This window comes from Pantherophis guttatus, chromosome 5 (genome assembly GCF_059756535.1).
Source record: "Pantherophis guttatus breed Tessera chromosome 5, ASM5975653v1, whole genome shotgun sequence".
Classification (NCBI taxonomy): Eukaryota; Metazoa; Chordata; class Lepidosauria; order Squamata; family Colubridae; genus Pantherophis; species Pantherophis guttatus.
In genome coordinates this window covers 117399813-117543991 of record NC_142067.1, presented here as the reverse complement: position 1 = coordinate 117543991, position 144179 = coordinate 117399813, and the positions used below count along the sequence as shown (strand labels likewise).

At 44.8% G+C, this 144179-nt stretch overlaps 1 protein-coding gene across 3 annotated transcripts; it reads right to left on the bottom strand.

Moving 5' to 3' along the window:
• Positions 1–26563: 26563 nt before the first annotated feature.
• Positions 26564–138484, bottom strand: TBC1D4 (TBC1 domain family member 4). 3 transcript variants are annotated; one of them, XM_034416931.3, is made up of 20 exons: positions 137448–138407; positions 83235–83825; positions 81413–81502; positions 77273–77377; positions 72673–72805; positions 65750–65841; positions 64960–65070; positions 62963–63082; positions 61497–61571; positions 59614–59840; positions 53858–54007; positions 48020–48180; positions 44891–45100; positions 37679–37837; positions 36535–36693; positions 36051–36295; positions 34071–34230; positions 31630–31799; positions 30551–30727; positions 26564–29219 (listed from the first exon to the last, which is right to left on the bottom strand). In XM_034416931.3, exons 1-20 carry the CDS (start codon positions 137892–137894, stop codon positions 29007–29009), a joined length of 3795 nt encoding a protein of 1264 aa, XP_034272822.2. In that variant the 5' UTR covers positions 137895–138407; the 3' UTR covers positions 26564–29006. The 3 variants fall into 3 exon arrangements, with proteins under 3 accessions (XP_034272822.2, XP_087751671.1, XP_087751672.1); XM_087895545.1 differs by lacking the exon at positions 53858–54007 and having other exon boundaries at positions 137448–138484; XM_087895546.1 differs by lacking the exons at positions 53858–54007; positions 137448–138407 and adding an exon at positions 91883–92134.
• Positions 138485–144179: the final 5695 nt, after the last annotated feature.

Sequence of the window (144179 nt, the reverse complement as noted above, 5' to 3'; positions counted from 1 at the left end):
CTCAAAATTTCTGCTATCGGTTCTCCAGAACCTGTTGGATTTCACTCCTGGGGGAAAGAGAGAGAGAGGGAAATTATCATTATTTTAGGTAGTAAACCTAAACCTCAGTACTCAGGTTATATTGCCGTGTTGGTCATTGCGATAAATAAATGGATTTTGGATTGCAGTTTGGACACTCGGTCTCTAAAAGGTTCACCATCACTGGTGTAGGGTCCCCTGCTTGAGTGTAGGGTTGGACTAGAAGACCTCCAAGGTCCCTTCCAACACTGTTATAAGACCCTGGGAAGTTTCCAGGGCTGAATGTGGGCTTCAGCCTGAGATTCCCCAGTCCTGGTGTAAACTCCTCAATCCAGGCAAGCTGCTCCATCTCCTTTCATGGCAATTTCAAGAGGCCCCAAAGAGCTCCAGACAAAGCCATTTACATCATCCTGAGGATGTCATTGCTCGATAAAATAATGAAGAAAACACAATCAATAACATGTCTTTCAAGTACTGATGGTGTCAAAAATAAATTGGATCTTGCAAAAGTCTTACTGTAATTGCAAACTGAGAGGTCAAATTTCATCCTGTGACAATTTAGCAAGAGTGAAGTCATGTTTCTAATGAGAAAACTTGTCCGGATCAGGCATGGGCTCTGGATTTGACCTTTCAGTTTTTAACTATGTCCCAGAATCAGAGGGAGAAGTTTGGGTGACCTACTTGAAGTTCCTTCTATTGGACAGCAGAAGTCTAGGGCCCAGCACAGTTTCTCTGTTGCCTTTCAGCATCTCCCCCTGTCTTACAAAGACATCAATATTATCCATGTGTATTGCCAGGGATATTTAAAGATATTAATGGCCATCGTGTAAGATGCTAAAACCCATATCGTTTTATTGCCTGCCAAGACTTTAGGGGTGCTACATTATTTTGTTGATGATTTATTTTATGAAAATCAATGGGAGAAAAGTTCTCAGGGATTTGGATATAGCTTCTAGGATCCAGGGAACATTTATATAGGTGTCAGGCCATCTTATATTTTGAAGAATTAGTAGTAAAAGGAAATGAGGCCACATGGTGGATGGACACCATCAAAGCTGACACCAGCCAGAGAAGAGAAAAACTCTAAGAAGTAGTGCAAGATCATAAGATGTGGATAGACCTGTCCCATAGAATTGTCAAGAGTTGGACACGACTGAATGGATAAAGTCATCATCATTCTTCTTCTTCTTCTTCTTCTTCTTCTTCTTCTTCTTCTTCTTCTTCTTCTTCTTCTTCTTCTTCTTCTTCTTCTTCTTCTTCTTCTTCTCCTCCTCCTCCTCCTCCTCCTCCTCCTCCTTCTCCATCATCATCATCATCATCATCATCATCATCATCATCATCATCATCATGTTATCCTAGTCAACTGTGGACCCAATGTACCTACCTTCCTTCCTTCCTTTCTTTCTTTCTTTCTTTCTTTCTTTCTTTCTTTCTTTCTTTCTTTCTTTCTTTCTTTCTTTCTTTCTCTTTCTTTCTTTCCTTCCTTCCTTCCTTCCTTCCTTTCTTTCTCTGTTTCTTCTCCTCCTCCTCCTCCTCCTCCATCTCCATCATCATCATCATCATCATCATCATCATCATCATCATCATCATCATCAAGCCATCCTAGTCAACTGTGTATCCAAAGTGCCAAACAGAGTTTCCCTGACTTCAAAACATTTGCCAGAAACCTTGCATTCACTTGAAAATGTCAACTTTTATTTTCATGTATTTAAAACCTTTATACAACTGCCTGTCTTGAAAACAACTTTTGGCTAGCTTACAGCCAAGGTTGACGTATGCTCTCAAGATCCTGGTGGGTCTGATTACAGGTCTGACCTGTTGACATGGAGGAGGGTGAAGAATGATATCTTGGCCTCTCAGAAGAAGCACCTTTGTTTCAACACTCAGCCCAATGTGCCTGGAAACAGGAAGGCCAGATCTGAAGAGAAGCTTGTTCAGATCTTCATCAACAATGCAAAGAAAGACAAATGATGAGAAATGGAGCAGAACGCAAAGAAGGCCAATGAATCCAGGTGGGAGATGCTCATGCAGATCGGCTCACCCAGAGCTGCCTAGCCCTGATTTATTGCCTGGGGGAAAAAAGGAGCTTTAAGCACAGGATGGCAACTGTTTGTGTTAAGGCTTGAACAGAAGTGTTGAAGATGCTACCCGGGCAGAGAAAACCACATCAAAACCACCACGCAACTGAGAAAAACATGGGATGAGCTGTGACTGTTATCTCTGAAAACAGTGCTACTCCACATCTAAACTCCAATGGAGCCATGTCTAAATTAGGACTTAAGGACACTTCCCAGTGGTGAAATCCAAATTTTTTTACTACCTGTTCTGTGGGCGTGGCTTGGTGGGCATGGGGAAGGATACTGCAAAATCTCCATTCCCACCCCACTCCAGGGAAAGGATACTGCAAAATCCCCATTCCCTCCCCACTCCTGGAGGAAGAATACTGCAAAATCTCCATTCCCACCCCACTCCTGAGGGAAGGATACTGCAAAATCTCCATATCCACCCCATTCTGGGGCCAGCCAGCGGTGGCATTTGCTGGTTCTCTGAACTGCTCAAAATTTCCACTACCGGTTCTCCAGAACCTGTCAGAACCTCCTGGATTTCACCCCTCCCTGTGATAGGTAGATGAGGCTCCATAAGGCCGAGGACAACTCAGAATTAATTAATTTATTTGTTCATTCATTCAACTTATTCGGCCATACTCCACTAAGATTAAAAACTACATGGAGCAATACAATACAGATTTTTGGGAAGAGAGCCAATCTGTGCAAAAGGAAACTTCCATAAATGGTTTGGGCAGCTGATCTCCTCTATAAGGCCAAGCTGTGCAATCAAGAATTGAGCTTTTGATGTTGAGAAATTCTTTTGGGTAGAGTGGGTGACCTAAACCATTTGGGAAGGGGGGGTGGCAGCCAGCAAGGTCCCTGTAAGCTACCCCATTGAAGCCATCCTGTGCTTCAGAGAGCCTGGATATCCATGGACCTGAATGCTGGTGGCATCTCTATACCATAAACAATAAACTTGGGACAATTGTTGCAGCTCTTTCATCCTGCCCATTAATTGCACCATTAAAAATCCACCTATTAACCAAGTGGTAGGATTTATGAGATCAATCCTCTGATCCTACTGGCCTGATCCAGGGGATTTCGCAGGATCTTTGTGACTAATCTCTAACATGTGAGTTCCAATGTTGAGCAAGCCTGCCCCTCGATTAACAGCCAAAGCAGCTCTTTGAGGAAAAACACTCAGGAAAGGTTCACCCGCTAGCTAGAAATGTGTGTGTGTGTGTGTGTGTGTGTGTGTTTTAATGTGTGCATGTGTTTGTTTGTGTGTGTATGAAAGAGAGACAGAGAAAGAGAGAGAGACAGAGAAAGAGAGAGACACACAGAAAGAGAGAGAGAGAGAGAGAGAGAGAGAGAGAGAGAGAGAGAAAGAGAGAGACACACACAGAGAGAGAAAGAAACACACACAGAGAGAAAGAGAAAGAGAGAGAAAGAGAAAGAGAGAAAGAAAGAGACACAGAGAGAGACACAGAGAGAGAGAAAGAGAGAGACAGAGAGAGAGAGAGAGAGAGAGAATGAGAAAGAAAGATAGACAGAGAAAGAGAAAGAGAATGAGAAAGAGACAGAGACAGAGACAGAGAAAGACAGAGAAAGAGAAAGAGAAAGAGAGAGACACACAGAGAGAAAGAGAAAGAGAAAAAGAGAGAAAGAAAGAAAGAGAGAGAGAGAGAGAGAGAAAGAGAGAAAGAGAGAAAGAGAATGAGAAAGAGAGAGAAAGAAAGAGAGAGAAAGAGAGAAAGAAAGAGAGAAAGAAAGAGAGACACACAGAGAGACACACACACAGAGAGAGGGAAAGACACAGAGAGAAAGAGAGAGAAAGAAAGAGAGAAAGAGAAAGAGAATGAGAGAGAGAGAGAGAGAGAGAGAGAGGGAGAGAGAGAGAGAGAAAGCACCGCAGAGTCTGAAAAGAAAGGAACAAAAGCAGATAGGAGCAGTGAACATCCTAATCTAATGGAGCCAGGAAACTAGTCAGCTGTCAGTGTGCTGTGTGACAGTGTGGGGAGGGAGGACCGGCCCTTTTCAATTCCACCGGCTCCTCTCCGGGGTTAAAACTGAGACTGGTTGCCATGGATATCCTTGGTTCCTGTAGCTCAGGGAGGCAGCCGTTAGCGAGACGTCCTGGGGAATGTCTGGACGGAAGATGAAATGCAGGCTGGTGGGTGTGGTGTCGTGGGAGCAGAGGCCAAGGGGTCAGCTTCCAGCCATGCTGGGTCTGCATTTCCATTTCCAGGCTCATCCCTATGACCATTGCGTGTCAGGTCTCATTTGTCCCCCTCTGACTTTGAAGAACCTCAACCCAGCTCTTAGCAAAGCCCCTCAGTCCGGATCTCCTCGGCTGTGAGCCAACCAATGTTTGGGCAATTCCACACACCCCGTGACCGCCACACACTTCCACCTGTCCTGGGACAGAGAACCCGAATTCTTCATTTCTAAACACAAGGCAGGCTCGGCACTACCTGAACTGCAGCCACTTGGGATGTTCGCCCATTATGCACACATATGTAGCCCGGAAAACAGTAGGCATGAGCTCCAAGGCTTTATTTGTGTTGTGCAAAACGGCAAAGGAGCCACGTTGTTTGTTTTGACAGACACAAGTAGGAGTGATAGATTCGTATAAAGGATGAGCTACCCCCGCAAAAAAAAAAAAACACTTTTAACGCGATTCACGCAGAGAGAGGCTTGGGATTCTTTTTCAAACTAATGTTTGCAGGCTCTGCGTTTCTTCTTCCATTGTCAGAACCAAAGGGGTCTTTTTGAATCCGGGGAAGTTGTCCATCTATACATGCAACTCCTCCAATATCAATAAAAGGAGAACATTTGTAGCTCAGAATTGAAAGGAGGGGTCCTTGGGGCTCTCTGAGCTTGGTTGTTGTCTTGTAGACATTTCATTACTCAAACTAAGTAACATAATCAGTGCCGAGCACTGACGGATAATGAATCGTCTGCAAGAAAACGACCAAGCTCAGAGAGCATCAAGGACCCCTCCAGTTTCTCCAATATCCCCCTACCAGAAGACAAATAATTCTGAGCAAGCCAGTTTTCCCACCTGTTTAAGAGCTTTTATTGAAGTTGAGACCCCCACCAATCAGCTGTTCCAAAACAGATACGGAGAAGTGGAGAAGTGGGTAGAATTTTGGAGGGTACTAGAAATCAACTCTGGACACCTTCCTTTTTACATAAATCTTTCTACATTAATTTTAGGACAACTGTTTTCTCCACCCAACTTTTAAAGGTAAAGGTTCCCCTCGCACATATGTGCTAGTCGTTCCTGACTCTAGGGGGCGGTGCTCATCTCCATTTCAAAGCCGAAGAGCCAGCGCTGTCCAAAGACGTCTCCGTGGTCATGTGGCCGGCATGACTCAACGCCAAAGGGGCATGGAACACTGCTACCTTCCCATCAAAGGTGGTCCCTATTTTTCTACTTGCATTTTTGACGTGCTTTCAAACTGCTAGATTGGCAGAAGCCAGGACAAGTAACAGGAGCTCACCCCATTACACAGCACGAGGGATTCGAACCGCTGAACTGCCAACCTTTCGATTGACAAGCTCAGCTTCTTAGCCACTGAGCAACTGTGTCCCTATTCCCAACTTTTACGGACCCGCATAATATTTTTGGACGTTCATATTCTAACCTCTGACAGGTGGATCATCAGATACTCCTCCTTCCACAAGGAAAAGGGGGTCAAGCAGGCAGAGTAATCTGGACCCCTCCCCAGATCATGAACAAAGAGGCCTCAACTCCCCTTCTGTGAAAGAAGATCATCAAATGCAGCGGAAGTTCTTCGATTCTAAGAGAGGTGGGGTACTTTCCAGTGGTGATATTCAGCCGGTTCGAAGCAGTTTGGGCGAACTGGTAGCGAAGATCGTGGGTGGGCCCGCCCCCGCCCCCGCCCCCGCCCCCCCACATCCTCCCCACATCCTCCCCACCCCGATGCTATGCCGTCCAATTTAGCCACATTTTTGAGGCCATGCATGCGTGGAAGGCTGGGTGCATGTGTGGAAGGTGCGCACACGCATGAAATGAGCACACGTATGCAGAGTGAAGTGGTGGTAAAAGTATGTGAAACCCACCTCTGGTACTTACAGTGAGCCCAACAGGCAAAGTAATTAGGGGGTGCTTCTTAAAATGTTAATTAACAACCAGTTAATTGTATTTTTTTTTAAAAAAAAAGCTGATGTCTCTGGGTCCCAGTAAAGCCCAGCAGGTTTCTTCCCGAAAGGAGAAATCTCCAGAGCATGTACTAAGTGCCCCCTTCCCGGATCCCAGGTGGTACACCAGGACTTCTCCTGTGCAAATGCTGAAAATCTTTGTTTTGTGTATACACCTGCCAGGACAATCTGGTTAGAAATTCTGGGAACTGCTTTCCTAACACATCTGCAGGGTGTGAGTTGGGAAAAGCTGTTCTCCCGTGTTAACATCTTGCACAGCAGCTTCCGAAGCCAGTGTGCAAAGATGAGTTCCGCCCCCTCTCCCCAACAGCTAGATTGCGCCAAACAACAACGAGAGGCCACTGGATTTTGTACAATTAGAGCCAGCTGTTACCTGGAAATCTAGCCAGGTGCTGTCAGCGCAAAGTCGTGGCTGAGATAAGGTGCAAATACTTCCCCCCCACCCCCACCCAGTCCTTTCTCTGTGCAAAGGCTTGGAAAGGACCAGGAGACGGTGTGTGTCATCCTACCATCACTGAACAAAAGCTCGGCAAACCACACCCCTACAAAACACACAATCCCAGGGTGAGGGTGTGGACAGGCAGGCAGTTCTAATATTTACATCTTTATGGGAGGGTTTCTGGAAAAGCAGCTGGAGAAATAAGCTTGCCGAGGAGGCTGTGCTGGGTTGAGTAGGGAGGGAGGTTGCCATCTACTGGTGCTTCCTGGGCACAGAACCTGTTCCCATGAACAGGTGGATGGACTCAAATAGATAGGAAGAGGCTTCCCAGGTAGCTTTGATTGCATCCTCCTTTTGAGCCATTCAGGACCATTCTTTGTGTGCAATCACTATTGTCTACCTGAAGTTCTCCTGCCCACCTGGACCTGCAGCTTTCTTGCCCACTGGTTATGGTAGAGTGTGCAGCAGCCAAAAAAAAGCCAATGCCATCCTAGGCTCAGTTAACAGAGGGATAGAATCAAGATCCCGTGAAGTTCTAGTATCACTTTACAAAGTCTTAGTAAGACCACATGTTAAGGATATTGCTCTTGTGTTACCAACCAGCAGAGTGTAGAGCACAGAGAAACGTTGCTGAGAGCAATGAATAAGAGATGTGCAAACTGGTTTATCAAAAGTTTACTTTATAGTGAAAAAACAATCTCATAGTCTTTAAATCAATCCAAGTCTTTGCCAGTTAAATCAGTCCAGCGATACAACAATTCTTCTTATCACACAAACAGTAGTTGGTTAGAATAACAAACTCACTCTGGTTCAGAAACCACGATGGTAGCAGATCCATCCAACCGATGAGAGCACAATGGTTGCAACTCCACACACAATGGTAGCTTATCATCAACTCAATACGTTACAGTACCTTTCTTAAATACGTTCACAACTAATTACAGCATGACTCAGCATTACAATGATTCAGCAGTAAAGCCTTAAAGTCACACAATACATATTCATATTAAAGTCACAGAACACATATATTGCCTGGACAATTTGTTAGGCTCAAACCATATCCTAACACCACACTCGGAATACTGCATCCAAATTTGGTCACCACAATATAAAAAAAGATGTTGAGATACTGGAAAGAGTACAGCAAAGAGCAACTAAGATGATTAGGGGGCTGGAGGCTAAAAAATCCGAAGAACGGTTATAGGAATTGGATAATGTCTAGTCTAATGAAAAGAAGGACTAGGGGTGACAAAATATCAGTGCTCTAATATTTGAGGGGCTACCACAATGACGAAGGGGTCAACTTATTTTCCAAAACACCAGAAGGCAAGACAAGAAACAAGGGATTAGAACTAATGAAGGAGAGAAGCAATTTAGAATTAAGGAGAACCATGAGAAAAATTAACCAGTGAAATGCCTTGCCTTCAAAAATTGTGGGCGGCCCATCACCAGATGCTTTTATGAAGAGACTAGATAGCCACTTGTCTGAAATGACAGAGGGAAGAGGTGGCATTCAGCAGGTTCTACCAGTTATGGAGAACCGGTAGAGGAAATTTTGAGTAGTTCAGAGAACCGGTAAATATCACATCTGGATGGCCCCACCCCCATCTATTCTCTGCCTCCCGAGTCCCAGCTGATCGGGAGGAAATGGGGATTTTGCAGTATCCTTCCTCCTGGAGTGGGGTGGAAATGGAGATTTTACAGTATCCTTCCCCTGCCACGCCCACCAAGCCACACCCACCAAGCCACGCCCACAGAACCAGTACTAAAAAAATTTGAGCAGGGAGTTGGACTAGAAATCTTCCAAAGACTTTTCTAACTCTTGTTCTGTTCTGTTCTGTTCTGTTCTGTTCCGTTCTCTATCAGTGGGCAAAATACCATCACTGGATTGTGGCTGTGGGGCTAAAAAACAAACTATTCAACTCAAAGTGACAGAATGTCAAAAGAGAGCTTATCATTTTGCTAGTTTCCTGGCTGCGAAAAATGAAATAAAAAGCTACGCTTGCAACTTAGATATACGTCTCACAATTTTCCTGTTAAGATTTCAGATTTTATATTCTATGTTTTGTATTTTACTCTTCTGTTCCTTTTTTTTTAACCGAAATATGACGTTGCAACAAACAAATAAATAAACTTTGCCCACTGCCCCACCCCTTCCCATCTCAAAAAGATCGACTCAGGAGGAAAAGGTAGGGAAATTGCTGGATGTTTTTTGATCCAGACGATAAAACGAATGCTTAAATAGGACTGAAATTTTGTTGACCCCACCCTCTGGCCCGCTGGCACCCTCTGCACAAAGAAAGGGCAACAGAGAGGGGGACCCAGAGCATTCTGGATGCTGCAAAGGGCAATTCACAAGATGCAGAGAGGCTGAGGGCTGTGTGAGCATCAGGCAGTTGATGCAGGTTGTTAGGAAATGATAATTACCTAATTTGTTGGGTTGGCAATATAAAAACCATCAATATAGATTTAAGATTGCTGTATTGCATCATACTGTGTCCTGATTGGTTAGCTCTGTAGCCAATGTACTTAAGAGGGAGCTAGAAACATGGTTTGTCTCTCTTTGATTCCCTTTGCTGATCGTTACTGCTCTTTGCTGTGTTTGCTACTGTTTGCAACTGTTAATGTGTATGACTACAACGACTGGTAAGAAGACTTTGTTATTGGATTATCCCTGGACTATTGTTTTACTATCTACTGCTTTATCTGTGTATGACCTGGACTGTTTATTGGACTGTGCCTTATTACTATTTCCTGAAAGTAAACACAACTCAGTGTATCTCTGTGTTGGCTGTGTTATTTTGTAACTACTCTCAATTGCTTTCATGTGCACACCCTTGCTACTCAAGTGTTGCTCTGCAAATTCCTTAACACAGGTTTCCCTCCTTCCATCCAGGTGTTGGAAGAAATATCCATCTGGTTCAGTTCCAAGTGGGGAGAAAGACACTGGAAACACGGAGGCTGATTGGAAAGATGGTTTAATGATGAAGCGGAACTCCCAAGCACATGTGATTCTGGGCAGCTGAACACATGGAGTTGAGAGTGGGCGGTATTTATACCTTCTCTTGGACTTTGCACTTGAGCTTCCTGTCCCTGTGCAAGAACATGTATTCTATTGGCTGTTGTCAGACTTCCATGGGGCCATGGAGAGGTTAGGTAGGGATCATAGCTGGCTCTATAGGCAAAGTACAAATCCTAGGGGTTTGTTTGAGCTAAGTTTGGTTGAAGTTTGAATTGTTGGGGATGGTGCAACTGAGATGATGCAATGAAGGGGCTTTGGACAATTCTTATTGTGACTGAGGGCTAATCCTACCTTTGTTGGATCTTGGGTGAGGTTATTTGCTTATGAATAGAGCTAGCTATCTCTTTATCTCTTAAGTGCTGATATCTGCTGAAGGCTATTAATAAAGGTGGGGGTTGCTTTCCAAGAGCATGTTTCTTCATTTCTCCCTTTAGGGAAATATAATCTTCTGCCTTTTTAATATTTCTCAAAATATTTCATTCTTCTAGGAGAGGGCTGGGTGCTACCTTTCTACACAGAGTCCCAGTGTACAATCCAAAAGGGTTACCTGCCCTTTAGATGCTCAGGAGACCGGAAGAGAAGACGGGCACCACACACATTCAGCAGAGATTCACACATGCACCCCAGCTGCCTTTTCAGCTTGCAGACAGGGTGCCCTCCGAACTCCTTGGATCGAGTGGCTAGACCAAGGGTGTCAAACTCAAAGTCCGTGGGCTGGATTCAGCCCACGGGGTGTTTAGATCTGGCCCGCAGGGCCACCCCAGAAACAATGAAGGACCAGCCCACAGTGCCTCTGCCAGAGAAAAGGGATCTTGGGAGGCCCACGCACAGCCCTTCCAGGCTCCATTTTCGGCTGCAATGGCATCCTGCAGCCCTCTGCCAGCAAAAACGGAGCTCATGCGCACCCCACCGCCCCCAGGCTCCATTTTCACTGGCAGAGGGCTGCAGGAGGTCGTCGCAGCTGAAAACAAGTGATGTTGAGCTGGCTACACCCATCCTGCCCCCCCCCCCCGAAGTCAAACAAAACCCTGATGTGGCCCTCAATGAAATCGAGTTTGGGCTAGAGAAACGAATCAAGGTTAAACACTTCGGCTTTTGCTGGTTTTGTTTTACTTAAACGTGGATTCGTATAAGTAAAAAGAAACAGGATCTGACATGTTAAAGTTGTAATAATTAAAATGCAGAGATAAATGCCTTTAGATGCCTGTTCACACCTTGCCAAGTGAAAGATGATGGACGATTCTGTGGGCTGAGTTATTGTGAAATGGAAGTCTGATGCTTTTCATCAGTTTGCAGCTCACTTATCTCCCAGCTCTCCTGGTTGATTCCTCCATAAGGTTCTTATTAATTAAGATTCTATCTTTTTATTTCTGTTTCACTTGGTATTTTTTTCTTGTTTCCAAGTAATAGGGAAAATTTTAGAATGCGCTGAAATGGATAGGTTAACCAAAGAATTACAAGAAAAAGAAGAATCAGACTATTATAAAATATGGAATAATTGGTATAATTGGTTAAAAAATAGAAATATACAAAAAATATAGGGGATATATTACCGATTGATACATATATATGTAATAAAAAATATTATTAGATTAAAGAGAGGTGAAGGAATATATTATAAGTAGAATTGTAGAACGTCACTCTGAAAAAATGCTTAAGAAGAAATTACACTCTTTTTGTGTATATGTTGTATAAATGTTTGTTGTGTATATGTTATGTATGTCTTTTTTAATATTTATATTCAATAAAAACTATTTTATATAATTAAGATTCTATCTTAATTATTCTGTTGCAGGGCAAGTTCTGGGAAACTTCTAAGATGAAGTTGCTTAAATCAACCTGCAAAGATGGATACTTCCAGGGGTGGGCTTCAAAAATTTTAGCAAGGGGTTCTCTGCCCGGTTGCTGGGTGGCCGTGGCCATGGTGGGTGTGGCCTAGTTGGTCTCCTGCACCATGATGGGGGGGAGGACGTTTTTGCCCTCCCCTGGCTCTGGAGACTTTCTTTGAGCCTCTGGGAGGACAAAAACGGCCTGCCCAGGCTCCGGAGGCCCTTCCCAAACTTCTGGTAGGCCCGTTTTTCACACATACCCCCGAGCCTCCGTGAGCACCCTGCATCCAAAACGGGCCACATGGGGACTCCTGGGAGGGGAGGGGCGGGATGGACAAGGCAGGGCCAGCCTAGAGTGGGATTTGGGGGTTCTCTGTACTGCACAGAATCTTAGCTAGAGGTTCTCCCGAACCCCTGCAAACCCCTGGATACTTCCAAACAAATTATTTTTTTTAAGTCTAAGTCAACTATCCAGAGAATATTTAACCCTTGACTGCCGGACAGGAGAGAGGAATACTCTTTTGAGTTTATAGTAATTTATTCTCGGGCCTGTTTTCAGAAGATCCCTCCCTCCCTTCGTCTGTCTTGCTTTACAGATCAGGATTGTCAAAATTTGTCTTTTTCCAATTAATACATTAGGAAAATGAGCGATACAGCAGTGAAATAACCCACAAAAAGATGTGTTGGTCAAACCAGGATATTGTGCTGTTTTCTTTCAGGGGCCCACTCTTTCCTGAGGAAAAGGGAACCCCAATTCAGGCCTCTGAACTCTGCCCCAGCTACACAGGGGAAAACATACAATTCAGTTTGCAGAGACCAGGTGCCTCCAGACTCCATAGCACTTTTCCCTGTGCAAATTTCAGAGTTTCTCTCTTTCTGGGATAACATGATCATTATTGTTTCTCCTCCACTCAGTGCAGGGATCTCTTCCTGCTTCTGCAGCTCTTCCTGGCCAAAGGACCCACATTTCACATTAGCAGGTAAATGGTTGCAAATGAAGGATAATATACATGACCTAGGGTAATGTTCAGTGGTGGGTTGCTCCCGGTTCGCCCCAGTTTGGGCGAACCGGTAGCAGCGGTGGCAGGAGGCTCCGCCCATCTGCCCGGATGTCATCAAATAGGCTCTGCGCATGCGCAAAAGTGGTGCGCTCGCGAGCAAACCAATAGCAAAGATAAGTGAAACTCACCCCTGGTAATGTTGCAGAATCCAATGTAGGAAGTTAGCGCCCATCCCTCTCCTAGGAAAATGAGATATTTTAGGAAATATTAAAAGGGCAGAATATTTCCCCTAAAAGGGAGACAGAAAATCAGCCCCCTCACCCTCGCATTTTTGTCAATGGGCCATTAAGGCCTGGGCCAGCCTATTCTACATAACAAAGATCTATCTCCTTCAGGCAGAGCCATAGTAGGAATTGCCCAAAGCCCTTTCATTACATCATCACCCAGCAAGGCTCAACCAAGCTTGGGACTCAAAACACAACCTACAGAGTTACTCCTGCATGGCCCCATGGGAATCTGACAACCAATCAGAACACAAGCTCAAATTCAAAGCCCAACAGAGGGTATAAATCCCTCTTTCTCTCTCTCATCCATGTGATTTTTGTTTTGCCTGGGATCTCAAGCCATATGATCCTGTCCACCATTAAAAATGTCAGATGTAAATGCCTTATTCCCTAATGTGTAAATAATGTATATATGGGATATCAGGGGTTAACTTATTCTTTGACTCTTAATGTATTCATAATTCACCACTCCCACTCTTGGCTCCACCCTTTGTATATATAAGGAGCCACCTTCACCATTTTCTTTGCTTCTATCTGTGAATATTCAGTGAATATAGAATGCCTATTATAATTAAAGAGAAATATATTTAAATCTCTAACTCTTATTATTATTATTGAGTCTGATCCTGAAAATATTGCAACAAACTGGTAGCAGAGGATGGTTAATTGACTCAATAAATACCTAAAAATGTCTAAGAAAGATAGACCCAACACCAGGGCCTACAGCAAAGAAATAGAAACTGAACAAGAAATAATCAACGAATCCACAAACGCGATTTCGAGAGAATCCGAAGAATACACCACTGAAGAAGAAGAATTAATAAATGAAAATGATGGCCAGGAGGAAATCGAAATAGAAAATAACGAACTCAGGTCAGAGATATTGAAGTTATTAAAAAGCCAGAAGAATGATGAAAGCCTCATCGCGAACCTCCAAAAGATGCTGAAGAACAGCGGAGCAGCGAGAGAGAAAAACATCGCTAAAGAGAAACCCAAAGACCAAAAAACTGTGAGTGATATGTCTACAGAGAAAGTCGTTATGAAAAAGAAAAAATGTGATCCCGCACGAAATTTTGAATGGCAGCCATCTTGGTTTCAACAAGCCTCCAAAGTGAGCGAAGCAGAGCCAATCAAAATGCTCGGTTCAAAATTTCTGGCGCGAAAAACGTTATCAGACAACGAAAGTGAAAAGGAGGATTCAAACTCTTCGGAAGAGCCAGAATCAGAAAGTGAAGACGACTTAACGAAATCCCAAGTAAAGTCAGCAATGAAGACGCTTTTTGCTGCATTTGGGCCAAAATTAAAAATTTCCAAAGCGCCAACGAAGAAGCAAGCGAACAAGCCGATACTTCAAGACCTGCACGCTCCCATCCTGACTTCGAGAGCGACGACGCCCGAGCCCAGAGAGCCATGTCGATTCCGCCCTACACCGCAGACCGAAGCAAGTGCCAACGCACCCAAAAGAAAGAGAAGAACAGTCGCCGCCATCAGAACTCCTAAGACCGAGCCAGAGACCGACTCGTCTGAAGAGGAGCGGAGCGAGCGAGCTACAATGGAGAGAACCTTCCACGACGACGCCAAAGAAGAAATGAACAACGCGCATGTGCGAAACTACGTAGACGGTCCGGAAAGACTTGAACTGGCCAGAGAACCGCGCAGACTCGTTGCGAGCATCCCCATGCCGTTTTGCAATTTCCTACACTTGCGAGACCACGGACTACCTCAGGTTGTAAGTAATGGACAAAATAATGTGGGAAACTTACCCAGTGACTTCCCAAAACTTAGGGTTGATGGCATTAATTTGCAAGAATGGTATCAACAGCTCCAGGTTGTCTTTATGAAAGAAAATTTACTATTTTTTATCACTAGTCCCCCAAGAAGACCTTGGACTTTAAAAATAGATTGTTTACACCATAAGGCATTTTTCTTAATAATATCTAGCGTGTCTCCTGCAATGTATCATAGCATCAAACCAAATCTAACTGTTGCAGAAATAATTCAATGCATGTTTAATTTGTTTCACAGCGATAGTGTAGCTACCACCACAAGAATGTCTAAGGACTTCTTTTCTTCCAGAGTAAAACCAGGGGTTTCCATAAGTGAGCATTTAATATCTTTAAACAAAATAAGAGCTGAGCTGCATTTGAGGGGGGAAGTGATTTCAGATCAAACAATGAAAAGTGTTATTATCAACTCACTTGATTCATCATGGGATAGTTTTATGTCACACTTAGACACCATCAATCTAGGATATTTATCAATAGAAAGTCTGTCTAACAAATTGATAGCAGAAGACAATTCAAGAAAAAATCGTTATAGCAATCACACAGAACACAAATCTTTTAAGAAGGTAGCTTTCCAAGAAAAATATAATGAAACTTTTAAATGCCACAATTGTGGGTCCAGGGAACACAATAGAAGAGATTGTCCCAAAATTTCAAAGGAAAGACATAGGTCAGAATATAGGAATGAATACAATTATAGACAGTCTTCCACAGATAGACATAAATATAGAAGCCCACCAAATTACAGAGAAAGTAGAGGGGGCAGAGAAAATTCAAAAGAGAGAAAATCTGGTTCACTAAATGGACTAAATAAACAAGACAGCACTAAAACGCAACAAAATGAGAACAATGATTGGCTTATTGATTCTGGGGCAACTAATCACACCACTAATAACAAAAATATATTGTCTTCATTTACAGAAGATAAGTTTGTAATAAAGGTAGCTAATCAAGAAAAAGTCCAAGTATTAGGCAGAGGGAATGTGACCTTGCCTGGTCTAGGAAAAATAGAGGGGGTATTGTTAATACCAGAAATACCTCATAACATACTAAGTGCCATAAAACTAAGCAGAGACTCTGACATCAATATAGTTTTCTCAAAGGGAAAAGCAACTTTAGAGAAGAATAAAACAAATGTAGGCACTGTGATGATTAAAGGAGGCCTACCCTATCTGATAACAAAAGAAAGATGGTTACATAACATTGATTCAAATATGGAAGATTGTATTGAGGCAGATGATGAAAATATTAGTAACAGTGACAATGATGAATGTAAAATATCTCATGATCACACAGATACACACAATGAGAAGAAACCAAAAATAGGTAAACCAATTCATGACGAGTGTGCTCACATCTTACATAGGAAGTTAGGACACGCAAGTTTTCCTGTAGTACAAAAAATGACTGAACACGCAGAAGGTGTCAAAATAAAAAATTGTGAAAATTATTTGGAATGCTCAGTATGTAAATCTACTAAACTAAAAACTAGTCCCAGGCCAAAAAAATCCACCAGATCAACTAACAAAATTTTTGACTTAGTACACATGGACTTAGTTGGCCCATTAACTCCATCAATCACTTATAGAAAACGTTACTTCCTAACAATAGTAGACGATTACAGTCGCTATGGTTTTGTTTACACATTAAAACACAAGGATGAAACCTTTCAAAAATTTAAGGAATTTTACAAACGCATAGAAACACAACATAATATCAGAATAAAACAAATTATGACAGATAGGGGATGTGAATTCATGTCTAAAGAATTCTCCCAATGGTTAAAGGATAGAGGAATGCTACATTACACGTCTAGTCCATTTTCTGCGTTCCAGAACGGGATTGCAGAGAGAAAAAATTCCACATTACAAACCATGATTAGGTGCACATTAGAGGATGCTGGTTTAGGCAAACAATTTTGGTCAGAAGCCTTACATTATTCAAATTACACTCAAAATAGAACCTGGTCCAGTATTGTGAATAAGACACCATATGAGGTGATGTATAATAGGAAACCAAAATTAGCACACATGCACATATTTGGGGTCACTGCAGACGTACACATACCTAAACAGTTGAGAAGAAAGGGAGAAAACGTATCCAGAAGACTAAGATTTATGGGATATGAAACTGGCACCAAAGGGTACAGATTCATTGATAATAATAACAAATTTATAGTTTCCAGAACAGCTGTGTTCCATGAACAGGCCAACTGGTCTAAATTACATCTTAATGAAATATTTCCAAATAAATGCAAAGATACAAAATCTCGTGAGGAAGGGACAATAGAAAATCAAAATATCAACAAAAATAAAAACAAAACCAAAACATGGACAAATAGTCAACACAAAATAAAGACAGACACATTAACAAAAAAGGAAGCAAGATATTTGCATGACTATGGTAGCAAACCTGAAAGAGCTATTAGGAACAACAGAAATCAAATACCAAATAAATACAGAGATTACATAATGCATATGGATGGTGAACAAATAACACCTAATACATATGAGGAAGTATTAAAACTCCCTCGTGAAGAAAAGGAAAAATGGGAACTAGCTATGAAAAAAGAGATGGAAAGTTTGCAAGGATTAAATGTATTCACACCTGCGATTGCACCCAAAGATAAAACAATTATTGGTACCAGGTGGATTTATAAAATTAAGAACCTAGAAGGAGGCAATACCCTATACAAAGCTAGATTGGTTGCACAAGGTTATGCACAAAAATATCCGGAGGACTATACTGACACGTACTCCCCCACAGTAAGAACAGAGAGTGTTAAAACAGCTCTAGTAGTAGCATCCGCACTCAATCTTGATGTATTTCAATATGACATACAGACTGCGTATCTACACGCAAAACTAGATAAGGAAATATATGTAAGAGCACCTCACAGTCAATACACTAATAAAAATGAAATTTGGCTATTGAACAAGAGTTTATACGGATTAAAGCAATCTGGCAAAAGATGGTACGATTGCTTGGTAAAAGTACTTAAGACCATGGATTTCAACGCTACCACTGCTGATAACTGTTTCTTTGTCAAAAAGAGTGATGATTACATTGAATTTGTATTGATTTATGTAGATGATATTTTATATATAGGAAAACACAAAGAGAGAAGAGAAATCTTTGTAAACAAGCTAAATGAACATTTCTCGTTGAAATCTCTAGGTAAAGTAAACAAATACCTTGGTGTACAAATTAACAAAACTAGAAGGGGATTCAAACTTACTCAGAAAGATAAGATTATTGAACTTCTAAACAAATGCAATTTAAACAATGCCAAACCCTGTGACACTCCTATGCAAACTGGTTTCCTTAGAAATACTGATGAATCTTCCCCTGAATTCAAGGATAATACATTTTATAGATCAGTCATAGGTTCACTTCTTTATATATCTAATTGGACCAGGCCAGATATTGCATTACCACTCAATTTATTATCAAGGCACGTTAGCAAACCAACAATGTATCACTGGGAAGCTGTCAAAAGAATTTTAAGATATCTGAAAAGTACATTAGACTTTTGCCTAGTATTAGAACCTAGTGATAATAAAGAACCAAAACTTACATGTTACGCAGATGCGGATTGGGCTGGAGATATATCATGCAGAAAAAGTACTTCTGGTTATATTTTTCTGTTAAATGACTGTCCAGTTTACTGGTACACTGGTAAACAAGAACTGGTAGCCACTTCAACCACAGAAGCGGAATATGTTTGTTTATCCAAAGCTGCAAATAACCTTGTATGGTTTAATGATTTAATTTCAGATGTTTGGAAAAAACCTGCTTTGCCTTTTGTTATGCATGAAGACAATAAAGCAGCCATTGAAATATCTAGATCCGATGCCATTGGACAAAGATCCAGGCATATAGATATAAAATTTAAGCATGTGAGACAATTGTCTCAAGATGGATTTATCAAAGCAGTGCATTGTGATACCTCTGAACAATTAGCTGACATATTGACGAAGCCTTTGCCTTCTAAACAGCACAAATACTTAACTTCCAAATTGTATGTCTTATATTGTCCTGAATCTGAATGTAATTGGTGTTGTATAGCGAACCGGCATTTAGAGGGGGATTTGTCAGATGTAAATGCCTTATTCCCTAATGTGTAAATAATGTATATATGGGATATCAGGGGTTAACTTATTCTTTGACTCTTAATGTATTCATAATTCACCACTCCCACTCTTGGCTCCACCCTTTGTATATATAAGGAGCCACCTTCACCATTTTCTTTGCTTCTATCTGTGAATATTCAGTGAATATAGAATGCCTATTATAATTAAAGAGAAATATATTTAAATCTCTAACTCTTATTATTATTATTGAGTCTGATCCTGAAAATATTGCAACAAAAAAAACATATTTCCAAGGAGTCTCCATGTTTCCAGTGTCTTTTTCTGTTAGATCATGGGAGGCAATGAAGAGGCAGGAGGACAGACAGTAACTTCAGCTCTTTATTTAAGTAAGTGACTTCTGCTCAGGCTGAGCCGGCAGCGCTCCCTTTTAAAGGGAGCAGTCCCACGATTCAGCCACTGACAATGCTTTACATTACCCTCCATTTGAATCCACCAATCAGTAGTGGGCCCTGTTTGAATCCACCAATCAGTGGTGGGCATGAAAATGTCCAGCTAAACCCGGACCTGAGTGAAGACTACATCCCTGGCTTCACTTGCTATTTACATATGTAACATTTTCCCCACTTGGAATTGAACCCAGATGGACATTTCTTCCAACACCAATTTCGGTCGGTTCCTGGAACCAGAGCAGGTGAAATCCAGCAGGTTCTGATAGGTTCTGGAGAACCAGTAGCAGAAATTTTGAGCAGTTCGGAGAACTGGCAAATACCACCTCTGGCTGGTCCCAGAGTGGGATGGGAATGGAGATTTTCCAATATCCTTCCCCTGAAGTGGGGTGGGAATGGAGATTTTGCAGTATCCTTCTCCTGCCATGCCCACCAAGCCACACCCACCAAGCCACGCCCACAGAACCATTAGTAAAAAAAATGTAGATTTCACCACTGAACCAGAGGTTTAATCTGAGCTTTTGGACTCATGTTGGAGCCCATCTTCAGGGAGCTTCTCTCTAGCAATTTGTATGCTCTCTTGCAAAGTGTAAATGGTTGATTTGCCAGAGCATGGGAGCAGATCAACGATCCACCAAGGTGTACTGGATCTTCCCTCCAGATCCTTAAAACCCATCTTCTGGTGTTTTGAATGAAGACCACAACAGCCAAGCATTCCAAAGGCAACTGAAGGCCAAACACACACAGGCTGAAACAATGAACATCTCCCAGTTCCACAGAAAGATTATTCTGAATTCCTGCCCAGTTTGAAGCTGCAGAGTGATATTTCGACCAGGAAATACAGCAGCCCAGAAGACCTCATGGGGGGTGGGGTGGGGTGGGGGGAACCAATCTATTTGAGGCTTGTGAGCAAACCACTCCCCGTGTTATGAGCTGTGTTTTCATGGAAGATCAATTCAATCTCCATTGCCATCAATAATATTTTGAAGGAGGCCGCTGCTCGACAGCCTGCGTACAGCTGTATCTCTCTTTGTGGAGCTGACACTCACCAAAAGAAGGACTCGGTAAAGAGCTGCCTAAACTTTTATGGTTGACTCGATTCTGAAATGCAAGACGGAATTGAGGACTCATGAAAGCAATGATAAAAGAGATGAGCAGCCCCAAGCCAGCAAGGTCCCTTCAATAGAGCCCAGGTTATTGGTCATTAATGCCATATTTATGGTTTGCATTTTGAAGTGAAGAAGGCCAAGAGATTTAGCCAGATGCCTTGAAGGAGGACAATGATGGAGAAGGAGAGATTCAACCCCACAGCATCAATTGGTCCCTGCTGGAATCCATGGAGATGGAAATGAGACACAGAATGATGCTGTGTGTATTCTGAAGTTTGAAAGTGAAAAAAATAATAATAATGAGAAATAATGAGTGTTTGGGCAGTGGCCACTAGCCAAGGTTATCTAGCAGATTGACCCAGACAGGGATTATTTGCATAACAAGAACTGAAAAATAATAATAATAAAAAGACTCTGAACCAAAAGTATGACTTCAATCTAACTAGCCTGCATTATTGTTTCCTTCTAGGCTTCTCAGCAAGTGAAGGTTGGCTGAGCAACAAGAAAATATAAAATTGCAGGTTGCAAGGCTGACACTTCTCCTGGGTTGCAAAACAGTGGGAGCGCAAATCCTGATTTTTGCCAGCTCCTTTTAAAGTTGGGTTCCCATGTGTCATAACAAAAGGAGGCTGTCTAGGGAGACCCCCCTGTAGCTGGGCCAGTTGGCCTCTGAGGAGATCAATGACCTATTCTCCTTTGTCCAGAGGATGGCCTCCCTCTCAGGACTGTCTTGGCTGACTGCTTTCACAAGAGCCCTCCTGCTGTATTCAGAAGACCGGAAAGCATCTTAGAGGCTCAACCAGGGAAGACCCCCCCACACCTCTTCAGAATGATCTTCCCTGTGTCTGTTCCCCAGCAGGTGAAGGAAGGAGCCCCATGGCCAGAAGATCAAGGGAGGAATAGTTGTGCTCCTCCTACCGAACCTTGGAGGCAATTTCCACCAGCCCTTCCCTCCCAGCACTGTTGATGTCCCCATACTTGTCAATAAGTGCATTCACACTCTCATTGACTTACTTCTAAGTCAACATGCATGGCTATCTTCCTTCATATCATCTCAACAACCCTCGCTCTGAGGCAGTTGAGCTGAAAGTGGGCTGGGCTCTTTGGCTGCATGGGGATGTAGCAGAGGTGGTATTCAGCAGGTTCTGACCAGTTCTGTAGAACCGGTAGTGTCAGAAATTTTGAGTAGCTCAGAGAACCAGTAAATACCACCTCTGACTGGCCCATCCCCCCATTTATTCTCTGCCTCCCGAGTCCCAGCTGATCGGGAGGAAATGGAGATTTTGCAGTATCCTTCCCCTGGAGTGGGGCGGGAATGGAGATTTTGCAGTATCCTTCCCCTGCCACGCCCACCAAGCCACGCCCACAGAACCAGTAGTAAAAAATTTTGAATCCCACCACTGGGATGTAGCCCTGGTTTTTCTCCATCAAAGTTTAGAAGCAACCTCTGTGCTGCATTGGCTCCCTCTGTAGATACATCAGGTGGAAAATACACTCTCCCCCAGTCCAAACAAGACAACCGAAGCAACACAGAAGAGAAGAAACACAAAGTTATCCTAGGAGAAATGATAGAAGCTGGAATAAATCACAGCAACTGGAGGGCTGATCGGGTCACGCCTGCAAATGACTGAAAATTGGCTTCAGAAATAGCATTTCTTTTTCTTCGCTCAGTTGCCTAACACAGATATTACGAGGCTCCTGCCAACACTGCGATGCTGAGAAATTCTGAGCAAGAAAGTGAAAGAATGTTGAGGATAACTGATACTGGGCAAGCAAGAACAGGGCGAAGTCTGTGTGTGTGTGTGTGTGTGTGTGTGTGTGTGTGTGTGTGTGTGTATGTTTATGGGTGTAGGTATATAAGTATATTTTTAATGTGTGCCAGTGTGCCCACAGTAAAAAATGACAATACATCTTTTCTCTTCTCTTCTCTTCTCTTCTCTTCTCTTCTCTTCTCTTCTCTTCTCTTCTCTTTTCTCTTCTCCTCTCCTCTCCTCTCCTCTCTCCTCTCCTCTCCTCCTCTCCTCTCCTCTCCTCTCCTCTTCTCCTCTCCTCTCCTCTCTTTTCTCTTCTCTTTTCTCTTCCCTTCCCTTCTCTCCTCTCCTCTCCTTTCTTCTCCTCTCCTCTCCTCCCTCTCCTCCTCTTCTCCCTCCTCTCCTCTCCTCCCATCCCAAGCCCATCCCATCCTATAAGATTCCTAGAAGAGGAATAAAATAACAGCAGAGATGCAGGAAAGGAACATGGAAGGAGAGAGGGAGTGGGGGAGAGGGAGGGAGGGAAGGAGGGACAGGGGGGATAGGGAGAGAGAGAGAGAGAGAGAGAGAAACCAGCTGTGAATCTAGAGACCTGATTAACCTATATGCCAAACACAGACTGCTGTCTCTCAGGAAGTCCAGCTAATGGCAAACACTGAAGCAATTTCTCTGGGACTTGCCCAAGCAGCTGGGGCCTCTAGTGGCCAACCTTCAATGATGAAGAGAGGCAGGAGACCATCCACTGTTCTATATGGACGGGATCTTGCATCCATCACCCACCTAGATCCAGCCAGGCTTGAGACAAGAAATATAAGGTAAGGCTTAATGGTTGTCCTTGTTTCAAGAAGAGGAGGATGTTCAAAAGAGCTTTTCCTCCTGAGCAGGTTGTCCCAATCAGCAAATTAAAAATGACTCCAGAGAAGTTCTGGGTTCTAAGAGCATCCAGGCAGATCAGCCATACAAATGGGGGACAAAGATGCCAGTGGATGTTCAATGGCATGGAACCACCTCAAGGAATGGACCAACCAACCAACATCTACTTCCTTTGCCCCAATGTTGTTCAACACTGAGATATTCCAGATGAATTTCCTATGAAAGCTAACAAAAAGCAAAATGGTACTATTCTTATTTCCAGGTGACCTCCATGGCCCATGACAGGTTATTAGAATTTGGTGGTGAAATTGTGGCAAACAGGCTGGAGAGAAGGAGGACGGTGTCAACTCGTAAAGCATTCCTGGCCTGCTCTCGAGTTGCCATAGGCAGGAGGGGAGAAAACTGACGGAGCAGCACGGCAGCCACAACCAGAAGCACATTCCACGCATACCTTTCTCAAGGCTGTATCCCAGGTTACCAGAACTAGCCAGAGAGGCGTGAATTCTGCAGCCCGGGAAAGTGCTCCATTGGAGAATGTGATTTATGACACACCCTGGGAGGAAGAGGGAAACAGGGTCATAGGTGGGCCGTAAACTATGTGGGGCAGAGCTGACTTCACTTGGATACATGCTGACATGTTGCTCCTAATAAATTACTGGATTTGAGACTTGGCTCAAGACTCATGGCTTAATTAGGGCATCCATCGGAACCCTGACAGCAAGTCAGCTCTCTCCTTAAACTAATCAAAATTACTGGGATTCCTGGGTCCTGGCCTCTCCAGTCACTCCCGCCATCTGGTCTGCTTGCAGAGAAACTCGGGAAACCATGGCAGAGGGTGGACTATCTGAAGAGAGCCTGCTCCAGGTGACCCAGAGAGAGGCAGAGCTTGCCTCCAACCAGGGACTGCCAGGAACCAGCAGCCTAATTGCAACCAGAGTGCAGCCTTCCCTGAACATCAAAGCTGAGATGCCTGCCCCAGGGACCGGAGCAAGAAGGGATGAGTATTGGTGGAAAAGAATCCCTAAAGCAACTGAGCAAAATGCTACTACTTCTTATCTCCAGGTGACCTCCGTGGCCCATGGCAGGTTAGTAGAATTTGGTGGTCAAATTGTATACAAACAGGAGAGAAGGAGGACGGTCTCCTTCACTGTCAAGCTTTGCCCAAACAGACAAACTTATTATTAGGTCAACACTTTTTTTGCATCCATTCTGTAGTTTCAAGAGACCAAGATTGATAGTTACTGCAATCTGTTCCTCAAGTTCCATGCCATTAAACCCAAATAGAGCGCCCAAGGGGTAGCCCAGGTCTGCCTGTTTTTGTTCTTTTTTTTCCGAGGAGAAAACAGCTAAGTAAGGTTTTTCAAGATCTGGGAATGAAATTTCCTTTCCTCATAAAGCATGGGATCAAACAATCCTCCAAAGTTGCTGACTCAGAACTGTCTATAAAAGCAACAGAGTTCTGCTTGATCAGGATTTCTTCCCATAATAAAAATAATAATAATAAAAAAACAGCAGGTCCCGCAGAGCCCAATTGTAATGACTTCAAGGTGTAACGTTCTGGGAATGAAGCTGCCTTAGGCCCTCGTCTTCGTTTACAAAAGCTGAAGGAACGGGTGTCTTTTCTGTTTACTGCTGCAACATTTGTTCAGGAAATCACCCATGATGTTCCTAAAAGTTGTGAGGCATCATGCATCATGACCTCAACCTTGTCAGAGAAAGGGACTTCAGGATGCCTTGGGAGCTTCTGCAGACCTTCCACAGAGAACATGGTGAGATTGAGCAAAAACAAACTCACAATCTTTTGCTTTGGTTTCTGTTTCAGGCACAAGGAGCCATTTTATTTATTTATTTTGTACAGGGCAGGGAGGAAGAATAACAGGCCTTGGCTTATGACCACAATCGAGCCCAAAATTCCTGTTTTGCTCCGTTTTCCAATCTTTCTTGCCTCAGTTGTTAAGTGAATCCCTTGTTAAGATAGTGAATCTGGCTTCCCCGTTGACTATTTTTTTTTTTTTTGTCAGAAGGTCGCAAAAAGTGATCACTTGACCTTGGGACACTGCGATGATCATAAATGCATGCCAGTTGCCAAGCATTCAAATTTTGATTGCATGACCCCGGAAATGCTGAAATGCTTGTTAAGTGCAAAAAAACAATCATACAGTAGGCCCGTTATGGCGAACCTATGGCACACGTGCCAGAAGTGGCATGCAGAGCCATCTCTCCGGGAATGCGAGCCATTGCTGTTTGCTCTTCCAGTTCCAGCTCGCTGGTCAGCTGGTCTTCACATGTGCGGGTGTCGTGGCCCGTCAGCAGCCTGTGCGGATTGTAGCTGATTCTGACAGTGAGGAGGCTGGTGTGGTGTTGTGCCAGCAGCCTGTGCAGTTGGCACCCGAATCTGACAATGAGGAGGCTGGATAAGATGTGGTGCCAGAGGCAGAGATTCAGCCAGGGCCTTCAGAACCTCCAGAAGCTCCTTTAAGTGAAGAAGACGAAGAGGAGGAGCCTCTTCTCAATGCACGGGCGCGCAGAGCGGCCAAAAGGCAGGAGTGGCTCCTTAGGAGGTCTCCTCAAGAATAAGGCTTGGGGCTAATTGGCCACTCTCTTAGCCTATTTAAGGAGGAACACCGACTGAAGCAATTTGTAGGGAACAACTTTAGTTTACTCTACTTCGCGTCTGGATTCTCTGCAAATTGCTTCTGGGCTTTCTGCCAACCTTCGTAAGATTGTGATTACTTTATCTTTGGTTTCTTGTAGGCTGTTAAGAAAGTTTCTTAGCAGCCTTTGTTTTGAAAAAGACTGAATTATTTTAGTAAATTAAGTTTTGTACAAACTTTGTGTGTGCTGTGTTCTTTGGGGTCCGTAGCTGGGGCAGAACAGCGGGAGTGCTGGAAACCAGAACAGCCACTCAGTGTGCATGCGCATGTCGGGAAGATGATCTTCCAGTTTCTAGCACACACATGCGCACCGTCCAGCTGGTCTTTGTGTGCGCATGCATGCCAGTAACTGGAAGACCAGGTGGCCGGTGCACATACCCGCGCTGGAAACTGGAAGATCATCTTCCCGGCGTGCGCATGTGCACTGGGCAGTTGCTCTTCTGGTTTCTGGCATGCATGCACATGTTGGTGAGCCCCCGTCCTCCCCTCCCCTGTTTCAGCACTAGTGCCTAAATGGTTCACCAACATTGCAGTAGGCCATTTTTTTCAGCGTTGTAACTTCGAACAGTCACTACATGAATGGTTGTAATTTGAGGCCTACCTGTACCGGAATCCAGGTCCATCTCTCAGATACACAGGTGTCAAACTCACTGTGTCAAGTGACATTTCGTGACATTTTCCCCATTCACGGAGCTATGGTGGGCGTTGCCTGCGTGTGACGCATCTGGCCCGCAGGCCGCCAGTTTGATACCCCTGTACTCAGGACATCCCTCCAGCTCCTCCTCTTTCATACAGCCAATCAAGGCTTGTTATCTCAGTGTGTCGAGCATAATTTTAAAAGTCAACACCCTTCAATCAACAGATCATGTCCCGAAATGTTTCTTGGGCTCAAAAAATCTGGTGGCTCGTCCGTTCAACTGGGTAATCCTGAGCTCTAACATTACAAGAGAGGAACCCCAAAAAAAACTCCTTGTGCAACCATCCGTAGAAATATTCCGACTGCAAATGAAAACAATACGAGCAAACGCAGCAATGGCATTTATTGGAAATTTTCCACGTGACAATATGAACAAGTCAGTGAAACCAACATAGCGTGAAACATTGTGATTTAAAAAAAAAAAGTCTTGCGTGCCTTAATAACTCAGACCAGCGGCATCCAATTCTCTGGGGCCGCTTTTCCGTGCACGAGGTGGCCCCAAATGAAATTGCAAAGAAACAGCACAATTTTCCTTCCGAAAGTGTGATGTTTCTGCAACTCTGCCAGGTTTGGTGTGATTCTGTTGATTTGATAAAAAGCAGCGAGAAAAAAAAAAAAAAACGCCAGACACGCAATCTTTGGGAAATCTCCCGTGCAAAAAGCTGAAATTAGGGCAGTGTCTCGTCATGCATTTTGGCTTTTCCTTTGGGACGATGCCCAGGAAAACTTAAGAAATTATATGATCAAGAAATTTTAAAAAAAGGAGGGGGGGAGGCAGGTTGGATTAGCAGCGGATGGAGGAAAATGCCAACTGTGTGGTTTCTCCTTGGTTTTCTTGTTGTTTGCATAACACAAGACATGTTGCAATGGAAGCACTTTCACCCACACCTGTGTCTTGGACAAGGAAGACACTTGGCTGAATTTGGCACAATTTTAGAGAAAGCAGCTGGAGAAATACGACAAGTCGTTCCCAATGCGGAGTGGGGGGGGGGAATGGGACAACATGTTCCAAAACATATTTCTTGTGTTGGCTGATTGCTATTTTCATCATTTTGATAGATCAAATGTTGACTTGAGTGTCTGGTCTGCATGGCAGAAATAGCTTCCAAAACCAGAAAACGTCCTTAAGAAATACCATGTTTCCCCGAAAATAAGACCCTGTCTTATATTTTTTTGAACCCTGAAATCAGCGCTTGGCCTTATTGCCATCCGCTCAAAAGGCCAATTGGGCTTATTATCAGGGGATGTCTTATTTTGGGGGAAACAGGGTAGGCAGAGCAGCAAATGATGATGTTGTTGATGATGATAATAATAACAATACAATCAACACCATCCAGAAATTGCTAGATTTTCAAGAAGCCGAATCTCTGCTTCTTAATGCTTTTTAAAAAAGAAAGAGGGAACAGACATGTTATGCTGAAATGTACAAACTACCACATGAGGATAACCACTCCCCTTAGCGTTAATTCTGTGACAACCTAGTTGTTCTTCGGTTGAAGGTTCATGGGGATCTTCCCCGTGGAAGAAATACTAACATTTGGAGAAAAAAAGCTGGATAAATGAGGAAGCAGGAAGATCTTACAGTGTTTCCTTGGCCAAGTGGAATCGGGCTGCAGGATTCGGCATCCAGCTGAAGGACATTCCATCTATCATGTTTAAACGATGGTCATTCCTCTCAGGACTTGTAGTGCCTCATAGCATCTCTGAGCCATTGCTGAAGTGACACAGGTTGTCCTCCTATAACGGTGACCTTGGTGCAACTAAACCTCCAGAGCACGAAGAAGCTACAAGGTGCTAAGATAAGGACAGCACTCAACCAGGAGGATCCCTTCAACCAAACGGATTCCTGCAGGTCAGAGGAAAGGAGTCGATCCCAAGAGTTTCAGGTGACTTTCCCCAGGAGGAGTGTTTGCTTGGAAAGTCCTACCTGCATTCTGACATGCTCCCACCCCAGCCACACCTCAACCAGCCATTTTGTTCTCTGTCTCACAAGGAAGGGGGAGTGAAGGGGTCCCTGATATGTCTTCCTTGCTTTTCTGGATAGGGAATGGATGGCTTTTCATCAACTTTTCATCACCAGCTCTCCCTGACGGGGAGAGGAGGAGAGGTCAGTTGTGTGTCTGCAGGAACACAACTGTTCCTGCGCAAAGGAAGGACCAGCGATCTTCCCTGAGGAACTTTAGAAACGGACCCCCCAACATATAGCAGACATGCACAGCACCCACCCACCCCTCAGCTGGGAATCTGTGCTGCTTTTTGGAGGTGGAAATACATTCTTGCTTTTTATTTATTTATTTTTTTTCAAGTGTTGATCAGCGTATAGAAAAGACCCCACACCTTCCTTTACGGAGGGAAGGGTAGAGTCTTCAATGTTTAAGTCACAAGCAGTCTCAAAATTCCACCGTTTTCCCGTGTTTAGATCAGTCCTAAATATACACCTGATCTTCTTCATTCGATCCCATCTTTTGTACTGTGCACTGCAAATTATTTACACGCGTTATAAAAAAAAAGAAGACGACGACGACAACATGAACCTGGGATTTGCATATTGAGGTTGAAAAAAGGCCTCTTCTCTACTGCGGCTTCTCCTTGTACAGTAGAATCCTGTGAAATGAGGTGGGTCTCCTTCCCAGCAGTGATCTGGCCTGTTTCTTTCCTTCCATCTATGAGAAGAAACCATGTTCTCTCTCTCTCTCTCTCTCTCTCTCTTTCCCTCTCTCTCTCTTTCTCTTCTCCCTCCTGCCCCCTTCTCTCATTTATGGCTTTCTTCTAGAATTGGTCTGGATGACAGTTGACTTCTTTCAGCAGCTCTTCACAGTCAGACAGGGCCTCTTGGGACAGGTAGCTGCAGATCTTCTCCAGGGCCTTCTGATATAGAGCCTTCTCCTCTTCCAGGGACTGGATTAAAGTCATCATCTGGCCCTCCCTTCTCAAGGCCTCTTCCAGGTTGGACTCCATGCCTTGGATCTTAGCATGGGCCACCTAACAAGGAGCGGAAAGAGGAAATAAGAGATGGTCAGAGGAGGCCCTTCAGTTCTACCAAATCTCATGATTCCTAGATTGACCAGGCATCCTTTATTATAAAGGACAGCCCTTCATTTCAGAAAGGTGTCCTTTAGATTTATTTATTTATTTAAAAGAAATACATCGTATTTTATTGATCCTATTTCTTACTCCCAGCAAGTCAGCAATCTAGCCCTAGATCATGTTTGTTATTCAGTGGTTCCCTCTCCATCATTTTTTTTAATTCCATCTGAATAGGATAGGATAGGATAGGATAGGATAGGATAGGATAGGATAGGATAGGATAGGATAGGATAGGATAGGATAAGACAGGATAGAATAGAATAGAATAGGAGGGGGAGAGGGAGTAGAATGTCCCAGCCCGCAGGCCTTGTGAGTCACGCGTTGGCCATGCCCACACCTGATTTCGCAAAGGGGTAGCATCAGAGCATGTTAATATAAGGCAACTGGCAGTTGGGACAGAGTTCCTTTCAGGTGGAGAGGGAGAGTAGAACATCTAACTCCTTAGCATCAGAGCGTGTGAATATAATACTGTATATGAAATAATAATGATCTCATGGTCATTTCGAAAAATCCTTTGTTAGCCAGAAGCCAAGAGGAACATACATGCCAAATTTCAAGTTCGTAGATTTTATGATGATGCGTGAGTGGTTTTCGCTTTTATATATATAGAGAGAGAGATTGGGGAGGAAGATGCACTGATTTCCCCCCCCCCCCCAGACTTAAACATTAAAATTCCAAGAACATCTATGGATGAAAACAAAGAATGAGATGGATGTGGTCCTTGACTTACAACCACAATCGAGTCTAAAACTTCCCTTGTTAAGCAAGACAGTCGTTAAGAGGGTTTTGCCCCGTTTTATGACCTTTCTTGCCACAGTTAAGTAAATCACTGCAGTTGTTAATATTGATCACTTGTTGTTCAGTGACTCTGGTTTCCCCGTTGACTCTGTTGGTCAGAAGGTCGCAAAAAGGGATCACATGACCCCGGGATAATGCAACCATCGTACATACATGTCAGTTGCCAAGCATCTGAATTTTGATCACGTGACACCAGGGATGCTGCAATGATCCTAAGTGTGAAAAATGGTCATAAATCATTTTTTTCAGTGCTGGTGTAACTTCTAACAGTCACTAAACGAATGGCTATAAGTCAAGGATTATCTACAGACAAAAGTGTGCGTCTCTGGGGAAGAAAGGTGCCACTGGCTATTTCCTTTGAGGGCTTCTTCTTTGCCTAATTTGACACTGTCAGATCCTCCCAAATTCAGATTGAGCCTGACTCTTACCTGAAGTTTCTCCAAGAGATCCATATTTTGTCTCTTCAGCTGACTGTTGGCCCTTTCAAGTTTCTCTGAAGCTTCAATCTCCTCACAAGGGCTCAGGTTCTCTTGCAATTCGTCTTGCAGAACATGGTACTCCACCTCGTAGGCATGAAGCTGTTTGGAAATGTCCATCTCAAATACCTACCATGGGTAGCAAAAGAGAGGGGGAAAAAGATTCCTTACAATCCACCGGTTACTTGAGGAGAAGACAAATATGAACTCTTTGGACCTCAAAATATGAAAAAAGACTACCAATCGGAAGTGGTATTCAGCCGGTTCGTACCAGTTCTAGCAAACCGGTAGTGGAAATCGCAGGGGGACCTGCCCACCCGCCCCGGCTCTATGCAGTCCTATTTAGGCACGTTTTTGAGGCTGGGCGCATATGTGGAAGGTGTGCGCATGGCGCACCAGTGGTAAGAATACTGGAAACCCACCACTGTTACCAACGTGACAAAGCAAAGAGGGAGAGTGGAACCTTCTCTCACCACCATTTTTGGAAGGAGTACATTAAAACTTTCAATCTGTAGTGTTAGTGTTAGGGATAGGGATAGGGATAGGGATAGGGATAGGGATAGGGACAGGGACAGGGACAGGGATAGGGATATGTGCTAGTCGTTCCCGACTCTAGGGGGTGGTGCTCATCTCCCTTTCAAAGCCGAAGAGCCAACACTGTCCGAAGACGTCTCCGCGGTCATGTGGCCGGCATGACTAAATGCTAAACAGGCACACGGAGTGCTGTTACCTTCCCACCAAAGGTGGTTCCTATTTTTCTACTTGCATTTTTTATGTGCTTTCAAACGGCTAGGTTGGCAGAAGCTGGGACAAGTAACGGGAGCTCACCCCATTACGCGGCACTAGGGATTCGAACCGCTGAACTGCCGACCTTTCAATTGACAAGCTCAGCATCTTAGCCACTGAGCCACCACATCCCTTGAGACATAGGTCACCCCAAAAACCCGGCATTGTCAGTCAAGTGATGCTTTAAAAGGATTTCTGCACCTAGGAAAGGAGAAAGAAGGCAGGCAGGAATAAACCTGTGTTACCTGGGCCATTATCTTCTCCATCTGGGGCTGTGTCATGTCGGGGAGAGTGTTCTTCAGAAATTCAACAATGCCTTCAAATGTCTCACACGACATGATGCATTCCTCCTGGGTGCTAAGCAGGCATAGTGCTACCTTAAATATGACTTCTGTACCTTGAAGAAAAATAATATCTGGGGCGAGAAAGAGCAATAGATTAGATTACAGGCAGGCCTCGATTTATGACCACAACTGTCATGCTCCAGCATATAACCTTTATATACTGTTATTGCTCTCTAGTCCCATCTAGTGGCCAGAGGGATAAATATGCCCCAACATATTATCTTTATATACTGGTGTTGCGCTCTGGCCCCATCTAGTGGCCGGAGAGACAAAATACCAAGTATATTGTTTGAAGCTGACCCAACCTCATTACCCATCAGCCTGCACTCTCAAAATAAGTGCCCGCTGGGAAGCCAGACTCCACTTCCTTTAGCATTTGGAAAAGGCAGAAGCACAAAGAAGCATCCATCTTAATCTGTGGCACATGGTCATCCAAGGATCCAAACCCACATCCCACACATACAGAGCAACGCTGGTGAGATTCAAACTGCTTGTATTTATCAATTATTATGTTCAGCAGTAACCCGATACTGCCTATCTTGTATTTGGTTTTGATTGTATGTATCCCTATTTTCCCCAGCTTCACCATATCCTGTTCTTTCAATAAAGCATTCAGATCTACGCACACGGTCTGTTTTATTGGCGGATAGGTGGGTTTAGCCGCATGTCGAGCTGCGCACAGACTAACGTGTAGTCAGGACAGAACAACAACTGACACCAACATTTATGTTGCTAAGCGAGACATTCGTTAAGTGACTTTTGCCCCATTTTACGGCTATTCTTGCCCATTGTTGTGAAGTGAATCACTGCAGTTCTTAAGTTACTAACGTGGTTGTTAAGTGAATAAAAGGTGTTTTTTCAAGAGGCAACTGGACTTTCTGGTTTTTCTTGGAAGGTGTTTTGCTTCTCCTCCAAGAAGCTTCTTCAGCTCTGACTGGATGGTGGGGAATGGAAGGATTTATATTCCTTGTAGACAACTGGTCATTTGCATTTTTTTAAGAGAGTCATTGGTGCGAATGGGTGTCGGGCCTTCTTGGAACTGTTGAAAAGACTGTGTCTCCAGTCTACAACACAGTCCTTTCAACAGTTCCAAGAAGGCTCCACACCCATTTGCACCACTCAGGTGACCCTGAGGACACAAAAAAATCTCCGGGTGGCCTTAACAACTTGCTAAAAGGATGCAAATGACCAGCTGTCTGCAAGGAGTATAAATGCTTCCATTCCCCCTTCAGTCAGAGCTGAAGAAGCTTCTTGGATGAGAAGTGAAACATCTTTAAGGAAAAACAAGAAAGTCCAGTTGCCTCTTGAAAAAGCACTTTTGGGACAACCATGACCTGGATGACTGAGAATCTCCATTGACATTTATGAATACAAGCAAGCAATCCCGCCCATTTGCCAGTTTCACTGGTCAACAAAAGGTTTTTGCAATTAGAATTTCTATCCAGGCGAGAGCACGCAGCTCCCATTCATCTTGGGAACGAAATGCATCTTAATACAACATCGCAGACTATTTTAAAAAATGATCCACAGAGAAGAGTTAATTTACGGCCTCCGCCTGTGCTATTGAGCAGACAAATCGCAACCCCAAAGGAAGTAAAAAAAAAAAAAGAGGCACAAATCCAGTTCTGTTCTAGCTGTCCCTGTTGACATTCACAATGAATATTGTTGTGACCCCAACTCCCGAGCCTGTCCTAATAGAGGAAGAGGACTCAGAAGGTGATGGGGAGGAACTGATATGGCCTCCCTCTCCAGGACCCTCCTCTCTGGCAATGCCTCAGGTTGCATCCGAAGGCCAAGAGGAACAGCCTGGGATATGCCAGGAGGAAAACATATGGGAACAACAACAGATAGGGAGTGAGGATGATGAATCCTGGCTTGATCCCAGGCAGCATCAGAGGGAGAAGCGTGCGCAGCAACAAAAGAGGTGTGGGAGGACCAGAGATTGAGCTGAGTCACTGAGCCACACCCCACAAGGAATAAAAATGGGTATGATTGCTCTTCAGGCTTTGTGACGGTCAAAGTTAAAAACCTGAGAGTCACATCGTGTTACCTGAAATCTGGCTTGGGCATATTTGGATTGGACCTTGACTAACTCTTGCTTCATGGATTACTTTTTGCTACTGAACCGGACTGAGGATAATCTCTCTCTTGCTTACTGTGAGTGAAAACTGACTTGGCAGGCATTTTGCAGTTTACTGCCAAAACTCTTATCTGCAAAGGTTTCTAGTCTGATTGCTTAATAAAATCTTGGCAGGTGTGCCTGGTTCTGTGTTTGCCTGTGTGGGGAAGGGGGACGGAACAGAATATGTTCCTTAGGAATGCAAGGCAAAACGGATCCTTACCAAAGATTCTGGCTACGAATCCCAGGGGAAATTGCGAGGCAAATAAAGTGAGAAACCAGGGTGCAGCATACAGACTTGGGCCGATTTCGTTTTCTTCAAGATGGTGGTAAAGATCCCGATGATAATCATGAAGCAGCCTTGACAGCTGGTACATCTGGATCTACGTGAACATATGGGAAAAAAAGAGGAAGTTAGGAGATCCGTACCTGCCTAAGAACTCCATGCATGTCCAAGCATGACAAACCAAGTTCCTTCAGTCAGTGTTCCGATATCTCAGGGGCCGCCACAAAGAGAAGGGGGTCAACCTATTTTCCAAAGCACCAGAAGGCAAGACAAGAAACAATGGATGGGAACTAATCAAGGAGAGAAGCAACCTAGAACTAAGGAGAAATTTCCTGACAGTGAGGACAATTAATCAGTGGAACAACTTACCTCCAGAAGTTGTAAATGCTCCAACATTGGAGGTTTTAAAGAAGGGATAGGAGAACTATTTGTCTGAAATGGTATAGGGTTTCCTGCCTAAGCAGGGGGTTGGACTAAAAGACCTCCAAGCAGGGGTGAAATGCTCCCGGTTCGGACCGGATCACCCGATCCGGTAGCGATGGCGGCGGGTGGTTCGGAGAACCGGTAGCAAAAATCCCTGCCCCTCCCCCCCCATGCCCAGCTGAGCCGCGCGATCATCAGAGGCTGTTTTTTTTTACTTTTAAAAGCATTTTTTCCTGCAACCTCTTCGGCCGAAAAAATGCTTTTAAAAGTAAAAAAAAAAAAGCCTCTGATGATCGCGTGGCTCAGCTGGGATCGTCAGAGACTTTTAAAAGCATTTTTTTCTGCAACCTCTTCAGCTGAAGAGGTTGTAGGGAAAAAAAATGCCTTTAGAAGCCTCTGGAGATCCCAGCTGAGTTGCCTGATCATCAGAGGCTTCTAAAAGCATTTTTTTTCTGCAACCTCTTAAGATTGTAGAAAAAATGCTTTTAAAAGTAAAAAAAAAAAAAAGGTGGCCACGCCCACCCAGTCACATTACCCCACCACCACCACCACCAAGCCACACCCTCAGAACCGGTAGTAACAAATTTTATATTTCACCACTGCCTCCAAGGTCCCACCCAACTCTTCTGTTCTGCACTGTTCTGTTTAGGAAGACTGCTATCGTATCACCCCCTAATCCTTCTTATTAGACTAGACATATCCAATTCCTGCAACCGTTCTTCATATGTTTTAGTTTCCAGTCCCTGGAGAAGAGAAGATGCTGAACTGTCTGATGCTCAGACTTATCTGTGTACAGCCATAAAGCTTAGTTGACACTCAAAAAGTGATCACACTTCCTTTTGAGGAAGACAGACTAGCAAGGGCAAGGAAAAGTTTGAGGAAAATTAAGCTGAACACAAGTACTGCAGTGCTTCCAAAGTGATGGGTGTGTTTTAAGAGAAACCAGCAGTGGTACGGATGAGGACAGACAGGACCTATCATGACAAAGCAGCCAGAACTCCAGGTTGTATCATAAGAGCCTTGATAGTACAGTGGTCTACGCACCCTGTTATTAACACAGCTGCCTGCAATTTCTGCTGGTTCGAATCTCTCCAAGGCTCAAGGTTGACTCAGCCTTCCATCCTTTCTAAGGTAGGTGAAATGAGGACCCAGTTTATGGGGGCAGTAAACTGACTTTGTATAAAATATACAAAAGTATGAAGGCTACTGCTGAGCACATTGTAAGCCGCCCTGAGTCTCCGGTGAAGGGCGGCATATAAATCAAATTAAAAAAAAAAAAAAAAAGAAGGGCTCATCCTGAACATTGTAAGTGCCACACAAGAAGAGCAACAGAGAATCAACTGGCATTACATCTTTCTTGAGGTTACTCTCACCTATCCAGCTAGCACTGCAGTCTTCCTTCTGCAGTGGGAATTATAGAGGTTCTGCAGAAAACCGATTGAAGGAGGACATCCATTTTCACTCTTTTTTTCCCCCTTCCTTCTCCCCCCTTACCTGCAGTGACATCATGTCGGGCCTGTACTGTTTCCGGAATCCAAGGTCATACATGAGGAATTTCAGCATTTCGAAGGCTTGCTCTTCACTCATGTGGAGGAGCAGCACGCCGGCCACGAAACTGATGCCTTGACAATAGCCCACTTCCTTGTCCAGCAAGGAGTAGGCTTTCAGCAGGTTGAAGAGCGAGAGCTGTCCTGCGCCCAGTTGAGCCGAAAAGTAGGGATGGGTGGGGAAAGTCCTTCCTAGGACAAAACAAGTAGGGGTGAGGTCAGAAGTGAAATCCGGGCTCAGGGAAAGCTCAGGCTGCTTCCTAGAAGAAGAACTCCAGGGAAGGACCATAAATGGAATTGTAACTGAAAACAAACATTAGATCTCTTTGCATGATAATTGGCACCATCAATCAGTGATGCAACTTCACTATTCTGGGGACGCCGTGGGACCCCTCAGCCCAGAGCATCCGGCAGCCGAGTAGCATCCTCACCCAGGTCCACCAGGATGGCATGTTGCTGCGTTGTCAGCTGCTTCAAGAGATCTTTGTAGGAGATGTCGGGAGGCTGTTGCTTATTTGGGAGCCGGTGTCTGACACGGTGCTGCACAGCCAGAAACTGCCAAATTTCTCCCCGGCGGCTTTTGGGGACACCTGAACAAAACCGTGAAGAATGGAAAGGGAGTGAGAGACACATTTTTTTCCCCTTGCAATCACACATACATACATAGGGACAACCTTGAGTGCGTGCAACAGCTGAAAATATCTGGCAGTGGTGAAGCTATTTCTGAACTTAAGAAAATAAGTGTTGCCTTTGATTGGCCTTGAGCACTAAGCAGGAATGGACTTTATTAGGATGGTGAGTAGAAGGCAGAGGTATTCTGCCAGGTTAGATATATAGTTGCACCACTGGAGAAATGCAAGAAAAGTATCTCAGGAGAAGGAACAAACATACCCTGTTGGCAAACACCCACCCACAAACACACAAACCCAACCTGGATGTGTTCCTGAAGCACCAGGAATTGACTTCCACTCAAGGACATCTTTCCCTTTTTCTTCCCTCAAGGGCTAAATCAAAACTCAATGCTGTAATCAATCACTAATTAAGTAAAAACACCAGGCAGTAGATGCAAAAGAACACCATTGGGATTTTGAGACAAAGAGGGACTTCCGGTTGATGTCGCGGCGAGAATGGCGGGAAAAGAGCAAGCTCCGCCGAGCCTTGCAAAATCCAGCCGGTAACCACTATTGGGAGACCCTAAGAGGTCATAGCTGCCTTGTAGGGGCGATGAAGGAAGGACCTCACTGACCACGAGGAACTCGCAATTTCCTAGTTAGGTTCAAAGAAAGCTCTCCTGAATGGCAGCAGGGACGATGGCCATTTTTGACAGTCACAAAGCTGGGACAACCGGGACTATAAGATTTGTGCTGGAGCACAAATGGACAGAACACTGAAACTGGGTGAGATAATTACCAACTTTTACTCTAAAGACCTGATTTAAGAGATTTTGAGACGCAGCAAAATTTTTGTGTAATGTTCCTCTCCTGCATGGGTGCCATTTCCCTTGAAGATGCCAAGCCTTAGTTGCGACCCCTTGCCTTTTTCCTGGGCACTAAGTCTGTTGGGCTCAGAACTTACCATCTTTCAGGGTGGTATGAATGTCTTCCACATCACATCTGATCTTGGCTCTGCAATTCAGCAGTTTCTTGTCCCAGATGTTAATGACATCCTTCTGACAGGTTCCAACTTCCTCATAGTCCAGCTTAATTTTCCTGGATTGGAGCTCATCTCTGCTCGCTGCAAGAGAGAAGACTCATGAAGCATCTTCAGATAAGCAGTTAACTTCACCACATTTGGATGTGCATACACTGGATCCCAGAGACACCAACCACAAGAGAGATCCCATTCAATGAAATAGCTATTATGAATCAGTTAAATATTAGATTTTAAAATAAAGTATTTTGGGAGTGACAAATTTTAGATGGAAATGTTGATTGATTTAGAAACAGTTAAGAGAGGAGGAAAATATTCTTTGTCAAGATTATGGATACTAATTGCCATTTAAAAGAGGTACAATATAGATTCAATATAATGGGTCTTAGAAATGAGGAATATATATGAAATATTGATTGTTAAAATGACAAAGATTTGGAATGATGTCTATTTGGAAATAATTGTTTAGAATTTAGTGTGACATAGTGGAATGTTCAAAATCTAAATGTTTAGAATAAGATTTCTTTTTCTTTTTCTTTTTTTTTTCTTTTTAAAAGGTAAATGGATAAAATTTGGAACAAAATTGGTTGAGGGAATGTGAGTAATTGTATTTACTTTATACCGGATCAAATCCTTGCTCTAAAAAGATGTATTTTATGTTTTAAAAAATAAAAAAAACTTTTCAAAAAAAAAAAGAGAGATCCCATTCAATGATTCAGTCCAAAAGTAAGCACAGGATTCTGCTTTTTGCACTAGGCAATACAAATCAAAGCCTTCCCACAATCCAGTTCTTCAACTAACATTTATATTAAATAGCAGAAGATGGTCTTTCTAGGCTGGATGAGATATTTCTTCCACTCAATAATCAGCCTAACGTTCAGTGCTTACTACAGTAGTGGCCAAAATTGTGGAACTCTTGGGAAAAGTGTATTTTCTAAAACTAGCTAATAACACCACTGTTTTTTGGAGTAGTACCATAAAATTATATATCAATGGAAAGATCATTTAATCAAGAATGTAATGCAATAACTTTTATGAAGGATTTGCTATTAGAATAGCAGTTAAAGTATAAAGAAGAAAAGTGAAACAGGTAGAACAAAAACGAGATAAAAATTATCACCATGGAAAAAACGAGATATACAAAAATCATCACCAAGTCAATTAATCCTTAGTTGGGTAACCTTTAGCATGAATTACGGCCTTACAACGTCTTCTCTCGGAGTGAAACAAGTCTTTTAGTTCTGCAGCTGTTCTAATGTGAAACCAAGATTGAATGATGGCTTCTATTAACTGGGTTTTATTGCTGGGTCGCTTCTGACTAACATGTTTCTTTAGTCGGCTCCATAGATTTTCAATTGGGTTAAGAAGGACTGGGCTATTCCCAGGCCATTCCAGCAGTGAAATATGATTATCTTGAAACTCAAAAAAAAAAAAAAAAAAAGTGGTGTTATTAGCCATCAAACCTCAAACTACACTTTTCCCAAAAGATTTCCACAATTTTGGCCACTACTGTAGGTTTTCCACCCTTTGGTTTAATTTCTGTCCACAGGTAAACAGATTGTGCCATACCTGGGAGAGATGTCCCTATCTCAGTGTTGATCGTTCAAGTCCCAGCGAGTCACAAAGAAAAAGGGGACACACACACAACATTTTCAGGACAAAAAGCCTGTTTCCTCCACAATTCAGAATGTCAGTCCCAACTGTCACTTGCAATTGACACAGTCAGTGTGAACTGGGTATAATACTGTCAACAGCAATTTAAAAAGGAAGTATGCAGCTCCTCATATGCCTGATTTCACTACTATTTATTTCAGGCTTTACACTGATATGGGGTACTAAATCCATAAAGTCTAAGACATAACAGCAGCCATTTAGTAATTGCGCAACAGCGAGTGATTTTTGATCTTCTCTTAACCAGGGTTATGCCCATGTTTAACAACATTGCAACAACCTTTTCTGAAGCAGGCAAACTGGATTAGTTTATCCAGAATCGAATCTTCATTCAGAGGAGGGTTGTGTCTTTATTGTCTTCTTTTGCATTTCTACCCACAACTTTTGCATTCCCCTTTCTCTCAGGTTTAATTCCTCAAGGGATCTTCAAGACAATGGCCATGTGCTTCGTATTTTCACGACAAAAAATTAACCGAGGTGCAACCAGCAACTGGGAAGTTGAGCGGAGTTACTACACAATCAAAAATGGCAGAGTGGGCCTTTTGGGGCGGGGGGGTAGGCTGGGGGAAAAGGATTTTGCTTTATCCTTCTGGTCAAATTCACTTTTTATGGCTACATCTAATTGAGAGGTCCAGTAGCAGGACTGAGGGTGAGCACCAGAGGTGGGTTTCAGCAGGTACTGACCAGTTCTGGAGAACCGGTAGCGGAAATTTTGAGTAGTTTGGAGAACTGGTAAATACCACCTCTGACTGGCCCCACCCCGATCTATTCTCTGCCTCCCGAGTCCCAGCTGATTGGGAGGAAATGGGGATTTTGCAGTATCCTTCCCCCTGGAGTGGGGTAGGAATGGAGATTTTGCAGTATCCTTCCCCTGCCACACCCACCAAGCTATGCCCACCAAGCTATGCCCACCAAGCCCTGCCATGCTCACCAATGGTGGGTTGCCCCCGGTTCAGGCCGGTTTGCAAGAACCGGTAGTAAAACTAGCGGCAGGCTCCGCCCACTGACTCAGATGTCATCATAGATCTGTGCATGTGCAGAAGAGCATACGTGCACAATGGGCACAATGCAAACCGATAGTGAAGGTAAGTAGAACCCACCCCTGATGCCCACCAAGCCATGCCATGCCCACCAAGCCATGCCCACAGAACTGATAGTAAAAAAAATTTGAATCCCACCACTGGTGAGCACCTGGGACAGGTGAGATGAGCCAGGTGGTGATAATGGTGGGAAAGGACAGCTGGGCTACCAGAACTCATGCTGTTGCCGCACAGAGTCCCAATATGCTGTATGCCAACTGCCAGGTGGCATTCAGTCCTGAGCAAAAAAAGGGCCATTTATCTGATTTTGTAGGAAACCAACTTTCCAGTTCCTTTAAAATATCTTCTCGATAACGAATGCCTCAATTCAACATGCCTCTAAGAATGCTAATAAGCAGGAAAAGGTGGATATCCTGCCCAACCAAAGGAATTCTAAACCCCGGGTTAATTACAATGTCAGGAAATGTTTTAAGCGTTTATCAACAAAAGGTTAGAGCCTATTTTTTTTCTTTTCAAGGTCATCTTCTGGACTGTTTTTCTTTGTTGGATTTGCTAAACGTGGCATGCTTCTCGTGTTAAATGCAACACCTGAGGGATGCCTGGTGTTAAGGCGGGAGGAGGGCCTTTTTCCATAGCAGAAGGATGGATCTTCAAGCAATTATTTCTCATTACGTGGGATAGATAGTCCAGAATGAGAGAAGGGCTTCCTTATGCACTCTCAGGATCTAAATCGGGATATCATAATTCATTAAGTGGTGCCCAAGAAGCAACTGAGAAGCATGGCAAATCCTTCAGGAAAGCATCTCATGTGGACCCTGTTCCTAACCATGGTCAGACAGACCAGGCAGCTTTGGGGCCCAACTCATTAGACTTTTGAGGAGACCAATAGAGTTCTTGGTTGGTTTTTTCCACCGATGCTTCAGATGTTGACACAACTCGATAATCGAGATCTTTAAAAATTAACAATCAACCTGCCAAGCACCTGAATGCGCAGGTGTAGAGTGTGTCTACGTGCAAACCCAGGCACGGGCCGAAATGGAACAACTCACTGCCGTCAACTCGCTGTGGCCAATTCACCATGGCCAACTAGCTGTGGGACCACTCGCCATGGGCAATTCACTCCGGAACAACTTGCCACGAGACCATTCAACAATTCAATTTAACGATTTAAAATAAATGTAAAAAAATGATTTACACTTTTGTCATTCACATTTCCCTTTGTCCCTCCTTTTGCATCCTTTTTTTTAATGATTTTACGTTACCCTTTCTTTGATATTAGTGTTGACTCTTGTCCCGCAGCGAGTTGTCCTGTGGCGAGTTGGCCACGGCCAGTTGAGGAATGAGATCATTCTTGGCACGTCAGGAATTACTGATCCTGAACTGCCAGCTGAACAGGCTTCAGCTCGGGACATCATGCAGGCCAGTGAAGAAGAGGAGGAGGAGCTGCCTGCTGTAGTGGATCTCAGAGCATGCAGGGCAGAGAAACGGAGGTCTGCCAGATTGCTCAGGAAAAGGCTCCACTCCTCTTGATGAGCTGCACCAGGAGCTATTTAGCACGGCAGGCAGAGGGAGGCATTGCTGGGAGATTGTGTGTGGGTTGTGGCTGCGTGCTCGTTCGTATTTCCTGAGAGTCTGAATTTCTATAACCCGTGAGCTAACATGGATGTACTTTTAAGTTTTGCCTGGAGGAGAGCTTTATGTTCGTTTATAGGACTCACTGTTTGAGTCCTATAGCTTGCTATCTGTGTTATGGACTAATTGGCCATTGCCTGGGGAATTAATCTGGGCTTGCTCATAATTGGCTTCGGTTGGGACAGTTCTAAAGCTGATCTGCGGAGAGGGAAGACTAATAAAACACTCTATAAACCACACCGACGTGTGAGCGTGAGTGAGTGGGGCAGCATACTTACCTTCTGTAAAACAAAGCTTCCTTCAAACTCCTCGATAGCATTAGGAAGAACAGGAAGTGTTAAAAGTTGGTTAATCGATTTCATTAAGGTGGATAAGGTTACAGAAGAAAAGCAGAGATGGGGGAAATTAGAAGAAAAGCAACTTCCAGCTGCAGAAACTTCGTTGTTTTCCCTCTACAGCCCTTGGGTTTGTCCTGCACAGTGGTTGCTAAGGAAACAGCCCCGCCGGCCATCAACAGGACGCTCAAATACCCAGGAGTCAAAATTTCACTCAGCCACAATTCCCAGCGCCCCTCTTGGTTATTTTCTCATTTTCCCCCTTTCACATTCATCACAGCGGAAGAAAATAAATGGCTTCATGCTTTTTAGTTCATAATGCCCGCCGATTAGAACACTCTTCATTCTCCGAATGTATTCTCTGCTTTATTTCCCCCGGACCTCCCTCGACATCAGTTAAATGGTATATCACCCAAATGGTCTTATGCATCACCCAGGCGTTCAAGCGAGATATTAAAGGAGAAATAAAAGGAAACGCCGACCTCTCCAACAGAGGGGAGCCAGAGATGCTATAATCAATCCTGAGTCCTTCGGGAGAAGGGCGGTATATAAATTTAAATATTAAATTAAATTAAATTAACTTGGCCGGGCAGGCAGGAGAGGTAGGAACTACACTTAGGCTAGTGCAAGATCCAATGTCTAGTGAAGAGAAGGACCAGGGGAGACATGATAGCAGTTTTCCAATATTTATGGGGCTGCCACAGAGAAGAGGAAGGGGTCAAGCTATTTTCTAAAGCACCTGTAGGCCAGACAAGGAATAATGGATGGAAACTGACCAAGGAGAGATTTAACCTGGAAATAAGAAGACATTTTATGCCAGTGAGAACAATCAACCAGTGGAACAGAAGTTGCCTTCAGAAGTTGTGGGAGCTTCATCACTTGAGACTTTCAAGAAGAGATTGGACTGCCATTTGTCAGAAATGGTGTAGGGTCTCCCACTTGGGCAGGGGGTTGGACTAGATGACCTACAAAGTCCCTTCCAACTCTGTTAATCTGTTAAAAAAGTGGAACTTTGACATTATCCCACGGTCAGGCTGGGCATGTGCTGAAACACAACTTCTCCAGAGTAACCAATTTGGATTCTGCCTTCTGGGAACATTCTGGGAAAGGTCACCCTCCCATCTGTCCCCTAGAAGGGCTGGCGAGAGTTCAGAGCCCTGCAGTCATCCTGCTTCCATCTCTTCTTCTCCATCTTCGTGTATGAATCTATCAGCAATGGCAACCATCAATTTCCTCCTTCCTTTTGATGACCAAAGTCTAACTTATAATAAACAGATGAAGCAGCTCTAAATCAGAGTTTCCCTGCTGGGGGGTGAGAATGGGGCCAGGGTACAGATGGGGAGTTTCTGGAGACCATGTCCTAAGGAAGGTCAACCTGTATGTGCCAAGAAATGTTCTTGATATCTCCTCACTTCGTTCTAAGCAAAGGAGGTTGAGAAACCTGACCAGAGGTTCTCCCCATCATCGCTCAACATCTTTGGACAGAGAATATTAAGAGCTGTGCTCAAATCACATGGCTGCTGGAACTGGGATTCCTGTCCCTGAAGGAATGAAGAACATCTAAAGCTGTCTCTGATGCTTTCTCGTGTTTGGCACTGATGGCAAAGACCACCAAAGAAGCCACGAGAACCTCTTCTGCCCAGGCTGACGTGCCCAACACTAAACTAAACATCTGATCCACTGAACCATGTTTAGAAATTGTTGTGGGAGGAAGAGGCAAGTGAATAGGCAGGTTTTAGAGGTAGGTAGGTAGGCAGGCAGGCAGGCAGGCAGGCAGGCAGGAAGGAAGGAAGGAAGGAAGGAAGGAAGGAAGGAAGGAAGGAAGGAAGGAAGGAAGGAAGGGTGAAATGCTCCCGGTTCGGACCAGATTGCTTGATCTGGTAGCGATGGCAGTGGGTGGTTTGGAGAACCGATAGCAAAAATCCCTGCCCCCCCCTCCATGTCCAGCTGAGCTGCATGATCATCAGAGACTTTTTTTTTTTTAACTTTTAAAAGCATTTTTTCTACAACCTCTTCGGCCGAAGAGGTTGTAGAAAAAATGTTTTTAAATGTAAAAAAAGAAAAAAAAAGTTGGCCATGCCCACCCAGTCACATTACCCCCCCACCAAGCCACGCCCACAGAACTGGTAGTAACAAATTTTACATTTCGCCACTGGAAGGAAGGAAGGTAGGTCCATCAAGACGGAGAGAATAAATAACAGGGGAAGACTTTTTTTCTTGAACAGAAATATAATTAAGAGGCAATAGGAAAACAAAAGATAATTTTGAGGTGCAGAACTCCTACAGAGGGATCACACCCAGACATACCCAACCGCTATGCTAAAATGGCAAGATGGGTTTGTGATTATTGTAACAACTATTTAATGACTCATTAAAAAAAAGGGGGGGACACTGGAAAGGCCCCAGGAAGTCCTCCATCCCCCTCTGGACCCCCTGGATATCCTACGGCCTGCACCAACCTTCCAGTTTTTGGTTTTCCTTCTCCATCCGAAGGAGAAGGATCTGCTGGTGGATTGCTTTTCTCCACAGGCTCTGCAGCTCCTCCGAGTTCTTCTTCTCTCCGGTCTGGTCTTGGACATCCTCGTTTTGCAAGATGGAAACCAGGGGCATTTCGTCAAAAGACGGTGGAAGCGGCGATAATGGCAGCAGTTCTTTTTCATCACAGCCATCTAGGAAGAACCGTTTGGTTACCCCTGAATTCGGTAAATGCTATCCAGTATCTGTACTTGAGGCCCGCTTTAAGGAAACGCAGCCCAACCCTAACTGTGTATTTTTGATGGTGCCCGATCCACCTTACCTCTGTGTTACCCTTCCCCCATCCCACTCCCTCGACCTACAAATGGTTGGCTGCGAACCCTTCGGTGACCCAAACAAACACCTTTTGCCATTTTAGTTTGTGCTGCAAAGTTCCTAACGCAGTGCAACCTCAGGTTCAGCACTATAAGCGAGGTGATGGCAGATGACGGCCCTTTTATGACTTTTGGACTTCAACTCCCAGAATTCCTGAGTGAGCCATGCTGGCTCAGGAAATCTGGGAGTTGAAGTCCACAAAGTCATAAAGGGACCATGAAACTGATATACTTGAAAGACAAACCAGCAAAACCCTGACCTTTTTCTGTTGTTGAATTTTGTACCTCATCTAATTTTAATATTGACCATGTTATTGTAAGCTAACCAGAGTCATGCTGAGATGGGCAGTAGACAGACAGACAGACAGACAGACAGATGATAGATAGATAGATAGATGATAGATAAATAGGTAGGTAGTAGGTAGGTAGGTAGGATGATAGATAAATAGGTAGTAGGTAGGTAGGTAGACAGACAGACAGACAATAGATAGATGATACATAAATAGGTAGGGAGAGAGGGAGACAGACAGAGAGATAAATAGGGAGAGAGGGAGGGAGGGAGAGAGGGAGGGAGAGAGATAAATAGGGAGAGAGGGAGGGAGGGAGAGAGATAAATAGGGAGAGAGGGGGGAGGGAGGGAGAGAGAGATAAATAGGGAGAGAGGGAGAGAGAGATAAAGAGGGAGGGAGGGAGAGAGGGAGGGAGAGAGAGAGAGAGAGATAAATAGGGAGACAGGGAGGGAGAGAGAGGGAGGGAGGGCAGGGGTGGAGAGACAGAGATAAAACTGTATTCTGTTCAGAAAATAAAACCAAGAAAGAACACATTATTTTTGGATTTCAGATTCTATTATTTTAGATTTATTCTGCTGTTTTGACCCCTTTTCCTTGCCGTGCAGTGCTGGGTCAGCAAGAATGTGTCATTCCCTCACCCTTGGTACCCCTAATGAGTACAGATAGAGCATATAGGCGACACCTTTTAACACCAAACAACACTCATCACATGCGGGATCGTAAAGGGATCCTTATTTAAACCAACAGATCCCAAGTCAACAATACAAAAGGGCTTTTAGAACTCTCTGCCTAAACATCTCCCCAGCAGGATCTTCTGTTTATCATCAATCAGGCTTTGAAGTGGTTGGAAATGAAAGGAAACCGCCCAAACTTCTCACTCCTGGCAAAGGGCCCTTCAGAGGTATGAGCTCATGGGAGACACAGGGCCAAATTAGGAGGCCCTTTCAGTATAGACTCTAAAGCAGCTGTTGGCAGATGTGGTGGGGTCATTATGTTTATGACCACCTGCAGCAGAAACACTGACAGCAGCCATGTTTTTCTTTATTATCCCAGAAAAGGGACAGATGTAAGATCTCTCACACTTTACATCAGGGGTCTCCAGCCTTGGCAACTTTAAGCCTGGTGGACTTCAACTCCCAGAATTCCCCAGCCAGCTTTGCTGGGAGTTGAAGTCTGCCCGGCTTAAAGTTGCCAAGGTTGGAGACTCCACTTTACATTTTGGCAAGAAATATACTGTTTCCCCGAAAATAAGACCCAACCAGAAAATAAGTCCTAATGCGTCTTTTGGAGCAAAAATTAATATAAGATCCGGTCTTATTTTCGGGGAAACACGGTAGAAGAAGCATTAATCCTTTTTCCGAGGATGAATCCAGAAGTAAATCTAAGTTTGGATGATGCTCACAAACTTCCTGCAAAAACTAAAGCTAAATCAACTCCAGGTGCATTCAAGCAGGCATTGTAAGCAGAAATCAGAATACTGATATCACACCTGGAAGAATTTTAGCGTATGCTGGACTTTATTAGGGAAATACCAGAGCTGCAGAGACGTGACTCCTTGTCCGGTCCTTAATTTAGAATCTACTCAAAACTTTATGTTTATGATTGGCAGCTTTGGCATGAAAAGCATCTTGAGAAGAAGACAACATCACAATCTTGAAAGCTGAATTTACATTTCAACTTCTTATCTCTCCTTTGAGATACTTGACGACTGGCACAGAATTGAATTTATTTAATCTAGATTGTCCACCCTGGCAACTTTAAGCAGTGTGAACTTCAACTCCCAGAATTCCCCAGCCAGCATGAAGTACTACAAAGCTTAAAGTTTCCAAGGTTGAGAAACACCGATCTAGATTATTGTTAGGTATTGGAAACTCCCAAATGGATTTGGAAATTTTCATTTTTGAAATTTTAAGTTCAACCAGTCTTAAAGACCATTATCTTTCTCACTTTCAAAGAATATGAAAACACAGGAAGAGAAATTGTGCATTGCTGATCAATAGATCAATATGTCTATCTGTTCTTGAAACCTGGGCATTGCTTACAAAGCTTCTGAGAAGCTGAAAGATTCCATCACCTGCAAACAAACTGGCATCATGGTATTATGGGAGGAAAGAAACCATTCCTCATAATTTCACTATGGTATTGACTAAATGGTCACCTCAGTCAGTCATATACTCAGGTTGACGACTTACACGAAGGCCACCAGATACTCCACATCCTGGAGGCCCTCTAATGAAAGAACACTTTGGGACCAATCCCAAAGGTACTTTTTAAAAAGTCCAGTTGCCTCTTAAAAAAGCACTTTTGGGACAACCATGACCTGGATGACTGAGAATCTCCACAGACACTTTGGAACCTAGATGTGAATCTCCAAGAGATACCCATCTTTAAAAGAGAAAAGGCAACCCAATTTCACTGCCTGAATCATTTTCTCCAAGTAGACACGGACCTTGAAGCTGCATGGCCGAAGGAGACTTCTTCATGGGTGATGCCACCCTTAGGAAGATCCTCTGCCGCCAGGAGATCCGACGGGGGGCCAGGGTGAGACCACCAGCATTTAGAGAGTCGCTGCTGCACACTGAGGAAGTCCTCTTCCTTTTCTCCACATCGCTACAGGAAGGACCAGAAGGAAGAAAACACAACACAGGTCACTAAAAACAGCCCTTCTTGTGAACACTGAGCTGAGGCCCATCCAAAGCCAGCAAGAGCATTTATACACCCAAGATTGCATTCGGTCACAAGGATCGGGGGCAGTCCAGAGATTCCATGGGGGACCTGGCATCACTTCAACCCAAGGACATCTCCAATGGCACATCACAATCACAAGAAAAGCCTAATGCCAACTTGCAAAGACTGCTCTCGAGTTGCCGTAGGCAAGAGGGATGGGAAACCAACAAAGCAACACAACAGCCAAAGACAGGAGCGCATTCCCGATATATCTTTCTCAAGGCTGTCTCCCAGGGTTACCCACAGTGGCCTGAGGGGAGTGATCTTTACAACCCACGAAACTGCCCTGTTGGCGAATGTGATTGATGACACACCCTGGGGGGACAGTCAGAACCCTGACACCTGCTTGGTCGCTTTCTTCACAGCCAAAGAGACCCTTACTACAATTTCATGTACTTGAAGTAAACCAACCTCCCAACCCAGGATTTGATTATTCAGTACTGGAGCTAAAACAGGTTCTATAAATAGGCCTCAAACCAAAACTAAAAAAAGGAAGCAATCTTTAAAAAAAACTAATTGAGTTAAAAAGGAAGAGGAATACATGAGTTTGGGTATTTTTTGTTTTTAAAGAAAGCGGCACTGAAGCATAAAATAGGATCCCCTTTTGGAAGGGGAATTGGTTTCCTCCTACTCAACTGTGGGAAGTGTCTGAACAGACCAGCTTTAACACTTTTGCGGCTCTTTCCATAAAGCAAAACACACTTGTGTTTATTTGCAAAAAGTGAGAGTGACTGTGCTCCCTAACAAAGGTTATGAAAGCTGAGCTGAGAAACATAAACATTTCAAAACCCCCAGAGAAGCCATCAGGGCTGGAGATGGAAGAGATTCAAGGACCTTCCTCTATGGTGCTCCTGGGAGAACTTTTCTGAAGGCCTTTTTCTTTCTTTTCCTCCCTCAAGGGAAAGGCTGGACATGAATAAATAGTTGGTTAAAAATAAAGCAATTAACTATGGCTGAACCGCCATCTTTAAAAATCTCTCTTTCCTGCAGTTACAACAATTTGAAGTCCACCTATTTACAGGTAAAGGTAAAAGTTTCACCTGTCCAGTTGTATCTAAGGAGAGGTGCCCACCTCTGTTTCTTAGCCGAGGGAACCAGTATTGTCTGAAGACAATTTCATTGGTCATGTGGCTTGCATGGCAATGCTGAAGCGCACAGAACGCTGGTACCCTCCCACTGAAATGGTACCTATTTATCTACTCGCATTTGCATGCTTTTGAATTGCTAGGTGGGCAGGAGCTGGGGAATGAAACAGGAGTTCACCCCATTGCATGACGCTCGTGTCTTCAATCCGGACGCCAGCTGACAAGCTCAGTGTCTTTAACCACTGAGCCTTTGAGCCCCCACCAATGATCTAATAAAAGTTTAAATGTTCAACAGCCACAGGAATAGTTTAACAAGAACAATAAGGGGGAGGGGGACCCATAGGCATAGCTCCCCAGTCCTAAAAAGGTTATGAACAGCAAACTTCCAAAAAGGGAATTAACAGTATCAACAATTTGGCTTTAAATTACCCCTGAAGCTATAATTCAAACAAGCATTCAGATAAGCTCTTCTGGAAGTTAAATATGTTTACAGTTTAATCATTCTCATTTTTCCTCCGGCAGTAAAAAAAAAAAAGTCTTAATAGTTTTTAACATAATGCAAAACATTCCTTCCCTTGGGAGCCTGGATCGTGGGTTTTTTTTTTTTTTTAAATCAGTATTAACTCAAACAGCAAAACCATTAATGCGTTATAATAGTAATTACTTCCAAACACAATTTTCTTTGAATACCAGACGGCTCAACATTATTCTTAAGCAAGTGTGTAAGAGGCACAAGGAATTTCCAAAGAATTAGCCCACGATAGAACCCTGGTTTTATTTCAAACAGCTGCAAAACCCTGTTAGGAGTACATAATTCTACACTCAAGGGACAAATTTTGCAGAACTTCGCTATCCAAAATATATAATACTTACGAATCTACTTTCTTCTTTCTGTTTCATGAACCACACTGAGCTTCTCCAAAAAGTGGGTATTCCTACCACCCTCCATTAGGCCTTTGCAGCAACATTCCACGCCCGTCATCCAAAATTACGTTGCCATTATTTTTCTGTGTTCAACAGCAATCCTTCTGATTTGATCCAGCTGACCCAAGAGAATTTTGTTTATGCTGATGCTAATATTTGCATTTTCTACTTGGCCTTTGCTTTCAGTTCAACTTCTCTTTTCTTTGGAAGAAAGGCATTAACTTAAAAGCATCCAAACCATGCTTTAGTCTGCACTCTTTGAAACGAGTCAAAGAACCAAAACACACACAAACATGCGCTGGAGAAAAAACAGCAGGTGAATGTTCGGTCAAGTTGGCAGGAAAGCCATGAAAACATTTCTCCCAAGGCTGCCTAGTTAGTAGCAGTTTCAATTAATTCACCTGGCTGGCTTGAAGATCTCTTTCATCCCCTTTATGTTGGGGGGCGGGGAGGGGGCTCAAAACTTGACAACTGGTGGACTGGTGAACTTCAACTCCCAGAATTCCCCAACCAATGTGACTAGCTGAGGTAATTCTGGGAGTTGAAGTCCACAAGTCAAAGTTTGTCAAGTTTGGAGACCCTTGCCTTACCTTGTTTTAAGCTGTGGTACAATCAGGGGTGAAATGCTACTGGTTTGCACCGGTTCGGGTGAACCAGTAGTAATAAAACCTACTGATTCGGGCAAACTGGTAGTAAAAAAAAAAGCTACCAGTTCGTCCGAAGCAGTATTTCCAATTATCAGCTGTGCTGCACCATTTATATTCACTAGAATCTAAATCGTGCGGCACAGCTGTTTCCTCCCCTCTCACTGTTTTACTTACCTTCAAACGACTCCTTTTTCCGCGCAAAATGTGTGTTTGGTGCACATTGTGCATGCATGTGCGTAGCGCATATTTGGTGTGCGCTGCACATGTGCACACAGTGTGCATTTGGTGCACACTGTCCATGCGTGCGCACTGCGCATCTGGTGCACACCACATATGCAAGGGCAGTGAACCAGTGGCAGGATTTCACCACTGGGTACAATCCCACATGTACATTCTAGGATTGCCCTAAAATGAAGCGGAAAGCATGAACCTTCAGTTCAAAACCTAGATACATCCCAAGCGTTAGTGAGTCCATCTACTCAAGGTGCTTGCAAAATGCAAACGTTGTATTTGTTTTCCCCCGCAGGATGGAAGGCTGTGTGAAAGGTTTTGCCTTGGATATGGGAGAGCTGCTTCAGAAATCATAATTTCCTTAACAACTGTGTTGCTAACCTAGCAACTGCAGTGCTTCGCTTAACAACTGTGTTGCTAACCTAGCAACTGCAGTGCTTCGCTTAACAACTGTGGCAAGAACGGTTGTGAAATGGGGCGAATCTCACTTAACAACCGTCTTGCTTAGCAACGGACATTTTGGCTCAATTGTGGTTGTACTACCTGTACTCCAAATGGCCTGGAAGAGAAAGAATTTTCTACTGGTTTTGATTAAATGATCACCCCAGCAACTTGGTGACAGACAGACGAAGTGTTGGGAACTTTACAAAGGGGAGCCAATCCACAATACGTTCTGACTGCTTCCCCCTGAAATCTGCAGAAACCTTTTTAATGTTCTAGACCAGAAGTCTTCAAACCTGGCAGCTTTAAGACTTGTGGACTTCAACTCCCAGAATTCTCCAGCCAGCTATGCTATGCTGGCTGGAGAATTCTGGGAGTTGAAGTCCACAAGTCTAAAAGCTGCCAGGTTTGAGGACCCCCGTTCTAGACCATCGAAAGGAGGAAAAAAGTAGGTTGGAATGACTGCCTGTGGCTCTCACCTCGATTAAATGAATAAAGTTCATAAGTCTTCGCTTAGACTAATGAGGTAAGGCCCAGTTCAAGAGAAAGTACAATAGATCCAGATACGTTAAAACTTTAATGGTATGGAATTTTTATGGAGTCAAAAACGTTTAGTGCAAAGGTGAAGAGACTGGTTTACATCTAAACTCATAAACTAATATGGCAGATTGAATGCCTGTGTCTTCAATTCTTGTTCCTTGAACTTTGATGTTGACACCATAAAGGTCATTCCACACCCCAGGAATGACACAGAGGCATTAAAAACAAGAGAGCTGGACTCTGCAAATAGCTCAGAGTCACCTTGAACCACGAGATGGGCAGCAAATAAATTTAATTCAATTAACTCAACTTAATAGCTGGGTTCATAAGCAAGACAGTCAAGCCACGCTTTTAAAAAAAGACGGAAGCATCCAACATTATTCCCCAATCAAAACATGCCTGAAATGTCCCACTGTGTTCTGCATGAAGCTAAGCTGGCTGGTTCAAAAGTGCACTGTGAAAATGAGACACTCGGCCCAGAGCGCACACCTACCAGGTGGCTGCAGATGGCTGAAATTGTGCTATTTGCAGTGTTAAAAAAAAAAACAAAAAACCATGCCAAGATTCATCACACTTTGCCACACAGCAAAAAATACCGAAATGCTCGCTTAGTAGAGTGACCACTAAAATGATCAACATTGCCAATGCTTTCCGTACCCCAAGAAAACCCTGAACGGTAAAATCTTTTTTCATTAACCAGCAATAATGTAAACTTAAATTATTTGGGTTGTTTGTTTGTTTTTTTTAAAATCAAATACCTTTTTTTGAAGGTCAGGCAATTTTACAAATTCTGGAAAGTTTATCTTCACTTTTGAGGTTGACTCAGCCTTCTATCTTTCCGAGGTTGGTAAAATGAGGACCCAGATTGTTGGGGGCAATAGTCGGACTCTGTAAACCGCTTACAGAGGGCTGTAAAGCACTGCGGAGCGGTATATACCCTGTTTTCCGAAAAATAAGACATTGGCTGATAATATTGGGCTTTTGAGCGCATGCACTAAAATAAGCCCCCCCCCCAAAAAATAAGCCGTCCCCGAAAATATTTAAATGCATACGCAGCCAGTCCCCGCCATTTCCTCTGGTTAGGGTTAGGGAGACAGAGCTGGAAATCAGGTAAGACGGCAAGAGGAGCCCCGTCTTGCTCCATGCGTCCCAAAATAGTAAGACCTCCCCGAAAATAAGTCCAAGCGCTTATTTCGGGGTTTGAAAAAAATATAAGACAGGGTCTTATTTTCAGGGAAACATGGTAAGTCTAAGTACTATTGATATTAAGCAACATGTGCTTAAATTAGTTGTAGAAAGACTATTAGGAATCCTGCCGAATTGTCTGTCCTGACCCCAAACCTCAAAAGGATTGAAAAATCCTCTCACACTCATCCAGGACAAGAGAGTAAACAAAGGGAGACTTATGGGAAAGCCACAAAGACTTACAGGGTGGCTTTAAAATCTGGGTAACCATGGACACTAGGAAGGAGCCCCGATGTCTCACCCTGTGTGTCGGCAATGTTGATGTGTACCAAAGTGGCATCAGCGTTGATGAGCGGGGCCACGTGAAGCCCAGCCTCTGCCTGCAGCGCTGAAGATGTGCACCAGGCAGGGATGCTCATGAGATGCGTCCTAAGCAGCCAGTGAGGCTCTGGCAAGCCAGACGGGTGGAAATGCGGCAGGGCAGGCGGGCAGGAACAGCGTTCTCACCTCCTGGGGGGATCACCTTCAGGCGGAGAAGCCGGTTTCCCAGAGCTCTGGTACAAGCTTTTCAGGAAAGAAGGGGCAGAGAAAGAAGATGGGAGACTGGGCGGCACCGAAGACTCACTCTCGCTGCGGGTACGTCGGGCAACTGCCAGCCTGGCAGCAGGCAATAAGAAAAAGGAGAGCAGTAAGTTCTAGTCCAGCCTTTAAGAGAGGCCCAACTTCTCATCTATGTCCACTGCACAAAAGGCCAGAGTTAACCAGAGTTGCAACTGGGTGTTGTCAACGAAACAGATTTGCGAATGAGGTCTAGGACAACTCTCCACAGCCAACTCGCTGCAGTCAACACACCGTGGCCCTCTTGCCATGGGACCAGTCGCCAGGGGCCAACTCGCTGCAGGACAATTCGACACTGCAGGACAATTCGTTTCTTGCACTTACTTTTATTATTGGTGACCACATTTTCGTTGAAATCATTGACGCTTGTATTTTTGGGTGGACTTTATTCTATTATTATTATTAGCCACGGTTCTATTGAAATTAATTTAATTTTTCTATTTATAAAGGAGAATATTTGTAGCTCAGGGTTGAAGTGAGGGGTCCTTGGCGCTCTCTGAGCTTGCCTGTTTTCTTGTAGATGTTTCATTACTCAAACGAGGCAATATCTTCAGTGCTAGAAGGAGTGGGATTTGTAAAGAGGAGGAGGAGGAGGAGGAGGAGGAGGAGGAGGAGGAGGAGGAAGAGGAGGAGGAGGAGGAGGAGGAGGAGGAGGAGGAGGAGGAGGAGGAGGAGGAGGAGGAGAGGGGACTGTAGGATCATTGGTGCTCTCTGAGCTTGGTTGTTTTCTTGCAGATGTTTCATTACCCAAACTAGGTAATATCTTCAGTGCTAGAAGGAGTGGGGTTTGCAGAGAGGAGGAGGAGGAGGAGGAGGAGGAGGAGGAGGAGGAGGAGGAGGAGGAGGAGGAGGAGGAGGAGGAGGAGGAGGAGGAAAGGGGTGGATTGTGGAGTCCTTGATGCTCTATGTGCTTCCCTATTTCTTGCAGATGTTTCATTACCCAAACTAGGGTACCCAATCATCAGTGCATAGTTGTATTTGTTGAATTGTCCTGCGGCGAGTTGGCCACGCAAGTTATGGTGAGTTGTCCCATTCCATGCAAATGAGCTGAATCGGGGAGATGAGAACTTGCTAAATTGAAGAGGGCGGGCACCACACCAGAACACAGCCAGAGGGTTGATCCCACGTTTAGCTGTGTGGTCCTGAAGTAGAATTAAGAGTCGGTGGATGGCTTCTTTCGCAGATCTTCAACTTCTCCTCGGCAGAGTGGGTGATCGAATAAATGCCACCAGGAAGGTGAAGTTATTGCCAAAAATGCTGGTTGAACCCTTGAGCCCTCTTTATGGGAGGTTGTCTCACAGTGTATGGAGGACCCGTAAATGGCTGCCCATCCCTCAGATCCATATGATCTATAGTCCCTTGGTCATTACAGGCATTCTTCAACTTACCACTATTTAGATAATCACCATTCAAAGTTACAGCAGCACTGAAAACGTGACTTATGGATGCTTTTCACACTTACGGCCGTTGCCGTATCCCTGTAGTCACATGATCAAAATTCAGACCCTTGGCAACTGGCATGTACTTGTGACAGTTGCAGGGTCCTTGGGATCATGGGATCACCATTTGGAAACTTCTGACAGGCAGTCAGAATCCAGAAAAGCCAGATTCTCTTAACAACCATGTTACTAACTTAACAAATGCAGTAATTCACTTAATAACGGCGGCAGGAGAGCCCGAAAAATGGAGGAAAATTCATTTAACCACTGTCTTATTTAGTAATGGAAATTTGGCGTTTAGTTGTGGTTGTGGGCCTAGGGTTGCCTGTAAATTACTTAGCAGAATCACTACCTGCCAGACAGCATATTTCACGGGGATTTATGTATGCACATACACACACTTGTATTTCCAGATATTGTGCAGAGCCTGCTTCGTATCAAGCCAACAATGTTTGGTTGGGGGTTTTGTGGTGTGATGTTTTGTTTGCAGCGTGCAGGGCGCTAGTCTTGTTGAGAGAGAACACACAACATTCAGTCCCTTTCTGCAGGACGACGAGGTCATTTAATTCTAGGCGTATTTACACAATTCCACACAATAAATATTTCACCACAGATTTAATTTTTTTCTTTTGCTGCAAAATACATTTGTTAGGCTTTTTTTTCTGGGGATGGGGCAATAAGATTTATTTCCACTTTTTAAAATGGAGAATGTTGTGGGGAGGGAGGCATTTTCTTAGCCCCCAGCTGCTAAGCAATTCTTGGAAGGAACTGTTTTCGGTGCCAGAAAAACAGCTCGTGGAAAAAAGCAACATCTGGCACGGGAATTGCTGCTCTAATTAGGAAACTGGCTGAGCCAGCGAGAGCCCAGCTTTGCCGTGACAAAGACAAAAGAAAGAAATGCTGGGCTGTTGGGCTAGCCCTTATTCTTGCTCAGGTTTCCTGATGCACTGCAAAACTGCAGCCTGAGCTTGAGAAAATATAAACAAAGCAGAGAGGCAGGACACTGACAAAGCAATCGCATTTCAAATAAACCAATTTCTCAACTGTTCTGGAACCAGCGTTGAGAAGAAGTGAAATCTGCAGCTCGCCTAAAAGTTCATCAGAAGTAGATGTGATGATGTTTGGAGAGATGTCGGGGCAAGAATCTCTAGAGATTCTCAGTCATCCAGGTCATGGTTGTCCCAAAGGTGCTTTTTCAGGAGGCATCTGGACTTTCTGATTTTTTTTTTCTTTTGAAGATGTTTTGCTTCTCATCTAAGAAGCATCTTCAGCTCTGACAGGATAGCTTCTTGGATGAGAAGTGAAATGTTTTCAAATGAAAAAAACAAGAAAGTCCAGTTGCCTCCTGAAAAAGCACCTTTGGGACAGCCATGACCTGGATGACTGAGAATCACTACAGACCTTTAGCTATACAATTTGGGATGAACACCCTTTGAATGATGTGGGAGTAGGAATGGATTTCCAGAGGAAAAAATTGCAGACTGCAGGAACCAGGAGCACTACTCAGGTGACCTTGAGGACACAGATAAACCTCCAAGTGCTTCTAAAAGGATGCAAGTGACCAGCTGTCTGCAATGAATATAAATCCTTCCATTTCCCACTATCCTGTCAGAGCTGAAGAAGCTTCTTGGATGAGAAGCGAAATGTCTTCAAAAGAAAAAAAAAAACACCAAGAGAGTCCAGTTGCCTCATGAAAAAGCACCTTTGGGACAATCATAACCTGGATGACTGAGAATCTCTACGGACTTTTACCTACACAATTTGGGATGAACACTTTTGGAATGGTGTGGGAGTAGGAATGGATTTCCAGAGAAAGAAATTGCAGACTACAGGAACCAGGAGCACCACTCAGGTGACCTCCGAGGACACAGATAAACCTCCAAGGGCTTCAACGACCTGCTAAAAGGATGCAGATGACCAGCTGTCTGCAAGGAATATAAATCCTTCCATTCTCCACCCTCCAGAGCTGAAAAAGCTTCTTGGATGAGAAGTGAAATGTCTTCAAAAGAAAAAAACAAGAACGTTGGAGCAAGAAGGCTATCAGAGAAGGAACCCCAAGAAAGCTGCTTCACTTTGAAGACAAAAGAGAATCCCATAGTAGGAGTGGATTGACTGAACCCAGCGGCTGCACTTTCAGAATGGCTTAATATCCATGATGCCCTTTTCCATGACAGTCACTTTCGCAGAGGACGAGGCTGCTGGTGCAGTAATGCCCAGAAAATGGCTAAAAATAAAGGAGAGGGTGAGGCCCACACTAGGGATGTTCCATCACCCATTCCCACGAGCTGTTTATCTCCATTCATGTACACAGCAAACCAGTTTCAGAAGCAACAGTTCCAGGCAGATCTTAGAACTTAGAATTTAGAATAACAGAATTGAAAGGGATCTTGGAGGTCTTCAAGTCCAGGCAGGAAACCCTATATCATTTCAGAAAAATGTGTTGTCCAATCACTTCTTAAAAACTTCCAGTGTTGGAGCATTCACAACTTCTGGAGGCAAGTTGTTCCACTGATTAATTGTTCTCACTGTCAGGAAATTTCTCCTTAGTTAGTTCTAAGTTGCTTTTCTCCTTGATTAGTTTCCACCCATTGCTTCTTGTCCTTATGGTGGTGGTGCAGGAACTGGGCATGTCTAGTTTAATGAAAAGAAGGACTAGGGGAAACATGATAGCAATGTGCCAATATCTCAGGGGTTGCCACAAAGAAGAAGGAGTCAAGCTATTCTCCAAAGCACCTGAGGGCAGGACAAGAAGCAATGGGTGGAAACTAATCAAGGAGAGAAGCAGCTTAGAGCTAAGGAGAAATCTCCTGACAGTTAGAACAATTAATCAGTGGAATAACTTGCCTCCAGAAGTTGTGAATGCTCCAAACTGGAAGTTTTTAAGAAAATGTTGGGTAACCATTTCTCTGAAGTGGTGTAGGATTTTCTGCCTAAGCAGGGGGTTGGACTAGAAGACCTCCAAGGTCCCTTCCAACTTTGTTATTCTAAGAGCACAATATCACAAGAGTCTTTGCATGCACAGAGTCAACCCCTCTTGGTCTTGTGTTAGCCAGAAGGTGTGTCAACAAGGCAGGGATTAAACTCCTGTCATATTTCCTCATATGGAGCAGCGTTTTGAAGGGGTTCAAAAGTTTTCTCTGCAGTCTGACAAAAGGCCCTTCCCTCCCCACCCACCCCCCCACCCACCCCAAAAAAAATGATTCAGCCCTTGCTGGCTTCCCATTCATTCACAGACCGGTCTGAAATTCTGGGAATAATGTTTCAATCCTGCCCATTTGAGACTGATTAGCGGGAGGACAATTGGACTTCACATGAACTCTCTTTTCTCCTCTTTCTTTTCTTTGTGGACTTTCATCTTCTGAACACTGGCCATGCTACAGTTAGAACATGCTAATCATAATTTTCAACCACTGGACTGATCCAGTTTTGGCTCCAAATTTTCTTTTCCTTAGGATGGATTTGTGCTTCAAATTATTTTTTCTTAAAATAGCACCAGGGGATTGTAGACACTTCTTCCCCCTTTTCATACTGAAACAGCTTTGAAGGAATTAGGGGGAAAAAAAGACTCCTGCATCATAAATAAAACAGAATCTAATTCAAGTTTGGATGAAGCTATACAATTTCAAGAAAAACAAGCATCTTTAGAAAATCTTCTCTTGTCTTCTCTAAAGTTTTTCATGGCTGAGATTTAAATATATAGAATCTTGGAAATGACTGTGTCCCTTCATTTTAAACTAGTCATACCTGTCTCTGTGCACAGGGTCAATGACCAATTTTGAACCTAGAAGATTAATTTTGACCAATTTTGCATTAGAAAACCTTCACAGTCCTTTCAACTCTGTTGTTCAACTCTGTTATTACTATTCTATACCTTCAAGTATCATTTTTATAAGGAGATTAACATGTATCCATCTCAGAAACCTGCTGGGAGTTGGGCAACAGATGATATTATTATTATTATTATTATTATTATTATTATTATTATTATTATTATTATTATTATTATTATTATTATTATTATTATTATTATTGTACACCTGTCTACTTAAAATACGTTGCAACCATCTCATCCCAACTTCAGGCCATCTGCATGTCTGAAGGCAGCCATGACCTTCCTGAGCTAAGGACCACAGGAGACCTTCTAGGTGGGCATCCAGTCAGCATCTCCTTTAAAGAAAGTCCCTTGGCTCTCCCAGCCCAACTCACCTGCTCTGTTCAGCCGAATTTTGCCTCAGGAGGGGCGACCGGACGCTTTGAGACCGTCCATTCTGGAAAGTGATCCTCTTCCTGGAGGCAGAGGGCGGGTGGCTAAAAGTATGGGCGCGTCTCCTGAACTGGGGAGAGTCGGAGTCTTCTTCAGGAAACGGGTGTCCGGCCAAGGCAACGGGAGACGCCGGAGGTGTGGAGGGTGGGGAGTCCCCCGAGGAGAAGTCCTAGAAGCCACAGACGAGAATGAGGGACTTTCTTGGCGGCCCACACCTTCTACGCGCCTTTCCTGGCGGCCCGCATCTTCTATCCGCCTTTCCTGCCGACCCACACCTTCTACGAGGTGGCTCTCCCTCACACAAAGCCAGACGTTTCTTGAAGCTTAAGAAGAAAACACGCAAACCACTTTGTCCTCAGAAGGAGAACGCTGTCCACATTCAACATAGCCCAGGGTGTCCAAACGTTACTAGAGGACCATATGGGGAGGGAGGAAGAAGAAGAGGAAGCAAGCCAGAAGCCCACCTCCTCACCAAAGCTGGCCCCTTGGCCCGGTTCCTGGATCTGGAGCTGACAGGATTTCCCTGCCTTGTCTAAGCTGCATCTGGTGGAGCTCCACTTCGGATAACCCTCCCGGCAAGGATAATTAAAAACTACACACAAACAGCCCTGAATTTATATCCTGGGGAAGGAGAGGGAGGGAAATCCCTATTGTAGGAGTAGCGGAGAAAGCATTTGTACAGGAAATAAGCGGAAAGGGTACCATTTACACCCTGCTTAGCACAAGAAGATCATCCCCTCAGATGCCCCCCCACCCCCACATGCTGGTGCTGACAGGAGAAAACTTTTTCTGCTTTCTACAGAGGAAGCCCGGAGTTTTTACAATTTACTTTCCTCCCACATATTCTCTTCAATTTTTTTAAAAAATATTTAAAATGTTTAAAAATGTTTAATTTTTAAAAAAATTAAATTAAAAAAATGTTTTTAAAAAAATAAACACAGATAGTCCTCGACTTACGACCACAAATGAGCCCAACATTTCTGTTGCTAAGAAAACTCATTAACTAAGCATTTATTGGTTAGGTTGCAAAGAAGGAGAATTAAATAGCATTTGTCCATTCCAGTATTGCCCTGTATAATACCAAATATAGATTTGGTCGAGTCAGTGAAACACCCGTAAACATATTTGCTTCCAGTCCTATACAGGTAGTCCTCGGTTTACGTCAACCGAACTCACTATTTCTCTTGCTAAGCAAGATGGTCATTAAGCGAGTTTCGCCCCATTGTATGAGCTTTCTTGCTACAGTTGTTAAGTGAATTGCTGCCGTTGTTAAGTTAGTAACGTGGTTATGAGCCGAGGTGGCACAGTGGTTAGAGTGCAGTACTGCAGGCTACTTCAGCTGACTGCTAGCTTCAGTTCAGCAGTTCGAATCTCACCAGGCTCATGGTGGACTCAGCCTTCCATCCATCCATAAAATGAGGACCCAGATTGTTGGGGGCAATAGATTCTGTAAACCGCTTAGAGAGGGCTGTAAAGCACTATGAAGCGGTATATAAGTGCTATTGCTATTGCTAAGTTAACCTGGCTACCCCATTGACTCTGCTGGTCAGGAGGTCACAAAAAGGGACCACGTGATCCCAGGACACTACCTCCTCCATCATAAGTGTCCAGATTTTGATCACGTGACCAGGGGGAGGCTTACGACGGTCGTAACTGTGAAGAATGATCATGAGCCACTTTCTTCATCGACGTTGTAACTTCAAAAAGGCCACTAAGGGAGAAATTGTAAGTTGAGGACTACCTGTGATAAAACCAAGGTAAACAATGCCTTTGGTTCTTCTGCAACGGGTTCTAACCTAGGTGCCTCCATCCATTTGGTACTTACTTTGTCAGGAGTGAGGTGGTTGTACCTTTCAAAGCTCTCCGTGCTCCCCAGGCGACCACGCATGCGACTGGCTCCCTGCAAAACACAAGAGACCCACTCGGTGGCACCCATTTCTGGCCTCTCCAGTTCCTGGGCTGGCAGGAAGGCCGAGGCCCAGTTTGGTCCAGTGGTTTAAAGCACCAGGTTTGAAAGCGGGAAACTGTTGTGGTCCGCCAGCAGCCTGCCGAGCTGGCAGCGGAGTCGAACAGTGAGGAGGCTGGGTAGGAAAATGGGCCAATCCTGGGGAAGGCCCGGACGAGGGTTCTGCGTCGGAGGCAGACATGGGGCCAGGGCCATCTGGGAACGATGTGTGGACTCCGGAGCCTCCAGAGGCGGAGAGCAGGGAGGCAGAGGAACAGGAGGAACCTGTTCCTAGTGCACGCATGTGAAGAGCTGCCAGAAAGCAAGAGCAGCTAAAGCAAAAAGGACGACTTGGGAGTAAGGCCAGGAGATGATTGACCTCTCCCAGAAGGCTTAAAAGAGCAGAAACAGCTCTTGGGATCTTTGTAGGAAAGCAAGGTTGCTACATTTGCTTCTTGTCAGCGTCTCTTGCTTCTGAACTTTTGCCAAGAAAAGCCTTTGGCAGGGTGCCAAAGTAGACAAAGGCTGGTGATAAGGCCCAAGGACTGTTTATGAAGAATTTGTTTTGGATTTAATTTGGACTAAGCCGAGAATGAAGTAATTCTCAGCTGTTCTAATAACTAACTCCTTGTTTAGTTTCCATCCATTGTTTCTTGTCCTGTCTTCAGATGCATTGGGGAATAGTTTGACTCCCTTTTCTTTGTGGCAGCCCCTGAGATATTGGAAGACTGCTATCATGTCACCCCTAGTCCTTCTTTTCACTAGACTAGCCATACCCAATTCCCGCAAACCGTTCTTTAAAGCCTTGGTAGTACAGTGGTCTAAAGCACCCTGTTATTAAGATCAGCTGCCTGCAATTACTGCAGGTTCAAATCTCGCCAGGCTCAAGGTTGACTCAGCCTTCCATCCTTTCTAAGGTAGGTAAATTGAGGACCCAGTTGTGGGGGCAATAAGCTGACTTTGTATAAATATACAAAAGGATGAAGGCTATTGCTTAGCGCATTGTAAGCCGCCCTGAGTCTCCGGAGAAGGGCGGCATATAAATCAAATTATATATATATAAAAAAAGCTAAATTCTGAATTAACTGAAGCAAAGCTAAATTCTGAATTAACTGAAGTAGAGCTATATTCCGAAGTAGTGATTTCAAAGAGAACTGAAAGTAGTTTGAAAGTAGTAGCTTCAAAGGGAACAGAGCAATTCACAATTTATAGGAGAAAGGGACAGCGAAACATTTGATACGTCTGTCTGCTTCCTCACCACCCACAGAGAAACTAATTCGACAAGAGAAAACGGTTTAAAAATGACTTTATCTGCCGTTTTACTCCCTCTGAGCAATTTATCTCACCCTGGAGAAGATGTTTTCGAGAGAGCTGGTTAAGGATTTCTTGGCTTTGTTCTTCAGGATATCCAGGGTGAATCTTCCACTGCTCGTGGTGTTTTCTGGGATTGTATTATTAGACGCGTTCTGTATGGTGAAGATAAACCATCATATCAATACAGGCAACCGAGGAGGCAGTCCAAAATATACAACTGCCAAACTGATTCCAAAGAGAAAAATAATAAACACAGGAAGTTGTCAGGGTTGGGGTTTCAGAAAGAGATAACGGGCTGTTTTGTCCAGCCATTTTCTCCCCTCCATTTCAAATGAAAGACTCGAGATTTTTTGTTTGTTTTGTTTTTTTGCTGAGTCACCCGTTTAGATCAGTGGTCGGTTTGAAATTTTTTTACTACCGGTTCTGTGGGCGTGGCTTGGTGGGCGTGGTGTGGTGGGCGTGTCAGGGGAAGGATACTATAAAATCTCCATTCCCACCCCACTCCAGGAGAAGGATATTTTAAAATCTCCATTCCCTCCCCAATCCAGGGGAAGGTTACTGCAAAATCCCCATTTCCTCCTGATCAGCTGGGACTTGGGAGGCAGAGACTAGATGGGGGCGGGGCCAGTCAGAATGTTTACTACCGGTTCGCTGAACTACTCAAAATTTCTGCTACCTGTTCTCCAGAACTGGTCAGAAGCTGCTGAAACCCATCTCTGGTTTAGATGCAAGATTAGGCTGACACAAATGCAGAACTGGCTTTTATTTATTTAGTTGTCGACTTAAGACCAAAATTTGGACTGGAATTCTCATCGTTAAGTCCTTGCCGTCAAATCAGTCCCTAATTCATGACCGTTTTTTGTTTTACAACCGTCGCTTAGTGTGAACCATTTCTTCCAAATGGGTGGGGGGTTTTTTGGCCCGAAACCAGCAAAAGAAATCACAAATGGCTATCACAGGACTGTACAATTGGTCATAACTGCGAGTTGGTTGCCAAGTGCCTGAACTGTTGTCATCTGATTGTGAATTGTGGTCCCTATGGGGTAGTATAAATGCAAGGACCTGACCTTACAGGTAATCCTTAACTTACAACCACAATTGAGCCCAAAATTTGTGTTGCTGAGTGAGGCAGTTGTGAAGTGAGGTTGGCTCCGTTTTTTACGACTTTTCTTGCCGCAGTCGTTAAGTGAACCGCCGCGGTTGTTAAATTACTAACACGGTTGCCAAGTGAATCTGGCTTCCCCGTTGAAATTACCAGACAGAAGGTCGCAAAAAGGGGATCATGTGACCCCGGGACACTGCAACCGTCATAAATATGAGTCAGTTGCCAATCGTCCAAATTTGGATCTCGTGATCCCAGGGATGCTGCAATGGTTGTAAGTGTGAAAAAACGGTCATAAGTCACTTTTTCCAGTGCGGTTGTAACTTTGGACGGTGGCTAAATGAAATTGTTGTAAATTGTTCCACACCAGTGTAACTCTGATTGCTAAGCAAACGTTCGTAAGTTGAGAACTCCCTGTACTTGATTTAAATCAAATTTGGCTGGGACAGAGGAATGGTCTCTAGGCTCAAGGAAATTAGTCCTCCTCCCTCTCTTACGGATCCTAACAGCAAAAATTAACCTAGAAGGACAATGCTAGTCTTTCCCCACCGAAATGAGACATGGTGGTACAGTGGTTAGAGTGCAGTACTGCAGCCTACTTCTGCTGACTGCTCGCAATTTGGCAGTTCGGGTCTCACCGGCTCAAGGTTGACTCAGCCTTCCATCCTTCTGAGGTGGGTAAAATGAGGACCCAGATTGTTGGGGGCAATAGGCTGACTCTGTAAACTGCTTAGAGAGGGCTGGAAAGCACTGTAAACCGGCATTTAAGTCTAAGTGTTATTCCATCGGGATTCCTTCCTGCGTCATCTGTTTCCAGATGAGTCTCATAAGAAGCAAGAAGGGAACTGTCAGGAGAATGGAATAGCTGAAGGAGTTCCCGGGCCTCTTTTGGAGCTCCTGAGAAGCCAGAGAAGACGGAAAGCTCACCATTGGGGTCTCGTCAATGTGAATGTGGGTCTTTTGCTTCGCCTCGCACAACTGGCGCAGGTGGAAAATCAGGAGCTCGTTTTCTTCCTGGTCACTAACCGGCTTCATTTTCTGCCACGGGAGGAAAGAAGAAGCAAATATTTGTGATAACCGGCCCTGCTCCGATTGGCAGCCAGATGACCTCAGGGTTTCAGAAAAGAATTTGCTAACTCTTGAAATGCATTTCTGGGTCTCAAAAGCTTTGGAGCAGGGGTGAACTGGTAGTGATAAAAACCGGCTGTTTAAAAAGCTACCGTTTCGGGCGAATCAGTAGTTAAAAAAAGTTACCACCGGTATTTCCGACAATCAGCTGTGCAGGGGTTTTAGCTTTCCTAGAAAGCAGAAACTGTGCTGCACAGCTGATCCCCCCCCTTCTACTTACCTTCCCAAGCCTCTTTTTGGTGTGTACTGCGTATGTGCCAAAAGGCGGCTTGGGAAGGTAAGTAGAACAGCGGGGTGGATGGGGGATCAGCTGTTCAGCGCAGTTTACCTTTGCTAGAAAGCAGGATTCCCTGCTTTCTAGCGAAGCTAAATTGCACACCACAGCTGATCCTCCCTTCACTTCTACTTACCTTCCCAAGCCTCCTTTTGGTGTGTACTGCGCATGCGTGTGCGTGTACAGAGTGCACATTTTGTGCGCATGTGCGGCCAGGAACCGGTAGCAATCCGGTTCGGATTTCACCACTGCTTTGGAGCCCACAGAGAGGCATAGATCATCCCTAGTGCTGTATCTGAGTGGGGTGCTTATTACCTGAACGCGCTCAAAGATGTCCGCCTGCTCATTGTCGCTGAGAGAGGACAGGTGCCTCTGAATTACAAGCTTGGCTCTTGGTGGATAAAGTCCTTCAGAGGGAAAGAAGAGAGGTCGTTGGGCATCAGAGAGGTTTTACTCATTGTAAAGCCCTCATGGGCTTTTCTCTGCAGTCAGAAAGACAAGATTCAGCTAAAGTGCGACTGTTGAAATTCACACAACCTCCACCAAACCTCCAACGCCTTGCCCTGCCCACCAATGCCCTTGCCTCCCAGATGCCCACCATCCTTTTGAGCCAGGAAACCTTCGTCTCCCCACTTGGCCATTTGTTCTGACCCAGCTCCCAAATACGACAAACCCTGTGTAGTTAAACAAATGTTCCCTTTATTAGGAGCGCCAGCAGCCCCAGCAAAAAGTCTCTCTCTCAAGGTTAACCAGTCTGTCCGGCAGGGAGATGAATAGTTGTCTGCTACACCTATTCATCTCCACCCCCTGCCTTTTATCCTCAGAGCTAGAGTGGGGCTTCACTAGTAACAGTGGCTCTTCCGTCTCAAGGATCGGCCCATAGATTTCCACTGCTCTCCTCTCCTCTGCCTTCTGTGCATCCACTTGTCAGGCACTGGACCCAGCTGTTCCTCTTCTTCCTCATCAGCCACCTCCAGACCTGGGGGCTGTTCACTCTCTATCTGAAGGCTGATGGATGGCCCAGGCTCTGCCTCTGTCTCTCTCTCTGCCAGCTCCATTCCCTCTTCAACTCAGGTTGCCTTGATGCTGACCCTGACTCCCACACCTCCTCCTCATCTGATTCGGCTGCTGGAGGGGCCGACTACTGACAGGCCACAACATAATTCAAGGCCTCTGGCCAGAGGTCTGCTTCCTCCTTCCTCGGTGGCTTGGTGGGAGCTCAACCCAGAGCCTTGGTAGTACAGGGGTTTAAGGCACCCTGTTATTAAGCTTATTAAGACCAGCTGCCTGCAATTACTGCAGGGTTCAAATCTCGCCAAGGCTCAAGGTTGACTCAGCCTTCCATCCTTTCTAAGGTAGGTGAAATGAGGACCCAGTTTGTGGGGGCAATAAGCTGACTTTGTATAAATATACAAAAAGGATGAAGGCTATTGCTGAGCACATTGTAAGCCGCCCTGAGTCTTCGGAGAAGGGCGGCATATAAATCAAAAATTAAAAAAAAACAAAAAACCCAACCCTCTCCCCTTCCTCGCTAGGATGATTTGGCTACCAACAAAAGCAATTTACCAAGGCAGTTGGGTGTGGCTCTGAGAATCTCAGAGACAGTGGACATTGCCCTAAGCAGCATGGCACCTTCACTCCCGAAGAAGAGACTGGGGAGAAGGTGGGGTGGGAACAACATGCAGAGATATGTCCGCAGTGTTGACCATCAACTCTGGAAGTGAAGGGCCTCTGCTAGCAGAAAACCATCCAGAGGAGCCTGATCCACTGATCAGGTCCTGGAACAGGTTTTAAGAAGGCCTCTCACCCAGGGATAGGCTTCAAAAATTTTAGCAAGGGGTTCTCTGCCCGGTTGCTGGGTGGGTATGTCCATGGTGGGCATGGCCTAGTTAGTCTCGTACACCATGGTAGGGGGTGTTTTTGCCCTCCCCAGGCTCCGGAGGCTTTCCTTGAGCCTCCGGGAGGGCAAAAATGGCCTACCCTCTTCTGGAGGCCCTCCCGAACTCCTGGTAGGCCCATTTTTCGCCCTCCCCAAGCCTCTGTGCGTGCCCTGCACTTACCTGCATCCAAAACGGGCCGCATGGGGACTCCTGGGAGGGGCGGGGTGGAGTGGGCGGGGCCAGCCAGGAGTGGGATTTGGGGGTGCTCTGAACTGCATAGAATACACTCTGAACCCCTGTGAACCCTCAGCAGCCCACCCTTGCTCCCACCCCTCCTACATTCCTTGTTTTATCTTTAAAGTCCTCATTTTTATAAGTCCAATCAGACAACAGAGGAGAATAAAATAGGTTTTTTTAATCAAGCTATTTCCATCTAAGAATATATCTGGAGCCCCAAAGAGCCAGAATCCACAAGCTAAACTTGCTTGTTTTACAGGCCTCACCTTGGCCAAGGTACACTCTGAGTTTGGCTTATACAGAAATAAGTATTTGGGGTGTACTTCAAAAATCTGGGAGAGAAGACCTGGGGTTCATCAGAGTATTTCTATGCTCAGAACCCCACCCAGAAGCTGATATTGTCAGGCTTTTGCATTGGGCATTCAGAGCTGCCACATTTACTACTGTGGGAGGGGAGATTATATGGAGCAAGGGTGATATATAGTCATAATAACATTCCTTTCTCAGAGAGTCAAGGACATCTTGCCCTGCACCTGGAGGACTGGAACTGGGAGCCATATCCAGTTGGGACGGTGCTTGGATTGGACCATGGGATGGACATGTGGGTGCTGGGCAGGGACTTCAATTTTTTCCTTTGTGTTGGGAAACCCTGGAAGCTTTCAGATTCGGGTTTTCCCAGATGCGCCAATATGACATCTCTAATAAAATGTAACTTTGAGAAAACTCAAGCCTCGGAGTTTTCTTTCTTTGGGAGTGTTACTTGGAAACCTGACAGATATTCTTATATCAGTCCTTGGTTCAGAAGACGACGTTCTTTGCAATGTTTGCATACAGGTGAACACACCTGTCATCGCTATCACTCTTTGACAGAGGAGCCTTTGTCCAAGTAGATGTTATGCGAAATGACACAATACTTTAAAATATCATTTAGTGCCAGCAACCGAAACAAGTTTTCAGAAGCATGTGAAAGCTTTCTTAGATATTTTGGCATTCTCTTGCTCAGAGGCTGCAATTTTAGCTTTATTTTTTTAAAAAAGAATGAAGCCCTAGTCCCAAGGTGCTTTTTCAGGAGGCAACTGGAGTTTCTTCATGTTTTTTTTTCTTTTGAAGAAATTTCGCTTCTCATCCAAGAAGCTTCTTCAGCTCTGACTGGATGGTGGAGAATGGAAGGATTTATATTCCTTGCAAACACCTGGTCATTTGCATCCTTTTAGAGGGTCGTTGAAGCCCTTGGAGGTTTATCTATGTCCTCAGGGTCACCTGAGTGGTGCTCCTGGTTCCTGTAGTCTGCAATTTTTTCCTCTAGAAATCCATTCCTTCTCCCACACCATTCAAAGGGTGTTAATCCCAAATTGTATAGCTAAAAGTCTATAGAGATTCTCAGTCATCGTTGTCCCAAAGGTGCTTTTTCAGGAGGCAACTGGACTTTCTTGTTTTGTTTTGTTTTTTAAATCCTTCCATTCCCCACTATCCTGTCAGAGCTGAAGAAGCTTCTTGGATGAGAAGCGAAACATCTTCAAAAGAAGAAGAAAAAAACATAAGAAAATCCAGTTGCCTCCTAAAAAAGCACCTTTGGGACAACCATGACCTGGATAATTGAGAATCTCTACAGACTAATAAACCCCTAACTTCACATCTTATTTTTATATATTTTATTTATTTATTTGTCAAATATGTATAAGATAACAGATCTAAGTATAAACATGATTATGAATACAGGAAATGGATATGAATAAAAGGGTAAATTAGGACAGGGACGGTAGGCACACTGGTACACTTATGCCTGCCCCTTACAGACCTCTTAGGAATGGGGTGAGGTCAACAGTAGACAGTCTAAGATTAACGTTTTGGGGGTTTGGGGATGAAACCACAGAGTCAGGTAGTGCATTCCAGGCATTGACCACTCTGTTGCTGAAGTCGTATTTTCTGCAATCGAGTTTGGAGCAGTTTACCTTGAGTTTGTATCTATTGTGTGCTCGTGTATTATTGCGGTTGAAGCTGAAGTAGTCATTGACAGGTAGGATGTTGTAGCAGATAATTTTGTGTACTATGCTTAGGTCACACCGAAGGTGGCATAGTTCTAAATTGTCTAATCCCAAGATTTCAAGGCTGGTGGCATAAAGTATTCTATTGCGAGCAGAGGAGTGGAGGACTCTTCTCGTGAAGTATCTCTTTTCAAACTGAGAAACCCTTTTCTCTTTTCAAACTTCTTTTCTTTTCTCTTTTCAAACTTTTCTTTTCTCTTTTCAAACTTTTCTTTTCTCTTTTCAAACTTTTCTTTTCTCTTTTCAAACTTTTCTTTTCCCTTTTCAAACTGAGAAACCCTGTCTTTTCTTTTTTTGGAAATCAAGAGAGCTTGCCATTAGTCTGTCCTTTCTGCAGACACAGTTTATTAAAGAAGAAAACATAATCCGCTTTGGCCTCTGACTCACTACAGCAAGAACTGGAAGAGCTTTTCTCTTTCAGTGCTGGATTTTAACACAACCTTGGTGGCTTTATGGCTTTGCCCACCAGAGGGGGCTGATCACCAAATATGTGCTTTCCGAAATAAACATTGATAACTATAAGAAATAAAGGAAGTAAACAGAAATAGGTAAACATTTCTGCTTCATCAGCAAAATACCTTAGATGTAGTTTTTTCACTGATACCTGCTACCCATCCAGGAGAAATACAGGTAGTTCTCAACTTACGACCACAATTGAGCCCCGAATTTATGTTGCTAAGTGAGAAATTTGTTAAGTGAGTTATGCTCCATTTTACGACTTTGGTCGCCACATTTGTTAAGTGAATCGCCTCAGTTTTTAAATAAGTAACACGATTGTTAAGTGAATCTGGGTTTCCCCGTCGACTTTGCTTCTCAGAAAGTCACAGAAGGCAATCACGTCACACACACAAACATGGGATACTGCAACTGTCATAAATGTGAGTCAGTTGTCATGCATCCAAATATAAATCATGCGACCGTGGGGAGGCTGCAATGCTTGTAAGTGTGAAAAATGGTTGTAAGTCACTTTTTTAAGTGCCGTCGGACGGACACTAAATTAAACTGCTGTAAGCTGAGGATGGCCCATATACTAAAAGGTTAAATTAAATTAAATTAAATCTCAGGTTAAATTAAGAGTTATTCTCACACTTTTAGCAAAGAATGACAAAAATAAATCTATCGAGCGAGCCATCCATCAGCTAATTAGTAAGAAATGCTTTTACTCGCTTTCTGAGAGAAACCAATCACCACACAAGGAAATTTCTGTGGACTCTAAGAGATAAGCTTTCTCTGCACACGTCACACAAAGCCAAGGCCTCAGAAGGATGTATAGGATAATTAAACATGACAATGAACATTAAACATATGATGAACGGTTGCAGGAACTGGGCATGGCTAGTCTAGTGAAGAGAAGGACCAGGGGAGACATGATAGCTGCATTCCAATATTTGAGGGTCTGCCACAGAATGGGAGGGGGTCAAGCTATTTTCCAAAGCACCCGAAGACCAGACAAGGAATAATGGATGGAAACTGAACAAGGAGAGATTCAACCTGGAAATAAGGAGACATTTTCTGACAGTGAGAACAATCAACCAATGGAAGAGAAGTTGGATTTGGAAGTTGTGGGAGCTTCATCACTGGAGGCTTTCAAGTAGAGACTGGACTGCCCTCTATCAGGAATGGTCTAGGGTCTCCTGCTTGGGCGGAGGGGTTGGACTAGATGACCTGCAAGGTCCCTTCCAACTATGTGTAGTCTGTTAAATCTGTTAAAGCCTTTGCTTTAAATGGATGATGTGGACGTATTTGGAAAACTTCATGGTTCTGGTCCATATAGAAAGTATGTCAGAAGTGGAAAAAAGAGCAGATCTTTGGGGACCTCCTAGTAAGAAAAAAAAAAAACCAATAACCAAGTCCTTCACTAACATGTCGAAAGAGTAGAGAGGTCTTTCAAAGAAAGCTAGGTCCTGACTCCCTGATTTCTTCCTTATCAACTTTGAATGAAAGTTATAACAGCAGTTCATGAAAATGTACAGTACGTTTGTCCCACTGTTTTAACACAGCTGGTTAGCAGGGTCAGGTGAAGCCCAGACCGAAGCATGAACTGGACTTGGAAGGCCTGGTCTGATCTTGCAAGAAGAGCTTCTCGGGAGAGACTATCACATCGTCTGGCACACAACTGCTCAACTGCTGTGACGGTGTGAGGATGTTCTTCCAGATACTGAACCCCAACACAACTGGAACAGAAGACATCACTTTCTTTTCCTAAGAGAGCAGAAACACCTCTATTCTTCCTACATTTATGCAACACAGTGTCTGCATTTCCTGCATCAGATGAGGAGGCCACCTCTTTCTCCTTCTGTTCCGGCCACTTTTTACAGAGGCACGATTGAGAGCTTTTTAACAAACTGCATCACTGTTTGGTTTGGTGGCAGCAGTGCCCCAGATAGAAAGTCCATACAGAGAGTGGCAAGGACAATGGAGAAGATTATAGGAAGCTCGCTTCCCGTTATTCAGAATACTGTTTATAAGCACTATGTGCTTTGAGCTCAAGGCATGGTTAGAGACGTCATACATCCACTTTACGGTCTGTTTCTGTTACTCCCCTCTGCGAGGGGTGGAGGTTTTGAAGTATTTCTAGTAGGATTAGATTCTATAACAGCTTTGTTCCCTATGCCATCTGTCTGGTTAACTTGCAAGATTAGTTTTTCTCACCATGTACATGTATACATCCGAACTAGACTGTGTTGTTTGTCTGTGTCATATATGTGGGCATATGCATAATTTTGTATATATGTACCGGTATGTATGTATGTATGTATGCATGTATGTATGTATTTATTTTGTCATGTTTATGTAACGTATATTGGAGGTAGTGAGCGTTGGAGAGCCGTATGCAATGAAATTTCATTTTAATGTATGCCGATTAGTGTGCATTCAAAGTGACAATGAAGTTATTCTAAGCCTAATTCTATGGTACCCACAAAGGCATTTTGTGCTCTCGTCACATAAATGAGCAGCAGTGGCTGGAGAGGAGGGGTTGGGGGGCAAGTGTGCCGGACAGGACTTGCCAAAACTCCTGCCCCCCCCCCCCCCCGGTGTCTCTTTCAGACTAGGCAAGATTGAAAACCATGGCTACCTTCAATCCTTTCGCACAGCTTGTGGAGGGAGTGCATCGGGCAGGCCTCGCACAGTTTGACCTGGGTTTTGGCATTCTGCAGGGCAGCTGCCGTGCTAAAGGCTTGCTTCAGGGTCAGCATGATCTCATCCACCTAGAAAGAGAATTTAAAAAGTTCGATTTAAATTCTGGTTGTTTCTTAAGACCGAGAAGAGTGTTTTTTTTCCCAGGTCGAGCCAGGCTCTCCAACCAGCCCATAGAAAATGGCACAATAGAGCGGGTGACTTTTTCTGCTTGCCGGGGCCACAAAGTGGGCCGAGTTCCCGTGAATTTCAATGGCGCATCCCATTGAAAACCAGATCACATCCAGCCCTCCACGCATTATCTAGCCGGCAAGGAAGACCCTCCGAGGAGCTCCAAATAAACGGTTTGCAGCCAAAGCACAGAGCTCCTTGAGTGTCAGAAGGCTCATTTCTTAGGGTTTTTGTTTTTTTATGATCAGTCAAAACTCTTGCAGGCTCTACTGGTGTCCTGCAGATGGAAGGCTAACTCCCAGCCCCAGGCGTGCAAGATTCCCACACCGCCTCTTGCTCGAGAGACCGACCTATAGCTTCACATGCTCGGTGGGGGAAAAAAGGGTCAGAGGTTGCAAGACGCTGACATACAGATTCAAATCTGTTTCAGGCCTGAACGGTAAGATGAACAGATGGAGCTATTGAAGAAAACCCGCCCAGAGTCTGGAAGGCACGTCAACAAGACAGGAAGCTACAGGAAAAAAGCAACTTGGCTCTGAACCGTTGACTCCTCTGAAAAGATTGGGCATTCCTCCTCCTGTTTCTCCTGGCAAATGTTTGCAGAGAAACGGGAGAGCCTCTTCTTTATCTGCTACTGATAGTAGCTTGCGACAACATTCAGAAGCTGCATAGTATCTGCTTTTTCTAAAACCACTCTCTTCAAGGGGTGTTAACCAGTCTCTGCCTCCGACTGAAAAGGACAGAGAATTATCTCAGTTAGAGCTCTGTCAAAACACTGTGAGATATTGGTCCCAAAGATGCTTTTCCAAAAGGCAACTAGACTTTTAAGTTTTGTTTTTTTTTAATGTTTCGCTTCTCATCCAAGAAGCTTCTTCTCTGGTTCAGAATGGAAACTTCTTGGATGAGAAATGAAATGTTTTCAAGGAAAAAAACTAAACAAGGCCAGTTGCTTTCTGGAAAAGCACCTTTGGGACAACGAAGCCCTGGATGATTGAGAATCTCCACAAACACCATGAGCTATTTGGCTTGAGATTGTTCTGACCTAGGCTTCCCCAGCAGCATGAAGCTGAGTCTTCGTCCTGATAAACCTCTTTTATTTAATTTACAGTGAATTCCCCTCCAGCAAAGTCTTTCCTCTCCTACAGTCTTTCAAAGTAGTTCACAATTACCGACCCTTATCAGGCTTCGAGAGTGGGCAGGCCGATATCTTTCAGACTCCACATTGTAACCGACAATACTTGGCAAGAAGTCAGGAACAGAACTTCACCCAAATGAACTAATTGTCTCCTGCAAACTCCCCTCCCCTTCGCTCCTCTTTATTCCCTATGGGAGGGGCCCAGGGGTGGGTTCTAAAATTTTTTACTACCAGTTCTGTGGGCGTGGCTTATTTTGTGGGTGTGGCTTGGTGGGGGTAATGTGACTGGGTGGGCGTGGCCAACTTTGTTTTTTTCTTTTTTACTTTTAAAAGCATTTTTTCTACAACCTTAAGAGGTTGCAGAAAATAGTGCTTTGAAAAGCCTCTGACGATCAGGCAACTCAGCTGGGATCGCCAGAGGCTTTTAAAGGCTTTTTTTTTTCTACAATCTCTTCGGCCGAAGAGGTTATAGAAAAAAATGCTTTTAAAAGTAAAAAAAAAAAAGCCTCTGATGAGGTGGGCGGGGTAAGCGAGCAGTGACCAGGCCGGGGACCGGTTCGGAGGTGTGGCCAGCCAATGTTATTACCGGTTCTCTGAACTACTACAAATTTTTACTACCAGTTCTTGCGAACCAGTGCGAATCGGGAGCAACCCACCACTGGAGGGGCCATTCACCGTCCATCTGTGGCTTTACTCCTGAGTTGACCCTTGTTCCTTAGCTGTCCCCTTCTCCTGGAAGCTCTGCGCATGCGCACACTGGGAACAGGATCCAGCTGTTCTTCTGCCTCACTGATGTCTGACTCCGAAGGCAGCTGACAACTGTCAGACAGCCCTGACCCCATCTCTGCCTCCCACACAGAGCCCTCGTCAGAGCCTTCCCCAGATTCCAGGACTGGCCCATGTTCCTCCCAACCTCCTCACTGTCCAAATCTGCTGCCAGATCCAATGGCTTCTGGAGGACCACAACAGAGATGTAATAGAATATAATTTTTTATTGGTCAAATGTAATTGGACACACAAGGAATTTATCTCTGGTGCATAAGCTCTCAGTGTATGTACAAACAACAAAGTGATGTCATATATCTTAGATTATAGTTGCAATCATTAATCATAAGATACAACAACAATGCTGAATAATTGTCTGAAGCTGACTTCTGGCCAGCTGAAACTGAAATACAGGTAGTCCTAGACTCAGGGCCACAACTGAGCCCAAAACTTCTGTTGTTAAGTGAAACATTGACGGGTTTTGCCCCATTTTATGACATTTCTTGCCACAGATGTTAAGTGACTCACCGCAGTTCATAAATTAGTAACCTGGTTGTTAAGTGAATCTGGCTTACCAATTGACTTTGCTCATAAGAAGGTAACAAAAGGTGATCGCATGACCTCGGGATGCTGCAACGGTCATAAGTATGAACCAATTGCCAAGCATCTGAATTTTGATCACATGAGCATGGGGAATGCTGCAAAGGTTGTAACTGTGAAAAACAGTCATAAGCCACTTCTTTTCCATGCCGTTGTAACTTTGAACGGTCACTAAATGACCGTCTAAATAAACACCAGTCGCTGTTGTAAGTCAAGGACTACATGTTAAAACTTCCATTGGGTAGAGTCTCAGTTCTGAAGGCTCTCCTAGATCCATAACACCAGAGATAACTAAAGAGTTATCATAGGAAGCAAGGTCATCAGCCCCGGTGCATACAATATAATCCAACTGAAATGCAAATCCATCCCCAGCTGGTGTCCTGAGTGCAAATATGAGAAACGTGTTTAGGTGTCTCATTCTCATCCTTCAGCTTGCCTGGCAGGTTCAGGGAGAGGATCACTCTTTCTAGCAACGGCTTCTTCTTTCAGTTGAGACATCCATACTTCCTGTGGTGGTGACACCACAGCTAGAGAGGTTACAAAATGCCTCAACAGAGTCACTTTCACATCTACCAGCTCTTCTTTGGAAATCACGGCCACAGGACTTGGAAAGGGGACAGAGCAGTAGTGGGATTCAGCTGGTTCGGGCAAACCGGTAGTTAAATTGCTGGCTGGCTCCTCTCCTCCCCGCCCCTTCCAGGAGTCCCCACGCATTCCATTTCTGCTCCCAGGTAAGTGCAAGGAGGCCTATTAGGCCCAAAACAGGGCGCGGGAGTATGGTGCACCCCCTACGGCCCGTTTTCGCACCCAGGAGGCTTCAGGGAGGCCTCCTAGGCCCAAAATGGGAGGCGTGGGGTGATGCGTCCCCCCGCAGCCCATTTTTGCTCCCAGGGGGGTGCAGGAGGCCTGGCCATGCCCACCATGGCCACTCCCACCCAGCCGGTCATTAGGGGAGAGAACCGGTTGTTAAATTATTTGAATCCCACCACTGGGACAGAATTCAGAGATGAGAAGAATCTCAAGGTGAAGGCTGATCACCAGCCAAATCCAAGACTGGTAGGATTTAGATGGCAGTATGAGGAGTGCAGCTTCAAGTCCCAGAAATAGCAATAGCACTTAGACTTACATACCGTTCCACAGTACTTTACAGCCCTCTCTAAGTGGTTTACAGAGTCAGCCTATTGCCCCCAACAATCTGGGTCCTCATTTTACCCACCTCGGAAGGATGGAAGGCTGAGTCAACCTTGAGCCTTGGTGAGATTTGAACTGCCAAATTGCAGGCAACCGGAAGGCAGCAGAAGTAGCCTGCAGTACTGCACTCTAACCACTGCGCCACCACAGCTCAGAAATAATTCTTCTTCTTGATTCTGCACTGAAATTTGAATTGGAGTGTTTTAAAGAAAATACCAGTGGGGTGGCTTCAGCCGATGGCATGAAGATAGTCAAAAGATAAATTCAGTGAGAAAAGGTTGAGAAGTCGTGGGGTGGGCAGCCCCTTCTGGGCTCTTGATGGAAGGAAGACACACAGATAGCCCAGAAAGAGACTGGATAACAGGAGAGTAAATTTCACTTGAATTAGGAGAAACATTTTAGTGGGTCTAATCAACCATTCGTTGATCTCATTAAAACTCTGGAAGGTAGAAACTGGACAACCTTTGTGGGAGGCTGATGTGGTACGTACAATTCTTTGACTAGAGAGAATTGGTCTTTTTCTGATATGAACCGGTTCCAACTATAGAAGCAATCAAGTCTATTACTCCAAGGTCATATGGATCCAGAAACAGAAAACAGCCTTATTTTCCTTTTTTTTTTCCTCCCCAGTTCTGTGTTAAACAGACAATGCAAATGGTATTTTGAAGATTCTTACCAGAGATTCGCTAGCACACTGGAAGACATAGCAAGCATACTGGCTTATTCCAGGTTCACTGGATTCCCGACATATAAAACCAAAATGATCGATGTGCTTTATGCCCTAGAGGGAAGGAAAGGGAGAAATGGAACAATACCATCAACATTTAGTTCGAGCAAATTAAAGAAGCAGTGATTAAAGCCATCGAAGGTTAAGGGCTGGGTTTCCCCTGTCCAGTTGTGTCTGACTCTAGGGGGCGCTGTTCAATCACCATTTCCTAGCTAAAGGAGCCAGCATTGTCCAAAGACTCTTCTATGATCATGTGGCCGGCATGACTATATGTCGAGGTGCACGGAACGCTGAAGTGGTACCTATTTATTTACTTGCATTTGCATGTTTTCGAACTGTTAGGCTGGCAGGAGCTGAGGCAGGAATGGGAGCTCATCCCATCTTGCTCTATTTGAAATTAATGAAATTAATTCCATTCTTGAAAAGAGATCTACCTTTTGCCTTAGCTCCGTGATGGAGAACCTGTGGTAGTCATATCAGTGGGCACGCGAGCTCAGCTCCGGCGCGCCGGCCCACTGATTTTCAGGCCTTCTGGGCCCATCATAAGTAGGGAAACAGGCTGTTTCCTGCCTCAGGAGGGCCTTGGGGGGTGGGGGTGGGGAAGGACCGTTTTTTGCTGTCCCCAGCCTCCAGAGCCTCTCTAGGAGTCTGGGGAGGGTGAAAATGGCCTCCCCCCCCGGAGGTCCTCCAGAGGCCAGAAATGGCCCATTTGCCAACTTCCAGTTTGCAAGCTCAACTCCAGGAGCTCAGCTGATTTTCAGGCCTTCTAGGCCCACCAGAAGTTGGCAAATGAGCCGTTTCTGGCCTCCAGAGGACTCCAGGAAAGGCCATTTTCACCCTCCCCAGACTCCTAGAGAAGCTCTGGAGGCTGGGGACAGCAAAAAATGGGCCTTCCGGTCCCACCGGAAGTTGGCAAATGGACTGTTTCTGGCCTCCGGAGGGCCTGTGGGGGGGGGAAGGTCGTTTTTGCCCTCCCCAGACTCCTAGAAAGGCTCTGGAGCCATGTGAGGGAGAAAAATGGGCCTACTGGGCCATCGCATACCGGGAACATGGGGGGCGTGGGGGGGTGTTGCACATCCATGCTCAGGGCGCATCAAATTATGGGTGTGGGCACACACGCGGAACCCCCCCTCCCCGGTCCTCCTGACACGCGATGGCAAAAAGGTTAGCCATCCCTGCCTTAGCTCCACACATATTTTGGGAGTGCCCCTCACCACAGAAAGGATGCAAGTTTGGGGAAATCGTGCCTCCTTTCCTGGCAGAAAAATTACTTCTGAGTAGACCTGCCCAATGTTTTCTTCCTCAACCTGGTTTAAAGGCTCAGTTTAGCTGCTCAGTCGGTCCTCCGCTCAGAAGGAGCTGTTGAGATGCCAGAAAAACACATATCCCTTTGTTTATTGTTCTCCAGGGAACAAGGAAGCATAGAGGGGGCCTTTCATGAGCCATGTGCTGCTTTCCGTGTTTACATTGCCTGTCAACTTGCACAGACTTTACAAACGAACCTTCCTGTTTAAAATCAAACCGGTGCGGTGCACTTCCCCCACCCGAAACCCATCTCAAGTTGTGTTGCTATTTCAGTCCAAAAAAAGAACCCAGAAGAGAGTAATAGGATGCACACATATTTCAAGAACCCTAACTTTGGCCCTAAAGAACGCCAGTAGAAAATGGTTGGCCCAGGCCAGCGAAGGAGATTAATACTGTGAAAACCCAATCTTCTTCTATGTTACTGTAGGAAGTTAAAACCCACCCCTCTCCTAGAAAATGAAATATTTTAGGAAATATTATTTAGGAATATATTTAGGAAATATTAAAAGGGCAGAATATTTCCCCTAAAAGGGAGGCAGAAACTCAGCCCCCCCCCGCTTTGTTAATGAGCCAGTCTAATCTACATAACAAAGATCTACCTCCTTCAGGCAGAGCCATTTAATTGCCCTTTGTTGCATCACCCAACAAGATTCAACCAAATTTAGCACACAGACAACCTAAAAAGCTAGTTATGACCTTTGACAGCAACCAATCAGGATACTCTTCCTGTGCCCCAGGAAGTTCAAAGCCAGAGAGGGTATAAAACCCAGGGACTCTCAGCTTCTCTTCCCTTTTTTTTTTACCCAAGATCTCCAAGGCATGTGATTCAGGTTCGCTCGTGGGCGTGGGCGTGGGCATGCATGCACGCGCTTACATGCATGGACACTTCTGGTCCAGGCAGGTCGGCGGAGCCTCCCGCCGCCGCTACCTGTTTGCCCGATCCGGGGTGAACCGGTAGCAACCCACCACTGATGTGAATCTGTTCATCAATAAACCATCTTCCCAAGCAACTTCCATGAATCCAGTGTCTTTTTCCCCACTTGGAACTGAAACCAGAAGGATATTACTTCCAACATTACGACCTTCCAGAATTGGTTCATTACAAGTCCCATCCTTCTGGCTAGCATGAATTGTGGGTTTGAGCTGGAAGCCCCCACCGGGAGCCATAACTAAGCAGATCTGAAGAAAACCAGATTGGAGACAGATTTCCCCAAGAAAGAAGAGGGGGCATCTCATCTGTTTGCTGATTTAGGAAAGAGTCTTTGGTGCTTTGTCCCTATCAAGCTCAGGAAATGTGGAGTCCAGGCAGATCAAATGAATATAGCTTTATTGTACAGGTAGTCCTTGATTTACAACAGTTTATTTAGTGAATGCTCAACATTACGACGGCACTGAAAAAAGTGATCATTTTTCACACTTACGACCATTGCATCATCCCCATGGTCACATGATCAAAATTCGGATGCTTGTCAACTGGCTTATATTTGTGACTATTGCAGTGCCCCGGGGACATGTTTGCAACCGTCGGACGAGCAAAGTCTGTGGGGAAGCCAGATTCACTTAACAACTGGGTTACTAACCTAACAACTGCAATGGTTCACGTAACAACTGTGGCCAGAACGGTTGTGAAATGGGGCAGAATTCACTTAACAAATGTTTTGCTTAGCAACATTGTGGGCTCAGTTGTGGTCGTAAGTCGAGGACTACCTGTAGGCTATGCTTCTACAAGAATCTGAACTACTAACAGTCAAAGCAAATTGGCGGTGGATAAGAGCCAATGGAATTCAAGGTGGGCTGGACTTAGATCTCTGTGAAGGGACTTGAGACTGATGACGTGTTTGACTCCTCCCTCAGGCTCAGCCTCGTCATCTCCTACAACCCCTCATCTTGGAGGTCATCTAGGAAGCACCATTCCCAAATACCAAATGTGTCCCCTGTTCACCCTCCAAAATTGGGACTCCTGTTTGACAAAGAGCTATGTTTGCCAGCAAAGGCCAAACCCCACAGAAGAAGAAAAGAAGAAAACCGGGGGGGGGGGGGGAAGCTACGGTCATCTAGCTTCATTACATCCACTAGGCCAGGGGTGTCAAACTCGATTTCATTGAGGGCTGCATCAGGATTGTGTTTGACCTTGGAGGGCTGGGGTGGGCGTGGCTGTGTGGGCGTGGCCAGCATGATGTCACTCGTGTTGGGGTGGTGGTGCCTGTAGTGGCCCAAGTGCTCTGCCAGCAAAAACGGGCTCCTGAGCTCAGTTTTCAGCTGGGACAGCCTCCTGCACAGGGGTGAAATCTACTTACCGGTTCAGAAGTGCGCGCGTGCATCACATGCAATTTTTCACTCTCTGCACATGCGCAGAGTTACCAGGAAGTAACCTGTTTTTGACCCTCTGTGCATGCGCAGAATGAAGTTCGGGTGGTTGGGTGGAGCCTCATGCTGCGACCGCTACTGGTTCGCCAATCCATGCACCACCAACACTACCGGTTCACCCAAACCAGTGCGAACCGGTAGCATTTCATCCCTGCTCTGCCAGCAAAAACAGAGCTCGATTGGGGGGGGGGGGTACACATGGCCCTCCCAAGCTCTGTTTTTGCTGCCAGAGGCACCATGGGCCGGTCCTTCGCTTTTTCCAGAGAGGCCACCCAGGCCAGATCTAAGCACCCCAAGGGCCGCAACTGGCCCCCGGGCCTTGAGTTTGATACCCCTGCACTAGGCCGTCAAAATGTAGGCTGTTCAAAACCTACCCCGTCTATTTCTCCAAGTATGGATTCTGATTGTCCTTCTTACCTGAGAACAGGAGGAGATGTCTTTGAAGTTCTTCTCCAACACAACTGATTTGGTGTCTGGACTGATGAGGTTAATTTCAAATCGACCAACCTTGGAAGAGAGAAAACAACATGTCAAAGCAGGAGTTGATGCAGAATATCTCGGGGAGGCAGGGGGCAGAGGGGGCGGGGAAGCTGCTCTGAAAACTGTGGGCCCAGCACCGAAATATTTCCTCACAGAGCTTATCAAAGGCACGTAAAAGGGAAGCTTCCCAAACTGATGTTCTGCCAAGAATGAGGCCGAGATGCTGCCAAGGACCTGCTTGACTAACCCTCTAAAAAATGAGAAAGGCTTGCAGAGACACTCTCCAGCTCTTGGCTTCGGTTTCACAGATCAGGAGCTGCATCAAGATCTTCCACACTGTGCCCCATTTTTTCTCTCAACTCCCACCTTAGTATTCATTTCTGGCAAAAGTAATTGGTGCCAACTTCTGCCCTCCACCAAAATACAAAATGGCCCATCAACTAGGTTTGGCAAATATTCATTGCTGTGGGCCTCTCCAGAGCATAAGAGCTCTTTTACTTAATTCCTTACATGGTCAATTGTAACACTGTCCATTGACCACTGATGAGAGATGGAGAGCAAGGGCTGTTTTTTTCACCAACTGCCAAGACTGGGCTATGAAAACACGTCCAACTCTTTCTTTCTTTCTTTCTTTCTTTCTTTCTTTCTTTTTCTTTCTTTCTTTCTTTCTTTCTTTCTTTCTTTCTTTCTTTCTTTCTTTCTTTCTTTCTTTCTTTCTTTCTTTCTTTCTTTCTTTCTCTCTCTCTCTCTCCCTCCCTCCCTCTCTTCCATTCTCCCTCTTTCCTTCTCCCCCCCGCCCCCACTCTTTCCTTTGCATTCTTGTATTTACCTCACAACAATGCAATTTCACCCTGTCGTGGAGATCTGGAGACTTTTAAGTCAGAACAATTTGCTTCTAGAAACTCTCTTCCTTCTCTTCACATCTTTACTCTTCAACACTCCAGAAGATACAAATGTCCCAGATGCTTATGTACTAATACCCCTTATTTTGACTGTCAAATCTCTCAATCCCGTAGGCCAAGGCTGTCAAACTCCCGGCCCGCAGGCCAGATATGCTGGCCATGCCCAACCCTTTTTTAACAAAGGGTGAAAAAGTCCCGATACATCATGTAATGCCGCCATGACAATGTGAGTTTGACACCCCCTGCCATAGGCAGACATGGTTGCAGTCATTAAGAAATTTCAAATGGCAAAATTCGAACTCTTTTAAAAGAACCCAAATGAAAGCTGTGGTCAATCAAAAGTCTTCACAGCCGCCAGGTCTTCCACGAAAGCCTACCACGTCCTCCCAAATGGCACCCACCAGCTCACAACTATTAAAACTATTAAGAGCCTTGGTAGTACAGTGGTCTAAGGCACCCTGTTATTAAGCTGGTTATTAAGACCAGCTGCCTGCAATTACTGCAGGTTCGAATCTCGCCAAGGCTCAAGGTTGACTCAGCCTTCCATCCTTTCTAAGGTAGGTAAATTGAGGACCCAGTTTGTGGGGGCAATAAGCTGACTTTGTATAAATATACAAAAGAATGAAGGCTATTGCTGAGCGCATTGTAAGCCTCCCTGAGTCTCCGGAGAAGGGCGGCATATAAATCAAATTAAAAAAAAAAAATCGAAGCCCCACAGCTGTACATCCAATGGATATTACGCATTTTAACCAAATGGATATAAAATTATGTTGTGCAAGAGCACTCAAACGTCAAGACCAAAGTTGACCCAACAAAGGACTGTCCATCCCCACAGGGTCCATCGGAAATGTCCCTACCTGAAACAACATTGTCCTGTTTTTTTCAGAGTCGGAGGGCTGGACGTGGCTCGGGGCGCTGGCATGGCGCCTTCGGGATGAAGGCTTGGCGTTATTCTCCTGAACTCTCCTTTGCAGGCTGGCAGCGCTGCTGCAGCGAGAACGGAATTCCAGCTGCTCCTCCATTCCCGAGTCCTCCAGGATCCGCTCTGGGAAAGAGGTCCGGCAACTGGCCAAACTGGCCAGGTTGGTCTGGCTCCCCACGATGAACATCCCCGGGGTGCCTCCGCTGGAACCTTCCATCTCCTGAAATGGACTGTCCAGGGGGGAAGAGGGGCCATCTTCCCATGTCATGAGGTCCGTGCTGGACTCAGCACTGCAGTGCTCGCTGAGCAGTTTTAGGCGCTGACGTTCATGGAGGTGGAACTTTTCGATGCAGTCATCAATGAGGGAGGAAGGGGCCTTTTTGTGGGCCACCGTCACCTTCCCACAATACAGCACCTCAAATTTTTGGGAGTTGTAGAAGGCATCTTCATTTTCTTTATTGGGCTTGACGTCTTCTTTGAGGGCCGCTTTGGAAGCCTGTCTTATGCTACTGATGACATCTGGAACCTTAAGAAGAAAGCAAAAGGAAGAGAGAAGAGAATGACATCGTGAGGGATGCTAAAAATGCAAGAAAAAAAGACACAAAGAAGAAAGACAATTCTGTGTTACAACGATGCCCAGAAGTAGTTTTTGGTTTCGAGGAGCAGCTGGAAAGAAGGAGTAGGGGTGAGATGATAGCAGTGTTCCAATATCTCAGGGGCTGCCACAAAGAAGAGGGAGTCAAGCTATTCTCCAAAGCACCTGAACGTGGGACAAGAAACAATAGATGGAAACTAATCAAGGAGAGAAGCAACCTAGAAGGAGAAATTTCCTGACAGAGCAATTAATCAGTGGAACAACCTGCTTCCAATTCTCCAACATTGGAAGTTCTTAAGAAGAGATTGGACAACCGTTTGTCTGAAATGGCATTGGGTTTTCTGCCTGAATAAGGGGTTGGACTAGAAGACCTCTAAGGTCCCTTCCAACTCTGTTGTTCTGTTTTTCCAAATTCAAAAGCATGTGGAGAAAACATGGCACTTCTCAACTCAACTCAGGATATTGTTGAAGAGCACTATATTCTCTGAAAGAACCACAACATTGGGTTATTTTCTCCTTAATACATTATATTTGGCTTTTCCCAAGATTCCTTTCTCCTTAAAACATTACATTTGGCTTTTCTCCTTGCCTCTCTATAGACGTAGGGAAGCTCTGAGGAGGAACAGTGGAAAACAAGCATAATAAATAAAGATTAAAGTTCCAAGCTCTTGGCATTCATTGCAGATTCAACTGGAGAGCCAACCCCAAGCTATGAAGTAATGCATTTAATTAGCAAAGACTTACAACATTGTGAGGAAAACTTTGCATTTCTACAGTATATGTGTGGCAATGAACGTGTGAAGCTTCTTCTGCTTCAGCAGAATGTCAAAACCAAGAGGCAGAGGTTTGAATGCCACAGAAATTACATTTCCTGTTTTTGAAAAAACCCAAAACAAACCCTGAAAAAAAGCAGATACGAGAAAAATGCAACTGTCCCGCGGTCGATCCTTCCAGTCACGCCAGATCAGCATTGCAAACATGCGACGCTGGCTTTTTAAAGATACAAAGGGGAGAGGGAGGGGGGGCCTTAAAACTTGGAGGCTCTTCAAGGGACAAGATTATGCAAGGCAAAAACTCTTCTCTTGCAGTCTCAACAAGAACGAAAGGGAGTGGAAAAATAAGGGAAAGCTTTCTGGTCTGATTTGTTTTGAACATGACAATAGAAAGTTCTTTCCAGATATCGTTAGTTCTAAAGCCAACATCTTAAAATATTTCATTCGAACATGCACCCATTTTGGGAACAAAAAAATACCAGAAACATATTTATGTAAAGTCTATGCAAAGTTGACAGCTTCTTTCTAACTCAACTCCACTTCTAAAGAAGTGGAACTTTTATTTATTTAATTTTGTCCAAATAAGAACTTGAAAGGGACATGTAACTAATTACATTATTTATTTAATCATTTATTTATATATCAAATTTCTATACCGCCCTACTCCCGGAGGACTCAGGGACTCAGGGCGGTGAACAGCCAAGATAAAATACAGATAATACAAACATTAACTCTATCTCTTCACCATCCATTCTGAGTCATGGTGGAATGCAGTATTGCAGGCTAATTCTGCCAACTGTCAGCAGTTCGATCTTGACCGGCTCAAGGTTGACTCAGCCTTCCATCCTTCCAAGGTCGGTAAAATGAGGACCCCAGATTGTTGGAGGCAATGGGCCGACTCTGTAAACCACTTAGAGATGGTTGTAAAGTACTATGAAGCTGTAGATAAGTCTAAGCGCTGTTGCTATTGCTATCCTCCAACTATTTTATAACGGTTTTCTTCCTACCCATTCCTCAACAACACTGGGAGATACCTGAGGCTACAATTGACCAACCCAAGGTGATCCAATGACCTTGATGATCAAGTCTTGAAGAGCCGTGGTAGTACAGTGGTCTAAGGCACCCTGTTATTAAGCTGGTTATTAAGACCAGCTCTCTGCAATTACTGCAGGTTGGAATCTTGCCAAGGCTCAAGGTTGACTCAGCCTTCCATCCTTTCTAAGGTAGGTAAATTGAGGACCCAGTTGTGGAGGCAATAAGCTGACTTTGTATAAATATACAAAAGAATGAAGGCTATTGCTTAGCACATTGTAAGCCGCCCTGAGTCTCCGGAGAAGGGCGGCATATAAATCAAATTTAAAAAAAGAAAAAAAAGTGAGGACACAGATTTCTATCCTCTTGGACATTATAGGAAAAGGTGTTGAGAGTTTTTCAACCTTGACAACTTTAAGATGTGTGGACTTCAATTTCCAGACAATATGTTATCTCGGGAATTCTGGGACATGAAGTCCACACTTTGAAAAGATATCAAGCTTGAAAAGCACCTCTCTGGTCAGAATAAATGTTATCATACTCCTGAGTTTTGTCTTTAATGCAACACACTATAATCATTACGCCCATATCTACAGGAGCCAGTGTACAGGTAGTCCTTGACTTACAATAGCTCATTTAGTGACCATTCAAAGTTACAATGGCAGTGAAAAAAGTTATTTATGACCATTTCTCACACTTATGATCATTTCAGCATTCCCTTGGTCGCATGATTTACATTAGGTTGCTTGACAACTGATTCATATTTATGACCGTTGCAATCTCCCGGGGTCACATGATCCCCGTCTGACAAAGCAAAGTCAATGGGGAAGCCGGATTCACTTAACAACCATGCTACTAACTGAAGAACTGCAGTGATTCACTTAATAATGGTGACAAGAAATGTCATAAAATGGGGCAAAATTCACTTAACAAATTTATTATTTAGCAACATAAATTCTGGGCTCCATTGTGGTCCTAAGTCAAGGACCACCTGTATTCTAGATGTATAAAAGATTCCAAATATGAGTTTATTGAGCCACGGTGCTGCAGTGGTTAGAGTGCAGTACTGCAGGCTACTTCTGCTGACTGCCGGCTGCCTGCAATTTCGCAGTTTGAATCTCACCAGGCTCAAGGTTGACTCAGACTTCCATCCTTCCGAGGTGAGTAAAATGAGGCCCCAAATTGTTGGGGGCAATGTGCTGACTCTGTAAACTGTTTAGAGAGTGCTTAAAGGACTGTGTATATAAGTCTAAATGCTATTGCTATAAGTGCTATCCTAAGCTCTATTAAAGGGGTGCAGTGGTTAAAGACACTGAACTTGTACAGCTGACAGCCCAGGACTGTAAAACACTGTAAAGCGGTATATAAGTCTAAGTGCTATTGCTATTATTAAATTGGTAGGCTAAAAATAGTCTCTATCCCTTCAAAATGCAATACAGCGTCCTCTTCTTATGGGGATTCTATGGAATAAGGAAGACATTTTCTACCTTTGGTCAACAGAAAAGCCCTAAATATGTCCATGTCATCTTCCCCTGTAAGAGAAAGTATTTTACCTTGCTATGCATTTGGCAGGGATTTGAATGTTATTTCCATGGATTATTAGTTTTGGTCACTACACGGTTTTTCAAAGATTACCTATTCAAAAATGCAACATTTCTTGTTATTCAGCATACAGAGGAAATATGTCTGTGAATATTTGACTATGTATATAGGACCCTGCATAATTACAACATCATTACCTAAGTTTCATTGACTTAAATATTGCTGAAATATTTTCCAAATGCAGGAAGTTTGGTTTGATCATTTTTTGCCTTATCCTTATCAAGCTCTTCACCCAGTTATAGTCACTTGACTCTTCTTCTTCTTCCTAGGGTATTTCCGCAGGTGCAGGGTCTGCTTTTGGGATCACTGAATGCCACTTTGCATGGTCAGCTGCATCTCCAGGGCACAGGACCACGGCTTGCATATCTCTGTTGATGCTGTCTTGCCATCTCTGTTTTGGAGACCCGCAAAGTCACCGGCTATGGTGACTTCTAGTTGGTAGATAGTCTTGGCCATGGTGGAAGATGCTGCTCTCTGGACATGTCCATACCGGCAGAGCTGGCCTTCTCTCATCTTCTCTATAATTGGTGCTGCACCAAAATGTTGTCAAATGGTGTCATTTGGGATGCAGTCAAGAAGGGAGATGCCCGATACCCAACGGAGCCTTCGCATTTCCATAACATGGAGAGAGCTTTCGGTCACTGTTGTTGCTGACCAGCATTCAGTGCCCTACACTGCAAAAGAGCGGATGGTTGTCTTGTAAATCTTAGGTTTAAGACGGGTTGGCATTTGTCTGTCACATAACACACCGGTGAGTTCTCGCCAATGCATACAGGCTGCATTCACCCTTGTTCACACCTCGCCATTGATGTCACCATTGCCTTGGAAATGGGATGGGATGGGATCCCAGATACCAAAAAAAGTCCACCTTCTTTAGGTTTTCTCCATTGATTTGAAGCATTCCAGAGCTGGTAACAGTACTCAAGTTTTCTTGATGTTGAGGTAGAGTCCAAAATGGTTGAGGCGATCATTACATTCCCTTGACTCCAGGTGAATATTTGTTTATAAATGTTATACAACTTGAGAAACACAAATTAATTGTCATCCTGACACTGATTCTATTTTTCAGGTCAAAATGGAAAACCAATGTCTTTCATCTACTCCTTAAATGTTATTGCATTGATCCTCAAAAGGTAAGATTCCTATTTCTACTAGAAGGTTGGTCACCTGAGGCTGGATTCAGATGCCAAGGATCTGTTCTTTAGAAGAAGACAGAGGCTACGTAAACAATTGAGAATGGAACGTTGTTGCACACAGAGCTTGCTTAACAGCCTATATTTCTGGAGGAATCTTGTAAAACAGGAATGGTAATCTGCTGTCCAATGTATCAGACCTGGGATCACCTTTTCCCTCATTCTCGCTTGATAACAGGTAACAGAATAACAGAGTTGGAAGGAACGTTGGAGGTCTACTCAACCAACCGCCTACTCAAGCAGGAAACGTCTCATCCAAGAAGCTGAAAAGGAAAAGCTGAAGAAGCTTCTTGGATGAGAAGCAAAACGTCTTCAAAGAAAAACCAGAAAATCCAGTTGCCTTTTGAAAAAAAGGACCTGTGGGATCATCAGTTTATCACAGTCTTTTTTTAAAAGGGCATAATTCAAATATTGTTTTCTGCGTTCTCTTGTATTTAAATTTGGCTGTAATTTTTCTAGTAATCATGTTTTAGGGGGAAAAAAAACCTTAATTCTTCATGTCAGAATAACAGAATAATAGGGATAGAATAACCGAGTTGGAAGGGACCTTGGAGGTCTTCTAGTCCAACCCCTTGCTCAAGCAAGAGACCCTATGCCATTTCAGACAAATGGTTGTCCAGTTTCTTCTTAAATACCTCCAGTGATGGAGCACCCACAACTTCTGAAAGAAAAGCCATTCAATTGATCTCAACTGTTAGGAAAATTCTCCTTAGTTCTAGGTTGCTTCTCTCCTTGCTTAGTTGTCATCCATTGCTTCTTGTTCTGCCTTCTGGTGCTTTGGAGAATAGGTAGACTCCCTTTTCTTTGTGACAGCCCCTCAAATATTGGAACACTGCTATCATGTCACCTTTTTGTGATGATTATATTGGATTCTCTACTCTCAATCTCTTTGGGAAGGCATCCAAAGGCTTTTGTCAAGTCATCTTCTACAACCTCAAGTCCGCAGAGATCCTCCATCCAAAAATGAAGGGCTACCAAGGACCAGGGCTTAGCTGAGTTCAAGCAATGTCAGCCAGCCTCCTATAAGGATCTCATTTTTTTTCCTTAGTGGAGCTTCAGTTTTTGCAAGATCCAAAGGGCAAAAATCAGCCAATCTTGAGTATCTCTTTATACTTTTAAGACTTGACTGGGGGGCAGGGGGTCTTCTCTCCCTGATTCACAATCATCCCCCTACATCTGACCACTTTGATTAAAGAAAAGAACATAAGTACTTTTGTTTCCACATGGAAACCGCTTCTGAACTTCATGCTTGATGCGGAAAAGAATGAAGCTCTGACTTTGGGTGTTACCAATTAGATTGATAGATCTTTCTAGAAATGGCTTGTTCGTATTATTATGTAAAAGCAGAAAGTTGTAATTTGGTGTTAATGCCTTATTTTACTGTAAGAGAGTCAGAAGTCAATGTTTCTTTTTTCTTTTTTTCCCCTTACCTTTCCTCACTTCTCTTTTCCCTTTTCCCTCCCACTGCTTTTCTTTTTTTTTTTGACTAAATATATTTATTACAAATATATTTTGTCCCAATATCAATCATTTGAATTACATTATCTGTTTATAGCATATATAATAAGCATGCAATTTTACAGACAGATGTTAGAGATTCGTTGAGAAAATGTATTACCATTAGATAAAAAATTAGTGGTGCTTTATAGTTTAAAGGTTGTTTAAAATTTCAGATAAAATGGTATGTGAAATTTTATTACGTAGTACAATCTTATCTCTTAAAACAAGATCAAACTCTGCTACATAGGTTTTTAATTGCACTTAATTTATACTAGTTACACGGATAAATCAGGCAAGTTTCTTTAGAAAGTGCATATTTCATTATCTGCTGAAATAATGAAAAAGCTAGTGAAACTCAATATACATTTTATTTATTTATTTATTTTTTAAAAATTTTACTTTTGAACACAAACGTACAACATAAATACATGTAAAAACACATACATATACATCAATACAATACACACACGAAGAAAAAAGAAAAAACTATCCTAAGAAGCTATCATATCGGTGGTTGTTTTCTAATTTACCTGTTGTTTCTTTATTTAAAAGTTTGCATTTCTGCTTATTTGTGCCTTAACATAATTGTGCATTTCTAAGCGTAGTTTTCTGCAATTCGTACTAACTATTCATAACTACTGCTCCCACTGCTTTTCTATTCACTTCGTATTTTGTATTTTATAATACTCAATAAAAAAAACGTTAAAGACAATTATCTCCCTAGTAAAACTGAAGTCCCAAAAGAGAAGGGAGATGCAAGAGATTCCTGGCAGAAGAGCCTCCACAGATTATGCACGCCATGTTTTGAAATTACAACATCTGGATCAGTTTTCAGAAAGCAGCCACAGGCTCAAGGGTGAAAGAAGAGTGAATGTGAGAAAACACACACATACACACACATACACACTCTATCCATTCGAGATTCTGCATCTGTCTTCCTCCTTGCCCAATTGCTCAATTTGTACTCTGCAGGAGGGTTTCAATGGGCAGGTTTTGTTCATTTGAATGCAACAGCTGCCGAAAGCATAGCAGAGATATAAATACGTTATGTATATATGACGGTTTGTGGGCATGCATGTGTATAACATTTCTCTTGAAATGTTGAAAATCCAATAAAGAATGGCTTTATTACGAAGAGGATAATAGATCTCATCGCGTTCCCATTTGGGAAGCGCTTCTGGGTTTTGTGCTTGTGACGGAAAAAAATGAAACTTTCATTTGGGTTTTGCCAATTGGATAGATTTGTTGCTGCGGAAATGACTAGGATCAGGGGTGGGTTTCAAAATTTTTTACTACCGGTTCTGTGGTTGTGGCTTGGTGGGCATGGCTTGGTGGGCATGACAGGGGAAGGATACTGTAAAATCTCCATTCCCACCCCACTCAAGGGGAAGGTTACTGCAAAATCCCCATTTCCTCCCGATCAGATGGAACTCAGGAGGCAGAGAATAGATGGGGGTGGGTGGGATTTACCGGTTCTCCAAACTACTCAAAATTTCCACTACCGGTTCTCCAGAACTGGTCAGAACCTGCTGAAACCCACCTCTGACTAGGATATACTAATCTGTAAAAGTAAAAAGCTGAGGCTGTAATATTGCTGTCTTCTATTGTGCTAAAGAGAGTCAACACCTTTTTTTCCCTCCTTTTAAATTTAGGACAGGTTGAAGGCAATCTGAGACCTCAAATTATTTTCCTGGGTCCCCAGGAACCATCTCTGGCCAGAGTGGCTGAAAACCTGGAGAGGAAACTCTCAAATGTTGTATTGTAGATTCCAAAACAGGATTAATTAACTTAGTTTACAAAATAAACAAAGACATCTTCTGAATTCTACAAATTTAAAAAGTCTAGAAAACTCTGGGCCCTCTTACTGGGCACTATTCGCCCCACTCACCTTCATTCCAAGACACCTGAAAAATCTTAAACATGACTCCTGGGCATCCAGGATTATGGGATAGAGAGACAATTTGCTCTGCTCCCCAAATGCCTGCATTGGATAAATGCTTTGTTCTGCCCCTGCCTTTGGCCCTGGGAGAAAACCTGAGCTCTGACAAACTTCTATCACCTCTGTGTCCAACGAGGAAGACATCAGCGTTGGTGTTCTGGGTTGGTGATCGCCTAAGTTGGCTTGCAGAGGTTCTACATCATCTCAAGTCTATTGTGACACTTCTACCTTCCAACATTCAGTTCGAAAGTTCTCTTTCGCGCCACGTATGATGCTCGCTTGGGAAAACGATATCTTGTTAGATGATGCTCTCCGCAGTTGTTGGACAGAAGCAAACCTGGGCCCACTCAAAAGTTACTTCGACCACAGGTAGTCCTCGATTTATGACCACAATTGAGCCCATACATTTGGTTGTTAAGTGAGATATTTGTTAAGTGATTTCCCTCCATTTTACAATGTTTCTTGCCACAATTGCTAAGTGAATCGCTGCGGTTGGTAAGGTAGTAACACGATGGTTAAGTGAATCTGGCTTCCCCATTGATTTTGCTTGTCAGAAGGTTGCAAAAGGGAGTCACATGACCTGTTCTGCCCCAGCTACGGATCCCAAAGAATGTAGCAGACACAAACTGCGAACAAAACTCAGTTTACTTCAAAACACAGTCTTTTGCAAATGCAGGCTATTAATAAAACGTTCTTAAAAACCTGCCAGAATTTCCACAGATAAGATAGAGTCTTACAAGAATTGGCAGAAAGCCCAGAAGCCAGGTTTGCAGAGAAAATCCAAACTCAATGATCAGCGAACGAACGAATGTTGTTTCCTGCAGCTTTTTACAAGCTGTATGCAAACTTAAATAGGCTAAGGGAGTAGCCAATTAGCCCCAAGCCTTACTCTCGAGGAGACCTCCTCCTGAGTAACGACTCCTGCCTTTTGGCAGCTCTGCGTGCTTGTGCATTGAGAAGAGGCTCCTCCTCTTCTTCCTCTTCACTTAAAGGAGCCTCTGGAGGTTCTGAAGGCCCTGGTTGAATCCTTGCCTCTGGCACTACATCTTCTTCAGCCTCCTCGCTGTCCGACTCGAGCACCAGCTGCACAGGGTGCTGGCGCAACACACACCAGCCTCCTTGTCGTTGGGATCAGCAAAAATCCGCGCAGGCCGCTGGCAGGCAACGACATGACTTTGGGACACAGCGAGGGTCATAAGTGTAAACCAGTTGCCAAGTATCTGAATTTTGATCACATGATCATGGGGAATGCTGCAAAGCTCATAAGCAGGGGTGGGTTTCACATATCGTTGCCACCGGTTCACCGCACGCATGCACGCTTGCTTCGCTCGCACATGGGCACCTTCTGCACATGTACCTGGCCTTCTGTGTGCTCGCTGTGCGCACACCTTCCATGCATGCGCTCGGCCTTCCATGAATGCACTTTTCTTGCATGCACGCCTTCCGCACATGCACCCAGCCTCGAAAACGTGGCTAAATAGGACGGCATGATGTCCAGGCGGGTGGGTGGGTGGTCACCCACAGCCGCTGCTACTGGTTCGCCCGAATCGGTCCAAACCGGCTGAATACCACCTCTGGTCGTAAGTGTGAAAAGTGGTCATCAGTAACTTTTTTCACTGCCGCTGTAACTTTGAACAGTCACTAAAGTTGAGGAATACCTGTAATGGACAGTGTGCAAGTGAGGGAAGAATGGCAGCTCTCTTAAAAGGTGTTGTTTATCTACCGTATTTTTCAGAGTATAAAACACACCTTTCCCCCCCTAAAAGAGGCTGAAAATTTGGGTGGTCCGAATGTAGCTTTTTCAAAGCTTTTTTTCAGCCCTAACTAGGCGCTAGCCGAGTGAAGCGATCTCCCCGTGCTTTGCTGCTTTTCTCATTGCTGCTTCCTCTCAGATGTGCCTTAGAAGCTGTTTTTTTATCCCCAAGCAGGGGATTAAAAAACCAGCAAACTAATGTGCTGAAGCTGACCAGACTAAGGACGCTAGCCAGATGAATACTTGGTAGGCAGATTTTTCCCCCCCTATTTTCCTCCCCAAAAACTAAGCTGCGTCTTATACTCTGGTGCGTCTTATACTCTGAAAAATATGGTAAGTGATTATTTGCGAGGATTACTATCGATTCCAGACAAACTGATCAAGTAACAGCTGTTTGTCTTGGACCCACTCCGTACCAGCGAAAATCCGGTCTCCAGAAGCTTCCCTGGAAGCCCTTCCAAATTCTACCCAGGAAGTTGGAGGAACTATCACTGGTTGACTATTTCAAACTGCTTCAGATACAGAAGGTCCCTAACAGCCTGTTAAACTGAAGCTTTTCATTTCAGGAGTTTTGGGGTTTGAGCTAAGTCAGCAGAGTGTAATCTTCACCCACTAAACTCATAGAAGGTTTTCCTACTAAGGTAACAGTGGTGGGTTGCCCCCGGTTTGGACCGGTTCGCAAGAACCGGTAGTAAAACCAGCGGGAGGCCCCGCCCACTGCCCCGGATGTTGTCATTGGTGATCTGTGCATGCATGCATGCACACAATCCTGTTGCAAACCGGTAGTAAAAGTAAGTAGAACCCACAGCTGTAAGGTAGGAGTCAACCCTCTCGGTAATTTGCTTTTGACAGATCAGCCTATGTTTGTTAACTGTTTGTGACAACAATTCCAGCTCAACTTGAAAAATTTGGACTGCACCTTAATATGAACAAAAGAAAGATAGTGACAACTGCAGAGAATACACAGGATCGGAGTGCAGATCGACCATCAAAACTTTAAAGGAATTCAACTTCCTGGGCTGCAGAATCGACCAAAGTCGTGACTGAAGCCCTGAGATCAGAAGGCCTATATAGCACTTGGAAGAACTGCAACATCTGGCATGAATAACATCTGGAAGAGTAAAGACATCAGCTTCAAAACCAAATGCAGATCAGTTAACACAACCATTTTTTTTCCAATTACTACTTAGGGCTGCAAAGGTTGGGCTCTGCAAAAGGCAGAAAGATGGACGCCCTTGAACCGTGGTGACTATTAAGCATCTCATGGACTGCAAAAATAACAAAGAAGTCCTAGACCGAACCTCACCAAAAATATCACTTGAAGCCAAGATCGTCAAACAGAGGTGGTCATACTTTGGTCATGAGAGCTGACTCACTCGAAAAGTCAATGCTGCTGAGAGTGATCAGCGGAAAAAGGAGAAGGGGCCACTGAAGTATTCACTGGCTGGATAATATAAAGCATGGGTGTCAAACTCACTGTACCATGTTGCCATCATGTGACGTTCCGTGACATTTTCCCCTTCACAGAGTTGGGGTGGGTGCGATCTGCACGTGACACATTCGGCCCGCAGACCGCCAGTTTGACACCCCTGCTATAAAGGATGACACTGGGATGACCATGGTGGATCTGAAGGAGGTGTTGTGAGACTGGCCGAGGGTCGGACACAATTGAATGGCCGAAGACCGACTACGAGGCAACGTGAGTTTATCTCTAAGCAAACCATTTAAATTATGGCCGTAATGATGAGCCATGGTGGCACAGTGGTTAGAGTGCAGTACTGCAGGCTACATCTGCTGACTGCCAGCTGCCTGCAATTTGGCAGTTCAAACCTTACCAGGCTCAACGTTGACTCAGCATTTCATCCTTTCTAAGGTGGGTAAAATGAGGAGCCAAATTGTTGGGGGTAACTCTGTACAACCGCTTAGAGAGGGCTGTAAAGCACTATGAAGCGGTATATAAGTCTAAGTGCTATTGTTATAATGATCACCGATGATTGCCCTCTGCATTAGCCGAGTCCTTTGCTCGCGAATGCTTATCGCCTACTTTGAGGAATTCCAACACCTTCATTAGGCCAAATAAATCTACATCCACAATGTCTTCCAACCTGGTCTCCTGCTTGGGCAGAGGTTGGACTAGAAGACCTCCAAGGTCCCTTCCAACCTGTTAATCTATGTATTCTATGCCTCTTTTCTGGACTGGATGAAAGCAGTGTAGCAGTTCCAATCCAAGACTTAATTCCACTCCGCAGACATTCCAATCCAACACTTCACGGCCAACCCTTGCTGCATTTTAACGGGAAGCTTCAGGAAGGCATTTGTTCGAAGTGTACAGTTGACAGGGAAGAGTGATGATGGTGAATAGTTATGTTTTCTTAACCTCAAGATTAGATAAGAGGAATGGTGTGCTGGAGAAATAAAGCGGAGGAGGTTCGTTGTGGGAAGAAGGCAGTAAAAACCTAGACAAGACCGTGATAGCTAAAGATATGACCACAAAGATCTGAAGACATCCAATTAAAAGTATTTCTGATGGCAACCATGCCCTAATCTGTGACATTGGGAGTGGGATGAAAATGACAGATGTCTTCCAACTAATCAGCCAGTCCTGGACCAGAAGATCAACTGAGGTACCATCACCAACTAGAACGTCGTACAGTATACTTTGGACATCTGATGAACATGGATGAAGGGCCAGAAAACATTATGCTTGGCATGGTTGAGGCAAGGAGGAACAAGAAAAAACATTGTGTGGATGGATGACGTCAAAGAAATCAGAGGAATGTCATTGGTAGGGTTCTTCTTCTTCTTCTTCTTCTTCTTCTTCTTCTTCTTCTTCTTCTTCTTCTTCTTCTTCTTCTTCTTCTTCTTCTTCTTCTTCTTCGTCTTCTTCTCCTTCTCCTTCTTCTTCTCCTTCTCCCATATCCATCGTCAGACATTGGCGATCATGTTGGTGATCCTATTTTTATCAACAGCTACACAAAAAAGTGCTGCTGAGTTTTGTTCAAACCCTTAGATTTTGAAGTCATGATGTTCTTCTTCTGCCTGGATCTCATTTGCCTTCAATCTTTCCCTGGAGGATTAAGTGAAGTATGACGTATTTTTCCTGTATTTTCCAAAAATATTCTAACTTTCGCTTTTTTATGGTTTTGATGATTTCCCTTGGCTTTCCCAGGCGGCTTATCTCCTCCTCATTTCTGATTCTGTCAACCCAACTTATACGTAAGCCACCTGTAAATCCATATTTCAAATGCTTCTAGTCTCTTCAAGTGGCTTTCTGTCAGTTCTGGTAGAGTACAATTTACATTATTAAAGTCAGATTTGGATAGCCAGCAATTGTACGCACAATCCTCATGAGTTGATCCCAATTTGATTGCCTGTGTATTTAAGTTGCCATATACAGCATTATGCTTTTAAAGTTTTATGTAACTCTCAATTAATTTGATGGGGCTTACCGATTGGTTTGAAAAGTAGTTTATCAGGGAGCCAGGCAAATATGCCAGGCAGCATAGATGAGATAGTAACCATTTGTGTAATTAATTATTCAAAAAATTATTCGAAAAATATTCGAAAGTGCCAAAATGAACAAATTAACTTTAGAATTAAAAGAAAGAGAGGATTCAGAATACTACCCGGTGTGGGATAAATGGTATAGGTGGATTGATAACTGAAATAAAAATAGATAATGTTTAGAAGAATGTTGAAGGTGTGTGTATATATATATATACACACACACAGGTGTCTCAATAGAAAAACACTTAAGTGGCTCAAGCTGATAAAGGGAGGAGAACTTGTGGCTCAGAGGTTAATACAACTGCTAACATGCAGGCAGCCCAAGTTCGAATCCAAGTAAGGGTATGGCTAGCTGATGAGAGCTAAATAGCTTGAAATAGATCTATACTAGTCTCCCTTTATTTCTTTATCAGCAAAATATAAATTTGATATATATATAGAGAGAGAGTGAGTTTATCTGAATAATTAATCCAACCTGTCTTTTGAAAAAAAAATGACACTGTCTGTTCGATTGTGTATTGGAATTTTGAAAAGAAAATTATAATAAAAATATTTAAAAAAAAAAAAGAGATAGTAACCATTTGTGAAACAAGATCTCAGGATCTTGCAAAACAACCTTGAATTGTTTGAACAAGAACACAAATACCTGTGCTGGGCAGGTGTTTTTCCCACTACAAAATTTTTGGCAAAGAAGGATCTGTACCTTTTGCTGCCTTAAGGTAAAACATCAGATAATTAGCTCCACCAACCTTTGCTTTATTTTTAATTCCATTTTTTTTTTGAAAAACGCAATGCTCTCGGATAGATGCTCTGCTTACAACAATTACAGATATGTGTGAAGTCCAGACTGCTGTCAAAAGCTCTTCACTTTTTAAAGGCTGTTCCTGATAAACGCTGCTATTTGGACACAGGCTTAGAAAGGAATGCAGATTGCAGCCTCTACAGAACTTCTATGAACTCAAACGCCAACTTTTTTAAAAAAAACAAAACTGTATAATCTTACCCCACTAACTAGTTATCAAAAGGCAAATAAAAGTCCTTGAGTTCTTGGAGGTGCTGAAGAAAGGCGATGTGTTTCCATTTTACTTTGCCAATGCACCAGAAAGCAAGGCAAGAAACAATGGATGGAAACTAATCAAGGAGAGAAGCGACCTAGAACTAAGGACAAATTTCCCAGCAGTGAGAATTAAATCAGTGGGATGACTTGCCTCCAGAGGCTGTGGGTGCTCCAACACTGGAAGTTTGTAAGAAAAGATTGAACAGCCACTTGTCCATAGTGGTATAGGGCTGTGATGGCGAACCTATGGCACACGTGCCAGAGGTGGCATGCAGTGCCCTCTCTGATGGCATGTGAGCTGTTGCCCTAGCACTTGACGGCCGTGACCGGGAGGATTTTTCATCAGGTTCGCCTGATTCGCCAGTTGCGTCCCTTTCTGGATCGGGACTCCTTACACACGGTCACTCATGCCCTCGTCACTTCCCACCTGGACTACTGCAATGCTCTCTACATGGGGCTCCTCTTGAGGTGCACCCGGAGGCTCCAACTGGCGCAGAGTGCGGCCGCGCGGGTGGTTATGGGAGCGACATGGCGTTCCCATGTAATACCTCTCCTGTGCGAGCTGCACTGGCTCCCGGTGGTCTTCCGTGTGCACTTCAAGGTCTTGGTTACCACCTTTAGAGCGCTCCATGGCTTAGGACCTGGTTACTTACGGGATTGCCTGCTGCCACCAGTAGCCTCCCACCGGCTGGTACGCTCTCATAGAGAGGGGCTCCTCCGGGTGTCGTCGGCCAAACAATGTCGACTGGCGGCCCCCAGGGGGAGAGCCTTCTCTGTGGGGACACCTACTATCTGGAATGAGCTCTCCCCGGAGATACGGAGGATCCCGGATCTACGCACCTTCCGCCGCGCTCTCAAGACCTTTTTATTCCATCAGGCTGGCCTGGCCTAACTGTTTCCCTTTTTCCCCTTTTTAAAATGTAAATTTTAATTCGTTTTTAATTTATTGGGGTGTTTTAAATCTATCTTCGGCCAAATTGTTTAATTCGATTTTATTCAGTTTTAAATTTTGTATTTATGTTTTTTATCCTGTGGCTGTTCACCGCCCTGAGTCCTTCAGGAGTAGGGCAGTATACAAATCAAATAAAACTAAACTAAAACTAGTTCAGCTGTGCTGCGCATGAGCGTGTGCCTCCTGCCAGCCAGCTGGACATCGTGTCTCTGCCGCGCATGCGTGGGGGGGTGGGACGTGTGGGGGGGGACAGCATGTGCATGCACAGGGAGGCGGGGCACATGCAGTGGTGGGATTCAAGTAATTTAACAACCGGTTCTCTGCCCTAATGATTTCTTCCAACAACCAGTTTGCCAAACTGCTCAGAAAGTTAACAACTGGTTCTCCCAAAGTGGTGCGAACTGGCTGAATCCCACCACTGGGGACATGTGGGAGGGTGCGTACACGCCCGGGGTGCAGGGCACGTGCAGGGGGCATCGCACGCATGAGCAGGGGCTACACATGCATTGCATTTTGGAGGTTGACGCACTTTGGGCACTCGGTCCGGAAAAAGTTAGCCATCACTGGTATAGGGTCTCCTCCTGGAGCAGGTGGTTGGACTAGAAGACCTCCAAGGTCCCCCACCCAAACTCTATTATTCTGTTTTGTTAACTTATGAAATCTAAAAGGAATTTCTGCCCGCCTGGATCTGCTGGTGTCCCTCAAGTTCAGAGAGCAGAATTGTAATTCTCTGAACGGAATCAAGCCATGCCAATTAACTTAAACGGATGCTAGCATTTGTTCAAGGGTTTCCTTAATTAAAGTGACAGCTCTTCTTTTAACCAACCCATTAAACCGGCTTACCATCAACACCTCGAGATGAGTGCTTTCTTAAAACGCTGAAGTGTAAATCAACTGCTAAAAAAATATTTCCAAACATTTTTGAGGAAAATCTAGTCATATTGCTTTTTGCTTTTTTCTCCTCTACAAGCACATACATGACTGGCCAACACCTGAAGATCTCAGCAGAGTTTTGCAGAGCAATCACCACAATAACCACAATGAACTGGAGACAGTCTTATCTCCAGTTAAGGTGTTTAGTCTTTGTAACGCCTTCAAGGCTAAAACATAAGCCTTGATACAATAAATTGTCCATGAAAGCTCCTACCTAAATATACAAAAGTACCACCAAACCTTCTTTGAGGAAGTTCTCTCGTGCCCATCCTCCCCTCCCTTGGTTTTTATGTTTCACTTTTTTTTTTTTAATTTGATTTATATGCCGCCCTTCTCCGGAGACTCAGGGCGGCTTACAATGCGTTAAGCCAGTGGTCCCCAACCTTTTTATCGCCACGGCCCGCTGAGCGCGCGCAGGGGTGGGGCCACGGCCCAGGAGCCTTTGCGCAGGCCCATTGCGCACGGCCCAGGAGCCTTTGCGCAGGCCCATTGCGCACGGCCCAGGAGCCTTTGCGCAGGCCCATTGCGCACGGCCCAGGAGCCTTTGCGCTGCGGCGTTCCTGTCCCCCGGCCGCTGCGCGGCCCGGTGCCAGGTACTCCACGGCCCGGCACCGGTCTGCGGACCGGGGGTTGGGGACCACTGCGTTAAGCAATAGCCTTCATCCTTTTGTATATTTATACAAAGTCAGCTTATTGCCCCCACAAACTGGGTCCTCAATTTACCTACCTTAGAAAGGATGGAAGGCTGAGTCAACCTTGAGCCTTGGCGAGATTCGAACCTGCAGTAATTGCAGGCAGCTGAATGTTAATAACAGGCTATTAGTCTGCTGCGCCACCAGGCTCTTAACTTCCCATAATGCTGGATCTCAGACACTCTAGTGTGTACTTCATGGCCTGTGGCTTAGTTTTGGACGAACTCCAAGTAGCAAACAATGTTAAGGCAAACAAGAGCTGAGCTCAATAGGTCCATTTTTACTTATTCAACAAGCTATGGGTCAGTGGGTACATGGATAGATGGCAATAGCAATAGCACATAGACTTATATACCACTTTACAGTATTTTACAGCCCTCTCTAAGCGTTTTTATAGAGTCAGCATATTGCCCCCAACTATTTGGGTCCTCATTTTACCCACTTTGGAAGGATGGAAGGCTGAGTCAATCTTGAGCCTGGTGAGATTTGAACTGCCAAATTGCAGGCAGCTGGCAGGCAGCAGAAGTCGCCTGCAGTACTGCATTGTAACCACTGCGCCACCACAGCTCTTGGTTGAATGGTTGGATGATGAATCTACATTGTTTTTTTTCCCGATGATATAGGCATTCAGCAACAATGTGCATTTAGGTTCTGTATACTGCAGAACACTGTTTCCAATCCAGAAGCGGTCCAAAGATTTGTAATGCTTAACCAATAGAGGTTGCTTTGAAGGAAGATTGTTGGCTGTTCCTGATGGGGCTTCCAGGTTCATTTCAAGACTGAACATTTTTGAGCCCAGCATTAGCAACGTAGCAATTGCACTTAAGACTTATACACCGCTTCACAGTGCTTTATGGCCAGGGGTGAAATCCAGCAGGTTCTGACAGGTTCTGGAAAATCAGTAACAGAAAGTTTGAGTACTTTGGAGAACCAGCAAATACCACCTCTGGCTGGCCCCAGAGTGGGGTGGGAATGGAGATTTTGCAGTATCCTTCCCCTGGAGTTGGGAGGGAATGGGGATTTTACAGTATCCTTCCCCTGGAGTGGGGAGGGAATGGAGATTTTACAGTATCCTTCCCCTGGAGTTGGGAGGGAATGGGGATTTTACAGTATCCTTCCCCTGGAGTGGGGAGGGAATGGAGATTTTATAGTATCCTTCCCCTGGAGTGAGGAGGGAATGGAGATTTTACAGTATCCTTCCTCTGGAGTGGGGAAGGAATGGAGATTTTACAGTATCCTTCCCCTGGAGTGAGGAGGGAATGGAGATTTTACAGTATCCTTCCCCTGGAGTGGGGAGGGAATGGAGATTTTACAGTATCCTTCCCCTGGAGTGGGGAGGGAATGGAGATTTTACAGTATCCTTCCTCTGGAGTGGGGGGGGAATGGAGATTTTACAGTATCCTTCCTCTGGAGTGAGGAGGGAATGGAGATTTTACAGTATCCTTCCTCTGGAGTGAGGAGGGAATGGAGATTTTACAGTATCCTTCCCCTGGAGTGGGGGGGAATGGAGATTTTATAGTATCCTTCCCCTGGAGTGGGGAGGGAATGGAGATGTTGTAGAATCCTTCCCCTGTCACATCCACCAAGCCATGCCCACGAAACCACACACATGCCCACCACGTAGTAAAAAAAATTGGATTTCACCACTGTTTACGGCACTCTCTAAGCAGTTTACAGAGTCAGCATATTGTCCCCAACAATCTGGGTCCTCATTTTATCCACTCGAAAAGGATAGAAGGCTGAGTCAATCTTGAACCGGTCAGAATCGAATTCCTGGAGTGAGCAGTGAGTTAGCATGCAGTATTGCATTCTAACCACTGCGCCACCATGGCTCTAATTCAGCCACTGCCAGCAGTTCGATTCCTTCCGAAGTCAATAAAATAAAGAGCCAGATTGTCGGGGGCAAGAGGCTGACTCTGTAAACTGTGGAGAATCGTGGTGGGTGGGAGTGTGTTTGGGGATTGTTATGTGTTTTGGACCTGGTCCTGAATTTCGTTGTATGGGTATGCTGTGTATACACATATAATGACAATAAAGTTATTTATTTATTTAAAGAGGGCTGTAAATATCTGTACTTATGTTTGTTTATTTCACAGCCTTAATTGCCGGAGGTGGTTTGCCTAAGTCCCCAGCATTACCCATTTTAGGAATGAGGGTTTGGCATGTCCCACTTGAGGACTGTAAGAACTTGTCTGGAGCACATTCTAATAAAAGTGATTTTATCTCTGACCTTGAAGGACCAGCTGGTCTGACTTCTAACATGCCCAGAGGCACGAAGAGGTACGTGCAGTGAAATCCTCTGTTAATGGTTAATACAGGAATGTGGGCTATTTCTAATGCCAACAAGATTTTTCCCCCCCACACACCTCTACCTGGGAGCTTATGTGTCCTTGAATGCCCTTTGTTGCTCTCAAAATATCAATAATGAAAGGTTTACAGAACCCTTTTGCCAAACATGAGCTTTAGGATGAGCTACCGCATCCTAAAATTATTATTTCAGAGGGAGGGGTTTAAACCCAAGAGAGAATCTAACAGACGTTTATTAGCAAGTTCTGAAAGGCAATTATAAATCGGATTGGGGTTAGGAGCTAAATGAATCTGGAATGCTTTTCTTAAGCAAAAAATGGTCTGGTTGTATGAAAAAAGATCACAAAGCATGCACGAATGCACACACACAAACAAACACAAACACACCCATTTCTCCCCATGTTCTTCAATCCCGCTTCACAAACTCCAGCGGGAAGTTTCTTTCCATACTTAACCGGACTAAAAATAAAGTAGCTTACAATTAACACTGTGGATCTCAGGAACTGGGATCTTCCCATCCTGCTTACAATCTTTTTGGACTGTTGCTTTCCGGCAGAAGATACAGAACAATTAAAACTCGGACTACACATTTTCCGAATAGTTTTTATCCCAGAGCTATAACTGCACTCAACAATGAACTAAAGGGCCACCATCAGTGAGCTGTTGGACAGCATTACTTGGTCTGCTGTGTGGATGTTTGGGTGGTTTAGGGGAGGGGAATTGTGGTGGGTGGGAGTGTGTTTGGGGATTGTTATGTGTGTTGGACCTGGTCTTTGGGTGTTAAGTGAATTTCGTTGTATGGGTATACTGTGTATACACGGACAATGACAACAAAGTTATTATTATAATAACAAAGTTATTATTGCTTAATGCATTGTAAGCCGCCCTGAGTCTCCGGAGAAGGGCGGTATATAAAAATAAATAAATAAATAAATAAATAAATAAATAAATAAATAAATAAATGAATGAATGAATGAATGAATGAATGAATGAATGAATGAATAAATATAAATTATTGAACTGAGCAGGTACAGGGTGTCCTCAACTTACGACCACCATTGAGCCCCAAATTTTGTTGCTAAGTGAGACATTTGTTAAGTGAGCTTTGCCCTATTTTACGACTGTTCTTGCCATGGTTGATAAGGGAATCGTTGCAGTTATTAAGTTAGTTAACATGGTTGTTAAATGAATCTGGTTTCGGCATTGCCTTTGTTTCTCAGAAGGTCGCAAAAGGGGATCACATGATCCTGGGACCCTGCAACCATCATAAATATGAACCAGTGGCCAAGCGCCTGAAATTTGATCGCGTGGCTGTGGGGATGCCGCAACGGTTGTAAAAGTGAAAAACATCCAGAGGTCACTTTTTCAGTGCCATTGTAATTTCGAACGGTCACTAAATGAATATAATACATGTCGCACATTTCCTTCATACAACCATAGATCGAACTCACAAGCCTGGATAACGCCATATTGCCCTAGCTATGGTTTGTTGGATGAGCCACAAATCTAGGCTCGCGCATCATATGAAGCCTTTAACCAGTCACAAGAGGTGAGTGACTTCACCTACGACAATAAGTCAAAAGTAAGCAAGTCATGATGGCTCAGGGCCACATCAACAGGTGCTGCCCCCTATCTTTGAAAAGCTTTTTAGGGGGGTAACCAGCCCTTTTATTGAAGATACGACCCTCAAGCAGGGGGTGTCAATCTGGATTTCTTTGAGGGTTGGATCAGCATTGTAGTTCTCCTCTGAGGGGCGGTGAGGGAGGGAGGAGGGGAAGACGGTATGGACACCTCCTGAAGCACCCTGCCAGCCAAAATGTGGCATGGGGGAGGGGCACATGGCCTCCCTGCACCCAGTTTTCGGTCTGGACGGCCTCCTGCAGCACTTTGTCAGCCAAAATGGGGTGCAGGGGAGGGTGAACGCAGCCCCCCCCCATGTCCTGTTTTGGCTGCCAGAGGCACTGTGGGCCGGTCCTTTGGTATTTCCAGGCCGGCCCCGCGGGCCAGATTTAAACACCCCGCGGGTCACGGGCAGAGGTGAGCTGCTGGGGGTTCACAGCGGTTCAGGAGAACCTCTAGCTAAGATTCTGTGCAGTTCGGAGAACCCCCAAATCCCACTCCTGGCTGGCCCTGCCCATCCTGCCCTTTCTCTCCCAGGAGTCTCCACATGGCCTGTTTTGAATGCAGGTCAGTGCAGGGTGCGTGCGGAGGCTCGGGGAAGGCAAAAAACGGGCCTACTGGAAGTTTGGGAAGAGGGCCTCTGGAGCCTGGGGAGGCCATTTTCACCCTCCCAGAGGCTCGAGAAAAGCCTCTGGAGTCCAGCGATGGCAAAAATCCCCCCCCCACTGTCATGGTGCAGGAGGCCAATTAGGCCACGCCCACCATGGCCATTGCGCACCCAGCAACCAAGCAGAGAACCCCTTGCTAAAATTTTTGAAGCCCACCCTGGTCGCGGGTCTTGAGTTTGACACCCCTGCCCTAAAGGGCTGCCGGAAACTCCCATGGATTAAACATCAGAATAGTCGCAAAGTCGTATCTTTTAGATAAACAATTGAGTTTTGAATTAATAATTAGGTAATTAGAACTGCAGAAAAAAAAAAAACAATTGCTACCAACCTGCCTTCCATTGAGGACCTGTATACTGCACGAGTCAAAAAGAGGGCTGTGAAAATATTTACAGACCCTTCGCATCCTGGACATAAACTGTTTCAACTCCGACCCTCAAAACGACACTATAGAACACTGCACATCAGAACAACTAGACACAAGAACAGTTTTTTCCCTGAACACCATCACTCTGCTAAACAACTAATTCCCACAACACTGTCAAACTATTCACTAAGGCTGCATTACTATTACTATGAGTCTTCTCACCATTCCTATCACCCATCCCCTCCCACTTATGACTGCATGACTGTAACTTTGTTGCTTGTATTCTTACGATTTATATTGATATTGATGTTTCCTGATTGCTTATATGTACCCTATGACTATCATTAAGTGTTCTACCTTATGATTCTTGACGAATGTATCTTGTCTTTTTATGTACACTGAGAGCATATGCACCAAAGATAAATTCCTTGCGTGTCCAATCACACTTGGCCAATAAAGAATTCTATTCTATTCTCTATTTTTAAAATAATTATATTTTTTGTCCATCTGATTGCCTTCTTCAACTGCTTCCATGCCATTCTTAAAACTAATGTTAAAAGGCCCATTCTTTTGCAAATCATAAAAGGTTAATAAATTATTCTTGGAAGTTATAGCAAACGGCAAGTTAAACTCAGGGCAGATTCCTTGAAGACAAGAAAGTTCCTTCTCCACTGAAGTTGCAGTGTTAGTAAACCAACAGCATTTTGCAACAATGTGGTTTACTCTCCTCCTTCACAAAAGGCCACAACCAGAAGACCTCACCCTTACATAATAACAGAAAACACATTGTTATATCAGGCAGGAAATGCAGAAGGAGGGAAGGGAAAGGCGGTTCTACCATGTGTGTGTCTGTGTCAGTTTATTTGCACCTCCCAGGATAATGTCCTCTTTCTGACTGTGCCCTAAAGTGGTACAGTTATTAAATCAACACTAGAAATTGACGATAGAGCCTTGGTAGTACAGTGGTTTAAAGCACCCTGTTATTAACACAGCTGCCTGCAATTACTGCATGTTTGAATCTTACCAGGCTCAAGGTTGACTCATCCTTTCTAAGGTAGGTTAAATGAGGACCCAGTTTGTGGGGGCAATAAGCTGACTTTGTATAAAAAATATACAAAAGTATGAAGGCTATTGCTTAATGCATTGTAAGCCGCCCTGAGTCTCCGGAGAAGGGCGGCATATAAATCAAATTAAAAAAAAAAAAAAATTGTGGAAAAGGAAAAAAAAAAACCTTTGGAAAAGAAATCACGGAAAAAGGAAAAAAAAGACAGTCTACGATAAGGCACACACTTTGCCAATTAACTAATTAAATATGAGCTAGCAGTGTGCAGCGGCAGCCAAAAAAGCCAATGCAATCCTAAACTGCAATTAACAGAGGGATACAATCAAGATCAAGGGAGGTACTAATACCACTCTATAAAGCCCTAGTAAGACCACACCTAGAGTATGGCATCCAGTTTTGGTCACCACACACAAAAAAAGATGTTGAGACTCTAGAAAGAGTGCAGAGAAGAGCAACAAAGATGATTAGGAGATTGGAGACTAAAACATAGGAAGAACAGTTACATGAACTGGGCATGGCTAGTCTAGTGGAGAGAAGGACCAGGGGAGACATGATAGCAGCCTTCCAATATTTGAGGGGCTGCCACAGAGAGGAGGGGGTCAAGTTATTTTCCAAAGCACCTGAAGGCCAGACAAGGAATAATGGATGGGAACTGATCAAGGAGAGATTCAACCTAGAAATAAGGAGAAATTTTCTGACAGTGAGAGCAATCAACCAAAGGAACAGCTTGCCTTCAGAAGTTGTGGGAGCTTCATCACTGGAAGCTTTCAAGAAGAGACTGGACTGCCATTTGTCAGAAATGGTGTAGGGTCTCCTGCTTGGGTGGGATGTTGGACTAGATGACCTTCAAGGTCCCTTCCAACTCTGTTAATTTGTATCTGCCAAAAAAGGAAGGCCATTGATACAAAACCTTAGCTCTGAACTCCCTGATACATTAATTTGGGGGAGTAACTGATAGATTGCAATTTCTCCTGACTTTTTGCCATACCTTATAAAACATGTGTACCCTCTGAAGGAAGTTGGCAGGAGGAGGTGCCAATTAGAACGTGAACGGAGGTTGTAGAGGTGAAAAATAGCTCTGTTGGAACTCTGGAGGAAGTTAGATAAACCTGCAAAGGAGAATAAATGCTGCCAAGAGTCAGCTTGTCCTCCAAGACTAAATTCCCCCTGCAAGGAAGAGACCTTGGGGAATGCCACAAGCCTCTCTTGCTGCAATGCAGGAGCAGGTTGGCTTCTAGGAAGAACACAACCCACAACTTGGTGCAGATCTGAGAGTTTGTGTCCTTTTCCTTGGCTTGCAAGGAAAAGCCAACAAGTCTTCAAAGTAAGGAAAAGACACATCAGAGGAAGCTGTTTAAATACGTATCTCGTCATCTTAGCAAAGTCTTATGATTTTTACAACACGGTAAGTGGTTGACATTAACAGCTGAGATCAAGAAATCAAGGTTCGTGCAGACTTAAGATGCCAAGGCAGACCCTGGAAGCCACACAACCCGCCATATGATGGCCACTAAGGTTGAAGGAACAAGACGTTCTCTAGCTTAGTTTGCTTCATTAATACTGCATCCAGTTCTGACCACCACACTATAAAAACAGATGTTGAGACTCTAGAAAAATGAGCTAGTAGTGTGCGGCAGCAGCCAAAAAAGCCAATGCAATCCTAAACTGCATTAACAGAGGGATACAATCAAGATCAAGTGAGGTACTAATACCACTCTATAAAGCCCTAGTAAGACCACACCTAGAGTACTGCATCCAGTTTTGGTCACCACATTATAAAAAAGATGTTGAGACTCTAGAAAGAGTGCAGAGAAGAGCAACAAAGATGATTAGGGGACTGGAGGCTAAAACATACCATGAACAGTTACAGGAGAGATTCAACCTAGAAATAAGAAGAAATTTCCTGACAGTGAGAATAATCAACCAATGGAACAGAAGTTGCCTTCAGAAATTTTGAAAGCTTCATCACTGGAAGCTTTCAAGAAGAGACTGGACTGCCATTTGTCAGAAATGGTGTAGGGTCTGCATGGGCGGAGGGTGGACTAGATGACCTCCAAGGTCCCTTCCAACTCTGTTCTTCTGTAAAGTTAAATTCATCTCAGAAACACCATCAATTATCTAACTGAAAACTAAAGGCAGTTTATCCTTCATCCACGTCCTTTCTTTTCCTCTTGCTATTTTAGGATTGTGCTGCTCTGGGCCTGTCATTTCAAGTTCTTTTCTGAGATGGATCCTCAAAGAATGTGTCATCCAGAGAAACACAAGGTTATTAAGAGCCACGATGGCATAGTGGTTAGAATACAGTATTGCAGGTTAAATCTGTCCCTAGCTAGGAGTTCGATCCTGACCGGTTCCAGATTGACTCGGTCTTCCTTCCTTCTGAGGTAAGTAAAATGAGGACCCAGATTGTTGGGGACAATAGGTTGACTCTGTAAACCACTTAGAGAGGACTGGAAAGCACTATGAAGCGGTATATAAGTACTATTGCTATTAAACATGCTAGGAAAACTCTTTATGGAAAGCCTGTGCAAAATACTGAACCACAGTTTTAGTCAACTATTTGTCCAAATCTCAATTCAGCAAAATTTTAAGTGTTGGAAACTTTAGCATAGGAAGATACTAAGTGGCAATGGGATGCATCTGATTTTGTCTGGAATGTTGTGTGAACCATCCACTGTGGTTTACACAGTAAACCACGGTTGAAAACTCAGCTTTGGTTTGTTCTGGTTGCAAAAGGCTATAATGTAGAAATTTGAGAGAGTGGGAAAAAAAAAACCTCAATTCCAACATAAAGAGCTTCCTGTTTTCAGCAAGGTACCCAATGAAGACCCAAAATTGGACCCAATTTTCATTTCTGCAAGGCATTTTTTAAAAGAAGAATTAGGACCAAACACCATCTCATCTTGCAGCCTTAAATAGGAACCACTCTTGCAGCATAGGACTAAAGATAGCAACAGCTACAGTCGAAATATCTTCAAGGGAATTATTTTACAGAGTCAAGTTGGGCCAATCTTTCTGAAAAGGATTCTGCAGCTTAAAGATGGAGGAATTCTCAGTTAAGCTCCCAAAATATTGCTGTTGTTGTTTTAATTATTTCTTGAATGGAATACTGCATCCAGTTTTGGTCACCACTATATATTGTAGAAAAAGATATTAAGACAATGGAAAGTGCGCTGAGAAAAACAACAAAGAAGATTAGGAGGCTAAAACATAGGAAGAACGGTTGCAGGAACTGGGTATGTCTAGTTTAATGAAAAGGAGGACTAGGGGAGACATGATAGCAGTTTTCCGATATCTCAGGGGCTGCCACAAAGAAGAGGGAGTCAAGCTATTCTCCAAAGCACCTGAGGGCAGGACAAGAAGCAGTGGGTGGAAACTAATCAAGGAGAGAAGCAACTTAGAACTAAGGAGAAATTTCCTGACAGAACAATTACTCAGTGGAATGACTTGCCTTCAGAAGTTGTGGGTGCTCCATCACTGGAGGTTTTTAAGAAGAAACTGGACAGTCATTTGTCTGAAGTGATATAGGGCAGTGATGGCTAATCTTTTTGCCGTCACGTGCCAAAAGCGTGGGGAGCGTGGGGGGGGGGTCGCGGGTGCGTGTGTCCACATCCATAATTCAATGCACCCCACCCTCCCTCGCATGTGCACGTGACCCCCCCCACACTTCCCCCTGCTTTTGGCACACGATGGAACGGTGGGCCCGGTAGGCTCGTTTTCCCCCCTCCCCAGGCTCCAGAGGCTTTCTAGGAGCCTGGGGAGGGCAAAAACAGCCTTCCCCATCCTCCCGGAGGCCTTCTGGAGGCGGAAACAGCCAGTTTCCCGACTTCCGGTGGGACCGGAAGGCCTGAAAATCAGTTGGCCGGTGCGCGCATGCGCGCTGGAGCTGAACTAGGGCAACACTCACGTGCCCACCAATATGGCTCCGTGTGCCACCTGTGGCACTCGTGCCATAGGTTCGCCATCACAGATATAGGGTATCCTGCTTGAGCAGGGGGTTGGACTAGAAGACCTCCAAGGTCCCTTCCAACTCTTTATACTGTTATTCTACTAAAAGAGTTATCTAGTAGTTTTTTCTCACTGTCCCATGTACTCAGTTAGCGGCTGGGACAATTTAAAGGCCACTCTGTAAGGCTCCCTCAAGCTTAGTGAAAGTGCCAAGGGAAACAGGCTACAATTACAGGAATAAGTGATCATGACATTTGTAAAAGTTATAGGAGGCAAATACTTCCTTGGCCTTTATCTCCTCCAAAGAGAAGGATTTCTGAGGAACGTATGCCAATCTGAGACCCTCTTTGCAGAATTAATGCTCTGATACTGATGGGCATGTGTGGGCACTCAAACCACCAGTTCGACTGACTAACATTCACATGATATAATCAATAATTGCTTAACACATTGTAAGGCGCCCTAAATTTCTGGAGAAGGGCAGTATATAAATCGAACCAATAAATAAATAAATAAATAAATAAATAAATAAATAAATAAATAAATAAATAAATAAATAAATATATTTGTGTCAATCCATTGCAGCCCATATGAGTTTATTGATCTGGGAAGCTGCCAAAGGGAGGTTGGGGCAGGGTATTTTTGTTACTTTAAGACTTCAAAACAAGGCATCTGAATTTACAGGACCCAAGCATCTCTAAAAATAGGGGGAAAGCCCCTTCATGAAGATATTTCCATGATGGATTCAGACTGCATTCTACAGGCTCTTGCAGAATATCCAGGATTCAAGAAAAAAACTTCCTTCTGAATCTCCACAGTGCCCGGGAAAGTGTTGCTAAAGAGGAATGAATTATTCAGGGAAGGGAGAATGCGTAAAACCAGAAAGATTGGAACAAGAGATCCTGCAAAGTGGGTAGAGGAGAAACAATTAAGATTTTTAACCATCCTTTGTGAAACCTGGCCAGATGTCCAACCGCAACAGCAGCAAACCATAAGGAAAAGCGTAGCCCAACACATCTGAAGTTGTAGAAAAGTTCCTTAGCTTAAAAGTATCCTTCTGCCAGCCCAACATTGTACCTATTCTGATCTCTAGAGTGAAATTAAAAGAGTGATCTTAGAAAAATATTCATAAGGTTGACATAATAGAAAATACTTGTAGCTTTGGTTTTAGATTTTGGCAGTGGTTTACTTCTATTCTATTCTATTCTATTCTATTCTATTCTATTCTATTCTATTCTATTCTATTCTATTCTATTCTATTCTTCTATTCTATTCTATTCTATTCTTCTAGTCTCTATTCTCTATTCTCTATTCTCTATTCTATTCTGTTTCCCTGAAAATAAGACATCCCCTGATAATAAGCCCAATCAAGCTTTTGAGCGCATGCGCTAAAATAAGCCTCCCCCTGAAAATAAGCCCTCCCCAAAAATATTTAACTGCAGAACTGGAAATCAGGTAAGACAGCAAGAGGAGCCCCATTTTGCTCCACGTGCCCCAAAATAATAAGACCTCTCCAAAAATAAGGCCAAGCACTTATTTCGGGGTTCAAAAAAAAATCTAAGACAGGGTCTTATTTTTGGGGAAACACGGTATTCTGTTCTATTATTTCCAATTCCAATTCCTACTCTACTCTACTCTATATGCTATGCTATGCTATGCTATGCTATGCTATGCTATGCTATGCTGTGCTATGCTATGCTATGCTATGCTATGCTATGCTATGCTATGCTATGCTATGAAAAAATAAAAGCATTGTGCAGCTGGGTTGCTGAGCCCCAAAACTGTAGTAGCCTAAAATATGTTTTCCTTTCCTGGTTCTTGCCTAGACTAGTATCCTTCCCCCATTCTCGATAAGATGGAGACCAGCAAGTCTAATAAAGGGACAAAGAAGATTTTATACACTATCAGTAGCAAAACAAGTGGACTGGCAGATCAAGGGCGGAACAATTTGATTAGTCTCTGCCAACAGAATCCCTGCTCTCTTATCGACGCAGACTTCCTACTCACAACAGCCTCTTACTAAATGAACTGCTCTGCAAATGACTAAGTCAGCAGCAATCGGTTCTCGACAGGGCTCAATTATCTCAGCCTTGAAATTTCAAGGCAAAGGTACTTAAGTCAACCATCCCTCAAAGGAAGAACTGAATGTGCCCTATGGCAAGATGTTTATATTCCTCTGACAGTGGGTACAAAATGGGTGTGTTTGTTGCAACTCCTTCTCTAGGAGTTGTTCTCCCTCTGGCTGCAGGGTGTTGGATGAGTCACTCTCTGGCTCTCAGCCCACCACATGCCAACCCCTGAGGGAAGGGGTGTTCTGGGAATACTAGAAAGGGATTAAATGACCAACTTCCAAGGGGGTTAAAATTAACCCCAAACAGAGACAACCATGAAATCAGTTGAGAGAATACTAGACATAGTCAGGCTGTGTTTCCAGATCTCATTTTTCCAAGGCAAATGCAGAAAGGATTCATGATGTTATGAAGCTCTCCTGCCTGGAGGTCCTGAAAAAAATGAGTCGAAATTCTCTATATCCAAAGGGTTTGACCCTGTTTGTGGGCCTGGGGGGGCAGCCAGAATCCTCCCTAAGAAGTCTTTATTGGTTGATGGCTGATTGGGTTACGGCAGGGATCAGCAATCTTAAACACTCAAAGAGCCATTTGGACCCATTTTCCACAGAAAAGAAAACACCGGGAGCCACAAACTCCTTCCCATGCCTGACTATTTCCTGAGCGGCCACAAAAGTAGCATAAGTAGTTGAATTAAACTTTCTATTTTCTTCTGAAACTTTTCTTTTCTTTTGATTTATCCATGTTTGGCCTACCGGGGTCAATGGAAAGATAATTTAATCAAGAATGTAATGCAATAACTTTTATGAAGGATTTGCTATTAGAATAGCAGTTACAGGATAAAGAAGAAAAGTGAAACACATAGAAAAAACAAGATATACAAAAATGATCACCATAGAAGAAACGAGATATACAAAAATGATCACCATGTCAGTTAATACTTAGTTGGGTAATCTTTAGTATGAATTACGGCCTTACAACGTCTTCCCATGGAGTGAACCAAGTCTTTTAGTCCTGCAGCTCTTATAATGTGAAACCAAGATTGAATGATGGCTTCTATTAACTGGGTTTTATTGCTGGGTTGCTTCTGATTAACAAGTTTCTTTAAGTCGGCTCCATAGATTTTCAATTGGGTTAAGGTCTGGGCTATTCCCAGGCCATTCCAGCAGTGGAATAGGATTATCTTGAAACTCCAAAAAAAGAAAAAAAGTGGTGTTATTAGCCATCAAACAATACACTTTTCCCAAAAGGTTTCCACAATTTTGGCCACTACTGTAAGAGAATGTTTGAACAGACCGAGACTGAACAAGTCTACCATTGTTTGAATTCCCATGGAGGTGTTTCTGAGCAACAAGAAGGAGACTCTGTGGAAGAAAGTTTACATTTCAAGCCTTAATTTCGACACACCATAAAAAGCCTCTTCAGTTTTATTCTGTCTGAGAATTCAGCAATGGAAACATTTGGCTCAGGTTTCCATGCATCAAAACGACTTGGACTGTCTGAGCTGATTCATAAGCAATAGCATTTAAGACTTATATACCGCTTTACAGCCCTCTCTAAACAGTTTACAGAGTCGGCATATCGCCCCCAACAATCTGGGTCCTCATTTTACCCACCTCAGAAGGATGGAAGGCTGAGTCAACCTTGAGCCTGGTGCAGGGGTGGGTTCTAAATTTTTTTACTACTGGTTCTGTGGGCGTGGCTTATTTTGTGGGTGTGGCTTGGAGGTCATGTGACTAGGTGGGCATGGCTAGCTGGTCAGAGTCATTTCTGGAAGGTCCTCACACTTACGACCCGACTCATTTGTTTGCTTTTAACACTGATCAGCTGTAGGACGGCCCTTTGAAGCCCCGCGGCAAGAGTTTAAACAGTTTTTTTCCCTCTAGTCATCAGCTGGGACTCAGGAGGCAGCAATAGATTGGGGGTGGGACCAAATAAAAGGTAAGAATAACGTGGGGGGGTGGGGGGGCGGGGGGGTGGAGAACCGGTTCGGTGACGTCATATCATCACTGCTACCGGCTCGGCCGAACCGGACTAAACCAGGAGGAACCCACCACTGGCCTGGTGGGATTTGAACTGCCAAATTGCAGGCAGCCAGCAGTCAGCAGAAATAGCCTGCAGTACTGCACTCTAACCACTATGCCACCGAGGCTTATAAGAACAAGTAAACGTGGTAGACACCAGAGGAAACATCAGAATCAACATTATTGTTCAGAATGGGAATGGGATGACAAGAGGCAATAAAGCAAAAGGGATGACCCTCAGCTGAAGATCCCTGAGGAGAAGAGTGAGCTTTAGACGTCTACAAACCCTGCCTGGCCACCAAGAGTCAATGAGGAGAGATGGATGTCCTGAAGGGTTGGGTCAGCTGATTTAAACACACAATTTACAAAATAGAGTTGGAAGGCCAAATAGATAATCGGGGCTGATCGAATACCATTCTAGATTGAATTGAAAAGGGAAACAACAAGAGAGAGGGAAAGGAGTAGAGAGAAGGAAGGAAGAAGAAAGGAAAGGAGAGGGAGAGATAGAAGAGAGGGAAAAGGAGAGGAAGAAAAGGAAGGGGAAAGAGGAGTAGGAGAGAGGGTTAGAAAGGGAGGAAGAAGAGAGGAGTGGGGGAAGGGAAGGGGAAGTAGGAAAGAGAAGGAGAGGAAGAACGAAGAAAGTAGGAAGAGTTGGAGAAAGGAAGAGAAGGGGAGGAGAAAAGGAAAGGTTGTGGTAAAATAAAGGAGGTAAAAGAACAGCCCCGAACAACTAAAAATGAAAGTTAAAAGATAAGATGAATGGAAAATGATGGATGAAAGATTGTACACTCAAATATGCTTACGAGAAATAAAAATCAAAAACTTTTTGAAAAAAAACAAACAAAACAAAAACAAAACAAAATAAGAGTTGGAAGGGACCTTGGAGGTCTATCAACCCTGAAGCTGGCTTGGCTGAAGCCATCTTGGAGGAGATGGGAGGAGGGGAATTAGAGATAGCTGGGGTTGTGTAGTCAAAATAAAATACTTTCTCTTGGGAGCCAAGGACGTTCTCACATCTGGCCGGAGGAAGAAGGAGTGATGTCACCAGACCAGCAGACACTGCCTTGATTGGACCATGTGACTGATTGTTTGGGATTGAGGAAAAAACTTTCACTTTTAATTAGGTGAAAACCGAGGGACCCTTCAGAGTCGGTTTTCACCAGATATGTGCCAATATGATCTTTCCAATGAAGCTATTCTTTGAGGAATCTACCTGCCTTGGAGTTTTGCTTGCTATGGATCTATTACTTGGAACCCTGACAACAGTGGTGGGTTTCTACCAGTTTGCCCCGGTTCGCGTGAACCGGTAGTGGCGGCAATGGGAGGCTCCGCCCACCCATCCGGACGTCATCACGGATGCTCTGCGCATCACAATTCCGAACCAATAGCGGAGTTAAGTGAAACCCACTACTGCCTGACAAGATCTTCTAGTCCAACCTCCTGGCTCAAGTAGGAGACCTTATACCAGTGATGGCTAACTTTTTTGCCATCGCGTGCCAGGAAGGGGGGGAGGTTCACGCACATGTGTGCCCACACCCATAATTCTATGCAGGCCATTTCGGGCCTCCGGAGGATCTCCGAGGGGGTGGGGAAGGCTATTTTTGCCCTCCCCAGATGCATAGAGAGGATCTGGATCCAGGTGAGAAAGAAAAACAGGCCTTCCCCACCCACCCCAGGCCCTCCAGAGGCAGGAAACAGCCTGTTTCCCTACTTCTGGTGGGCCCAGAAGGCCTGAAAATCAGCTGGTATGCATGCCGGAGCTAAGCTGGGGTGCCCACTGATATGGCTACGCGTGCCACCTGTGGCACGTGTGCCATAGATTCGCCATCATGGCCTTATAACATTTCAGATAGGTGGCTGCCCAGTCGTTTCTTAAAAACCTCCAGTGATGAAGCACCCACAACTTCTGAAGGCAAGATGTTCCACTGGTTAATGGCTCTCACTGTTGGGAAGTTTCTCCTTAATTCCAGGTTGCTTCTCTCCTTGATTAGTTTCCATCCATTATTTTTTGTCGTGCCTTCTAATGCTTTGGAAAATAAGTTGACCCCTTCTCTTCTTTTGTTCCCAGGCCTTAAAATTAAGCAAGGCTACAGTTTGCCACATGAGGGACATTATTAATTTCTTCTAGGCTGAAGGGGAAGAGCTTTGAGCTGACCTTGGAATAACTCACATGACCTGCAGCTTCTTTCCAAGGCTGAGGCTCCTCCTGCTCCAATTCACCCAAACAGTATTTTTCCATAATAATGCAGATGTTACACAGGGCTCCAGCAAAACGGGAGAATTTCTTTGACGCAATTATTTTAGTCAAGATTTCGGCACCACCGCCCTGTCCCAAATTTTAAAAAGGGCCCTTTGGCGAAAGCTCCAATTGCTCAATTCGGACAATTTCAACCCGGTGCAGCGTGACCAAGGATGCTCTCTCCCCCTAAATATCTGGAGAAGCCAGGAGTGCTATTCAGCAGGTTCTGGAGAACCGGTAGCAGAAATTTTGAGTTGTTCGGAGAACCGGCAAATGCCACCTCTGGCTGGCCCCAGAGTGGGGTGGGAATGGAGATTTTGCAATATCCTTCCCCCAGGAGTGGGGAGGGAATGGAGATTTTGCAGTATCCTTACCCTGGAGTGAGGTGGGAATGGAGATTTTGCAGTATCCTTCCCCAAGGGGTGGAGAAGGAATGGGGATTTTGCAGTATCCTTACTCTGGAATTGGATTGGAATGGAGATTTTGCATTATCCTTCCCGCAGGAGTGGGGAAGGAATGGGGATTTAGCAGTATCTTTACCCTGGAGTGGGGAGGGAATGGGGATTTTGCAGTATCCTTACCCTGGAGTGGGGAAGGAATGGGGATTTTGCAGTATCCTTACCCTGGAGTGAGGTGGGAATGGAGATTTTGCAGTATCCTTCCCCCAGGAGTGGAGAAGGAATGGGGATTTTGCAGTATCCTTACTCTGGAATTGGATTGGAATGGAGATTTTGCATTATCCTTCCCGCAGGAGTGGGGAAGGAATGGGGATTTAGCAGTATCTTTACCCTGGAGTGGGGAGGGAATGGGGATTTTGCAGTATCCTTACCCTGGAGTGGGGTGGGAATGGGGATTTTGCAGTATCCTTCCCCTGCCACGCCCACCAAGCTACGCCCACAGAAGCGGTAGTAAAAAAAAATTGAATTCGACCACTGGGAGAAGCCCAATGCAAACTGTACAGTTTTGGTCATCATGATAAATAAAAAAAAAAAAGATGTTGAGACTCTGGAATTAGGAGGCTGGAGGCCGAAACATAGGATGTACAGTGGTTTTGTTTTTTTTTAATTTGATTTATATGCCGCCCTTCTCCGGAGATTCAGGGCGGCTTACAATGTGTTAAGCAATCGCCTTCATACTTTTGTATATTTTATACAAAGTCAGCTTATTGCCCCCACAAACTGAGTCCTCATTTCACCTACCTTAGAAAGGATGGAAGGCTGAGTCAACCTTGAGCCTGGTAAGATTCGAACCTGCAGTAATTGCAGGCAGCTGTGTTAATAACAGGGTGCTTTAGACCACTGTACTACCAAGGCTCTTTTGTAGGAACTAGATATTTCTAGTAGTCTAACAAAGAGAAGTGCTAGGAGTGACATGATAGCAGTCTTCCAATCAGTGGTGGGTTTCAAATTTTTTTACTACCAGATCTGTGGGTGTGGCTTGGTGGGCGTGGCATGGCTTGGTGGGCGTGGCTTGGTCGGCGTGGCAGGGGAAGGATACTGTAAAATCTTCATTCCCACCCCACTTTAGGGGAAGGATCCTGCAAAATCCCCATTTCCTCCCGATCAGCTGGGACTCGGGAGGCAGAGAATAGATGGGGGCGGGGCCAGTCAGAATTTTTACTACCTGTTCTCCGAACTACTCAAAATTTCCGCTACCGGTTCTCCAGAACTGGTCAGAACCTCTGCTGAAACCCACCTCTGCTTCCAATGTTTGAAGAGGGGGACAACCTATTTTACAAAGCACTGGAGGATGAGACAAGAGGTAATGGATGGAACCTTATCAAGGAATGCTCTGCAACTTAGAATTAAGGAGAAATTTCATGACAATCAATCAGTGGAATGGCTTGCCTTCAGAAGTTGCAGGTGCTCCATCACTAGAGGCTTTTAAGAAGAGGTTGGACAGCCATTTGTCTGGCAAGGTATAGGTTCTCCTGCTTGGGCAAGGGGTTGGACTAGAAGACCTTCAAGGTTCCCTTCCAACTCTGTCATTCTGCTAAAAGCTTTTTGGACTGTGATATTTTTAATGAAGGAAAATGATGAGCAAAATAGCCTCATTGCATTCAAGTCATCCTGAGCAAAGCTTCGAAGTGTGATTTCGCAAAGATTATCATTCAAAAGGCATCAGCAATAAAGCATTTGGAAATAACCCAGCAATTTAATTCATAGTTGGAGGGTGAGGCCGGGTTGGGGGTGGTACCAGTATCAAACAAGCTATTCTCCAAAGCACCAGAGGGGAGGACAAGAAGCAATGAATGGAAACTAATCAAGAAGAGATCCAACCCAGAATTTTCTGATAGTGAGAACAATTAACCAGTGGAACAACTTGCCTCCAGAAAGTTGTGGATGCTCCAACACTGGAAGTTTTTAAGAAGAGATTGGACAAACATTTGCTGAAATGGTATATAGAGTTTTCCATTCCATTCCAGTGTCTCCACTTTCTTGGTATCGTTTCAGATTCTTATTTTCTATTCTTATTTTCAGCTTCTTTTTCTCCTATTTTCTCCCCTCTCTTTCTCAGTCTCTGAGTAATCTTTTCAAGAAAAAGATAAAAGGAACTGCTGGAGAGACATTAACCCCTTCCATGGCACACAGTAATTTCAGACCATTTGTTTATGGAAACAAGAGGTCAGCGTTTTCCCAGTAGCAAATTGTGTTATGACCTTTATTCTGTTTTCTAAGATTTGCTGAAGTTATTGTAAGACAGCTGCGAGTTTCCCTACAGCGCTACATACAAAATGCAATTCAATCTTCTTGCCAATCAAGAAAGCCACGGTTCCACAACAGTAATTTGGAAATGCGGAAACTGCCATCGGAAAGCAATTTTTCAAAAGTCTATACTTCTCCTAAAATTTTAGGAAGAAGGAACCCCTCTGGGAGGTCTTCTTGGTGTAGGAAGTTAGCACCCACCCCTTTCCAGAAGAATGAAATATTTTAGGAAATATTAAAAAGGCAGAATATTATGTTTCCCTGGATGAGAAATGGAGAAGCATGTTTTAAAAGACGAAGCAGCTCCCACCTTCTTGCCCCCCACCCTTTGTCAATGGGCCAGAGGCAGAAACTCAATCTTTGTCAATGGACCATCATCTGCAACACAATAGGACCCATCTAGCAACAGAAACTCACCACATGGCACCTGGGAAGATCACATCAGCCAGCAAGGCTAGCTAAGACCCCCACCCCCTGAGAGTCTGACAACCAATCAGGATACTCTTCCTGTGCTCCAGGAGGTGCTATTCAGCAGGTTCTGACCAGTTCTGGAGAACCAGTAGTGGAAATTTTGAGTAGTTCGGAGAACCGGTAAATACCACCTCTGACTGGCCCCGCCCCCATCTATTCTCTGCCTCCCCAGTCCCAGTTGATCGGGAGGAAATGAGGATTTTGCAGTAACCTTCCCTTGGAGTGGGGTGGGAATGGAGATTTTACAGTATCCTTCCCCTGCCATGCCCACCAAGCCATACCACACCGTACCCATAGAACTGGTAGTAAATTTTTTTGAATCCCACCACTGCCTCCCTCTTTTTTGGGGCAGCACCTCAAATATCAGAAAACTGCTATCCTGTCACCCTTAGCTGGTGGGACTAAAATCCTTCCAACCACCTCTATTTAACTATTTATAAAATTTATTTGCCACCCATCTCATATGCAATGATTCTGGGCAGCTTACGACATAAAAAAAAAAAAACATTGAAAAAACCATTGAAAATCAGCCATTATAAAATCAGAGCAAATAAAAACATGTAACAGATCAAATCTAGGAAACAAGATGGCAAAGAGGTCCCGACAGATGAAAGTGTAATAAAAAAAAAATATTAGATGTGCTGAGATGGATAGATTGACACTTAAGATAAAAGAAAAGGAAGAAACAGAATATTTTTTTTAACATGGAATTTATTTTACCAATGGTTAACAAACAGAAACAGAGGTGAGACTCTAAAGAGAATTTTAAAAAAGATAATAAAAAATTTGTATTGAAAATTTTGCAAGATGGACTAACTAATTGTATTATGATTTTGTGACTAATATTGACATGTTTATTAAGATTACTAGTTTGATTATGGTTATTGTGGTATCTCTAAGGTAAAGGTAAAGGTTCCCCTCGCACATATGTGCTAGTCGTTCCCGACTCTAGGGGGCAGTGCTCATCTCCGTTTCAAAGCCGAAGAGCCAGCACTGTCCGAAGACGTCTCCATGGTCATATGGCCGGCATGACTAAACGCCAAAGGCGCACGGAACACTATTACCTTCCCACCAAAGGTGGTCCCTATTTTTCTTCTTTCATTTTTTACGTGCTTTCGAACTGCTAGGTTGGCATAAACTGGGACAAGTAACGGGCACTAGGGATTCGAACCACCGAACTGCCGACCTTTCGATCAACAAGCTCAGGGTCTTAGCCACTGAGCCACCTCGACTTGAAATTAATCTCTACTTGAAATTAATTGTGCCCAGACAACACGCTGTTCAGATAGACATGGGCTTTGGGTTTGTTTGTTTGTTTTTTTTTTAAAGAAAAAAATGTACCAATAAAACATATATTCAAAAAAGAAAAAAAAGATGGCAAAGAAGGGAGCTCAGGGGCAGAGGAAGCATTGAATTTTAACTAGTGAACTACCTCCAGTATGAAATTCCCCCACTGGGTCTCGCAGAGGCTCATGCAAAACATCAAGAGGGTGAGACTACCTTGGGGCTCCCCAGCAAGAGGCAGGCAGGGGCAGCCTTAATGCTATTCACACCCCAAACCACGGATTGAGTCAGCTCTCAAATTCAGGCTGTTAATTACGCCTGTCAGAAGAACAAATTAGGTGGTGGGTATGAATGCATTTGCGGGAAGTATTTTGCCACTAGGAAGCGTGTACCTGTCTTCAGCAATAAACTTTAAAATTATATTCCGTACACCGTGATGCTGGTTGCAGGTAAGACTGGAGCTATGTTGAAGGAAAATCGGGTTTTTAAATGCACTGGACTGGAGTGAATTTTAAAGTGTTTCAGGGCATTGTCAAGGGGACAATTTCAAGTACACCAGACCAAAATAATCCAAAACTGAGACAGAACGTAGAACTTGGAGAACTTAGAATAATGTTATTATCTGTTTGAATGTACACTAATCAGCATATATTAAAATGAAATTTTGTTGCATACAGCTCTCAAAGGCTCAACACCTCCAATATACACTACATAAACATGACTAAGTAAGTGAGTGAGTGAGTGACTGAAGTCACCCCTCCTAAAAAAACGAAATACCATTTTTTTCAGAGTATAAGACGCATCAGGCTATAAGACGCACCTACCTTTTTTTGGTGAGGAAAAGAAGTAAAAGAAATCTCCCTCTGCCTCTGCGCAATTTTGCCTCGTTGCAACAAACAGCAAACAGCCTGCTTTACTTTCAGTTTCGTTTTCAGCATAGCTTGATTAGCACAAGGGGGAAAAAAATCTGCTCCAGAAATTTTCTTCCTTGCAGCAAGCAGCAGAGGCCTGTGCAAAACAGCTGAGAGCAAAACAGCTGAGAGTCGGGAGGCCGATCCAATAAACTTGTGCTAATTAGGCTGTGCTGAAGCTGAAAGGAGCCATTTTTTTCTTGCTGCTTGCTACAAGGAAGTAAATTGCTGGGAGGCAGAGGCCAAAGTGTGGGGGCCAGTGGGTAGGCGGGGCTACATTCGGTGTATAAGACGCACCTAAATTTTCACCCCCTTTTAGGGGGGAAAAGGGTGCATCTTATACTCCGAAAAATATGGTATTTTGAGAAATATTAAAGAAGGCAGAATATTATATTTCCCCTAAAAAAGAAATGGAAATCTTAAGGGAGACAGAAACTTAGGCCCAGCTCCCTGCTCCCAGCAGATACTTGGTGCTCATTACGAAGGATTGGACCAGCCTATCTACAAGACAAAAGACCTTCAGCTCCAGGGTGATGGGATTAAGACATGACCCTCCAGGACATAATAGGATTATTTATCAGCAGAGCTCACCCCATGCCACAATCACCTGGGGACATTGCATCACCCTCTAGGCTTCAACCAAACTTGATTCAAGCAAACATGATCCCACATGACCAATAGAATACATTTCTTGCACAGGAACAGGAAGCTCAAGGGCAAGGCCCAAGAGATGGTATAAATAATCCTCATTCTCAACTCCAGGTGGTCAGATGCCCAGGACGTCAAACCCATGTGGTCCTGTTCATCAATAAACCATCTTTCCAATCAGCCTCCATGCTTCCAGTGTCTTTCTCCCCTCTTGGAACTGAACCAGATGGATATTTCTTCCAACATAAGTAACTACAAAATGGTGCATATGCCAACATATATTATATGACACAGAGAAACAACCAGGAGTGGGCTGCTGGGGGTTCGCAGGGGTTCGGAAGAACCTCTAGCTAAGATTCTGTGCAGTTTAGAGAACCCCCAAATTCCACTCCTGGCTGGCCCCGCCTTCACCACTCCACCCGTCCCAGGAGTCCCCACGCAGCCTGTAAGTGCAGGGCAAACGCGGAGGGCGAAAAACAGGCCTACTGGAAGTTTGGGAAGTTCGGCCTGTTTCCGGTCTCCAAAGGGCCTCGGGAGCCTGGGGAGGCCATTTTCGCTCTTCTGGAGGCTCGAAAAGGCCTCCGGAACCCGGGGAGGGCAAAAACACCGCCCCCACCATGGTGCAGGAGGCTGAGTAGGCCACACCCACCAATGCCACACCTACCCAGCAACCAGGCAAAGAACCCCTTGCTAAAAATTTTGAGGCCCACCCCTGGAAACAACATAGTCTAGTTCGGAGGTATGCATGTACATGGCGAGAAAAACAAATCTTGGAAGTTTACCAGACCTATGTTTTGCCAGATATAAGTTTGAAGAGCTTAGCTTGCTCCCAGATGACTTAACAAACTTTCTAACAATTTGTTTGCAATGCTACGGATCTCCAGGCAAACAACTCCGTGCTAAAGCACGGCGGCCTTAAAGATGTATTTATTTATTTAGTACCAAGATGTATTTACTATATTTATATCCTGTCTTTTTTTCTGGAGTACAAGGGACTTCCCCTCCTTTGATGCGTCATATAATGCAATTTATGAGGCTGCCCTCCCCCACTGCTAACAAATATTTATATCACAACACGTGGCATGGATAAGAAATGACACAATGGGGCAAGATCCAAGGGTCAGGTGCCCAGTCAGAGAGAGAACGGTCCTGGGATGAAGAACAAGTGACCCACAAGCCTTCAAAGGAACAACTGAGGATAGAATAGAATAACAGAGTTGGAAGGGACCTTGGAGGTCTTCTAGTCCAACCCCCTGCTTAGGCAGGAAACCCTAAACCCTTTCAGACAAATGGTTATCCAATCTCTTCTTAAAAACTTCCAGTGTTGGAGCATTTACAACTTCCGGAGGCAAGTTGTTCCACTGGTTGATTGGTCTCACTGTCAGGAAATTTCTCCTCAGTTCTAAGTTGCTTCTCTCCTTGATTAGCTTCCATTGTTGCTTCTTGTCCTACTGTCAGGTGCTTTGGAGAATAAGTTGACTCTCTCTTCTTTATGGCAGCCCCTGAGATATTGGAACACTACTATCTTGTCTCCCCTAGTCTTTCTTTTCATCAAACTAGACAAACCCAGTTCCAGCAACTGTTCTTCATATGTTTTAGCCTCCAGTCCCCTAATCCTCTTTGTTGCTCTTCTCTGCACTCTTTCTAGAGTCTCCACATCTTTTTTACATCGTGACGACCAAAACTGGATGCAGTATTCCAAGTGTGGCCTTACCAAGGCATTATAAAGTGGTATTAACACTTCACGTGATCTTGATTCTATCCCTCTATTTATACAGCCTAGAACTGTGTTGGCTTTTTTGGCAGCTGCAGCTCATGGCTGGCTCATATTTAAGTGATTATACACTAGGAGTCCAAGATCCCTCTCACAGCCATAGGCAAAAACACACCTATGGAATTGAAGCCCTGCAGTCCAGCCCTGCTTTCTGTACAGACAGAAATCTTCTACAGGTCATCCTCAACTTAACAACAGTCCCATTTAGTGACTGTTCGAAGTTACAACAGCACTGAAAAAAGTGACTTACAATCATTTTTCACACTTACGACCCCATAGCCACATGATCAACATTCAGATCCTTGACAACTGGTTCATATTTATGACGGTTGCAGTGCCCCGGGGGTCACACGATCCCCTTTTGCGACCTTCTGACAAGCCAATATCAACTGGGAAGCCCGATTCGCTTAACGACCATGTACCTAGCTCAAACAGCTGCGGCGATCCACTTAACCAGACTGGCAGGAAAGGTCGAACAAGGGGGCAAAGCTCACTTCGCAAATGTCTCACTTAGCAACAGAAGTGTTGGGCTCAACTATGGCCATAAGTCGAGAACTATCTGTATCTGTGAATGGCTTTACCCCTGTCTCCCCAAGAGACACATCTAGTCACGTTCTGTCTGAGATTACACCTAGAAGCAAACAAAGTAATAACCAAAAGCCAACATGGGTTTGTCAAAAACAGATCATGCCAGAGTAATCTTATTGCATTCTTTGACAAAGTGACAAAATTAGTGGACCAGAGGAATACTGTTGATATAATTTATTTGGACTTCAGTAAGGCATTTGATAAAGTAGACCATAACCTACTACTAGATAAAGTAGAAAAATGTGAGTTAGACAGCATCACCACTAGTTGGATTTGCAACTGGCTGACCAACTGCACTCAATGTGTAATCCTCAATGGAACTGCATCTACATGGAGGGAAGTATGCAATGGGGTACCCCAAGGCTCTGTTTTAGGCCCAGTACACTTCAACATCTTCATCAATGACTTGGACAAGGGGATAGATGGGGAACTCATCAAATTTGCAGATGACACCAAATTGGCAAGAATAGCCAACACTCCAGAAGATAGGCTCAAGATACAGAAGGATCTTGACAGATTCTACTGGCAATTTGAGATCCTCGGCTGTGAAGCCTGATAGTACCTCCTTCCCCTCCATATCAGCAAATCAGAGGCAACTCCTGTTGAATCTCTTTTGCACCAACACCCAAATCAGGGGGAAAGGTGCCCAACCCTTCCTTACCTGTTACCATAATATTGACTCAGGAGGTTTTAAGTAGCAGAGCTGCCCCTGGACCTTGAGAGTCTCATTAAACTCTCTCTTTGTTATGCTAAATACCTTCAAACGGTCAGGACCAAAAGATTAATAATTAATCAAATCTTTAAAAAAAACAAGACAGGTGAAGGGCTGTTCAAGAGTTCTTAAACCAGGGCGATATGGCCATCTGCCCACAGAGCCCCAAAGATAATTCGAGAGGCCTGGAGGCTAAAACAAATGAAGAATGGTTGCAGGAGTTGGGTCTGCCTAGTTTAGTGAAAAGAAGGATTCTAGCAGAGGTGAAATCCAGCAGGTACTCACAGATTCTGGACAACTGGTAGCAGAAATTTTGAGCAGTTCGGAGAATCAGTAGAGGAAATTTTGAGTAGTTTGGAGATCCGGCAAATACCACCTCTGGCTGGCCCCAGGAGTGGGTTGGGAATGGAGATTTGGCAGTATCCTTCCCCTGCCACGCTCACCAAGCTACACCATGCCCAAGCCACGCCCACAGAACCGGTAATAAAATTTTGGATGTCACCACTGGATTCTAGGGTTGACATGATAGCAGTCTTCCAATATTTGAGGGGCTGCCACAAAGAAGAAGGGGTCAACCTATTCTCCTGAAGGCAGGACAAGAAATCCCAAAGTTAGTCTAGAGAAAAGAAGGACTAGGGATGACATGATAGCAGTATTCCAGTATTTGAGGGGCTGCCATAAAGAAGAGGGGGACAACTTATTTTTTCCAGAGCACCTGAAGGCAAGACAAGAAACAATGGATGGAAACTAATCAAGGAGAGAAGCAACCGAAAACTATGGAGAAATTTCCTAACAATGAGAAGAATTAACCAGTGGAATCGCTTGCCTTCAGAAGTAGTGGGTGTCCCAGCACTGGAAGCTTTCAAGAAGAGACTGGACAGCCACTTGTCTGGAATGGTATAGGGCCGTGATGGCAAACCTATGGCACCTGTGCCCAAAGTGGCACGTGGAGCATGTCATCTGGCATGCATGGTGTTGCCCCGTTCCTCTTCCGGGTTTCTGGCACGCACGTGCACATGACAATCAGCTGGCCTTTGTGCGTGCGGCAGTTCCAGAAACTGGAAGAGCTGGTCTTCCGTTTTCTGGCGTGAGCATGCGTGCTGGCCAGCTGATCGGCGTGTGCTCATGCACAGCAGTAACTGGAGGACTTGCGGCAGTAACTGAAAGTACCTTATCGGGCATGCATATTTATTTATTTTATTAAATTTCTATACCGCCCTTCTCCCGAAGGACTCAGGGCAGTGAACAGCCACGAGATAAAACACATAAATACAAAAAATTTAAAATGAATTAAAAACGAATTAAATAATTTGGCTGAATTTAAAATACCCCATAATTTAAAACAAATTAAAATTTACATTTAAAAATTTACATTTAAAAAGGGGAGAAGATTTAGGCCAGGCCAGCTTGATGGAATAGGAAACTCTTAAGCGCGCGACGGAGGTGCGTAGATCTGGGATCCTTCGTATCTCCGGGGGGAGCTCGTTCCAGATCGTAGGTGCCCCCACAGAGAAGGCTCTCCCCCTAGGGGCCACCAGTCGATATTGTTTGGCCGACAGCACCCTGAGGAGCCCCTCTCTATGGGAGCGTACTGGCCGGTGAGAGGTTATTGGTGGTAGCAGGCAGTCCCATAGATACCCAGGTTCTAAGCCATGGAGTGCTTTAAAGTGATAACCAGAACCTTGAAGCGCACTCGGAAGACCACCGGGAGCCAGTGCAGCTCGCGCAGGAGAGGTGTTACATGGGAACTCCACGTTGCTCCCATAACCACCCGCGCGGCTGCACTCTGCGCCAGTTGGAGCCTCCGAGTGCACCTCAAGGGGAGCCCCATGTAGAGAGCGTTACAATAGTCCAGACGAGAGGTGACGAGGGTGTGAGTGTCTGTGTGTAGAGAGTCCCGATCTAGAAAGGGACGCAACTGGCGGATCAGGCGAACCTGATGAAAAATCCTCCCGGTCACGGCCGTCAAGTGTTCTTCTAAGGACAGCCGTGATATGCCCCCTGGGCAACTCCTCTCCTTCTTCTCCTCTTCTCCTCAGGTTACGGCCTTGACGAGTGCGTGTGCATGCTTGAGGTACACGTGTGAAGTGCACAGGTGCGTGCGAAGTGCTCCCTTTTCGGCACTTGCTGCCACGATGGCGCTCCCTTTTCGGCACTTGGTGCAGAAAAGGTTCGCCATCACTGGTATAGGGTTTCCTGCTTGAGCAGAGGGTTGGACTAGAACAGGATCTTCAACCCTGGTGCGGGGACTGCCATCAATTCGCGGCATGCCAGAAATCGGGCTGCACAAACAAGGGAAGCCCCATTCCCGGGATGCAGGAAGCACACAAAACCACACACCCCTCCAGGCCACACCCCCTCGAGGAAAAAAAAAACTCTATATGGAACCGGCCCCTGCAGCCCAAAAGGTTGGGGGGGGGGGCACTGGACTGGAATACTTCCAAGACCCCTTCCAGCTCTGTTATTCCATTATTTCTGCTCTCTTTCTGGCTGCTGGAAGTTACGCAATTTAATACAACGTACAAAGAAATGAACGTACACTTTCATCTGAAAACGAAGCATACGTTTTCTAGAAAACACAAGAACGAATAAGGGAATTCGGGCTTCAAAGCGCGTGTGATAAAATAGGACAAAATTAATGAACTATGTTAGGGAGTTATTATAGCAATGGATTAATTACGGATTAGTAAACTGAACCTACTGCAGACTCAGTCCACACCCCAATAGGAAAAGAAAACTCAGCTGTGAAGAGAGAGTAAAATTACCCCAGCATATTTACTTTTATGCCCTCTCCAGATTTCCTTCAGCCTTGAAAACCCCCTGAGATTTAGCCCAGAAGGAACTTTTTTGGGTGCACATTTTTGGGTGCAACCTGGTTCAGAGCCAGCGCTGTCCGAAGACATCTCCGTGCTCATGTGGCCGGCATGACTAAGCGCCAAAGGTGCACGGAACGCTGTTATCTTCCCACCAAAGGTGGTCCCTATTTTTCTACTTGCATTTTTTACGTTGCTTTCGAACTGCTAGGTTGGCAGAAGCTGGGACAAATCACGGGAGCTCACCCTGTTACGCGGAGCTAGGGATTCAAACCGCTGAACTGCCGACCTTTCGATCGACCACGTCCCAGTTTATTTGGCTTAATTGGGATCAAAACTTTGTTTTAAGGGTTTGATTGTGGGGTTCTCTGGTCCCTGCCCCCACCAAACATTGGAGAATGTACCTAAACACAATTTCCATCCTTGGTTTACGGTACTTCTGCCGCAGCTTCCTGATGCTTTGAAGCATTTGGAAATGCTGTTCCAGCTTTGTTCCTATCTGTTCCCTCAAAGGAAATGACCCCAGGCCCCCTAGGTTGAAATTGTCTTGCAGCTTAAGGATCTCTGTTTCTCAGAACACTTTCCATAGATGGGCTTAACCAGGGGTGAAATCCAGCAGGTTCTGACAGGTTCTGGAGAACCGGTAGCGGAAATTTTGAGCAGTTCGGAGAACTGGCAAATACCACCTCTGGCTGGCCCCAGAGTGGGGAGGGAATGGGGATTTTGCAGTATCTTTCCCTTGCCATGCCCACCAAGCCACGCACACAGAACCGGTAGTAAAAAAAATTGGATTTCATCACTGGGTTTAGCTAGGAAATATAGGAGACCCAAACAACACAATCTGCAAAACCAAGCTCTGTTGTTAAGACATTATAATTAATTTTATGAAGTCCCCGTGTCCAAACAAACTTCTCTCACCTTTCTAAGGGAGATGATAATGGATCTTTGTCCTGCTCCTTTTGAGATAGAGAAAGCCATCATCCATTCCATAGCATCACCCAAGGCTGAAGGACAGGCTCCAGGCTTGCCTCTATCCTTCCTCATGCTTCTTCCAGGAACTCCTGGCCAAGCAGCAAAGAGGCCCAAAGCCCCCAGGGCAGGGATGAAGGCATCCTGGGGGAGAAGATCCAGAGCTGCCCCTTGACCCTTGGCTCTTTTGGCCATGGCTCCTCCCCTCTCACCCAGCACTTCCCAGCATTCATTGCCGTTACAACACCGCAAGCAGTGGTGGGTTTCAAAATTTTTTACTACCGGCTCTGTAGGTGTAGCTTGGTGGGCGTGGCATGGCTTGGTGGGTGTGGCAGGGGAAGGATACTGTAAAATCTCCATTCCCACCCCACACCAGGGGAAGGATACTGCAAAATCCCCATTTCCTCCTGATCAGCTGGGACTTGGGAGGCAGAGAATAGATGGGGGCGGGGCCAGTCAGAATTTTTACTATCGGTTCTCCGAACTACTCAAAATTTCCGCTACCGGTTCTCCAGAACTGGGCCGAACCTGCTGAAACCCAACTCTGACCGCAAGGCCAAAGCAGCCACAGGAGAATCTGCACAACATGGCCGCGTTCAAGCTACCAGAGAAAGTTTAAAGAAGTTCCAATTTTGAATGCCGAATGCAGGAATCCTAAGAGAACGCACCCTTGATGGTTTCTTTGAGATGATTCTTCAGCGACAGAAATAAGGGATTTGAGTTTGGCCCAAAGCTGCCAAATCTGTCATTGCAAAACACTGGAAAACTATAATAAATTCTTCGTTTGGAATCAGAGACATTTACGAATGTGGGACATCACTCCAACTGCAAAATAAAGGGATGCCATGCCAAGAGCTTGGGATGAAGCTTGCAAGCAAGGAAAGGTTTATCCCTAACCGGATATGATCTTTTCCATCTCAAGAACATGGAAAACTTGGATTAGAATTGCAGAAAGTGCTGGGTGAGAGGGGAGGGGGCATGGCCAAGAGAGACAAAAAGAGAGACAAAAGTGCCATATAGCAAAAGGGTACCATCCATTCTGGATGCTCTCTTTGCATCCCCCAGTGAGCAGGAGGTAGGGCTCAGTAGCTGGATTCCAAGTTTTTGTTTATCTGTAAACATTTCTGCTTGGAAATACAGAATACGGAGTCGTTCCTGTGTGTACTTTTCCATGTTTCTTTGTTTGCTTTTGTTGTTATTTCTATTTTTTAATTTATTTTTTTGGTTATGGGAGGGAAATTGACTTTGGTGGTGTGCTTGCACGGCTAAAAATAAAAGCAATAACGTGCTGAACCAGCATCTCAAAAACAATTTTTTAAGAAGCCGAGCATTTTTTATTTGTTCCTGTTCTTTTTGCTAAATGTACATTTGTCAAGGGAAGTCTTGAGGGATCTTCCATTAAATGGCACCTTAAAACAATCTAGAGGTTAACAGAATACAGAATAAGAGAGTTGGAAGGCACCTTGGAGGTCTTCTAGTCCAGTGGTCCCCAACCTTTTGGGCACCAGGGACTGGTTCCATGGAGATAACTTTTTCTGTGGACTCAAGGGGACATGGTTTTGTGCCTGTATCCCACGGATGTGGCTTCGCTTGTTTGTGCATCCCGGTTTCTGGCATGCTGCGGACTAGTGGCAATCTATGGACCAGAGGTTGTGGACCCCTGTTCTAGTCCAACCCTGTGCTCAAGCAGGAGACACTATTTATTTATTTATCTATCTATCTATCTATCTATCTATCTATCTATCTATCTATCTATCTATCTATCATCTATCTATCTATCTATCTATCTATCTATCTATCTATCTATCTATCTATCTATTATTTAATGCAATTTATATGCCGCCCTATCTCCGAGGACTCAGGGCGGCTCACAACGGTAAAATGCATAATTCCTGCCAATATAAAATTAAAATCCCAATTTAAAACAATTTAAAAATTCATTAAACACCCCCCCCCATATCAGTCCAGGCTGCGGAACAACCAGGTCTTCAACTCGCGGCGGAACGAGCGAAGGTCAGGGGCCATCCGGAGCTCCAAAGGAAGCTGGTTCCAGAGGGTGGGTGCGCCCACAGAGAAAGCTCTCCCCCTGGGGGTCGCCAGCCGACACTGTCTGGCCGACGGCACCCTGAGGAGGCCCTGTCTGTGGGAACGCACTGGTCGATTGGGGATTGTCGCTGGCTGCAGGGGGTCCGACAAATATCCCGGGCCTAGGCCATGAAGGGCTTTGTAGGTAATAACCTTGGTAATATACCAAGGGTGTCAAACTGGATTTCTTGGAGGGCCGGATCAGCATTGTAGTTCTCCTCCGCGAGCCGGCCGGGAGTGGGGAAGACAGGATGGACACCTCCTACAGCACCCTGCCAGCCAAAACGGGGCAAGGGCGGCCATGTGAGGCCCCCCGCATCTTGTTTTCAGCCTGGATGGCCTCCCACAGCACCCTGCCGGCCAAAACGGGACACAGGGGGCCTCGCACAGCCCCCTCATGCCCTATTTTGGCCAGTAGAGGCACTGTGGGCCAGTCCTTCCCTGTTTCCAAGCTGGCCCAGATTTAAGCATCCGGTAGGCCGGATCTGGCCCGTGGATGTTGAGTTTGGCATCCCTGCCCTATATTATTCTGTACAAATGACCAACCAATCTCTTCTTATAAACCTCCAGTGTTGGAGCATTCACAACTTCTGGAAGCAAGTTATTCCACTGATTGATTGTTCTCACTATCAGGAAATTTCTTCTTAGTTCTATGTTGCTTCTCTCCTTAGTTAGTTTTCATCCATTATTTCTTCTCCTGCTTTCAGGTGCTTTGGAGAACAGATTGATCCCCCTCTTTTCTTTGGCAGCCCCTTAGATTTTGGAAGATTGCTATCATGTCACCCCCTTAGTCTTTCTTTTCATTCAACAGTTGGTTCAGAATTTTTCTGGTGGAAACAAGTAAATCCCAGGTTTCCAAGACTATATGACCATCAGTGGTTTCACACGCTTGTGCAAAAAGAAAAGATCAAGAGTCTCACCCTTGTACCTCTTGTCTCTTGTTACATACCGCTGAACTTTCATGCCTCTTTCCTGGGGAATTGGTGAGACACATGGATATGCATTACATTAGCCCCGAAGGCAAATTCCTCTATCCCAAATACAGGTTCTTCCTCAAGTAGAAAGGCCTGGTGTGCTATTAAAGGACTTTATCAAGGAAGCGGGGGGAAAAGGAAGTGATATTTTGGGATACAGAAGCATTTGAGGGCAACTTGAATTCTTCCCCAGAATATTTTTCCATCTCTCTCTCTCTCTCTCTCTCTCTCTGTGTGTGTGTGTGCGTGTGTCTGTCTCTCTCTGTGTGTGTGTCTGTCTGTCTGTCTGTCTCTGTCTCTCTCTGTGTCTCTGTCTGTCTGTCTCTCTGTCTCCCTCTGTGTGTCTCTCTCTGTGTGTCTCTCTGTCTCTCTCTGTCTCTGTCTCTCTGTGTGTCTGTGTGTCTGTGTCTGTCTGTCTCTCTGTCTCTCTCTGTCTCTGTCTGTCTCTCTGTGTCTGTCTGTGTCTCTGTGTCTGTCTGTCTGTCTGTCTCTCTGTGTATGTGTGTGTCTGTCTATCTCTCTCTGTGTCTCTGACTCTCTCTGTGTCTGTCTCTGTCTGTCTCTCTGTCTCTCTGTCTGTCTCTCTCTGTCTCTGTCTCTCTGTCTCTCTCTGTCTCTGTCTCTGTCTCCGTCTCTCTCTCAGAGCTCTTAACTGTGGGTTCCCTGCAACTTATGAGAAAAGGGAAGGCAAGAGAGTTCCTTTCTACACTCACCCAGTTCACATGTCTAATTTTATTCCAGAAAGAGTATAAGGATCTTAGCCTGCTTCTCCTGCAATGCCTCCATGTCAGAAGGCTGAAACTCAGCTGTTTTCCTCAAGTCATTAAAAAAAAGCCACTCCCCAAACCCATCTCTCCTCCCATCTGCCTTTCTTTCTTCACATAACCCTGAGCAGCAAACAGATCCTGAAAGTGATCACAGAGAGGGAATGCCACCATCTTGCTCTTAACAGACCAGGACACTAATGGACGGATGGACATGTGGAACCAGTGTTGGAATATTGCATCCAATTTTGGTCACCACGATATTAAAAAATTGTTGAGACTCTAGAAAGAATGTAGAGAAGAGCAGCAAAGATGATTAAGGGACCTGAGGATAAAACATACGAAAAATGATTGCAGGAACTGGGAGATCGGACAAACATTTGTCTGAAGTAGTATAGGGTTCCCTGCCTGAGCGTTAGACTAGAAGACCTCCAACTCTGTTATTCTGTATTTATTTTATTTGAATATATGCAGAGGCCACCTCTAAAACACAATTGAGACATCCTTCTCAGTCTGTTCCAAGATGCAGCTCCTTTCTGCTTCTCTAAGGAAACCAGGGGAGACATGATAGCAGTGTTCCAATATTTGAGGGGCTGCCACAAAGAACAGGGGGTCAAGCTATTTTTCCAAGGCACCTGAAGGTCAGACAAGGAATAATGGATGGAAACTGATCAAGGAGAGATTCAGCCTAGAAGTAAGGAGAAATTTTCTGACAGTAAGAACAATCAATCAAAGAAACAATTTGCTTTCAGAAGTTGAAGGTGGCTTCAGAAGTTGAAGTTGAGGGATGCTAGCCAGAAAAAAACAAATTGGGAAGCTAAAAGATCAGAAGCTTTCAAGAAGAGATGGACTGCCATCTGTCAGAAATGGTGTAGGGTCTCCTGCTTGAGCGGGGAGTTGGACTAGACGACCTACAAGGTTCCTTCCAACTCTGTTAATCTGTCAACAGCATCCCAAGGATTCTCTGGTTTAGGAGATAATTCTAACGCAAGGCATCTTTCATAGGCTCAGCCAGGAGAAAGGACCAAAACATCTCAGTTCCAATCCAAGCTGGTTCTCCTTCAACAAAGTTCACTAAGCTCCTGGCATGTGAGGGCTTCTACGGGAAGGAAGATCTGACATGCCAGCAAGTTGGGATTGTTGTTGTTAGTTGCAAAGTCGCGTCCGACCCATCGCAACCCCATTCCTCCAGGCCTTCCTGTCCTCTACCATCCTCTGGAGTCCATTTACGCTCACGCCTACTGCTTCAGTGACTCCATCCAGCCACCTCGTTCTCTGTTGTCCCCTTCTTCTTTTGCCCCCAATCTTTCCCAGCATTAGGCTCTTCCCCAGTGAGTCCTTCCTTCTCAATAGGTGGCCAAAGTATTTGAGTTTCATCTTCAGGATCTGGCCTTCTAAAAAGCAGTCAGGGTTGATCTCCTCTAGGACTGACCTGTTTGATCGCCTTGCAGTCCAAGGGACTCGCAGGAGTCTTCTCCAGCACAATAGTTCAAAGGCCTCAATTCTTTGGTGCTCAGTCTTCCTTATGGTCCAACTTTCACAGCCATACATTGCAACTAGGAAAACCATAGCCTTGACTATACACACTTTTGTTGGCAGGGCGATGTCTCTGCTTTTTAGTATACTGTGCTTTTTAGTATGCCGCTAAAGTTGGGATACTCGGCCCGAAAACCAAAAGGTTCCTATATCAGAAGGTGCCTCCATGGTTCTCAAGCTCAGAGTTACAGGCAAGCAAGAGTGATCAGAAGCCCAGTCATACTTCAGTTTGAGGAAGGGGAGTTGCAGTCTGAGTCAGACAAGCGCAAAAATGATACCCAAGTGTGAAGCCACTCAACCAAGCTCAACTGGATCTGCCATCCCCTCTGCCTTCCTGCTCATCCAGCAGGTTAAAGAGGCCACAGGAGGTTCCTACCTTGTTCAAGGCACCTCCCTCAAGCGTGCCTGATTCCAGGGATCACATGGATATGCATGCATACAACCTTCTGGGCAACGGTTCAAGATAGTTTCCCCTGCCTTCTTCCAGTAAGGTTTTGCCATGTTCCCATCTAGCCTAGAGCAGGGATCTCCAACCTTGGCAACTTTACGCCTTGTGGACTTCAACTCCCAGATGCTGGCTGAGGAATTCTGGGAGTCCACAAGGCGTAAAGTTGTCAAGGTTGGAAACCCCTGGCCTAGAGGCCTTGGAACTCCTGCTTTCTCCATTCAAGGGCAATCCCCTCTCCTTCGCTCCCTCACTCCCCCACACACTCCCTCCTTCCCCCACACACTCTCTCTCTCACACACACAGACACCACAGGGGGAATCAGCCACAGTTGGCCAAGACTCCACATCCAGGTCATCCTGCTATCTAAGCCCGCACACCCATCTGGGATTAGTAGCCCACCTTCACGTCTCCTCATCCAGTGATGGGATTCAGCCAGTTCGCACCACTTCGGGAGAACCGGTTGATACCTTTCTGAGCAGTTTGTTGGAAGAAATCATTAAGGCAGAGAACCGGTTGTTAAATTATATGTCAACGTCTAGGGGGAGGGCGTTCTCTGTGTGCGCTCCCACACGCTAGAATGAGTTACCTACGGGAGCTCCGTATGGCTCCTGATCTCCGCTCCTTCCGTCGTGACCTGAAGACCTGGCTGTTCAAACAAATGGGCTGACTACGATTCTTGGTTTTAATATTTTAATATTTATTACTTATTTGGTTTTAAGGGGATTTTATTGTTGCATGCTTTTTAACTTGTGTTCGCCGCCCTGAGTCCTTTGGGAGAAAGGCGGCATATAAATACATGAAAGGAAGGAAGGAAGGAAGGAAGGAAGGAAGGAAGGAAGGAAGGAAGAAAGAAAGAAAGAAAGAAAGAGAGAAAGAGAGAAAGGAAGGAAGGAAGGAAGGAAGGAAGGAAAGAAAGAAAGAAAGAAAGAAAGAAAGAAAGAAAGAAAGAAAGAAAGAAAGAAAGAAAGAAAGAAAGAAAGAAAGAAAGAAAGGAAGGAAGGGCGGGCCTTGGTAGTACAGTGGTCTAAAGCACCCTGTCATTAACACAGCTGCCTGCAATTACTGCAGGTTCGAATCTTACCAGGCTCAAGGTTGACTCAGCCTTCCATCTTTCTAAGGTAGGTAAATTGAGGACCCAGTTTGTGGGGGCAATAAGCTGACTTTGTATAAATATACAAAAGTATGAAGGCTATTGCTTAACGCATTGTAAGCCGCCCTGAGTCTCTGGAGAAGGGCGGCATATAAATCAAATTAAAAAAGAAAGAAGGAAGGAAGGAAGGAAGGAAGGAGGAAAGAAAGAAAGAAAGAAAGAAAGAAAGAAAGAAAGAAAGAAAGAAAGAAAGAAAGAAAGAAAGAAATAAATTTGAATCCCACCCCTGTCCTCATCCCACCTATAACTTGGGGTGGGGAGGGGTCTTGTCCACAACAGCCAGGGTTCCTCTCTTCCCCCAACCTTCCCCCAACAATGCCAAAAACAACAACAAACAAATTGGGAAAAGATCAGAAGGCCACAACCTTGTCTGGAAAACGATGGGGGTGGTGCTAGAAGACCTCAAGGCACCCCCCCCCACGCTTCTGGTCCCGTCTCTGATGGAAGCCCATCCATCTCTCCCCCCCCCCAATTCCCACAAGCTCATACCTGGTTGGGGTCGGTAGCCCGGAAGACGTGGCAGGCGACGGGCGAGTCGGGGTCGTCGGGCTGCGCCTTGATCAGGTAGGCGAAGTAGGTGAGGTCCTGGCTGTTGTGGACGAAGCGGGAGATGTGCTGGGCTTTGTGCTCGAAGATAAAGACGGCCGAGCCGGGGGCGCCGCCGGGCGAAGAGGGCACGCAGCGCAGGGTGGGCGCCGAGCCCAGCAGCAGCAGCACCTCCCGAGCCGGTGCCGCGCCCGGTTCTGGCTTCTGGCTCCGGCGCCGGACTTCGGCCATCAGCCAAGGCAACATGGGCAGCGTGGCACGGCGGTCCAAACTGGTGCAACCCACGTAAAAGAGTCGGAAACGTTTCTCGCCGCCTGGCCGGACCGGACCAAAACCGGGACCTGGTTCGGGCTCTGGAGCCAACGGGTGCGGGAAGGGCGCCGTCTCCATCGGGGCTCAGGGGCCGGTTGCTGGCACCCGCGGGGCGCCGCGCACCGGAGTTCGGCCTCCGCAGCGGCTCCGAGCTCCCCCCCCTCTTCCCCCAGCCACGCGTCCTCGGCCGTTTGCACCGATCCGGAGGCAGACAGGCAAGCAAGCAAGCAAGCAGGGTCCGCGGACGCGCGCCTCGCTGCGCCTTTTACCCCGCCTTTCTCCTTCCAAGGGGGTCTTGACTCTTGCAGCCCCCTCCCACCCACCCACCTACCCACCCCCAGCGCTCTCCGCAAGGCTGGTGAGGCTCCCGCCCCGCCGAGGGTGGCCGGCTGGCTTCCTCGCCCTGCCCAAGCCGGGAAGGCAGCCAAGCCAAGAGGTGGCGCGGGGGAAAAGGGGGCCGCGCGGTGCCTTGCGCCTCCTTCCTTGCCCCTTTTTCGCTGCTGCTGCTGCTGTTGCTGCTGCTGCTGCGGCTGGCGGTGTTGGGTGTTCCAGTTCTGACGGCGTTCCCGTTTTCCCTCCCCGGGTGAAGCTGGCGGGCCAATTAGGAGGAGACCTTCGTTGCTGGGCGCGGGAGGGGAGGCTCCCCGCAGCCCCGCAGGCTCGTCCTTGCAGGCTCAAGCCGCCGGGAAGTCCCGAGATTTGGAAAAGAAAGGAAGGAAGGAAGGAAGGAAGGAAGGAAGGAAGGAAGGAAGGAAGGAAGGAAGGAAGGAAGAAAGAAAGAAAGAAAGAAAGAAAGAAAGAAAGAAAGAAAGAAAGAAAGAAAAAAGGAGGGAGGAAAAGGAAAAGGAAAAGGAAAAGGAAAAGGAAAAGGAAAAGAAAGAAAGAAAAAGAAAAAGAAAAAGAAAAAGAAAAAGAAAAAGAAAAAGAAAAAGAAAAAACGGCGCCCGGCGCTGCTTTCTTCATTCTTAGCCCGCCAGGCTCGTTCTGGAAAGCGGACGAACCGAGTCGGACTTCCCCCCCGCCCCGCAAAAAAAATGGACCAAGGAGGAAAGAGGCTTTCCTGCCTAAGCAGGGGGTTGGACTAGAAGACCTCCAAGGTCCCTTCCAACTCTGTTATTCTATTCTAATGGAGGCAAGACAGCCAAAGTGGGTGGGCTGGAGCAGGAGCCCCCCCCACCTCCCCACTGGGAGCTTTGGAGGGGCTCCCCATCTCTGGGCTCTCCACGAGAACCAGCCCCCTCTTCTCTTTGCGTTAAACGCAGAGCGTGGGTAGCCTCCGCTGGAACAGAACAGAATAACAAAAGAGTTGGAAGGGACCTTGGAGGTCATCTAGTGCAACCCCCTTGCCCAAACAGGAGCCCTTCCACCATTTCTGACAGATAAGCAGTCCAATCTTTTCTTGAAAGCTTCCAGCAATGAAGCTCCCACAGCTTCTGAAGGCAAGCTGTTCCATCTCTCTCTCTCTCTCACTCTCTATCCCTATCATCTATCTACCTACTTACCTACCTACCTACCTACCTATCTCTCCCTATCATGTCTGTCTGTCTATCTATCCACATCTATCTATCTATCTATCTATCTATCTATCTATCTATCTATCTATCTATCTATCTCTCCCTGTCTGTCTGTCTGTCCATCCATCCATATCTATCATCTATCTACTATATATCAATCTCTCTCTCTGTTTCCCTACCTACCTACCTCTATCCATCCATCTATCTATCATCTATCTATCTATCTATCTATCTCTCCCTATCATGTCTGTCTGTCTGTCTGTCTATCTATCAATATCTATCTATCTATCTATCTATCTATCTATCTATCTATCTATCTATCTCTCCCTGTCTGTCTGTCTGTCCATCCATCCATATCTATCTATCATCTATCTACTATATATCAATCTCTCTCTCTCTGTTTCCCTACCTACCTACCTCTATCCATCCATCTATCATCTATCTATCTATCTCTCCCTATCATGTCTGTCTGTCTGTCTGTCTGTCTGTCTATCTATCCATATCTATCTATCTATCTATCTATCTATCTATCTATCTATCTATCTATCTATCTCTCCCTACCTGTCTGTCTGTCTGTCTGTCTGTCCATCCATCCATATCTATCATCTATCTACTATATATCAAACTCTCTCTCTCTCTCTGTCTCCCTCCCTCCCTCCCTACCTCTATCCATCCATCCATCTATCTATCTATCCTACCTATGTATGAAGAGAAGAGAAGATAGAAGAGAAGAGTTGACTTAGAAGGGACCTTGTAAGTCATCTAGTCCAACTCCTCCACCCCCACCCCAAGCAGGAGACCCTCCACCATTTCTGACAGATGCAGTCCAGTCTCTTCTTGAAAGCTTCCAATGATGAAGCTCCCACAACTTCTGAAGGCAAAGCTTGTTATGTCCTGCTACTTTTGCGTCCTGAGAATGAGAGACTCCGCTAATTACACATGCAAATACATCGATTAGGGCAAAGCAACGCTTTGAAAAATGCTTTGGATCTCCGCTCCCTACCCATCCCGGCGCGGGGCCAGGTTGCTCCGGGCTGAAACGCAATGAGACTCGCCCGGGGTTGCGTCTATAAGTCTATAACAGCGAAGGGATACATGCCCGGGCTTGCTGGCAGCCCCACAACTTGCGCGTTTGCCTGGGAAACGGCAGCTGTGCACTCTCGGGAGCTGCGCCTTGGTGGCGGAGGTGCAACAGAGGCCAAACACCTGATTCCTCTTGCAGAGCCGTCGGGGAGCGGGGCGTGCACACCTTGGCGTGCTCTTTGCGCCAGACACCTGCCCGCACCGGGCGTTGTTGGGTTAAAGATAAAATGCTTAAAAAAAAGAAAGAAAGAAAACAAATATGCCCCTCTTCCCAGTACCGTTGGGGCAGCAAAATCCTTTTGCCCCTCTCGTTATTTGCGGCTTGGGACAATCCTTCTTCAAATTCTTTGCAGTGTTTCTCAACTTCCAACAACTTGTTCTAAGATCTGTGTGGACTTCAACTCCCGACGTTCCTCCGCCGGCATCCTGAAGGTTTCTGGGAGTTGAAGTCCACAGATCTGAAAAAAGTTGTTTTAACATGCTACTGAGCTATAAGGGCTAGCTGAACGTGGTGTTTTCCCAAGTTAAATGTGTTTTTATTTTATTGCCTCTTGTTTCTTGGATATAGTTAGAGTTAATAGGTTTACTGAGCGCTTGGGTTGACTGTTGGATTCTTTCCTAACAGATGCGTTACAAATGGGTTCATTGATAGCCTTGAAACATAATCTCTTTTAAAAAAAGCAACACCTGCCGATTCTTTAATTTCCAATCTTAAATGTAAAAGTTTGGTCTCTTTTTTTTAAGGGGGGGTGTCGGAGGTTACAAAGAGCCAGGGCTCTTAAGGGTGGGAAGCTGCTGTCCTTGGACAATGAATGCTCGGTCATCACAATGCCTCAGTATGCCACTGGGAATGGGTGGTGGGCGAACTAGGTCCTTGTTCTCAGGCCACACTTCTCAGCTCTGGGAAGGAGGGAAGGAAGGAAGGAAGAAGAGGGGCAGTAGAAGGGAGGGAGGGAGGGAGGGAGGGGAGGAGGGGCAGTAGAATGGAGGTGGAGAAAGGAAGGAGAGGCAGTAGAAGGGAGGGAGGAAGGGGAGAGGGGCAGTGGGAGGAAGGAAGGAGAGAGACAGAGGCAGTAGAAGGGAGAGAGGAAAGGAGGGAGGGAGAGGAGGGGCAGTAGAATGGGGGAAGGAGGGAGGAAAAAAGGAAGGAAGGAGAGGCAGTAGAAGGGAGGGAGGGAGGAATGAGAGAGACAGAAGTGAGGGAGGAGGGAGGGGCAGTAGAATGGAGGTGGAGGAAGGAAGGAGAAGCAGTAGAAGGGAGGGAGGAAGGGGAGAGGGGCAGTGGGAGGAAGGAAGGAAGGAGGGAGACAGGCAGTAGAAGGGAGAGAGGAAAGGAGGGAGGGAGGGGTATAGTAGAATGGGGGAGGGAAGAAGAAAGGAAGGAAGGAGAGGCAGAAGGGAGGGAAGGAGGGAGGAAGGAAGGGAGGTGCAGTAGAAGGGAGGGAAGGAGGAAGGAAGGAGAGGGGAAGGAGGGAGGGAGGAAGGAAGGAGAGAGGGGCAGTTGAAGGGAGGGAAGGAGAGTGGAAGGAAGGAAGGAGAGAGGGGCAGTAGGAGGGAGGAAGAAAGGAAGGAAACAGAGGCAGTAGAAGGGAGGGAAGGAGGGAGGGAGGGAGGAAGGAGAGAGGGGCAGTGGGAGGGAGGGAGGAGAGGAAGGGCAGTAGAATAAGGGAGGAAGGGAGGGAGGGAGGGAGGGAGGGAACAGATGGGGTAACTTTTCAGTCATGCTAAACATACAAGGACCTGCTTTTGTGTTATAATATCCAAAGCCATTTTATGTGACTCAGCGTCAAGGCCGAGCAGTGTAAAACAACTGAAAACCAGAAACAAAGGTGGGTTTAGGCCAAATAAGTAGGTGATAAAACCCAACGCCTCCATCCACTCCTATCAGTTTTCAGAGAAAAAAAAAACAACTCCAAAGAGGGAAACTCTAAGCTCCCCTTCTATTTATCCTCTAGAAAAGATGAGATTATCCTGGAAGGAAAAAAAACCCCAAACTTTTAAACCTGAATTAGAGGTTGCAGCTGCTGTTGGTTTGAAAGCCAATGCAACACCTGAAATGTATTAAGGTTCGAGAGACTTGACAACTGGAATCCGAAGCATTTGCTTTTCCCCCCATCTCAGAATCTGGATCCTGCTCCATTTCCCAAACCTCTTCTTTAATTTCAACCCTCCGTCCTTTTCAGCTTTAATCCCATTGTCTTTTGCTGCCTGCGGAAGTTGTTCTCAAGGGAAACCGAGGAGAAACTGCCAGCCCAGAGAATTTTGCATCTAAATCAAGAGGTCTTCAAACTTGGCAGCTTTAAGACTTGTGGACTTCAACTCCCAGAATTCTCCAGCACAGCTGGAGAATTCTGGGAGTTGAAGTCCACAAGTCTTAAAGTTGCCAAGTTTGAAGAGCTCTGATTTAAATGGTGAGGAGCATGACAAAGCTGTTGGGACACTTGCCCAGGACTGGGGTGGGTGGTGGGTGGGAGAGACACCTTTGAAGGGTCTGCCTGCTTGTTGCAGCAACTCAAAACTACTGCCTGCCCAGCCCCCTCCTACCAGTCACATCAGCTGCTGATCAAAATCTTGGCTTTCGGCAGGCGGTTTATTTATGGTTCATGGGGGGAAAAAAAAAACTCGTGACAAGAATAGAGCTTCTGCTTTTCTAAAAACACACAGATGCTCTCTTGCACCTTGAAAATTTCTTCTCCCCAACCCGTTTGGTGGAAATGACTCAAGGGGGACAGCAGGTCAATGACAGAGGGAACCTTTTCCTTGGCAGCATAGATGCAGTCAGCCAAACAATTTCTTTTTCAGTTAACCGTTATTAAAAAAACCACACCGGTGATTATACAAAAACGTATACTCTTTTATCCCCCTTTTGTTCTGTTGAATTAGTGGTGTCTCCTGACAACTGCCTGGGCCATTTTTGGCAAGGTTTTTCAGGAGTTGGTTTTATTTTTTATTTTTTATTTTTAATTTATTTTTATATGCTGCCCTTCTCCGGAGACTCAGGGCGGCTTACAATGCGTTAAGCAATAACCTTCATACTTTTGTATATTTTATACAAAGTCAGCTTATTGCCCCACAAACCGGGTCCTCATTTTACCCACCTTAGGAAGGATGGAAGGCTGAATCGACCTTGAGCCTGGTGAGAATTGAACTCGCAGAAATTGCAGGCAGCTGGATGTTAAATGCTGCCTTAGTAGGAGGCATTAGCCTCCTACTCCAATCAGGCTCCTCAGGTTGTCCCTTCCTTTCTTCCCTCTCCCCCTTCCTCCATCTCCTTCCTCTTTTCCTCCCTTCCCTCCCTTCATTTCCTTCCTTCCTTCCCTCCCTCCCTCTCCTTCCTTCCCTCCCTCTCCTTCCTTCCTCCCTTCCCTCCTCTCTTCCTCCTTTTTCTTCCTTCTTTCCTCCCTTTCTCCTTTCCTTCCTTCCCTCCCTCCCCCCTTCCCTTCCTCCTCCTTTTCTTCCTTCCTCCTGTCAACTTGCAAAGCTTTCAAGTTGCCATGAGCAGGAGGGAGGGAGAACTGAAGTGAATTCCATACATTCTTTCTGACCGCAATCAGGAGGAGGGCGTTAGGTTTCACAGCCAGCCAAAGTGGTTAATTGGAGAATGTGATTTATGACATGGCCAGAGAGGAGGGGAGAGACAGGGTCATAGGGGAAGGTAAATCTACGTGGGATCAGTCCTAACTGCATCCGAGTATTGCCGGAATGTTGCTCCTAATAAATGACTATATTTCCTTTGAAGTTTGGATCATGGCTCATGAATTAATTA

What these genes read in the sequence shown, in the direction of transcription:
- TBC1D4 (XM_034416931.3), bottom strand. Translation starts at nt 137,894, where the DNA reads ATGGAGACGGCGCCCTTCCCGCACCCGTTGGCTCCAGAGCCCGAACCA. An exon ending in GCTGTGCGAAAGGATTGAAG is followed by an intron (nt 65,842 to 72,672) that starts GTAGCCATGGTT and finishes TTCCCTCTGAAG; the next exon opens with GACTTTATCCACCAAGAGCC. An exon ending in ATTCGTAGCCAGAATCTTTG is followed by an intron (nt 31,800 to 34,070) that starts GTAAGGATCCGT and finishes TTCTCGCCCCAG; the next exon opens with ATATTATTTTTCTTCAAGGT.